Raw genomic sequence first — 144,179 nt, 5'->3', positions numbered from 1 at the left:
ACAATTTCAGAAAGAACAGAATTATCAATAATTATTAAAAAAAAAAAAATCTGGTTTGGTCATTACTCTCTAGTTTGACTCCTGAATACCTTTTATCATAAGGTTTCCTCTTTTAATTGGAAAAAGGTTAGGCTGACTACTTCAACACACCTGAATTTTACACAGCTATTGTGTTTCAATTCTGTGTAGCAGATGTTAATTTTCAGGTTTGAGTACAGCTGTCATACCTTATAATTCTAATCTCTGTTAAATATTTTATACTTCTGCATTTGTGAAATTATTTTTTTCAGCAGTCATGTACTTAATCAATGGCTCTACTCCTATTTCTTAAAAGGTTTCTTGGAAGATTTTCAGTAACGAACAGTTTTTTCCATTGTCGCCCATCTCCAAAGTCAGAATACTGGTCTGAAACCCCCAGAAAATTTGCCCATGACACCAAAATGTGCAGTGGAGTCAGCACACTGGAAGGAAGGGATGCCACCCGTAGGGGCCTTGACAGGCTTAAAAGGTGGACCTGTGTGAAGCTGATGTTGTTTAACAAAGCAAAGTGCAAGGTCCTACACCTGAGTTGTGGCAATCCCAGACACACCTACAGTGCAGGGAAGTGGCTAAGGGCCACCCGGCAGAGAAGGACTTGGGGATGATGGTTGAAGAAAAACTCAACATGATCTGGCAGTGTGCACTCACAGCCCAGAAAACCAACGGTGTCCTGGGCTGCATCAAATGAAGCATGACCAGCAGGTCAATGCAGATGATTCTCCCCCTCTATTCTGTTCTCCTGAGATCCCATCTGGAGTTGTTGGAGCAAGTCCAGAGAAGGCCTTGAAGCTGATAAGAGGACTGGAGCACCTCCACTACCAAGACAGGCTGAGAAAGTTGGGGATGTTCAGCCTGAAGAAGAAAAGTTTGTGTGGAAACCTCATGGCAACCTTCCAGTATCTGAAGGGGACTACTGGGAAGATGGAGAAGGGCTCTGATTCAGGAACTGTGCAGATAGGACAAGCAGAATGGGTACAAATCAAAAAAGGGGAAATTGAGGTTAGATAGTAGAAAGACATTTTTCACTGTGAGGGTGGTGACACACTGAACAGATTGCCTGGGGAGGCTGTGGATGCCCCAACCCCGGCAATGTTCAAAGCCAAGCTGAACAAAGCCTTGAGCAAACTGGTGTAATGGAAGGTGTCCCTGTCCATGGCAGGTGTGGTTGGGAGTAGATGATTTTTAACTTACATCCAATCCCTTAATATTTTATGATTCTATGGTTCTTCTTTTATTTTACCAAAATCTGTCTCTTTATATCAGTACATTTTATTTTCCTATCATAACTTCCCATTCAATTTTATGATAGAAACAATCATGAATTTGGGTAGGTGTAAGGCAAAATTTTACTGTTGTCTGTGAAGAGCCTCCACTGTAGACAGGTTTAGAGTGTACTATTATTCTTGAGATTCTGAAAAACTTCTTTTTTTTTTTTTAACTTCATGAGTTAGACACATAGGCTATGCAAAAAACCTCAATAAGACATTACAAATCACAAAGGACTACTCAAGGTTATTTTGTATTTTGTTCACAAAAAGGAGGATGACAACAATATATATTCCTACATGGACAATGTCTGATTGATGCAGAATCCCCCAAAAATAATTTATAATAAGGATTATTATTCCATATAAACCTCCTCTTGCATGTTACAAACCTGTTTCTATTCATCTGTCTGGTCAATATGTTCTGCTATACCATCTGGGAACTTGTCATTTCAGATCACAACTTCTTGTTAAAATGTTCCATACAGAAGTTACAAATAGCATTGTGTAATACCTTTAATTATTGGTAACACATTCTAGTCCTCTAAAATAGATATTAAGTAAGTGATTCACAGTTCCTGGTGTTGGGTTGTTGTTTTTTCCAATTGTTTCTCTCTATATTTAATTATTATATATGTTATAGAAATGAGTTTGTGGTAATTCAGTCATTACTTACTGACAATTTCAACATGGCCATATCAGGTTCTTTTTTAAGATCGTAGCTGTGCATTTTTATAATTCAGAAATTGAGAGGGGGTTTTTTTATTAATATTGTGTCTTAAATATGAAAGACTGAGCCTAACCTTAAAATACTATCTTTTTACATTTCATGAATGCCTTTTCAGAATAAATTTTGTAACCAACATTACTTATAATAGGTGAGAAAACAGAAACTATCTTTAACAAGTATTACAAGTATTATCAGCAGTAAAAACTGCAAGTCTTAGGCTTCATTTTTTCTTAATGTGTATTTGGTATGTGACATGATTGATAACAAAATGTCACCAATGAAGATGTTTCCCTGATTTAAACTATCATAAAGTTTAAGGTATATGAAGCCATTATCAATTAATAGAGCATCAATTACTTACTAGAATTCTATTCTTTGGACATTTTTGTCCTGTCTTTTCAACAGTTTTGGAAGACTGGAGAGTTGCAAGCCAGCAATGCTGTGAAAATTTAGCTTTCCTCTTTGTCTTGCTAACCAAAATCAAATATATCAACATGTTTTTAAAAATACATATGGAGGATTGAAAACTAATGAAAATAAGCAGTGTAGAGTTCATACCACATAATCCTTGCTTTTTTTGACAGATCAGATGGCTTTTTTTGATAGTCAAAAATAATGCTGTGAAGAGTCTGACCAGTAAGGTTTGCAGTAAACAGCTTTTTCAACGAGCTGTGAAAAATGGAAACACAAAAGCAAGTTCTCAAAAGAAATATAAGCTGCCAAAATTAAAGTGGATACATTATTCAGTACTGAAAATCTGATTCTTTTTTGCTTTGCTTTGTTTTTCCAGTTTAGCTACTTGTGGAAAGTTTAACATGTTGACTGACTTAGAATGGAAAAGAAAATGTGTATCTAAGATTGGCAAAGCTAAAATGGTGTTTCAGTATCATAGACTAGTGATGAATTCTGAGAAAAGCAAATCTGCTTTGTTGGTAATGAAATTAAAACCACATACTTCCCTTGTTAGATTCCCTGAGTGACTTTGAATCTGGGCTCGGGGCTGGATGCACTCCTAACAGCTAAGGTACAACAACTGATTAGGTTTTTCCTGTGGTTTTGATGTCTGTAATGATGCTCTACCCTGCAGGGTTCCTGGTGTTCAGTGTGGTTTGACATAATGCTCAGTCTTTTATTTCTGCGAATACAGTGAAAAATGTCACTCTACTTTACTTATTCAACATTTTTGTGATAAAATATAACATATTTTCAATTTCCTATATTTCTGTAAAATTAGAACAAAATTCACCACGTTAAAATTTTTATCAGAAGAAATAAAGTATAAGCTTATTTTCTTATAAAAACACCTGAAAGTAAATGCAGCAACAAATGAAAAGGAAAAAGGTGGAGGAGGAAAGGGAAAAGAGAGGGAGATTTTATTGCAAGCACATGGCATAATGAGGAAACATGGATGAATTGGTTAAGTAACTCTTCATCTGCTAAAATGTAAAGAAAAGTTTTCCGTAATTTCATTATCCTCTTTTAGTTACTCTTTTCTGGACAGTTTTTGGCCTTCAACTCACAAAAATGAAAATGTCTAGCAATAAATTATCACCTTGTATTTGGATGCAATACAGTATAATAAATGAAGCTTTATTTTTTAATAATATAGAAAAATTATCTTCTGATGTTCAAGAAAATGCTTCTTCGTTATTCATGGAGTAGCTGGTCAGTATACAATGACTACCCTGTAAAATATTTTTAATATTTTTAAAACACTGCCTGGTGGAGAAAAAAAACAATGAAGGAAACAAAACAAAACAAAAACCAGGAAAAAGTTTTAAAACACCACCAAATAATGGAAGCATACACCTTTTCCCAGGAAAGTGTATATGCAAAGCATGTATTATTGTATTTATTGTAGCTCCCAATTATTTATATTTCACTAAAATTTGAAACATAGAAATTATGCCTTATCGTTCAATAGAAACCAATTTTTTTTTCTTTCTGCTGAAACCAGTTGATTTAAAGAACTTAAGGTGTCAACTACTGTCAAATCAAACTGATGCTTTAGAAGTAAAGTAATCTTTAGGGGAAACAATTTATTCTGTCAAAATGTAGTTTCAGGATTTTTTTATCAAGATTGACCTATTGCCATAAGTGTTTTTATACCAGTGTACAGGAACTTTTTTGCCCAACACCTATTTACAATTATTACCAGGATATAGCAAAAGAATCTTGGTAGTATTTTAGGGAAATTTTTTGGGTTTCTCTCTTGCTACTATCACTTTATACTGTTAGATTGTTTTTTAATTAATGCTCCAAGTTCAGGTATTTCCTTGTCACACTTAGGCATTTCTTATCTTTGGTTGAAATGCTGAGGTTTTCACAGAATCTCACAGACTCACAGCATGGAAGAGACCTCTGGTGGTCATCCGGTCTACCCTCCCTCCTCTAGGTCGGCCTAGAGCCAGTTGTTACCCAGGACCATGTGCAGATACTTTTGAGCAAATCCAGTGATGGAGACTCCATAACCCCCATGGGCAACCTGTGCTGTCACACACAGTAAGTATTTCCTGATATTTATATGGGACATTTGTGCCTGTTTGCCTCCTGTACTGTCACAGAGCACCACTGTAAAGAGCCTGGCCCCTTTTCACCATCTCTTCAGGTATTTATATACATTGATATGTTCCCCCCCTAAGACGTCTCTAGGCTAAACTGTTACAGAACAAGGTATATCTGCCTTTCACACTGGGCTACGTGGACTCTTCTGACGGTAGATATTCAAGACCTGAACTGTAATCTGCCTGTGCTCAGCTGGCTGTAGTGATCCCATCTGTAATATCATCAGCACTATTAAAATTTCACAAGTAATACAAAGAAACTTAAAACGATATGGAGGTGTCACTATACATAATTTTGATCAGGAGAATTTTTCATCACCTTTTATCAAAATTAGCCAATGCCCTTGCAATGTCATGTACCAAGCAGTACTTGCATATAAAAGTTGCTAAAATCAATAAGTGCAATGTAACATAATCCTACATCTGTTAGAAACAAATTGAGATCTGATAAGAGCTTCAGACTTAAGACTAGGGATATAAAGGTAGCTGCTTTGTGCAGCTGATATTGTTGGTTTTTCTTTGTTTTAATTCTCATAGGTAGAAAAAAAAAAATCATTCCAGAAAAAAAGGTAAACATTAACTGCAAAACAGAATTTTTGAATAACTGCTTTTACAAAGGACGTAAAGGATGAAATACTTCTGTTTTACTCCTCTTAGGGAATGTAAGGTATGTAGCGAGTAAGATAATTAGTCTTTGTGATGAAATCTGAATACACATTTCACCTTCTCTCAATGGTATATCTGTAGGTAAAGAAAATACATTTTCTTCAGACATATTGGTATGTTTGGATAGAGATTTCAGGTATGAAGTGTCATCCACCAGAACCCTCAAATCCTTCTCTGCAGGGCTGCTTCTCAATCTGCTCATCTCCCAGCCTGTACTAATACTGCCCTGACCTAGGTGCAGCACCTTGCACTTGACCAAGTTGTTGAACCACATGAGACTCCCTTGGGCATACTTCTTGAACTTGTCCAGGTCTCTCTGGATGGTATTCCATCCTTCAGGTGTGTCAACAGCATCACTCAGCTTGATGTCATCTGTGAAATTGCTGAGGGTGCACTCAATCCCTTCACCTATGTTGTTAATTCAGATATTCAGTGACACTGGTCCCAGTGTGGTCTGCTGAGAGAGAAGGATTTTGTGTGGGACTATTTCAAAGGCTTTACAGAAGTCCAGATAAATTATATCTTACTTTGTTCACTGACATTGTCACTCATCATCAAGGTGGTTTCTAATAAAAGGGAGTGAGAGTGGAGGGGAAGTAGGCTGTGTACTTTATTTGTCTATAATAAAGGTCCCTGTGTTGTACTGAGCTTCCTACCATGGTTAAACATCTGCAAGCTATTAAAACTACAGGGATAGCAAGCCAGAATTTAGGAGGTGGCTTAAAAACTCAGGGCTAATTTGTACTCTTGGAGCTTCAAGTGAGTAGTGAAGTCAAAACACCTGTTTCATCCTTGTTGGACACTCAGTTCAAATTACAGCAATTTTTTTAACTTCAAGTACTCTGGGCAGATTTTGACCTTTAGTATTTTGTGAGAATGCACATTTACCCACTGCAATTCCAACTTTAAAATTGCCTTCAATATTTACCCTCTTCGAAGCATAAGAATTAAGGGGGCTTATTTGATATTATATAAATGATTACATTTCTATTGTACACATCTTTGGGAAATGGTGTTTATACAAAGATATTGGATAAATTAATAAATCCTCATAAGTTTGAATTAAAAAATATTGGGTTGCTAGCCAATATAGCAGAGTTTATAAACCAGCTGAAATTAATGGCAAAAAATAGTCACCTAGCACATTCTGTTCTCTGAGATGGGTTCTGTGTAGCGTCACTACGATGAGGGTCAAATGATGGTCATGGTATTTCCCTTGGATGGCTTTTTCACAATCTAATCAATTCAATCATTCAGAATCTGTCTGTGAAATCTAATTTTCAAATGTAAAACTTCTCTCAACATGGGATAACTTTGATCAGTTAAGAAAAATACCTTTCAAAACTGTTCACCCATTAGTTTGGCCTCAAAAGGAACTGAAGCACTTAGGGGCTGATTTGTAGCATGTTTTCCACATCTTGAAGGCAAACTAAACACCTCACAGTTTTAATGGTTTTTTTTTTCCTCTTAAATTTCCACAGATATCCTTTCCTTAATCCATTAATATCTGGAGTTGTCTCATTGCCTTTGAAAAGTGCTTGAAAAAATTAATATAGAAAGCAGCTTTGTTGAACTTATCACAAGTAATGAATTTGCCAAGACCATTCTCTCTATTTTTAAGAAAGATTATTCAAATTAATTTTAGAGAGAAGGGCCTAAAGATTTTCATAAACTTTAAAAATATATATTTTAAAATAATTTCAAAACTTTAAAATAATATATTTTATATTGAGCCTTTTATAAAAGTTCAAAGTGTTATGTTCCCTATGAGAAATGAGCTAGTGAAATTAGATTATTTGGTTTCTTTATCCAAAATGCAAGGAAAATTTAATACTGTGTCCTGTGCATTTTGGTCTAATTTTACTGTTTTCAAACCTGATAGTGTTTATGTTAGAAAGTTTTATTGACCTTTGTTTTTAATTTCATAGTATTTTGATATTATTGTTGACATTATAATTATGTTTTGGGTTTTTTTAATCAGTATATCGCTAGGGAAGAAAAGACAGAAAGATAGTTTAATGTTTCTCAAATCTGATAACGTCATATCATCTAGGATTTTATTTATAGCCCCCAGTCTGTGTCACCCACCTTCTTAGTAAGTGAGCTGTGCAGAGGAACAGACTTGGAAATTCAAGAACAGTTTAGCTATTTGACCAGCTGCGATTATAACTTCTGAAGGTTTGATCTTGGAGTTTGATCAATTTTTTTTGTCAAAGGCAGACTGAAGTTTGCAAGAAACAAATTCTATTTTGTGGGAACTAGTTCAGAAATTTTAAAAAGATAGGAAATATTATATTTCCCTGAAACATAATATTTATTCTAATTTGATGTATTTAGAACGTCTTTTATTTTTGTCTTTTGCTTAATGCTCTTCCATTACATCATGAAGCAAAAAATTGAGACCAAGAGGACTAATCTTTGAAATAAACAATTTTAAAACAATTTAAAGAATTAAAAAAAAAATAAAACTATAATAATATTAGTTACATTCAATACTACTTTAGAAATCCTGAAACTTCCTTCTTTATGTCTATTCATTGTCTGTAAAGCCTGGCAAGCACTGCTAGTCCAGATCTAGATGGCTAAGCCAAGTTAGGCAAATGTTCTCCAAGAAATCTTTGAAATAAAAATCTTTAAATATGTGTGATTGCCTGCTTCTATACCCAACCTTCATTTATGACCTCAGAAAAAAATGTCAGTTTCCCAAAATTTAGGCTTATAAATCAGGAGTCCCTTTCTCATGCTGTTTACTCATGTACAAAGTGACATTTCACCACTCATTGTAACCAGTTCTGAACTGGTGATTGAGGAAAGAAATCAACTAGCAGTAGATGCAAGGAAACAAGGGGTTACTGCTTAATTAAATGGTTATACAATTAATATATGGAATTATTATAATGTAAGTACTCTTTATTATGTATTACTAAATTAAAGTCAGGGTATTCCCCACAGTTGCTTAGGGATAATTTATTGGTTTATGTTTTATGCAGGTAGAAACACAGGTATTTACAAAAATGGATTAAAATATGCATACAAAGAATGCTCCTAAAATGACTTATCTTAAAAAGTGTGTATTTTTTAAACAGGTATATGTTTTCCCATTGTCATTCAGTACACTATATAAGAACTTTCCACTTTCAGCCTGCAAATATTTAGTATGTGCACAGTTGAAAATTAATAACTGGAGTGCTCTGTATGTCTTTTTCTCCCTGCAAAGAATCCACCTTATGTACATAATTGTGCTGTATAGCAGATAGCAATGGACTGAATGCCTGCAAAGAAATGAACTTCACTTCTATGGACTTGGAGAAAATTGCTTCAAAGAAGCTTCTAGCAGAGAGCATCATGCTGCCAGTCATTAAAAATTAACTTCAAGGGACTCATAGGTGCTGTATATAAATGAATTTTATTCTATAGAATTATTTGATCCATATTCCACAGAGGACAAATATAGAACATGAATAAGTCATTGCCAATCCTAACATTTCACTACACTGCATTCATAGCTGCAATCCACCCGCTTCTTCTCTACTTATGCATCATTTATGTGTTATTTATTTCAATCAGTTGGGGAGTTATAGCTTTATTACTGCATTCCTATTCTACATCTGAGAAGTAAGATGTGCCTTAATTTGAGAAAAAGCCCATTAGTATATAGTTTTTATTTTGTGCTCCATACCTTTCTTATTCACAGTAAGGAATTACCCACTGAAGCTGACAAGTAAAGCAATCTGGGTTTGTTTTATAATAAATTGCATCATATTATGCCCAGAGGCCAGAGTAGAAAGAGTTTGTTCAATAATAAGGTCGGTTCATTAAACATTAGAGTATTGTGTTTTCTCCCAGAGTTACATGCTGATTTCATATGGAGTAATAGTGTTTGCTTCTGTAAGTACATGTTCCTACAGGCATGGAATTAGCATTTTATATACCACCATCAATACTAAAAATGGGGAGAAAACACTTCTTCCCTAAAAAAATTTCTGTGTAACTGTAAGTACCTGTGAATTACTAAATGACATATTCCGAATTTCAGAGGAGGAAGGGAGAGGGGAAAAGATTGGTGTGTTTATATCTGTCCTGCAACAGAGTAACAGCTCAATCTGAGAATTTACATGATCATTTTTACTCTCAAATTGTATAGTTTAAAAGTGCAATCACAAACAGTTTACAGATTTTGAAACCCAGCTTCAGTTAGATTTTCTATACCTGTTATTTACAATTCAAATTTTTTTTATTCTCTTTGAAACAATGGTCATTGCACATACATGAATAACCAGCACCACATTCAGCTCCCTAGAATTAATCCAAGCCAACAAAGTTATTTTCCCCTGTATCTGAGAAGTGCCAAGCTTGATATATAGGCTGGACATAGAAGCTGTTGAAATCCAGTGTTCTGTTCCTAGCTCACTGCTGAATACCTCTAAAAATCAAATGCTCTTCCCAACACTTATTGAACGGTGTATCACATGAGTTTCAGCTTCTTCTGCTGGTCTGACACATACTAGTCTCACACCTTTTTTCTGTGAAGAACTTTTTTCATTATGCTCTTTGAGAAGTGTTATGGAAAAAACATAAAGTATATTTTAATTGTTAAATTTTCTGAATAGCAGTTGCCAGATATATCACAACAGTCTTTTAGAATGACTGTACTAAATGAATGAGGCTCATAACAACCAGCTATGCTAATTACACTGTTTAGGAAAGGGAAAATACTAACATATATTTACTTGGTGATGACTAAAGACATTCAAAATTGCAAAGCAAGGGAACTGTTATCTTCAAATTTCGTTAGAATTCAAGAACTTTTAAAAAAGTCTGTGAAATTATGTTTCAGAAATGCTAGTCCATATGCTGTTTTAAAACCAAAATATATAACTCATGTCAGGCAGCCTGGAGCATTTTCTGTCGCCTTCCTCTGCAGAAACAAGCCAGAAGTCCTCATCTCATGGATTGAGCTCAGAATATGAAGTATTCTAGGCTAAGGGCATCAGATACAAAACAAACTTTCATGCACAGTTAGTCTTAACTATTCTGAATGTCATACAATCATCACTTAGTCCAAGTTTTACAGACTTGTGAGTAAATACAGACAGAGACAGACAGAGCCTGCATGAGCCTACTTTGATAGGAGAGCATCTAGAATATAACAAAATTCAAGTAAAAATCACTTACACTGACACAGAGATGGGTCACATTAGTCTCTGATAGGAAGAGTTTACAAGACCAGTTTACAAGTTTGCATTGCCCTTTGGCCTACTTCAACTTAGAAAGAATATTCCAAGGATATTCTATGGTTCTAGGATGGATTTTCTGGGGATGCAATCTTCTTTCTTATCTACAAAAACCTTTTCACCCAGATCACAGGAGAGAATAACTCCATGATGGGGCTAAAGACACAGTTCAATGAATTAATTGAAAAAAAAGAATGATGTTCAGAAAACATTGTGAATTGTCCTGTCTTGGAGAAGCAAATTGACCTTGGCTGTGGGAATGTAAAAATATTTCCTCTGTAACCAGCTGGAGGTGTCATAAAGTAAATGGTAGATTACATAAATTAATCTATGCTTCACTTGATGATAAAAGCAAGAGTGTTGGTTTTTTTCATTACCATGAAGGAAATATTCAAAGAGAGGATGAAGGTGGTGGGGGAAGGAAGGTGGAACTGATATGTCTCAAAGATTACAGTATTTGCAATCAGTGGCAGACGTCACTGAGTCTGTGGGAGGATTTTGCCTTTTTGGAGTGGCACTGGGAAGAAATGGAGACACTCTACAACTACTGAAATAACACTAGAAACTCATGTGGGGAAATGACTCAAATTCGATGAATATAATCATAAAAAAGTGCACTAGCTATAGACTGAGAGTATTAAGCAGAATCTGTGCTTGAATTAACATTTTCAGCGGCTAATCAATCAAATATATTGCAACTAGACCTCCAAGATTTTTTGCATTGTTATAATTTATGACATAGTTGCCAAAAATCAACCTAAAGAGAAGGAACACAATTAGTGGAAGGCTTGAATGGAGTTGTTCCCACCCTGACATAATCTATCTTAAGGTATAAATTTGTAAAAACAGTTTAAAAAATATCCATAAATCTTAAGAGGATAGTTTTGTTGCTTATAAATTTCAGCTGCAGACAAAATCAGAGCAATTCACTTTTCAAACAAGCTGTTTTGGCAGAGATACCATTGAAAAATATTATTCATATGATGAAAAAGAAAGATAATTTTTTTTTTTAATTACACTTAAAAAAAAAGGAGCATTTAGGAAGTATCAGAGGAGAAAAGAAGGCACCAACCTGTTAAATGCTTCTCTATATGCGAGAAATTTTCTAAACTAAAAAATAACAATAACAAAAAAGTACTGGCAAATACTTTGTTCCTCATCAGCACTTACCTGCAAACAAGGTAATAGCATAATGTTTGGGTAATGGGCTTTTGATTAGCATTGCAAATGAATTTACAAAACTTGATTAAAGTCTATCTGCAACTTTTAGTTAGAGGCCTAAATAAACCCACGTTATGCACAAAGATCTGAAATGAGGTTGAACAAAATCTGAAGTGTATATACAGTAGGGCCTGTGAAAGTGGCAGCATAATTTAAAAAACAGTGTATTCAGATGGGAAAAAAAGATCAAGGTCCATAATATCAAATGTTAGGCAAGGAACAGTGGCAAATACTAAGAAAGGAAAGTTGAAGACCTTACAGAAAGTTGAAGACCTTAACATAATCCAGGTGGAAAATATAAACTTTTTGAAAGTATGTATTAGCTAAAACAAGTTTTCCAGAGTGCAGCCTAAGGTATTATGCTAAGTAGGAGTAGAATCATTGAATCTTGGTATCATTTATTGCAGAAAAGACCCTTAAGATCACCAAGTCCAGACATATACCTAACACTTTCAAGTCCACCTCTAAACCATGTCCTTAAAGACCTCATCTACACATTTTTAAAATACCTCCAGGGATAGTGACTCCACCACTTCTGTGGGCAGCCTCCTCATGACTTCAGCTCCACCAGCTCTGGTGACCTTCTTTGGATGCACTCCAGCACCTCAGTGTCTTTCTTCTAGTGAGGGGCCCAAATCTGAACATAGGATTCATGGTCTGGCCTCAACAGTGCCATATACAAAGGAGAATTAGAAAGAAGAATACTGTACTGCAATTTATCATCATATTAATATATTCATTTAGAGAATATTATACTGCCTATTGAGTCCTCTAATATCACTTTACGTTCAAAATTTAGCATTATTGACTCTTGTTTGTAACTATAATAATATTCATTAAATGAATAATATGTGCAGCAGTGAGATTCTATATCATACTGCTTATTTACACTTGTGACTTGTCTTATTCAAGTGCAAAAAATTAACAGAATGCAATCAGAATGTTAGATGTCTATATCATAAAATCATTGAAGAGGGAGTTTTGTTGAAATGTACTTTCCTAACTGAAAAGTTCCAACAAGATATTGAAATCAAGGAGATAGTTTTGAAATTTGTAGAGGTCAAGAGTTCTTTGCAAATTAACCAAAAATAAAATATTACTCCTAGACATTTACAGGTTTGTGGGGGAACTTTTCTTCTAATCAGAAAAAAGTAGAACTGCAATGACCAGGTTACTGTGCATCTAACTAGATGATAGCCCAGCATTTCTCAAATAAAGATTTTATGTTGTAGCTTTTAAACAAATTCTTGACCTGTGCCCATAGGTACACTTGTAAATAAATACATGTACATAGTATCTAAGAAAGCCCAAAAGATTTTTGTAAGGATTCAATATGTTAAAGTAGGACATCAGTGTTAGGAAATTATTTTAAGTGTAAAAAAAGGTATTACTGGATTGTGGTGTTAGTATTTGTTGCCTTTAACCCTGTTTTGATACTTGCTAAATTCAAACTTACACCAAAAATGTGGAAAAGTTACTGCAAAAATGTTGTGCAACACAGGGATATTTTTAAACTGAAAGAATGTGAATTATATTTTACAAGTAAGGTATTTATATTTCTACTAAATATCTGGCCAAAACTTGTTGCCTCTTTCATGTAATGAAACTTCGTGACCTGTTAAGCCATTAATTTATATTCCAGACATTCAAGAATTATATTATATATAATATAATTATATATATATAATATATATAATATATATAATATATATATAATATTATATTATTATTATATCAGAATAATGACCCTGTTCTCTCTCCTTTCAAATCCTAGATTGATGCATAAATTTATTTTGATTGAATGTTTTCTTTGAATAACATGTGCTAGCCCTGCAGAACCTATTGGCAGAATTTGGTATATCTTTCATGTAATTCTGGAATAATCAGGGAGAGGCATAGACTGCTGCATTAAAATTAAAATCAAAGGAAGCCACAGTGGTTGCATTGTTATGATGACTAACTGCTAGAAAAGCAGAAAGAGACAGCTTTTTTTTTTTAATACTGCCAATAGTATTTTCCTCTTAGCATTTCAAGAGTGGAGGAAGCCACAGAATTTGTAAAACATGTCTGGTTTGACTTTGTTTAAAAATAAACAAAGGCTAGAATAACAAAAATCTGCTACTGGTATTGTCAAGAAACATTTTTTCTGTGCTTCTTCATATGCTTAACATTTTTTGAGGAGACTTTTTTTGTCTGTTATGGCATACTGTTCTGTATTTTTGTGCTATCTTTATTAATAGGTATTTATTCTCATCCAGTGAGCACACCTTTATAATGATCAAAACCTACTTAATGATGATAGCATCAAAAATGAACATGAACAACGGATGCGCTTATCACTTATGTCAAGTCAATTCAAGTGGTTTTTCATCCCTTATCTCTGTCATGACTTAAACTGCCCTTGCCCACAGCAGAAATAAGGTTGTCAAACTAAATTTTCAAATTTATCAGTTTAAAGTCTGTTTTTAGGGCACTCTAAGTTATCTGTGTTGAATTAATTACACAAATGCCTAGATCTCTGGTTTATCTATGTGCTTGGCTGTAAACTATCAGCTGTGTTTCAGCTCACTGTTAAGTCTGACAAGGAAAAAAGGGATTAACAAATACTACAAAAAAGTTAAAAATGCGGTATGGTGAGTTGACCTTGGCTAGACACCAGGTGCTCACCGAGCTGCTCTGTCACTCTCCTCCCCGGCAGGATGGAGGAGAGGAGAGATAACAAAATGGAAAGAAACTCATGGGTCAAGATAAAGGTACTTTAATAAAGCAAAAGCAAAAGCTGCTTGCAGAAGCAAAGGAAAACAAGATTTATTCTCTAATTCCCATCAGTAGGTGATGTCCAGTCACTTCCCAGAAAGCAGGACTTCAGTCAGGATAGCAGTTACCTGTCAGACAAACATCATAATAATGAATGCCCCTATTCCTCCTCCTTTCTCTGAGCTTTTACTGCTAAGCAGATGTCACATGATATGGAAAATCCCTTTGGTCAGTTTGGGCCAGATGCCCTGGTTGTGTCCCTTCCCAAGATTTTTCCTACCCCAAGAGTAATGGTAGGGGCCAGTGTTAGAGAGCTGCGCCAGCACTGCTTAGCAGTAGACAAAACACTGGTGTGTTAACAAAATCTATCTACTTGTATAAAGCACTTGTATAAAGCAGTATGGGGACTGCTACAGAAAATTAATTCCATCTCAGCTAGACCTAATACATGCAGTTTTACTGTAAAAAGGCATTCTTTGATAGGAAAAGAAGAAATATGACTTCAGATGCACTAGATTTGAGCAACAAAAACAAATTCTGAAATATTTTCCTTTAATTTTTACATAATTAAGGTTTATTTGAGAACAAGATTTTTTTGATATTCCAGCTCTACTATAAGAGATCCCTGGAGGTTAGAGATGGTAAACTCCCACTTTGTACTTCAGTCCATCAAAAAATTCGATCATTTACCCTCCATGGGAATCAGTTCCCTCGAAAAGAATCTCTCTGCAGCCAGCTGTTGAAAGGTAGCATTTAAAAAGAACATTACGGAATGTCACACTTCACCAGCTAAATGTAGTGAGACTCTGGTGATAATATGACAGAGGATTTGGTATTTTCCTTGTAGATATTTCAACTTTTTATTAATTAGACTTCTTGTTCTTTATAATTGATCACCAACCCCACCCCCAGTAATGTCAACAGGTATCAAATAAAATGTTTATAGAATACATTGTTCTTGTAGATTGAATACAACCACCACAAGTAAAAAAGCTGGTTTTGCTCTGCTTTGGTTTTTGATGAATGACATCAAAAATTAGCAATAAGATAGCATCATGAGAAAAAGGAGAAAGGATTAATTTCATATCCATTTCCTATTTTCAGTCCTGTTCTTGTCTTGGGACTGCCTACATTTTGTCCACAAAATGGACAAAATGCTATGCTTATTATAGCATAGCCTTTCAATTGTCATGAGACTATATAAACTCTTTGCCATTTTTCTTTTCATTTTAAAGAGGGAATGTTTATTAAAGAAATGAAGCAAAACACTGTGGAAATAAATTATGTATTACAAGTGGAGGCAAAAAAGATTTTAACACTTACAGAAAACCAGGAGAAATTGATTGGTTTAAGACCATAAAACTCTTAGTTGTGATCCATTAGGCATGAAGGAAATTTAGCAGAGGTGAAATGGTGGTGTGGTAGCACCTTTGCCAATAAGCAGATGCTCACCCAGCCTTTCTCACTCCCCATCCTCAGCAGGACACAGGAACAAAACAGGATGTAAAACCTTGTTGGTAAAGACACAGAGATTAATTCTGTTACCATCACAAGGAAAGCAGACTTATCTTCAGGAAAATTAATTTAATTTATTGCCAAATAAAATAGAGTAGGGTGGTAAGAAACACAGACAAAATCTAAAATGCCTACCCAACAAACAATTCTCTTCTAATGCTCAACTACACTCCTTTCTTCCGAACTCCTCTTCCTCCCCGCTCAGCTCCCAGTGGTGCAGAGAAAGTGGGGCATTAGGAATTGCAGTCACTCCATAAAAATTCATCTCCACAGTTCCTTCCTCCTCACACTTTTCTCCATGGCCAGTGTGAGATCCTCCATGAGCTTTGAGAAAACACCTGATACACCATGATCTCTGCCAATAATTCCAGAGGCTTAAGGAAAATCTCTCTTCCAGTGTCTTGAGCACCTGCTACCAAAACTTAGCCATCTACAACCAGTGCAGGTGGGAATAATGTTGATTTGTTTGATCTTTGCTATAATGTGTCTGGTCACTCAGAACTCATACTGACTTGTTGGGTTTTGCACCATTCCCAGTGGATTCATGTTTGTGCATCATGAGTTACAATGAGGAAAAGGAACCAGATGCTTTGCCAATAATAGAGCAATATTGAACATAATTCATAACATTTACTACTATTTTTTTTTGTGTGGTTTTTTTTACACAATCTAGTCTTATTACATTGGTTACATTGAGTATGACTTCGGAATCATAAACTCATTAGGCTAAAAGTGACCACACTATCTCATCATAAGTGAGGGAGGTAGACAGTGCTTACATATTAGCAGTCTCAAAATAATATTTTGGATGACTGCATGTTTTCATTAATACAACTAGTTCTCTGTGTGATATTAAATATACACTTAGATCTACAGAAAAGGTCTCAGTCAGAGCTGCAAGAAAAACTGTGTTTTCCAAAGCCTCAAAAACTACCTCTGGATAAATTTGGTGTAAATTTGCAGCTAGACTGAGTGTACAGTTTCATTGGTTTGTTTTCTGGGAGTGAGAAACATTTACTGTTCCATTTTGCCAGGATGGATGAACATTACAGAGACTATATGATCATCCCAAAATATGTCAGACACCATAACCAGGTGTCATTAGCCACCAGTTAATGCTATGACTTTGGATTGTCCCAAATATAGAAGCTTAATGGAAAATGGAGTAGCACACTTAGTCTGGGGCTATGTTCTGAAGTAGGCAAAAATAACGATTACCCCTTTACTTTTATACCATTTATCCAATTATAAGGATAATTTGTAAAATAGGCATAAAAATTATTGAATAATGGAATGTTTTAGCAGTCTAATCTAAGAAAAACTAGCTTGGGTTTTTTTGATATATTTTCAGTGTAATGGTAGTTTTGAACTTTTACATTGTGTTTTTACATGTAGAAAAGATTCTTGTATTAAAAGGTCTTAATATTGAACAACAATGACCAACATAAAATAGCAAGTGCTCTGCTGGAATTCATCAGCATTTCCTAAAGTTTTCAGAGGTTCTTACTCATGCAGAACCTCAGATGAGCATTTGTGGTATCTGTTTATATTTTTAAGTGTTATCTTGACAATAAGATTTATGCCTCCAAAATAATACAGTAAAAGATTATTTAACACTTGAACTATGTAAAAAACATTCCCATGGCAATTGACACTAGAAAGCAGTAATGGAAAACTAGAAGTGTCTTATTTACATTTTATATACATGTGACTATACTTTTTCTTTTAAACTTAAGATTGATAGCAAAAAATGTATTTTTTTTCCAAAATCTAAACAAAATGCCTCTTCTTTGTCTAGATATTGGGAAGAATTAATGGACTTCCTTTTTTAAGTCTCTTGCAAATGTCAAGTTTGTGACCATGTCTGATCCGGAGGAGATCAGGCATCTTTAGTTACTTTAGTATTTCTGCCTGAATGATGTTTGCTAGTCAGTACTTCTGTATGGGTAGTGTTTTCTAATCATTTGCTAATTTTAAGTCCTCTTCATTGAACTCTGCCAGTGGATCGAGTTCTCAGAATATGGTACCCAAAACTCAGTGAAGAATATCTATGCAAGATATACCAGTACCTAACAGAACAGGAGTATTTCACACATTACAAACCCACTTTTAATTCCTAGCTTGGTATTTACCTTTCTTATAACTTTATGAAGATGTTGATCAGTGTTTGTCTCTTTGTTGATTTTAATAACATCTGTTTCTGCAGGATTGCACCTGTCCAGCCATTTCTCATCTTGGTTTTATGTAGCTGATTTTCTGTAAATACAGAAATTTTCATTTTACCTTGTTAGATTGTGGCCTACTTTTTTGACCATGTCTCTAATTTTTCTAGATCATTTGATATTTTAATTTTGATATCTAACAGGGAGGAAGTCCATCCCAGGTGGGATTGTCTGAAAATTAACAACAATACTTTCTATGCCTTTATCCAAGTTGCAAATTAAAATATCAAATAGTACCAGACCTAGAAACAATCTCTGGATCCTACTTCCTATATCTTTTTGTTTGACAATTGACAACAACAGCCTAAGAACAAATTTTCTAGTTTTCTTCTCCCATCTGAAATAATTTGATTTTCCTATGTCTGTTTCTGAGAAATCTCCTACTTCACAGGTAACAAAGTTTTATAAGGATGGATACCCTTTAGTTTAGATTGAAAATTATAACAACAAATATTTTGATCATATTTATTTCTGAAAAGAAAATAAACTGGTTATTATTTCTTTCTCAACATCCAACAGCTTGAAAATTATTTCACTGAATGATAACAACTGTCTGCCTTCCTTATGTACTTCCCTCTAGTACAGGCACAAAGCTTCTTTTGTTGTAGTCTTCTAGAACTGTTTCCCAACCTCCACAGTTTTTAAAAGAAAACTGATGTATTTTCCAGGAACTCCATCGTGAATTTCACCAGACAGAACTGATTTGAAAATATCTAGCTTATGTAAGCACTCTCTAAACTGCTATTTTCCTGTTTAACCACGATGTCCTTGGTACTGCTAGTCAGCTAATCACAACTGACTTATTTTGTGAAGACTGAATTTAAATGACATTAAACATGCTGTCTCCTCAGCACTAGCTTTTCATTTCTGCTTTTCAGCAAATCAACGTCTGCCTTTTCCAAAAATATTTGTAAAGAAAAAATTTCTATTTTACCAAGTCATGGGATTTTTTTAAATATATTTTCATCATTCATTACATGACTTAACAAAGTTTATTTTATAATAGTCATCTCTACAGCTCAAACTTTCAGTATTTCCATTTTTCAGGATTTCTCAATATAGCCCAGCTGATCTCTCATTACCATCCTAGCTTTATACTGATTTAAATATTTGTAATTATGCCCTTGATATTGTTAAAAGAACGCTGAACTGTCCTAAAATCTTTTTTTTCCCATGTATTTTCCACAGAAACTTCTTTGCTGGTTCTCTTATTTCATGAGTTTTAATGTTGTGAAGCCTTCTTTTTTTTCCTGTTCCCCCTCTCTGACACTATATGATCCTTGCCATCTCAGCTGAGTTCTGCTTTCACATTCTCAACAACAGACTAATGCAAGAAAGGAAACATTTCTGGGACTGGGTCTGCACACTGCCTTAAATGAACTATCCTCATTGCGCAGCTCTTTCAGGGCCAGGATCCAAGGTCTCTTCCTGCAGCTAGAACAGCAGCCTAAAGTGATCTTTCTGGCATCTGTATCTAGGTGTTAGTCATAGAATCATACTCTATGCAACTCCCTTAAGAATAATTTAATTTGGTTTTTCAAGATTACCTACATCTTTAGGTTTTTCTCCATATTCTATGAAGATTATATTTTGTTTTGCAATTTACAAGAAACTTTTTCTAGCAAAATAAAATACTTTCTTAAAAGTGTGACTTTGCCTTTTTCCCTGAAATTTGGACTACTATGAATATAAAGATTTTTCTAATCTTGAAAAGCTAGGTGTTTTGTTTTTAAAACAATCTCACAATCAGAAATTATATTACCAGCACCCTTTCAGTTTTTAAAATGGAAATAGAATAATAGAAAAACAGTTGTTGAAAGTTGAGTTTCTGCTAAAATTATGAGAGCTTTCTCCATGACTTTACAATTCCCAATTGTATTGTAAAAGTATTCACTAGAGACAAAATAGGAATATATTCAGAGGAGAAAATAAGTTCTTATACACATCCTTTCACTCCAGCTGAAGAGACATTCCCCCCCCCCTTTTCTATCTCCTTTTCCAAAAATAATGAATAAGCCTAAATAGTAATGGTTTGCTTTTTTTTTTTTTCCACCCACAGCTCAATCACACAAAGCACCTTTTCACTACATTTTCAGAAACAAGATGAATTTGTATCTAAGTGAGCGAAAATCTCATCCTAGTTAAGATACTGGAAACGTCTATCAACTATGTCCAAATTTAGGAGATGTGCACAAGGTAGACAAAGACAGTAAAGATCACCTTTGAGGATATTTAGAAGAAAATCTGTCATCTGTAAAACTGAGATGATAACAACCATTAACTACTAGGGACATGTTCCTTGTCAATTTTCCGAGAAAGAAAATTCATTTACTGAAAATATAAAATGTGACTGTCAGGTTGAAAAAGCAAAAAACCCGGAAAACCCAAGAACAGCAACATAAAAACAACCAACCAAGAAAAACCGCACAGATAAAAGAGAAAAAGAAACGTAACACATACAGACACACAAAGATGTTTTTGTCTATATGGTGAAGTCCTATTTAATGCTAATATCTGCTTTGTTTTTTCTTCTATTCTAGGATAGTATTCAGAGACAACATTAAACATTGAATGAAATAATGGCCACCTCTATTCAAAGCAATTGCCTTAAAACATATCAGTATGCAAGCACATTATATATGTGTGTATGTCTATATATTTATATAATTGATATGATGGAAATAATGCTAAGGGTAGCATTCCTTATTCATTCCTGAACTTTTATTTAAATTAGGTAAGGCAGAAATTGCAACCGTCTCCATGACACATTGCACACGTGAAAAAGGAACGTTGTCCCTTTCCCAAATTGCTTAGAGTCCACAAATATTAACAGGCAGATCTCCAAATATCTTAAAGCATAAAACAGGTAGGAGGTATTTACAGATATTTTGATAAGTAGAAGTCACAGAGCACCAGCAGGATTGTTTAAAACATGGATTGATTGACAAAGAAAGCTCCAGGGACTGTGAGAATTCTAAAGAATAACAACATAGTGACAGTTCTTTTGAACAAAAACACTAGAAATGGGAATGGAAATTAGTTTTGCTCCTAAGAGATACTCCTTTGAGGAGGCAGGGGAAGGAAGTCTTATGTTAGTGCCTGAATTAAATCTCCTTTCACATTTAATTTCCTTTCACTGAAAAGTAACTGAAGAAAAACATGCTTCAAAGCCTGGTTTTGGCTAGAAAAGGGTAAAGTGAAGATCTCAAGAAACTTTCAATGAGGTTGATATGAAAGCCACAGGTATACGAATATGGCAAGGCTTTATTTCTTCAAAAAGTTTTCACAAGTTGTGGGGGAGACTAGAATACCTCAGGTGTACGAAGCATTGAGAAAGTTTAAAAGAATTGAATCAGAATATACTACTAAACTAAAACCAAGAAGCTATCATGATCAGTGACTGCTCCTTTATCTTTTTTAGTTGATGGGAATCACAACAGAAAATCGTTCATCAAATGAGAGCCTACCTGAGTACGTAGGTGGGTGCGTGTGCACTTTAATAACACAAGAGACTTTAAAGTAAAAATATCATGCAAGAGAAAAAAAAATGTTGTTCATTATAAAAAAAACAATGGTAAGATGAGGATATTAAGTTGCCGTGTGTTGGAAAAATGACATTTTTAAAAAGTGCATAAAGTTGCAAGAAGCCTTGTAAGTATTTTGTGTGTGCTCATGCCTAGGTTGCTACATAAACATTTTTAAAAGCTTAGAAAAAGCCAAAAAAATCCCCAATAATAACTAACACACAGGTGCAAAAATGCAAACCAATTCTGCATTTGAACATCAGTTCAAGAAAGGAATCTTGGTGCATGTTATTAAATGCTCTGTGTTCTTTTACGTCCGCACTATATATAGAACAACAAAGATTTACTTTAGCAAGGCTTATAAATTTTTTTTATATCTGAATTCCATTATGCACAAGGTATGAGCCATTTCTGAATATGAGAACTGAACAAGAACAGCTCAGTTTTTCATGCCTGTAAAAAGAACCATCCACTGAGCCAAATTTCCTCAGCCCCCAAGAGAAAAATCAGCAGGGGTAAGGAATGTGTTGGCTGAAAATGCTTTTCACAGTTAGTCTGGCAATTGGCTGTGTTGTTAATGTTTGGCTGGACAAAGCTGGCCTAACCTATTGCCAGCATAGCTCAACATGAGAATTAAACAGCAGTGTAGAATGCAAATAAGTTTCACAGGAGAAAAAGAAACACACATTAAAGAGGAAACTCAAACATCTGTGCATATGTGCTTCAAAAAATATGATGCATTTTACTCTGGACCAAAAGGTTCCTCTCAGAAAACACAGTCCATTGGATATGTTTATATGAACACTCAGAGATGCTTAAAATATCAGAAAATCTCTAGGGTTGATCAATATTTTGATGACACTGACCCAGATAGTCTACAGTAGATATATGTTTTCTAAAGAACACCTGTTAGCTCTTACTAACCTGAATAACTTGGAGTGTCTTTTGCATGCATTGACAGTCAACTTGTAAAGAATTCTGAATGGAATTTATGTTTATAAACTTCGCTGATATCAAGGAATTTCTAAGTCCCAGTGCTCTGCTGGATTTTATCTTCACAGCTAAGATGCTCAAGAGTCATGGAACTTATAGACACCACTAGAATAATACTCAATTCCAACATTTAGGCTGTACTATGTTTTATTTAATTATATATTTTATAAATGTACATTCCATTCAAGTGAAGATATCAGGAAGAAACTCATTGTTTGGGAAGTTCTAAGTTTTCTTTTTGGGTTATTTGTTTGGTTTTTTTTTTTTTTAATTTCTCAATCACTGCCTGAAAACATCTTGATATATGTTGCAAATTAGAGTTCTTCAAAATGACACTGTTATCAGTGAGACAATACTTGAATGGTTAACATCATCCTTTCAAGATGGTTTTGACTACTAGTAAACTTCAAATAAGACAAGCTTACTGTAAGCATGACTATGAATGTTACATGTGGTATTGGTTCTGCTGGTTTAAAGACCATAATGTAAAATTACATTCATTTATACATTACATTACATTACATTCTTGTGCCATAGGGTTCTTTATGCTATTAGAGCTATGTATATAATGGGGAAAAAACATATGCTGTCTGTTGCCAAAACATATCCTTTATTAATCTGTGTTGCTTGATTACTTTTGTGGAAGGAAATTTAGCAATTCAAAATACTAATTTTTTTTTATTTTGAATTCTATCTTTAATCAGGCTAACTAAAAAATAGCTCAAATCTGAAGCTAAGCAATTTGTTTCATTCAATGGCATTTCAGTATCTTTTGTAATTGTCTACAAAGGGAAAAAATCTTATTTACACAGTTTTATTGGAAATGTTATGTGTAAACTAGAATTTTTAAATGTATTTGATGTGTTGACAGAATAAAACTAGAATTTTTACCAGAAAGGGAACAAAATTTTGTCTATGTATGTAAAAGGAGAATAAACTGTCCAGAAAAAAAAAATTTACAATGTGATTTAAATCATCATTAATATGTTCAAGAGTTATCAACTTCATGAGTTACAATCAATTGAATTCCTAGTCATGTTAAATCACATGCAGGAAGAATATCACAAAGAATATACAATCCAACTTTTCCTGTCTCTTTAGGTCTCAGGAGGACAAGGCCATATTTTTCACCTCTCACATTAGCACACAGGTTGGTCATGTTGTGTGGGGTTTTAATTTGTCTATTAGTTCAATTATTTTCTTGCAAGCTGAACATATAAAAGCAATTAGAGTTTGTTATTGCAAAAAGGGGAGATAACTCTGCAAATTCCATTACTACAAAGGTACACAACTTTGTCCTAAAAGCACCTGTAGTTATTCGAATTTCACTTGATAGCCTGTGAAGACCAGTGGCCTAAAAAATTTAGTAAGGCAAAATTTTGTGCAGTCAGTTTACTTTCCATGGGCAAAATTTCAAGTGCAAAAGTTCAAGTGCATTTCCTGCTTGATGTTAACCAACAAAAGGAGAACATGAGAAAAAAATCCCTTACTTACAACACATAAAAAATTAATGTTAACAAATGTTTGATCTAGATTTTATCTGAATCTTTATCTCAAGTTATAACTTTATAAAACCTTATCAATATGCTATGGTTAAAGCTCAGACATATGGCAACTTGTAGCATGAGGGTTTCTTGAGGATATAAACTTAACACAGCATTATAATTTTTATACTATTTTAAAAATCTGTAGATCTATGGATTATGAGAAGAGCATAATTTCATATTGTAATTTCATTCACATGTTACTCAAAGCAATGTCCCATGTCAGGATACAATAACTTCTGGGATTTGAGGAATGCATTCTTACAGTGTTTTATTCAGAGATCACACCTAAAGTTTCAAATAACCTAAAACTTTGTACTTGATTTCTCATGCTGAATGTTATCATCTCAGTTATGAATATTACTTACAAAGAAAAAAGAAACCCTTTTTATTTGTTGAATATAAGGTAGGTATGGAAGCATGAAGTAATCATCTTATTATACTGTATTAATATTTAACTGTGCCATCCTTGTTTTATTACAGTAGCATTTCACAGTTCAGAAAATAACGTCACAAGGTTTACAATCATTGTAACAATTTCCTTATATTTCAGAGTATGCTATCATAAGTAAGAAGCTTGCTTTTCAGTTTTGTGGGGGAAAGGGGATTCTTTATTTTTAGTAAGGCCTTCAAGAAAAGGGTGCACATGGTCATTTATGTAGCTAATTGTATAAAAAGAAATTTCTTCTCTCTCTTAAACATCTGTGAATGAAAGACACAGTACTAAAAAATGGCTAATTTATATTAATGATCAGTCAATAATGGCATGCAGCAAAAGGGGAGAAAAAACCAGAAAGGGTAAAAAAAAGAAAGATAAAGCAGTAATAAAATTTAAAAAATCAAATGAGAAATCAGTGCATATTGATGATTTAACTGAAATTAAACAAGGAAAATGCCTTTTCTTGCATTAACTCTTTCAGGTGGAATATCATCACACTTCTAAAAGCAAGTAGGAATGCATCCTGCCTAAGTCCCTGAAGTTGTGATTCATGCTCACACAGCAAGCTGTCCTAAGTTATGATCCCTTTCATATGCTATTTTATACAATGCAGCTTTATTTATTTGAGCAAATCCCTGCAGCTATACCTAGAGCAGTGCCCTAAGCAATGGTAGGGCCGGGGCATGGCTGCTCAGCTAAACAAATGGCTGAACATTTGTTCAGGCGTAAGGATAGAAATCCAGCATGATTTTGGGCAGTGCCAGCAGTAACCCCCCGCAGACAAATCACAGGCAAGTTTGGGGGGTTACTGCAGGTCAGGGATCATTCCTAAAAGGTTGAATACACTTATCTCATTTCAGAGGCTGGGATGGTTTAATCCTATAGTCACAGCCAGACTGATAGTTGGCATAAGCACTAGAGAAGAGGCTCTTTGCTATATTGTTTAGTATTATACATGTAATATATTTACCCTGTATGCAGCACTAGAGTTTCTGAAAAGCACAGCTGAGGTCACTTGGTCTGTTCAACCTGGAGGAGACTGAGAGGAGACTTCATTGCAGTCTACAACTTCCTTGTGAGGGGAACAGGAGGGACAGCCGCCAATCTCTTCTCTCTGGTGACCAGAGGGAATGGCCTGAAGCTGTGTCAGGGGAGGTTTAGGTTGGACATTAAAAATTCTTCACCTAGAGGGTGGCTAGGCACTGGAACAGGCTCCCCAGGGAAGAGATCACGGCTCCAATGGCACCAACCTGACTGAGTTCAGAAGTGTTTGGACAATTCTGTCAGACACATGGTGATTCTTGGGGATGGTCCCGTGCAAGGCTGGGAGTTGGACTCAATGATCCTTGTGGTCCCTTCCAACTCACCTTATTCTGGGGTTCTGTGAGTATTTACAATGATTAAATCTTCACAAGTTCACCCAGAGTTTTCTCTGTGCTTAGGGGAAAACTGTCTCACAGAGTACCATGAATGCGATGTATAATTCATGCAGATTGCATGTTTCCATAAGAAACAAGTTAACTGGGTCTGTATTCCTGATTTCAACACCTCTTTTCCAAAAATAAAATCTTAATTTAGCTACAAGGAGATCATTGAAAAGCAGCAAAAAATTAAACTGATGTAGAGCTATCATCTCTTCCTTCACTGAAAATCAAAAACGGCTGAAGCCCCAAGTACACAAAGAGGAGATTTTCAGGATTTCCATATTAGCAATGCATAATTGCAAATAATGTGCAAATTGAGAACTGTTCACTAAAGGCATCTATGAATAATTAACTACTGTAAGTAACTTCAAGCTTTTTGCAATTTGATAAACCAAAGGTCATGGTAAAAAGAGGTAATTAGCTAGGTGTCTAGGTATAGTTTACTATAAAAGCAGAGTTCTATCCTACCAATATTTTAAAGAGTTTTATAATAAGTGGGATGTAATGTCTTATTTAGAGCTGTTTAACTGAAGACTCTGAAATTTATTGTTAATTTTTCCTGGTTTACATGAGAAAACATTGTAAACTGCATCCAACTTCTGTAGAGCAACTCTTGCAGGAGAGTCCTTATTCTATGAATTTGGAGAACCTTTCACACTCAGTGTTAACCCAGGATGAGGGCTTCTTAAAGTTATAGAAAAGACCATGATACCATGGACATTCAGTGAAAATCAGTTTTAACTTACACTTGCACCACCTTTTACTTAGTTTTCAAACATATTAGTAAGCTTCCATGCAATTTTTCCTCATTGTACTTCCTGTTTTAATTTTTTCCTTGTATATTTATTTGTGTGTATATTTATATATATATATATACACTCTCTAATACAAATAGACAAAAAGCCTATTGCAGAAAAATAAGAACCATATTTTTTCACTGTAATGCTATATTTAAGGTGTTGACATAAAACTTCATGTTGCTCATAAATGCTGCTACTATTTTATAGCAAGATGTATAAAGAATGTGTGTTATGAAGAGATTTGACTCAAAGAATGTTAACTGCCTCCTGACTTTGTTGAAGTTTAGAGAAAAAAGACAATAAAGCTCTGTTGAGATAACACATATTATTCACATGTAATAGTTTCTAAAGAAAAAAAATCTTTTTATTTTGGAAGATAACAAGAAAAGTAGTTTTATTTGTACTCCATTTAATTTTGTTAGAACATATAAAATCTGATCTACTGAGAATTTTCTATCCAAATAAGGGACTTCAGTTATCACTGTGGAAAAGAGGTGACATTCAAAGTCGATATATGGAAAACCCACATCTGTCAGTCTATATTTGAATGTCAATAATACATATTATTCCAGTGAGAGGAGACCTTGCCTGTGGAAGAAAAATTCTAAGCCTGTCAGAAGACAATTCTTTTACAGCAAGTGGAGAATCATTCACCCATGTTTAAGATTTTCTATTTGCAGTATTTCACTTATAACAGCTGGGTTTAGCAGAATGTGTTTTTAATATGCCTTTGCTAATGGAGTATGGAAGTGGTAAGACAAACCATGCAAAAGGAAAGAGGAAGAAAGAAATGAGGACTCATAACTGTTGTAGTTCATCATAACTGTAGTAGTTCATACCAGTTCATTTGTAACTGAAACTGATTTTAAAACCTCCACATAAGAGAAAGAATCCACAAGAAATCTTTTAAGTGTATAGAACTTAGCTACTGGATTTAAAGCAAGTGCCCAGTTAACAGAGTTCTAAATGTCAAGCAATCTGCATTGTAGATATGTGATTTTATATTTTTTATCTAAAACACTAAAAAATATCCCCTTCCTAGATCTTGATATTTCTGAAATAGTTTATGATCATGACTAAGGTGAATTTTCAAGTTGAGAATAGTGTCTCCCTGCCATCTTTTGCAAAGGAAAAACTAATTCTGATACTCAGTGACACAGCTGGACCCAAGAAAGACCAAGGTCAGAGCTGACTTATTCAAAGTCCCACTGCTCAGGCAGGATAAGAAAAATCATCAATCTCTCATTCCTTTCTTCTTTGTTTTTCTTCTATTTAACAATGTAAGTATTTGCTCTTGCAAGTGTAGTTAGCAAGCATATTTTTAAAATACTACAACTCTCATCAGAATCATAGAATCATGGAATCATTAACTTTGGAAAAGACCCCTGAGATCATCAAGTCCAAACTTTGGTTAAACACCACCATGTCAACTAAATCATAGCACAAAGTGCCACATCCCTTTGTTTCTTGAACTTTCCAGGGACACTGAATTGACCACCTCCCTGGGCAGCCCAATCCAGTACTTAATCACCCCTTCAGTGAAAAAATTCCTCCTGATGTCCCGCCTGAGCCTCCCCTGGTGCAGTTTAACACTGTTGCTGGCTGCCTGGCAGAAGAGACAGACCCCCACCTGGCTACAACCTCCTTTCAGGTGGTTGTAGAGAGGGATAAGGTCAGCACTGAACCTTCTTTTCACCAGGTTAAACCAACCCAGCTTCTTCAGCTGGTCCTCATAGGACTTTTGCTACAGATCCTTCACCAACTGCACTGCCCTTCTCTAGATTTGCTCCAGTACCTCAATGTCCTCCTTGTAGTGAGGGGCCCAGAACAAGGCTTGTGGTGGGGCCTCACCAATGCCAAGTACAGGAGGACTCCTTATTTGTCGTAGGAGGAAAGTCATTGTATGGGCAAAATGGCAGACACTGAGCAAGACTTCCACCTTACTCACAGAAATAGGGTCAGTTTGAATAAATTTAGACTAATATATGCAGAGAAAATAACCGTAAGTTCCATGCTTGCAAAACTGGAGGGATTCTGAAGGTGATTTTTATGTTGCTCCAGTTATTATTACTACTATTTATAATTTACGTCTTTCACGGCACTTTATAAGAATCAGGCATTTAATTTGTCCTTTTCTGTTTCTACTTTTCTACTTGGTCATATGATTGAATATAGTGTTGCATTAAATACATATTTTAGAATGTACCTTTTCCCATTCAAAAATTCTGGATAAAAAGGTTTAATTTGAAATTTCTATTACCAAATTTTGTACTCCCTTCTCACAGATATGATAAATTTGTTCTGTTAAGTTGTTCCATGACTAAATACAGTCAAGAAGCTGTGAAACAAAGCACTTGAAATGCATCTGTAATTCTGGTTTTAGAACAACCTCCTCCAAAGTCACTGGGGGTTTTTTCTGGTGGTTTTTTTTTGTTGTTTGTTTGGGTTTTTTTGTTGTTGTTGTTGTGTTTTGTTTTGTTTTATTTTTTTTTTCCTATTCGAAAAACTGCCCTATATTTTGCCCTCCCTTTTTGGAAGGAAAGAAAAAAATCTTCCATAACAAAAATTTGTCTTAATCACTTATTCCTAATTCCCCATGGAACTTTGATATCAAAGACACCATGAAAAATCTGGACTGAGCAGCAGTGGATTGTAGCCTCAGTACCAAAAATGCAATTTTTAAAATATGCAAACGTGATGGGCTAAGTTTGGAAGCAAAGTACCTGCAATGGAGATTGGAACAGCATGTAAAGATAGTTTTCCAAGTATGACAAAAATCAACAGAATATTGGTATTTCTTAAATTATTCTTGTAGAAAGCCCCATAGTTAGATGGCTACAAGGGATGAGGTCCTGCTGCTCCACTGGATGGACAGTATAAAAAGGAATTGGAGCATGTGGAACACTGTCGCCTCATATATGTGGTTTGAATACATTAGGTTGTAAGAATTTCGTATCTCAAGCACTGAGCTTTTCAATAGCTTGTATCTCATTAGAAATCTCTCTCAGAAAATTGTTTTTTACTGAAGCCGTTTAAGTAATGAAAGGTAATAAACAATTTTGGTTACAAGTTAGCTGCCTTTCAGGTTTCAGACTCATTTTTCAGAGATGGTGAATTAGTATTAATTATTAATAGAATCTTCTTTCCAAAGAAAAAATTTGCTAGATAAGGGACTTTACAACAGTTCTGGATATCAGTAAAATAGAACCTGAGTTGATTCTCGGGTGTCCTTCCCCAAGGATTCTCTGCATATAATTTTGGCTGGTTTTAGTAACACTATTTTTCTTCACACTGGACATTACTCACCAGCATCTAGTTAGGTGGTATTTGAGGATTCTATAGGATATATATTTGTGATGGTTTTACTAACAATAGAAAAGCATTTTAATGTGGAAATTGTTAAGGACTCCATTAATTTCAACAGGGCAAATTGATTCTGTTATGCAAAATATATATTGTGTTTTAAAATGTTAAAACCTTGAATGAAAAGCATATTGATTGTTTTAGGTATGAAAAAGTTTATGCTGACAGGTTTATGATGCAATATGCAATATACACACGTATAACAAATGCATTCGTGCCTAAACTGTGTTGAAAAAATAGGAGTTGCAGTAATTAATTATCTGTTTCAGTTCAATTTGCTTTCTATTGAGTACATCTCATGCTGTTTTATAGTACTTAATAAAATCTAATCCATTAGACAATGTGATAGAATCTTGTAATATAGGCCCCCTTTGGTTCTAAAACCAATTTATATGTAGATGATACCCATTTTAAATCTCCTCCAAAATAATTCAGCTTACAGTTTCAAATAGTGCAAACTAAATACTTCTTGAAGGCCAACATCCAGTTCACAAAATCTTTTCATTGTACTAAGAAAGATATAATGAAGCTGAAAAGAAAAAGGATTCATTTTTTTAAGGTAAAAGGTAAAACAGCACAATGTTCATTCATTTTAAAACCAAACAAGGAATGAGACAACAAGGATGTAAGTTTAGGACTTGTTCTGAAAGTTCATTGCTAGCATATGGGAAAATACAAACTCATAAATAAAGCAATTGAGAAATTTTCTGCAAAATAAAACAAAGAAAAAAACCCAAACACCTTTGTTGACCTCACCAAGGATGGATTTGTCTAAACCAGAATTTGTTCTAAAATGTATTTTTGCTTAAAAAGAAATTTGATATCATTAAAACAATGCTTCATTGCCCTTTTTACCCAACTGTTTTAATGGTATATATGTTTTCTACTTTTTTTTATTTGCAAGTGTAAAGTTAAAAAAAAAATAAAGACATTTAAATTAAAAGAAAATATCTATATATAAATAGTATGTATTATGCAGCTGAAAAGGAAAAAAAACCAAACCAATCATCAATAAACCCACAAGTGAATCTTAATAATTTCAGGACTGAAAATATGTTTCACACACAACCATGTGAGAAAATCACATACCATTAATTTGATTAATATGAATTTTACCTATTTCAAGCAGAAAAAAATAAAAAGAATGAATACTATATCTCTAAGTTAAATTTTATTTTTCTCTTTACAACTAACTTGATATCTTTTTTAAAAATAAACAGCGTTCTAGGGATCCTATATGAAAAATTTCTATATATCACAACATTGACCATTGATAGTTTTTGCAGTTGAATCCTTTAGCAGAGAAAAGATCATATATTACATTCCCCCATCTAACACAAAGGAGTCCTTTAAAATATTCTATATTGTCCTACATTTGCAGAAAGGGTCTCTGCATGCTATATTATGCACATGGCCGTCAAAATTCCTTTTGACCAGCCCAAAACAGAGAAAAACAGGGATTTGGTCCTTCAAATTGAGAGATGAAACTTGGGCACTATTCCTCTATGCTTGTAAATACTGAGAAGATAGTAGAAGAAAGGAAAACATTTTGACTTCTGTTTCCAGTTTTACACACAAAATGCTTCTAGAAATTATAATTTGAGATAAATTACTTACATAATTGAAATAGGAAATTTATTTTGTGCAATTATTGTTTGTTTATGTCTAAACTACAATTATCATGCATTCAGAACTTTTCTGAATCCAAGAACACACTTCTCAGAGGGAAATGTTTTAAGACACATTGAGAATTATGCTTCATCCTTGGGGATGCTGCCTTATAAATATGTATATAGGAATCAAGCTGGCAACATTTTCAGAAATACATTTAAAACTAAAGATTCCTATACTGGTGCCCAAGTGTCAGAAGGCAGTCATGGTATTAGCTCAGTTCTTTCTGAGGGATTCATCTCATGTTTCGACATTTCAAAATTTGACAACTGGGCTTATCTTAGTTATTCTAAGTTCCTTTGTAGCTGACAGGGAGAGAGAACGGCCTGCATTTAGAGTAAGAACTGTTCTATAAAGATGGAGTTTCTAGGATAAAAATATAGCAAGCCTGCCAGCTACCAAGAAAAATTTCCCTCGACTAGAAAGCAAAGCACAAATTTATCTAGCAATTGATAATGGCAATATAAGTAATATAAGGCAAACTTACAGCACCTGTGAGAGAAGAGCTAGATTTGTTTCTAGATACTGATGGTACAATCTATTTCTCTCTCTTCATCTCCCCTGATTCATTTAGAAATTCCTAAACGGGTTTCTTTATTATCTTTTTTATTTGTAGCTCTTCATTGGGGCTTCTACAATTATCCCAAAGCCATTCTAAAGCATGTGCCTGTGAAGTGAAAGAGAAATGGGTCAAAAAGCTTTTCTCAGAGCTTATTTATGAACAGACATAGCCAGATTAATTGCATTACTGCTTAATGGAACACATATTCAATTAGTTTTGCAATGGTCTTTCAATTAAATAAACTTTCTGCAGCCAATTTAAATGTCAGAAGAATGGGATTGAAACCAGACATTTTTAACTACAAATTAAAGTCCATAGATCTTTTTATTTCTCCACTCCTATTTAAAAAGTGGACTACTGAATTTTCATTTTTGTGAAAGAGTTATAAAGTAGGTCATCTACAAGCTTGTTTTATGAATTGTGGTGTAATTCAAGGGCTTCTCTCCACAGAGGAATAGTTACAGTAATACCTACAGATCACTACACATCACATTTTTCATGTTAGTAAGTCCTTTAGAACACACAGAAATTCCTACATATATTCTACCACTTTTAATAGCAAAATTGAATGCAATAATGAAAGTGGAAACATGTTATGAATTTCTAGATATATTGTGAAAAGAAAAATAATTCCCTGTATAAAATACTTAACCTATTGTTAAGCTCTTAGAGTTTAAGAGCACTGTGGGCTCTTCCTCTGTTTTCTGTATATTGCTTAAATTTTCCAGCATTTTTAACTATTTAAAATTTCTCACAAGATTATGAAAATAATGCAGAGAAACCCAATTTAAGCTCATGAAGCTGATTTAGCTTCAAGCCAGTAACAACTGGCAGCAGAGATGTAAGATTGTTCACTTTCATTAGAATAGCTCAGCTGATGACGGTGAATTTTTCAAGTTCCTAAGCTAAAATTTTAGGTCCCATGAGCCCTTTAAAAAATACTTCCAACACTGAGCTAACTTTGTCTCCTTGTCCGCTTCCTTCGCTGAAACAAAGCTACCTATTTGGTCTAATTCTACCAGGGCATCTCCTTCAACTTCTGTTGTGAGCTTAAGTGATTTCAGTTCTACTGAGTATAATGAGCTACTTGCATGAATACAAGGAAGATTTTGTAATATTTCCAAAAAATAAGAATGTTAATTTATTACTAAAAAGATAGAACAGCATCTCAGTCTTTTTATATAGCTGTGTAAAAATAATTTTGAAAGGAGGTTCAGATTACATATGTCTATACACACATGTAAGTTTAATATAATATATTGGGTTTTAGCTATAATGAATAATTCAGAGTTGCTGTAGTTTTCTCATTGTAACTATGCTTTTTATTTTAACACATTACAAAACCATTAGATTTAATAGTTCAGACTAAGGGACCAGATCTTGGTCTAAGACAAACAGTCTCAAATATCGGCCCAAGGTTTATTTTGAAAGAAGAGCAAGAACATGGCACTGAATAATGAGCCCAGTGATTATGCTCGCATTTCCTGGCTATTACTTGCTCTTGGGTTCTAAGCTGTCACAGTTTGCCGAATTGCTAATCCTCAGCAGGATTCTCTTTCTTTCTCTTCCAAGCTTCCCTTGCACTGTTTACACTTAAAATAAAAATGAAATTTCTTTAGCTCTACAATTCTACCACTCTTGTGCATGAAGCCATCTTCGTTTCTTTTCAACCTGACAGCTGGCATATATTGTTAATGTTGCCTACTGCTTACGTTGGAAGACAGCAGTTACTGCTACTAATCCTACATCACACAGGATTTTGAAGTGTAATGTTCACCCTCTGCCCCAAAAATTCTCTCTTCACCATGGAGTTAGTAGTTTTATATATAACTGGGTTTTCTACCTTTAGTCAATCCCATTTTTGTTAAAGTCAAAGAGAGGTTCTCACATAAATGATATCTGTTTCACACACCACATGAGAAATATTACTATTACATGAATAAAGTTGATCCTAATTTTTTCCTTTCAAACTTTATTCCATTTCCAGTTTCTTGTAACTGCAGTGAAGAAGTTACCATTTACACCACTGATCACTTACTTCAAGGAGCAACAAGAATTTCAGTTGTATTTATGGATTAAGCACTCAATTATCTTAGAGGAGCAAAACTGAAAGGAAACAATATATTTTTCTCCCATTAAGAGAATAAAAGCATGAACTTGTTTCATTTATGACAAAATGTAGGACAAATCATGAGAGATTAAATTCAAAATGGAGGGAAAACCCCACAAACTCTGAACACTGTTTGAACTTTTGCTGACAGATGATACAAATATGGTCCTTTGACAACGTTATATACTATTTTTAATATGCAGGAAAAATATGAGAAACTCTTAAACTTTAGAGGCAGCATAAATATTTGTATACTCAAGACATTATTGAGTAGTCTAAGGAAAGCTTCTGCTAGCATACTTCCCATGGAACTACTAATGACTCAAATTTAAGGTCTGGTGCACCTCAGCATGTTTCTGACCTTCTCTCCCCTGTTTGGAAGAAAGGTTCTCACATTTGGTAAATAACTTTTCTTTCTTCTCTTATATTACCTTTATTCTTACTACCTGTTCCAGCTCTGGCTAATATTTACCTTAATTACCTATCATTTTTATAGATGTTTTTAATATGGCAGATTATTTTTTGTGTGGATCTAGAAATTTTCACATCATACCCCAGATAATATTTTTTTTTAACTTAATAAAAATTAGGCATCCCATATGTGTCATTCTATATTCTTTTTCTATGGCCAGAAGATAAAGACATGAAGACAATACATTTTGATTTCTCTAGGCAGATGTTTAAGGGTAGATTTTTTGTCTCTGTTCAATGAAGATAGGATCCTATCTTTGAGTAGATCAAATGCCTGAAGTTAGGGGTAGATGGATCCTACTTCAAATGCTTTGTTCAATCTAAACAATGAAATTCTGTTTCTAGCAGATGATACCATTGTTACATGCTGGCTGTGTAAATATCACTACAGATGCAAAATTCAAGATACAAAAAAAGTTAAATTTTCTGACACAGGATACCGCACCCTGTTCCTCTCATGGGCAGTTCCATATATCTGTCATAGAATGGAGAGGGATGAACACTGAAATGTTACCAATGAGCAGTGTTTCTTTACAGATGCAACACACAATTCTTTACAGTGCCACAGCTGTGGCATAACCAAATCATAAAATGCAGTAGACTACATTTTCACCTGTACATTCTTACAGAAAGTTAAGTTCAATAGTTCCTCATACGAAAAAAGAAAGAAAAACCCCCTGAAACAGACAACAAAACCAAAAATAAGGACTGACTTTGCCCCCATTTTACACAAAATACAAGGCCAAGATGGGTGAGAAAGGTGAGGTCATATTATCCCAATGCCTTCCTTACTGCTTGCTTTCATGTGCAATATTTGAGATGTCCAGAATTAAAGCCTTTAGAATAATTCTTCAAGACATTGCAGCTCAATTAAATTTATAACCTACTTTGGCAGAAGAAATTTCTCTGTTATATATCTGTGGTGAGTATATTTTCACCCCAGCTGAAGTCTGAAATGGGAAGGCAACCCTCATTAAAATAGTCATTAATAGTTCTCATTAATGGGCCTCTTCTCCAGCTACTGGCTCTGATCTTGGCATTTTTCTCATGTATGGCTAGCATCCTAGACAACTCAGCTCCAGGCTGGCTAGCAGAATTTACACATAAGCAAACAAACATACAGATGCAGGAAAAAAATTTTAGGAACACAGCTTTTATAAAGGTCTCACCATGTAATCATGTTGATGAGCAAGCGGCTTACACCTGATCAGAGCCTTTTGTTCTCCCTTTTATTTCCACACAGCTATTTCCCCTAATCCTCATGTTTTTTCCATAATCCCTCAGTTTCCTTAATTGCTCTGTAATAAGTTTCACTGATTTATTCAATCCCCTTACAACATACCCCAGAAAGTTTTTTAAATTCCTGCAAAGCCCCCCAGATAAGTTTGCTATCTCCCATAGAGCCCACAAATATCCTGACCCACCACTTTCTTATCAGTTATGCAAAGCTCTTCAAGGTGATCCTTTCAATGTCCCATCAGTCAGGGACCTCAGCACTCTGCTCTTTGTTAGGGTCACTGATATCTACTGGTCCATAGGATTGGTAGGTGTTGACTTTCATGTTTAATTACTCTTAACCAGGTGTCAAATGGCTTATCCTTATAAACCAGTCCTCTCATACAGGAAATCAAATTGGTGGAGAAGAATCAATATAACCACAGTACATTTTTACTCCAGTGCTACATGCAGTCTTCAGGATGAGAAAGTCTAACTCACCAGCCAAAATTTTTATTGAGAAGCCTAAGCAAGTAGAAAGAGCAGCTGTTTGGGACATGCCCTGTTCACACAGAGCTGTTGTAAAGCACTTGGTTGCTGGGGGATGTTGGAGCTCCCACAACTTCACCATAGCAACAGACCTTCACTGCCAGAGAGCTTTTCATTGCCAAATGCAACACATGAAATTAAATCTAGCAAAGTTCTTGCCACTTTCTAAATCTAAACCCTATCCATGAGAAATCAGCTGCAGTGATGTTCTTTAATAAAGTCCTCCAAATCTCTGGTATTTCTCCATTTTTTAGGACAGGATTTCTTATTGTGGGGCATGAGCTTTTGTAATTTATTAAAACTGTATTTTCTGAAAGTTGATTTGTTTGGGTTTGATTCAATATGATTTATTTGGTAAAGGTTGACATTTTGTAAATGTCATGACCACCTCAGAGAATTCCACTCGTATAGATCTATTGAGTTATCATTATGCCAAGCAGCATTGGTCTTGCAAGCATGGAAACATGGTTTCTATGGAAAAATGGAACTTCCTGTGTCCACTAAAATTGCATAGGTGGCTGGTCTGCACAGAGCTTCTGTGAGCAGCTCCTGAAAACTACCTGATCAATTTAGGGTTTACTGAATGCAGCACAGAACATGACCAAGTACCTGAGAGGTTTTCCATTTATAAGCTTACTAAGATATAATAAAATCTAATGTTTATAGCATGTTGCAATGAAAATACTGCTCTCAGCAACATGAACTGTAAGAGAAACTAACTATATTTAATAAAGATGAATGTTAAAAAGAAAAACATTCCTAAAACATTTGCAGATGTGTATTATGCAGTATAAATTTTTGTTTGCAACCTACACCACCTCTGTTATTTACTTAGAAATTACAGTTGTGCACAAAAAAGTACAGAACTTTAAATAGTCATGAAAAAAGTAGTATCAGAATGCTTCAAAAGAGGTAATTTGAAATGGGTAGGTTTTGTGCCAATGCCTCCTTTTTCACCTGCAGAGTTTGATCTCAGAAGCAGTTGAAGACAATTTCTACTTTCAAGGAGTGTCATGAGTGGCTTTGATCTCTGAAACAGGTAGATATATAAACAATTAAATGTGATATAAGCTCTATTTTAAAAAAGCAATTTTTATGTGAGGGGAAAAAAGTTTCATCTTCACATCCCTCTGATTAGAGCTGAAATTTTCATTTAGATTCCAGATAATGAAGTCTCTAAGCTATGAAACCACAAATGCAAACTTTGAGGTGATTAAAGCCTTAGGCCTATTACTGTAGAAAATTACCTTATTTAGGAAACAAGAACAATTTGATGCTAATAGACTTGGAAAAAGAATAGACAAAAGAGCTTTTGGAAACAAGAGTTTGTTTACAAGTATTTTCTCATTACATAGTCTAAATAGTAGTGGGTGCATTTGATTTAATTACATTTAATTAAATTGCATTTAATTACATTTAATTGCAGTTAATTAGCATAGTAGTTTTCCATGCATTCCTACATAGTTCTAGTCTGATGCTTAGGTCCAGACCCCAAACCAACCAAAATTCACAAATTCTTATCTAGTCAAATTTTCGAGTAGTTTTCTAGAGTATTTTTATTAAAAGCTCAGTGTGGATGTTGGGTGTTGGGTAGAAGCTTCAGTGTGTGCTGTGAAGTTCCTTAACTCACAAAAATATCTGCTTTTCTTAAGGCTTGGAACTACTGCCATTTTTGCAATGCTGATATCTTTAGCCTCTTTTGCAACTCAGCCTGGCCAGAACTCCTAAAGTAAATGATATTCTGGTTAAGTTCCAATGATCCTTACAAGCCCTGTCATAGCATGTCCAGCACATGCTAATAAAAACAAGTCCTATACAGAACACAGAAGCTATAGATGTTTCTACTCAAAAATAGAGGAGAAAAGTATTTTATGCCTTTCTTAATGAAAACTGAAGGTATTGTGCACAGATATGATTTTGAAGAGTTTATTCTACACAATCATCAATTAGAGACACTTAAAAATTACTTTTTTCAAAGTCATACAGGAATAAGTGAAAGCCAGAATAAGGCTTTTCTGAGCAAATAGTGATTTCTCACATTTTTACTTCTAATAAAAATAATTACTAGTCAGCAGTGATTAGATATCTCTATTGTCCATGCAAGAATGTATCACTTTGCCTGAAATTTTTCCCTTCCCCCTTTTCATCTCACAATCCAAAAATACCAGGTAAGGAATTGAGTATTATACTGGGAAGTTACCAGTTAGTCTAATACTTAGTTGTCTCTGACAGGTTACTGTTTGTTACTGTTTCAAATATTTATATAAAAAATAGAGCTGCCAATATATGCACAATAAATCAAATTAATATGAAGATTTTTCTACTGCTATACAAAAGCAATGGGATGTTTTTCCTAAAACTTCCTTACCACATAATTTATACACACTTTAACATTTGAATGATATTCAAGCATAGGGAATAAATATGAGCATCATAACATTGAGACATCAAGACATAAAAATTGTGGAACCAAGAGGAACAAAGAGACAATGCATAAGAATCAAATGACAGCAAAACAGCTGCACAGATTAAATATGGAATTTAAAAAAAAAAAAAAAAGTGAGACCATTTAGATTTACAGTCTCCTTTACTTTAAAAACAGAAAATGAAACCATTTAAAATTTAACCTTTGTTTATCTGTGGATGTAGCAATGACTGCACAACACTAAATAGAGAGAGCTTGAAAAAAGTCTTTTCTTAGGGAAGTGTAATAAAAACTGTGTCCTGCATTATTTTGGTTTTGTAGATAATCACCTTGTAAACAGTTACATTACATTAAATGAACAAGACTCTAATAAGTGGCAGGAAATTTTTACTCAACAGCAGAGACAGGACTGGAACAAAGAGTTCTGAATTTACACTATTCTTGAACATTTGTACTAAATGTTTTTACATGCTTCAACAGCCTTTTTCAGAGCACTTTTATTTTAAAGAGTTTGAAAACCTCAGTAGCATTTGGATGGACTTCTCTTTTAGAATCTCTTCAAAATCCAAATTAATGTTATGTTGCAGCAAATATCCCATATTTTTTATAGTCTAAAGGAGCACAGCAGCTAACAAAACTATGTTGGAGTGTAGAACCCCATATATAAGCAGCTTTCTTACTGCAGTATTTTATTCAGTACAATATCCCACAAAGTTTTTTCACCTCACAAGGATATCCATTATTAATTAGCTTATAACAATTTTCTTTGACAGCAGAATGTGTTGTGGAGCAAGTTGGTTTTAAATTAAATTATGTTTCTTCTAACAACTTTCAATGTAGCCTAAAAAACATCCCAATTTCATAAGTGAATGTGTAAGAAAATGGGGAAAAAACCAGAATTAATTTTGCCTCTTTTTATATGCTGCATATAGAGAGCTTCTGAAATGTTCATGAACAATCTGAACTCTACTGCTAGAGAGTGCACAAAGACAACTATGAGAATGTCTTATCTAAAAATATCACAATTTGTTCCTATCAGATGTGCACAAATCTATAACTTTCCAGTTAACATTTCTAAATTTCTAAATTTCTAAATTTTCTCTTTACCGGTCCTTTTTTTTTTTTTTAGGACAACTTCTAAAGATAGACTCATAATTTTTAAACAGTGCTTATATTTCAAGATGATTTACTCAAGAAGCATGTATTAGTTTTAATTTACTCATTTATTGCTCTTCCTCTGGAGGTTTACCAAAAGATCTACAAATATGGATATGTTTATACTGAAATTGTTGCCTTTTATCACTTTAAAACAGAAACACAGAAAATTTTTAGCCAGTTAATTAGAATTTCAAGAAAACCCTGAGTATAGGATTGCAGCCATCTGAACACAACTGGTGTAACACAGCTGTGTGAAGTTAATTCAGTTTGCTTGAAAAAATAATTGTGAAGGTGTGAAAAATTACATGAACTAAAAGAGCTAGAAATCATAAATTTAAAAGCACAGGAGAAGATTAATCATAAAATAGCAGTTATTAGGAGTTCAAAGACAGAAAGAATAATACTAGCTGAAACGTGTAAAATAGATAAGAAACAAACAAGTAATTGGAAGACGGTAACTTGAAAACATTAAATATCAGCCTTCTTAAAGAAATACTTGACCATTCCCCATTGATGATGACCACCCAACCAGCAGACACTTACTGTGTGTCTCCTTTGGGCTGGGGAGCACACTAGACCATGTTAATGTGTAGCCTAGTTGCTTGTTAGTGACTTGATATCATTATGTACAATAGAAAATAAGTAATTGCACTGTACACTGCAGAACTGCACAAATATTGCCTGAAGTCTCTTTGTGTGCCATAAAACTTACCCAATGGAAGTGATGCAGAGAAGTTTTGTAAAATTGATGCTGAAACTGTGCTGAAATAATATGACTTCTCAAACAGGAGGGCACTATGACCTTTGCTTCTTAGCAGCCATATTTTGACAAAAGACTAAAGAACATGGACATCAATAAAGCAAGGTCTGACATTTAGGGCTTACCCACTCAGAACAAGTGTCAGTCTTTCTTTCAAGCAGGCCAACTGATAGAAAGAGGCATACACAAAATATTCAGACAAGTACTAATCCCACAGAGTTTATGGAAAAAAAATTACACCTCAAAAACCTTTGGTAAAGGCAGACAAAGTAAGCAAAATATTGACTCATCCAGTAGACCTGACATGTTATATAGTATCAAAAAAAAAAAAAAAAAAAATAAAGCCATATATATTTCTATTATACATGTTTACTGTTTTTAGCTCTCCAAGAGTGTTAATTTTTTCTTAAGTGACTCCTTCAAATTCTCCTTAAAATAATCTCACAAGCGGAGAGCTGAACAGGATTCCTCTCCTCAGATGTAAGTCACAGTATAAGAAAACCCACTGCCAGAGGAGACTGAGAGACAGATTCTGATCCACACTGCATTTCACCTGTTACATTGGCTTTAGTAACAGAATTTCTACCCAATTCAGAATTCGTTTGATTGGAGAGGAATACACTTTAAAGGAATTTAAGTTGCCCAGCTAGCTCTGCACAAGTATTTAAGATACATTTGTCAACACAATGGGGTATCAGTGCTCCAACTGTTCTGAAACATGCAAATGTCACTTGGGAGTTGCTACAAGGTCTGAAGAAGCCTTTTCTTCAAAAGAAGTTACAAAAGCCCAAAGTTTCACCAGCTCCATGAGAACTGGATGAGCACAATATGCAGCATAAAGACTCTTTTCTGTATTTTACTTTGAATCCTGAAATAATTAATGTAGCCAAGTGAGGGCTGATAATCAGAGTGCATATGTGCTCTTGAGACAGAAAAGAGAACAGAGCAGCAGGCAACCTCCTGGTATGAATTTAGCAAGTAAAATAGGTCTGGGTGAATATTTTCTACCAAACTCTCTTGAAACAAAACCAGATTTTCAGTAAAATGATCCTTCTCACCACTATCATCCATATAAAATTAAACAGCTTTTTCAGAAAAATAGGAAAAATTTCTGGGGTACCAGGGGGAAGGGGTGAGGGGGAAGAGGTGTGAAAGTGGAAAAGTCAATTTTTCTTTTTAATTTAACATTATTAATTTGATGGAGATGTTTTGACATCCATGCCCTCTAAAATTTGGGATTTATCTTTCTTTTTTTAATGAAATAATTCAGAAAATGTTTCATAATCTTTAAAGATTCGTTAAATATTTCCTATCTCCTGTCACCTGTTGCTTTAGAACTCCTAGTTGACAAGTTGTTCTTTAGAACATCAAAGGACTGAGGAGAAATAATTCCACGTTACTTGGTGTTTCTTAGCACACAACTGGTATCAGCTGCAAATAGCAATATCTGCATTGTTAAACTGACAATATATTAATAATTTTTAAAATAAATAAATAAAATCACAGAAATACTAGTGTTCATAAGTACATTCTCAAGAAGTCCAACTGAATTTAAGGGAAGGTTGGAAAAAGAAAGAATCAAAAATTAGTAAATAAGGCACTTATGGATGAGAAGCCACTTAAGCAATTCAGCTTTTTAAATCCAACGCAAATATCTGAAAGGATGGCATTCAAGTCACATCTTTTTCACTCTCAACATTCACATTTTAAAGACTGAAACATCATCACTGACATATCTGCTGTAAAGACTTAACTCTGCCCCCAGTAAGAGTTGTTAGATATATCAGCCACTACACCAAAGTGCAGTTAGCGAACCTTATCAGTAATATTCATCAGAATTTGTAAACATGCGAGCATCTTGTGATTAGCAGAACAAAAGAGTTGTCAGTGCCACAGACCTGTCTTACCTGTGAGACTCAGCTATCACTGGAAAAGAAAGAACAAACCACAGAGTGATAGCGAATTATCCTTACATTCAAAATAAGCAATTCAGCAAGCTCTTCGTAAGTCACATTTTTACTGAGTCAGCTGGAAGTATTGCCTGTACAATTGCCTGTTATTGCAACAAGTTTCCCATACATATTGTTGTGCACATGGAGAAACAAAATAACACATTTCAAATAGTGTTTCCTTTAAACCGGGCTATTTAAGAATTGTCCAATTTGCAGCTGCATGCTTAAAGCATATGACCTGTTTTTCTCAGGGATTGTTCGGAGCTTTAATTCATTCCCTTTATGAAATGTTTTTTCTTTAATTATGTTCACTGTCAAAAATACTTAATTTTTCTTCTTGATTAGCTAATTACTTCTTTCCATTGCCTAGTTATTATTTTGGAATGTGCTGTTATCTCTTTGCTTGCATATGCTTAATTTTTAGTTTTCAATAATCTTTCTGACATTTAGTTCTTTATCTTCTGCTTTCTTGCATGGAATTGTTTGGAATATTTTCAGTCAGCTTATCAAAGCATTTGCTTACAGAGATTTGCTCTTTGTGTCTGCTCTTCTGTGTTGCCTTAATAATTCATGCTAAAAATGTTATTTAAGGAGCCTTGCAATTCTTTACCCTGAGTTTCTGAAGTGCTTCATAATAACTTTGTGTATCAAAGCTGCAACGCACAGTCTGTTTAACCACAGTCACTGTTCTTAAGGTTCTGAAGAGCTGGGTATTATACTTACATTTGCAAAAATGTTTTCATGCACTGAATACTCAGTTCTTTGTTGTTTGATATAACTTTTTCACTGTTAAACTTTTGCAATACAGCTTTATCTTGTGTAATAGTTTCCATACACACTCTACACAAAGTGTAGAACAGAATCATAGGAACACAAAATTATACAAAGCAGAAAAGAGAAAACCAGAAGGATTTTAAATAAAGTCCTTCACTTTCAAAGCTGATGAGAGTGATAAATAGCAGACAAATGTAAAGAGTGGAAAAAAATTTGCTACTAAAGGTAGAAAGTGAATTATACAGGAATGTGTGAAGAGTACTACAGAGAATAAAGTCTTAATTCCAGAAGTATCAAGATAGGGGAGGAAAAAAGTGTACAAAAATAGTAATAGAATTTAGTTCTAAATTTAGAAATATTCCGCACATGAATTAAGGAGCTTCATGAAATGTGTATTGCATTTGATGTTGAAACAGTTGTGAAGTGTGTGGGATTGACTTAATCATGATTTTTGGTGATTCAAGAAGATGGCAGATAAAGGGGTTGAGTCATAAAAGCTAGAATTCTAAAACTTACCTGAAAGAATGTTGCCATGCTAGAAAATAAAGTGTAAACAAGCATTTGAAACATAAACTGCACAAATTTGAGACCAAGGTCGCCGGTCTACTCCTCATCAGCATGCCACATGAACATTGGCCAATAGATTTCAAAATCCTAATAAGAAATTATTTCATTTATGTACTTTTCAGTGTGGATGATAAGGAACAACAAAAAGGTTTATTACGAATGGGCCAACTATGGAGCACCAGTAGATGATACCTATAAAGATTAGCTTAAGAATGAGAGTTCTACCAATCATCTTATATGAGATATAATTCAAGTGCTAGATATCCTTCCTGAAGATAAAAAATAAAGTTTTTTGTTTCTCCTTTTTTAGGGGACCAGAAATATCAGCTTTTACATTTATTTGAAGTGAAATGCATTAAACTTGCGCTTGATTTTTTGATAGTTTTGATAGCTTATTTTATCCTTCCAATGAGCATTTCATAATAAAGAATGGAATCAGTGATCATGAATCTTGTCCTGAAGCTTTAGATAATCATTTAAACATTGCAAGTCCCTGATTTCAGAGTTGACTAAGAATATAGAAACTTATAGCAGGGAAAAAAAATCTTGTTTTTTCTAAATTATGCCGTACTGTTGTGTATTGACTTCAGTCTATTTATTACTGATAGACTGATAACAAAGGGATAAAGGTATATGTTAGACACCACATCATCATTCTTAAGTCAGAACACTGAAGATATTAGAAAAGGTTTCTCAGATAAGGATGAAATTATGAATCCAGCCGCTTTTTCACATAATTAGTTGATCAGCACTGAATGAATTTGAAAGCAAGAGAAATTCCACATCAGCTGTGACCTTTTCTGTGATTCTTTCTTTAGCATAAACAAAGGGATTTGGCTTGAGCCTGCCCAATGATGACTGGATGTCAATCACTTACTGAACTACACAGGATCAGAGTATAAGAAGTTTCTTGTGAAGAAGGAGAAAATCCTCAATTATGAAAATATATTATAAGAATAAATGTAGGAATACTATGACTATAAATATAAATATGTTTTTCTTTTCATAGGAATGATGATGCAACTTATGATGATTTGCGAGTAGTAAAAATGTTATAGTTAAAGGTGATATTCAGCCTTAGAATGACCTCTGTGGTTGGACCAGATGATTTCTGTGGTCCTTTCCAGCCTGGCATTCTATTATTCTACAATACATAATCATAGCATAAAAGAAAGAATTAAATATCCTCATACTTACAACGGAATAGAATAAAATGAGAAAATAACACTGTAAAAGACAAGTCACTGTTACTGTAAGAGACTAAATTCCTTCAAAAACTAGTAGGTGGGAAACTGTTCAACTCTGGAAATCCAGGCAAAATGGAAAATTAGTTCTAAAATGCCATGATCAAGAGAGACTATGGACAGAATAAGGAAAAGAAAATACTTTTATCAGTATGGCATGACGATTATGCTCAAGTGGATGAAATGAGTGAAAGAATTAAGGGAGATAAGCATGAAGAGGAAACTGAAGGATGTTTTTCTTGTATACAGTTTTTAAAGAAGTATTTTTAAAGGAACTACAATTAGAGATAATGTTCTCAGAGTTGTGCAGTTGCATGCTTTTTCATTCTGGAAGTGGCATTTTCTGAATACACAGATCACAGAGAATTGTAAGAGAATACTTTTGGCTACTGTGTATTTGAAAAACAGCTATGACAGTTGTTAAATAACAGCTATCTATCAGGAATAATATTAATTTACATTGCTTTTCATTAGCAATGTAAGTGTTCATAGTAGTGAGTGCAATAGCCATCTAACTTTACCAAATTGTCGGAGTTCCCATTACCTGTGAGAATGACCATGAAATTCAGAGGTGCCCAGGTGGATTAAAGCAGCTTTTGTAGATACAAGTTCTGTCACTTGGATGAAGTCTTTGAATGCTAATATATTCTATTTTCTGTGAGAAGTTGGAATATGCTGTTATTTTGACCCATTCCAACCTGTGCATTAAAAACTGGCAGCCATTTCAATTTTTTCCATGTACTGATTCTCTATCCTATGAGGAACAGACAAACCATCATGTACTAAAAAATGAGATTTCATTGTGTTCTGTCTTTACATGAAACATTCTGTTCTCTCCCATTTTGTTACATTTAACATTCAGATATAAATTATTTATTTCCTGCTATAATTTTATTTTCATTCTTTTTCATCCCCCACAGTAATATATTACAATAAGAGAATATTAAAATATAAGAATTTCCCAGTGATATTAATAACTCATGAAAGGGCAAGTCCACAGGCAATATAATAGTGGCTAATATCTTTTAAGGCATAGTAGAATTCCTCAATTTAATTGGTTAAAATATTACTGTCAAGCTTTTGATTGTATTAGCATAGATGCTGCGAGATACCAAGGACACCTAATTGCTACTAAGAAATTCAGACTGGCAGGATTCTTTTTTTGTTATGTGTACAAAATATGCCCTTTGCATTTTACTGCATCAAGTGACACCTGCATCCATATTCTCTTTTACATTAAAATGACTGGATTAGAGATTAACCCTACAGTCAATGAAGAAACCATGGAAACAGATGGAAAGCAAAGTGTAGGGATATCCAAACACAAGAGAAGTCAAGGATATCCAAACAAGAGAGAGGTCAGGGATATCCAAACAAAAGAGAAGTCAGAATGATCAGAAAGGTTGAAAGGAAACCTAACTCAAACATCTGTATGCAGCCTGGGAAACATGCAGGAAGAACTAGAACTCCTCAGGAGGTCACAGAACTGTGAAACTGCTGGTGGGACAGCTCACAAGAATGGGATGCAGTGAGGGACTAGAACAAAGAATGATGAGCAAGGAAAATGAGGAATGAGTGTTCCCTTTATGTGAAGGAGCATCTTGGATGTATGAAGACTTCTTGCGGGATGAACAACAAACTGGCTGACTTGAGAGCAAGTGAGTCTGGATCAGAGGAGTGGCTAATAAAGGCTGGCATTGTGGTGAAATCTTGATTTTGATAGTGCAGCCTATTTGAGGGTCCCAAGTAGATGAAAGACATTGCTATCCCCAAGAGGTATGTCTATTGATAGTAAGGAGCTGGAGCACTTACCTTGTGAAGACAAGTGAGGGAGCTTGTCAAGTTCAGCCTGGAGATGGCTCTGAGGGAACCTAAAGACCCAACAATGCCTGCAGGGAGTCTACCAAGAAGATCGAAGAAGGTTCTTCAATGGCACACAGATCTCATGGAATGAGAGACAACAGACATAAACTGAAACAGCAAATTCTCAAAATTGATAGAAGAAAGAACTTTCTCACTATGAGGGCAGCCAAGCAGTAGCCTATCCAGCAAGGCTGTGTAGTTGCTGTCCTTGGAGGTATTCCAGGCTTACTGGATAAAGCCTGAACAGCCTGAGAGCTGACCTCAGAGCCAACCTTACTCTAGTCAGGAAGTCAGAATAAAGATTTCCTGAGGTCCCTTCTGCCCTGAATTACTCAGTGATTCTATGAGTCTACCAAGAGGTTGTTGTCTGAATACCTATGGCATTCAAGAAGTCAAGATCTGAAGCAACCATCTTTATTATAATCAAAGGTTTACGCAGTGAACTCCTAAAGCTGTACACATGGCCATTGAGAAGAAAAATGGCTGTCTGGCACAAAATCAAGACAGGTGTTTCAAGTGGCCACAATATAAGTCCTTCTGTCAACTACAAACAGTTATCACTTATTTGCACATCTAAGAGAGCATATTGAATAACTACTTAAGCAGAAAAATGAGAAAATGCGTGGCTTCACCATCACTACCTTCCCCAGCTGAGAGTAGCATGATCCCCTTAGAACAGCACAGCAAAAGGAACTTTTCATACATATATGAATTACCTTTGCTCTCCTAGAAACTGCTTATGGACTGGTGTGTTGATAAATACAGATTTACATGGCAAATTTTATATCTCATCTTAATAGCTGACATTTTCTGCTATATCAAAACACTCTCAGGGGATAGCATGAGAGGAAGATACTGCAAGTCTAATGCTTCTTTGACCCATTTTGTAACAAGATCTGAGTCTTAGATGAGACACCTTGTCACATACTGTGTTTGCAAAATCATTTTTCCTGAAGAGCCCACATCTCCACAAAGAAAATACAGTGGGTTAGAATTGACCTTAACTTATTTAAATACACAAGAGTTTTTTCTGGGAGAACATAACATTAGCAAAATGTGGAATAAAATTATGATGTCTGGACTACAGAGATTTAAAGTTATTCTAAGACTGCATATCATTTTCCATACTGCTTTGCTAATCCTTATCTTGATTTTTTTTTAAGATTTATGCCAAACAAGGGTTTAGAACAGTCATTTTCAGATACAAGTTACAGTGCTATTTATCAAGGACATTCTTTCCCCATCTTTTTCTTAAAAAGTGCAGGTTAGTCTGAATCTCTGTCATCATGTCAAATCTAAAATCTAAAGTGTGTATTGAGGAATCCACACATTTGAGCTCAGTGCTGACTAAACAACTATACAACACACATTATATGTAAGATGGTGAAATCAGGGGAACTAGTCATATAATACAGTGAGAACCTGTTTTATTATAGCAAAGTTATCTCTAATTCAGCCTGGCTAGTTAAAATGCTCTACAGGTCAAAGAAATGCTGAAATGTGTGAAGCAAGCCTTTTTCAGTGTATGTGCCTTTTTAAAAATGATGGAGAGATTTCAAGAAAGGGGGCACAATGTGTGCAACATAAAAACTCAAAAGAATTTCCCAAGAGAATCATTGAAGATATTTCCTTATTTGCCCTAGGCAAAAATTTATGGACTATCAGAAGGACTTTTGGGTGTTCTGTAAAGGGCTTCTTTATTAAAGTTCTGAAATAACATTATGCTAGAATATTTTAGGACAATAAATATAAATATAAATATAAAACATAAATATCTACGGCTTGTTTCCATTTGAATCAGATCTTCAGTAACTCTACAGCAGAGCTGAAGACCAGATCCAATCTACCTTTTCGAAATTCTCAGGGACACATAGTGAAAGCCATACTCCCCCCACTTTAGATAAGAGGAATATTTTTAAGGAGTGTTAAACTTTCAAGGTTTTTTAATCACACAGTAACCTTGACATTTTTTTCTCTCTAGGGTCCCTGAATACAGATTTCTGTGAAAGTCATGTGTGAGTTAATTAATACATTAACTTGCAATAGTTTTACAAGTAGGTACACAGATTTCTGAGACAACCTAGCTTCAATTTTATTTCTCTTAAAACTAGACTAGGCAACAGTCTGGTTGTTGGTCTGTCCTTATTTCAAACGTAACAAAGAAGGTCATAAAGTATTTTTAAAATCTCTTCCCATTTAAGAAATTCCTTTTATGCAATCAGTACTTTTATGACTGCAATGGAAACTCCCTCCAATGGAAACAGGGAGGGAGAGGGGAGGGGAGGGGGAGGGGGAGGGGAAGAGCAGAGCAGAGCAGAGAGGAGACAGAATAATGGAATTTGGGCTTTGCCACAACATTTGACTCTCCTATCAAAACAGAAAAGATAGACTCACAACAGGAGAGAAACAAATCCATTTTTCTACTAATCCAGTCTGCTTCCATTCTTTGTGATCAGTAGTAGATCAAAAAGTACTCCCTGTATAATCATTTGCACATTTTTCATGCTATTCACTCCACAGAACCAAGCCCTCTTTCAGCAGCCTGTATAAATAGTGTGCAATTAAGTGGCAGCTGTTCAGATTTCACATTGTCCTTTTATTAAGTGTACAGGTTCACATTCAATACAGCAAAAATATTCTCTTTTGAAGTCACAGACTCTCATATATTATCCGATCTGTGATATTGTTTTCCGCTACTACATTGGAGAATTTCACAATAATAGCAAGTGTGTGAGATGTTTTCTATTATTTTCATATTCTGTTCAGAGAATTAATCTGCTCTATATCATCATCTGTATTCAGATCATGGTTTTCATTTATTTCAGTTTTATATTTGAATATTGAATATTTGTGTTAGGGTATAGACAGACACTTTCAGGACACTTTAAGGCACTCCCTCTTTCTTTTCCTTGCTCTGGGTTCAGTCTCTGAGCAATTCTGCTTGCCTCTGCCTGCCTGTCTCATAAAACTGTGGCAGAACAGGGAGGGAATACCTGTGTGTGAATGTGCACGTGTTTGTGTGTGTGTGGGTATGTGCGTGAACTGAGAAGGAGGGAAAGGAGAAGTCTTGCTTGAGAGTCCTGCCCAGCATTTCATAGGAAATTCACATCCTCTTCTCAAGGATAATAGTATAGAATCACAGAATCACCTAATCATAGAATCATACAGGTTGGAAAAGGCTTCTAAGATCACCAGGTTCAAGCATTGTCCACCACTATGGAAGTCCACCACTAAACCATGTCCCCAAGTGCCACATCTACATATCTTTTAAACACATCCTGGAATGGTGAGTCAACCAGTTCCCTGAAAAACCTTTTGTCCTTGGTTTAAAACAATTATACAAGGTGGAGACTCTAAAATTCTTTATCTCCCCTTTTCGTTTTTAACTACTCATGTTTCTCCAATAAGGAGATGCATGCAAGAAAATATAAGTAAAAAAATAGCAGTTTTCTACAAAAAAAACAAAGCAGTGACAACCAAGATAACAGTGATAATCACTAGATACAAGGGTGCTGAATCCCACGGACTCCCAGGCAACAAAGAAAACAAGATGGTGGAGAAGCCCCGCCCCAATATGGCAGCTTCCATAGACAACGGTGTGGCCTAGAAGGCAAAAACAATATGGAGGAGAAGCCCAGAGCACTGGTGGAGAGAAATAACAAAGGAAAAACAACAAAAGCCTCCGCAATTACAAAACTCCCTCCTTCCCCAAAAAATAATCAACAGGGACCAAGGGCAAAACAAAAGCTGGAGAATTTTTTTTTTCTTTTCCAAAAGCAAGAGTCAGTGCTGCTAACTGTCTCACCTGTCTCACCTGACTGGGGCTCTCCTGGCAGCAGCAGTTCTGGCAGCAGTTGGGGTTATAAAATACTGTTTCACAGAGGTGTGGTAGTCAGCAGTAGTGGCTGGAACTGGGGTGATGGCCGAAAAACTCATGGAGAGAGAGAGAGAGTGTGACATCCTGGTATAGCTGTCCTGAGTGACAGCAGTGAACAGCTCTGAAGGGAACCCCCTCTCTGGCTGCAGAAACATGGTTGCCATGGTAAGAGTGACCAGAAAAGTGTTGTAAAATTTGCTTGCAGGCAGCTGGGATGTGGCGCTGCTGCCTTCCCCAGCAAGTCATAGTAAATTTTTTTTCACTTATATCTTTGGGTATTTGTCTCCTTACTGGTTAAAGGGAAGCAGGTAAAAACTAAAAAGGGAGGTAACTCACTTTGGAGCTTCCGCCCCCTATATTTTTCTTAAACTAAGACAGCTTTCCACAAAGAAATATTCCCTAATATTGAATCTAAACTTTCCCTGACACAAGGCCATTTGCTCTTGTCCTATCACTTGTTACTTGGGAGAAGAGACTGAGCCCCACCTGTCCACAACAGCCTTTCAGGTAGCTGGAGGGAGGAATGAGCGTCCTTTTCTCCAGGCATTCCCCAGTACCCTCAGCTGCTCCTCGTAAGATTTGTGCTCCAGACTCTTCACCAGCTTCATGGACCTTCTCTGGATTTGCTCCAGCACCTCAGTGACTTTCTTGTAGTGAAGGGCCCAGAACTGAACACAGGATTTGAGGTGTGGCCTCATCAGTGCCAAGTATAGGGGGACAATAATTTCCCAAGTCCTGCTTGCCACTATTTCTGGTACAAGCCAGGATGTCTTTGACTCTTTTGGCCACCTGGGCACACTGCTGGCTCATGTTCAGCTGCTGTTGACCAACACCTCCATGTCTTTTTCCACTGAGAAGCTTTCCAGCCACTTTTCCCCACACCTGTAGCATTGTATGTGGCTACTGTGACCCAAGTGCAGCACCTGGCACTTGGCCATGTTGAATCTCCTACAGCTGGACTCAGCCCATTGATCCAGCCTGTCCAGAACCCTCTGCAGCCTTCCTACCCTCTAGTAGATCGATACTCATGCCCAGCTTGGTGTTGTCTGCAAACTTGATGAAAATAGACTCAATTCCTTTGTCCAGATCATCCAGCTTGTACAGTAGAGGTATTAGAGATAAGAACCTCCTTTGTTTGCTTCATTGCTGTTGAAGGAGCATGCTGTGTGTCAAATAACAATGAGAACTGTTCCATAAAAGAAGAAAAATGTCATCAGTGTAGATGTATTCTGCATCGTGACACATATACAAGGGAACTAAATGAGGATCCAATAATGCTGACGTGTCATGAAATATTATGGGCATTTAATATGTGAACAATAATAACACAGATTATTTGTGTGTGATTTTCTGACCTTTTAAAGAACAAACTGTAAAAGCCAGGAGTTTAGATGCATGGCACACAGTGGAGCAATACTAATGATTGCACAGATCATATAAAAGACTAGTGTCTGTAGCCCCATAATACATACCTGTGGCATTTATCTGCTAATTGATATCACTAGTGGCTTTTCTTCCTCTGCATAGACAAGTTAGAATGGACACACATATCAATAAACAGACTGTAGAGGAACACTGGACCTCACGAGACCAGAGCTGTATTTTATGTCCCGGTGAACAAGCTATACCAGCTATTTTGCTTCTCTTTCGCCTGCCTCTGAAATAATCCTTTTTCTAATGTCTATCTTTCTTTCAGACCTAGCTTTCTCGCTAAAGTTTCATATTAGACCTAAAATCCTTTTTGTCACTTCAAGTTTTGGCTCACACCTTACCTCCAGCTCCCACTGAATCATGCCCTACCTCTCTCTGAGGCCCCGGTTCCATGCATTTATTTTCTCCATATACCAAAGGCTTTGTTTTGTTACCTCTGCATCACAGTCTTAATGTTGATGGGCCAGAGGGGAATGTTAAAACTACAGATTCAAAGTTTTAATTTTCCTATCTGATCCGCTATAGATCAGAGTAACAAAAATAACAGTTTTGAGAAAACTCCTATCCAACTACTGCGTCTGTCATATGGAGTATGTAACATGAAAAAAGAAAATTCCTGGATTTTCCTCTGAAAATAAGTTTCTACTGAAGAAATGCAATCTGTAGTTTTCTTGAACAGAATGTAATTATATCAAGTATATTATTCAGATTAAAAGAAATTAGGCTTACTATGAAGTTTTCAATTATTTTTTCCAAAGTATGTGGAATATTTTCCCTCTTTTTGAACACAGGTTATTTTTTTTTTTTACTTTAATCTGGTTCACAGGTATAAACCTTATTTTTCTGAAATTTGAAGGCATGCAGTATCTGTAAATAGTATGAAAATATTTCAGTTTTCCAGGACTGAATATTTGAACAGAGGCACAGTAAAATAAATAAAAATTTAGACACTGTCAAAGACATCTTGGAATGGGAGCTTCTACAAAATAAGCCCACAGTACAATTAATAATAAACAAAGTATCTCTGCCCAAAAATTGAGGTTCATTATAAATGTCATGATTTTAACTGAAAACTTAAAGGGCAAATTAACAAGCTGTATCTTTTTTGGTTACAGTGGGAATTACACACATCACAAAAAGCACACCATCCAATGTATCTCATGCCAATGTATCCAATGTATCTCATGCCAATGGAAGCAATAGAAAAAGATAGCGCTCCTCACAATATTTTTCCCTGTTCCTTCTTCAGCCCACCCACCCACTCCTTCTTTTCTCCAGTTCTGCTGAACTCTCTGAAGCTGCTCTGATTCAAGGGGACATTTCCAGCCCAGTGGTGTTTCTCCAAGTTTTTCACCAAAGGGATTCCTGTGAAGTTTTCCCACACCCTACCTTTGCCTTTCCATATCTGCTGTATTGGGGATGGTTTGCATCAGGCTTAAATTGGGAATGATTCTGGCACAAAAGCAACCAGGATCACGAGGATCAGTGAGCCACAGTTCTGTCTTTTAGTGCAGCATTAAACTATTCTGATGTCAAATATGGCTCATTCAGAGCCAATTCATATCCAGCTGAAGTCAGCAGGAGTCTTGCATGGATTTCAGTGATCTTCATTTAAAGCCCAGAGAAAGCAAAACCTTTTTTCGTTGTGTGAGCAAGATAACAAAAATGGAAACAGTAATGATTGATTATGTAGGTCATTGTCAGTTCTGTGAGCTGTGTGTAATGTATAATGTATTAGGCTAACCTTAAGGAAAAGTAGTTCGTGATGGGGAGTAGACATGACTAAATTCTGGGTCCTGGAGTACTTGTTTTGTTCATCTTGATGTGAATAACTCTTGTGTTTCACTGGGTCTTGGTAAGACAGAGATAAATTTAGAAGCAAATTTTGCCTTAGATTCACTTCACTCACAGTGTCTATTGACTTAAATGAAAACGGATTTGTCTTAGCTAGGGCAGAATTTTGTATGCACACTTTTGAATTTTAGTAGAATATATATCTATGTCCTAAGGTAGTATGTTCACTTTTCTGATGTTGTTTTTAGTTGCTATTTGTTAGTTTTAATGCTTTTAAAATAAATATGCACTCCCAGAAGCAATATAAATTTTAAAATGCCTATTTTCACTGTTATTTTATTTTTATATGAAGTATGCCCTGCATGATTAGGTAAGTAAGGCTTGATTACTAGAACTTGTGGCTCTTGGAGTCATTAAGAATAAAGTCCACAAAAACAAAGTGGAAGCTCACTTCAAATGACTATCAGAGCATTAGAAATAAAGCACACAGAAGTATATGTCTGTTGCATTCCTGAAAGATACAATACTCAAACCAAACAACTGAGCAGAAACTGAAAAAAGCCTGGAGTTACTGTAGAGTTTAATTATCCACTTGTGGTTTTGGTTTTTTTTTTTTTGTTTGTTTTGGTTGTTGGGCTGTTGGATATTTTTTTTTAATCTATTAATGGCACTGGGAAGAAGTAAAGCACTGAGTGAGGAAAAAAGTCTTCCAAGCATTTAGCAAAAGCTGTGTCCTCTCCAGAGATGCTTGATCTATTTGTGGTGGTACAATGAGCTGTTCCTTTGGCAAGAGGAGGTACACTAGGTGGTTCACATCACACAATTTATTTACAAGTTGCAACAGCTGCAACTCCATTTTTTTTTCTGAAAGATAGAGGGAATTCAGCCAAGTGTAACATAAATATGAAAGTCCTATGTGTCTGTGTCAGATACCATCCTCAAAGACATTTCACTTGGAAAGAGTGAATTGAAATCTCCAGATGTTATTTCACACTGAGAAAAATATAATAATGAAAAAAATGCTTTTCAAGAACAGGGAGTCTGGTTATTTATTTATTTATTTATTTATTTATTGTGGAATGTAGCAATGCAATATGCTAAACTGTTGGGGTCCCTCCCCTGCCATGTAGCCCTGGGAGAGGGGCCCTGGGGGGAGACACGGGGTTTCCCTGCCCCTGGTCACCTTTGTTTCCCATTGGTTGGTTTGTGTTCCCCGGGGTGGCCAAGGACCCTCGGGTCCCGTGACTGCGGAGTTCCTGAGCTGAGCCCCGGCCATGCGGCTGGAGAAATAAACATCTCTCTGAAACATCTACCACGAATCTGTCCATATATACTTCGTTTCCACGGGACTCCTGGTTGAAATATACTTGTTGCAGTAATCCCCGCTGCGACAAACTGGTGGAGGAATGCGGGCAAGATACCCATCCCTGAGGACAATTCGTGAGTAAAATAACCACTCTAGACCTCTCTCTTCTCATCTTGGTTTGAATATTCTCTCTGGACTATGGAAGAATCGTGGGAAATGGGGCTCTCTGAGCCACAGAAAGAAATGTACCTAGAAGTTAAAGGAATCCTTGAACAACAAACAAAAAGTTGAACCGGGAGATCTAGAACATTTTTTCATCTGGCTTTTCAAAAGGTTCTCCTATATTTCTCGAGACTTACTTTTTGATATCGAACCTCCTGTATCTTGTGAGGGGTGTTTCTGGGACGAGATATGGGATAAAGTATGGGATCAAAGAGAAGTTTTCCGTGCATACCTTATAATCAGGGAAGCTCTTGAGGAGCATTTGTATGGTCCCATTACCCCTAAAGCAGAGGATCATACTTCTCCCGTGGCCGAGGCCGCACGGATGCCATCCCAGGAGCACATGACTGCAGCCATGCCGTGGAGGTGCCTGCGCTGGATGCGCCCGGCCCCCTCGGGAGCGCGTGCCTTATCGCGGACCCCATCCCTGTCTCGGGGTCCCCGGCCACAGGCGCGCGAGTGAGGGAGCGATGCCGCAGGCGCCGCGGGTGCCGTGGGCCACGAGCAGCCAGGAACGGGCATCGGCGTGGCAGCCCGCTCTGAGCACACGGCTCGGAGAGCCCTGTGGAGGGAGAAGCGGCGGTTTCCACAGCGACACGAGAAGCCGCGCGCAGCACCGAGCGGAACGGGGCCGCTCTCAAAGCAGCGTGGAGTTTGCGGAGCGGAACCGCTCACAGGGCACGGAGCCAGCGGCGATGGCAACACGGGGCCGCGCAGAGCCCAGACACGCGCCGGAGCAGCGCCCTCGGAGAGCGCGGAGCAGCCGCAACGCGGGGGCCGGCCGAGACGTCGGAGTGGCGAGGCGGCGGCCACGCGGGACCAGCAGCCACGACAAACACGCAAGCACGTGATAGGAGGAGTTGTAGCCACGAAAGTCACAGGAACTGTGAAATGGTACAATGTAAAAAACAACTATGGATTTATAACACGAGATGATACAGGGGAAGATCTATTCATCCATAGAACTGCCATTAAAAGGAATAACCCTAAAAATTACCTGCAAAGTGTAGGAGATGGGAAGTTGTACAATTTGATATAGTGCAAGGAAAGAAGGGTTTACAAGCAGCAAATGTTACTGGGCCTGGAGGTATTCCAGTCAAAGGCAGCCGTTATGCACAAAATTATAAACAATATCCATCCCAGCAATTTCCCTACCCACAGCCTACTTCCCCTTTTACCCTATACCCAATATGAACCCCTTCCTAAGTTTACCCTATCCCCAGTTTATTCCTAATCCGTTTTTCACCCCATGGCTTCCCTATACAATTCCATTTCCCTACAATTCCTCTCCGTACCGAGGGGGGGATGAAAAGGGGAGGGAAGAAATTAAACCCTCTCCTGCCTCAGTTTCCCCACAAAGCATGCCCGGAGAGTTCTGTCTCCCTTCTGTCAGCCCTAAGATGTTCCACAGAATCTGTTTGGACATTTAAAGACTCAGGAGGGTGGCTTGTTTTGTCTTGAAACTGTTCTTGTTATGTTTATCCAGTTGTTTTCATTCTCCTTTTATTAAAATAAAACGGGTGAGATGTTGGGGTCCCTCCCCTGCCATGAGCCCTGGGAGAGGGGCCCTGGGGGAGACACAGGGTTTCCCTGCCCCTGGTCACCTGTTTCCCATTGGTTGGTTTGTGTTCCCCGGTGGCCAAGGACCCTCGGGTCCCGTGACTGCGGAGTTCCTGAGCTGAGCCCCGGCCATGCGGCTGGAGAAATAAACATCTCTCTGAAACATCTACCACGAATCTGTCCATATATACTTCGTTTCCACGGGACTCCTGGTTGAAATATACTTGTTGCAGTAATCCCCGCTGCGACACTAAACAATCTTTTGAAGGACATAAGTAAAAATCTTTTGAACTTTTATTCCCTTATCAAAGAATGCAACCTTTCTGTCTTGCATGGTACCAGTGATCCAGTCAATAGAGTATTTTTAATGAAAGGCAAATTGTATATGACAGGGATTATTGAATATTTGTTTTCTTTTCATGGTTCTTGATTATCAAATATGTGTTTCTTCATGAACAGGCTGATTCCAAATGCATCACTAGGAGTTCTTGCATGTTAAGCTGTTTTGGCCAGTCATGTTGGGAAGAAACATGGTAAATGTTATATCTCTCAAAAGAGATATGCAGAAGTAGCACTGAAACAGCAAATATATAACACTTTAGTAAATCCCATCTTAGAGCTAGAAATGGGAAATTACTTTGGTTTCATTCAGTGCCCCATTCCTCAAATTAAGATTTTTCAAGATAAAGGATTTGGCAAGATTATCACCCATTAAACAACTGCCAGCATAACCAGAGCCATGAAATGCTCTTTCTTCAAAAAGTAATAGGATGGGCTCAGCTGTGCAGCCTCAGATTTCCCCCTTGACTTTTCCCTTGGCTAGCAGAATTCTGCAGTAGGGGTGTTTCCAGCGTTCCTTTTTCCCCATAGAGAGCAGCCAATTAAGGATTCATCCTTAAAGTAAAATTTAAACAGTGTTAATCAATGGGTGGATAAGAGTTATGGAAGCAAATGTGATAAGCAATTAATTTAATTTAATTTAATTTAATTTTTTCATCTTTTCAATTGCTCAGTTAATGGAAAAAAGGTGACAATGAGATGTGTGGAATGTTGAGAAGCATTACAAGATCTCATCTCTTTTGTTGTTTAAATAAAAAAAAGCAGATGTGTCATGTAAATATTCATGTTAATATATGAAAAGTCATTTTATAGAAATATATAATAAAATTCTTTCAAATTATGACTATCTGGGAGAATTTTCCTCTTGCAACTTTATCAAATATTCATGTAATCTCAGTTTACAGTAAAAAACATAATTAAAATCTGAAACAAATATTTGAACAAAACATCTGGCAGCATTTTTGCAGCTCAAGTTATGTGTGATGATAATTGAACAGAGCAAGAGTAAGCTGATAAATGGAATATCCACAAGAGAGTGGGGAAAGATGCAGCAGAAGAAAGACAAAAGAAAATATGTCTGACATGTATATCCGACTTGCTTGAAAGTTCTACTTGCAAATTGCATGTTATCAAATTAAAAAATTATTTAATAATCAAGAGGTTCTGTTGATATTTGTCAATGTTTCATGTAAATTGAGTGTGAATGTAGCCATTTAAGTTTTGCAAATATTTTCCATTCTTTGCACTTCATCATTTGGAGCCTATGCCATTCAGAATTAGTTTTGTGTCAACCAAGGATTCTCTATGCATATCTATGTAACTAAAGAATTTGTAGTATTCATGATCCAGCACCCAAAAAATAGCAAATACCTCCCCCAAAACAAACAAACAAAAATAAAACCCAAAGATAGGTATTGTCTCAACATTAAAATGATTATTATAGAACCATTTATGTACCATATTTTATGTTTTTCTCACAGGCCTAGAGGTATGGAGAGATTTAGTTTATGTAACTACTGAAATCTCAGTTAAAAAAAGAAAAAAATTACTTTCATAGATTTTGAAATTCAGAAAACCGTAAATATGGGTACAAACCATGGTGAGAGTCTATGTTGGCACAAACAAGCTCTTTGTGTCAACATCTCCCCATGGACCTCAGGGATGGACCTGATCCCTCCCCATGGCTCTGTGTGTTAACATCTCTCCATGGACCTGAACCCTCACATGGCACTGCTGGAGCAGGCAGTTTGGGGAGGCTCGTTACCCATCAGTGTTCTGCCTGCCGTGGAAAACAAAGCCCTGATGCTGAGGCAGAGGCTGAAAGTGAAACAGGACATTGTGGGGCAGAGAGGGCCTGACTGTGTAAGCCAAGTCCCAAGGCATTTGGGGAGGTACTCTGACCACTGATACCCAGCAATGGCCTTTCCCAGACACTCTTCCCTCTTGCCCACCACACAAGTCCATGCCAGGTACAACACATGCTCCTACAATGTCCCTTTCCTCTCCAAAGCTTCAAAGGTCCCTTCCAGCATCATCATCCCTGCCTGTCATCCAACCTGACACCCAGAGTGGGTCCTCTTGGGGAATCTCTCAAGGACGCATCCCCAGGCCCAGAAAGGTGCTTGGCAACTGGCATGCATGCTCTCCTCTCCAGCATACATTCTGTGTCAATGGGTAGATATCGACCCAGATATTTATGGAAAAAGAAGCCAAAAGGATGGTCTTCTCACCCACAAAGAGGGTGCTCACTCTAGCTGGGCAAGGGGGCCATGGCCCGGATGGCAGCTAGCTCTCTGTGTGCTGGGTCCACCTCAAACTTAGTTATCCTCAGAGTCAGGCATTTGGGGGGATGTTCCACAAAAGGGCCACCACTTTCTCTAATTATTACTTCCTAACTTAGCTTGTTGGCATAAGTCACAGATGATACATTTATCACATAGCCTCAGGCTGTTCTCTCTTATTTTCTCCCTACCAAAAGTCACTTACCTACTGTTACTTGGTCATTACTAGGCTAGATGGATGCTGATTTTATGCCCATATATTAAATTAGATTTTCTCTTTGAAAAGCAGGTGATTTTTGCTTATTTATATATATTTTTTAATCTGTCGTATACGTTTGGGAGGTAGACAAAGTAAAGTTAGGCAAAATGCACTTAGTTAAGTACAGCTTAACAATTTTCTCTTTTCAAAACCATCTGTCAAAGTCACAATACCAATTATTGTCAGGGAAGTAAGGCAGTGTTTTAAAAAGGACATTAGCCTTAATTCATATGCAACATCTTGCTTTCAAAAATCACCAATACATTGCTTTGCAGTAAATTATTTTCTAAATCTGGAAAAAATGCCACCATGAATGTGTCCTTGTGCTGACATTTTATGTGGAGGTTAACCAAAAGAAATTTCTCTCCTTTGGTGTATTTTGTACCTACTTTGAAAAGAAGTCCCCCCAGCCAGTTATAGAAATTCACAATGAAGTCCTTCTTTGACAAGATACCTAACTGCAAATTCAAAAAGTATTAAATATCTGTAAATATTTTTTGTTTCTGTTTGTTTCTATTTCTAGGTCAAGTATTTCTATTTCATGAATCGGATGCTATAGTGAAAAAACAAACCAGAACACTGTTTAATACATACTCTGGTCTTCTAACAGCATGCAGAAAACTTATGGCCTCAGATAACGATGCTCTAAGGCAGTAGTGCTCAAATTATAGCTCTTAAGGGACCTGAATATGGCTCTCATGAAACCAATGTGTCTCATTTGTGTTTCTTTTGCTGTATTTTAGTCCTGGAGATGGAAGAACAATGATAATAGAAAAAAAACCCTGTGCAAAAACACACCTGCAAGGGAATACTGGAACAGTAGAGAACCACCTTGCAACCCTTTTAATTAAGTGAAAGATGCAGGGAGAAAAAAAAGAGGCATGGGGCAGTAACTTCTCTGAATGGAAATACATATGGAAGAACAGAAAAAAATACTCCTTTTCAGGTCTTAAAGCTCTTCTTGCTTCCTGACTAGGATATCCAGATTCTTGAAATAGAAAGTCCAACTGAGTCAAGCCAGCAGATAGTTTTAAAAACCCCAAATTTTTCTGGTTCAAAAACTGGGGTTCTACTTATACATGACTTTCTGTTTGTACAGTTGAAAGCCAACCTGAGCTTCAATTTCTATCCTAGCACTTTTTTTATTTTACATTTCTCCCAAATATGACTTCAAAGGCTGACAAAATCATAGAATGACAGAAATGTCCTCCCCCATGAATGTACTTGGCTTGTTTTTAGTCCTGTCTTACAGACTTGAATTTCTATGACTCTATGAGCCTTCAGTATAGATTACATAGAAATAATCTTTGAATACTTTATCAAGACATCTTTTTTTACAGAGGCAGAAAGACACTTCAGTGAGGTTCACATAGGCTTGTTCTGAGGTCAGTTACACCCCTTCTCCCATGTCATTGTTGAAAATTCCAGATCCTTAATGCACACAAACTTTCTAATGATTTAATTTTAAAACTTATTTCCATTTAAAACTAGAAAAAAGTTCTAGTACTTCCTATGAGTTCTCAAGATGGATGAATAAGAATTTAGAAAACACTATATGTGTTTGTTTTGTTAACTTTCCATGCATTTTTATCCTTTGTATTTGCTTTTCCCAAATATCTTGGCACATTTTTTGGAGTGTCTGTTTTATCTGTGGAAACAGAGTTTTTGTAACTCATTGTTGTACCAGAAAGATTATTGTTTATAAAACACTGTATAACCACATACCAAATGTGGGATCATACCATCATATGGGCAATGAAGAGTACTTTTAACAAATTGTTCTTGCTTATTTACTCTGACAGTTTGAAGGGAGGTCCAGTCCCACAGAATACAGTGTGCTTCAGTGCTGTGTTGCATATAAAGGATGTCAGCAGTTGCTTAGAGCTAAGCACTTTGCCCCTGATGCAGTCAGACAGATATGCATGTGCTTAGCTTAATGTACAAGAGCAGCTAACCAGGGACACATGGTAAGGTCTGAGCATTTGGCTTATTTCCTGGAGCACAGCACAAGAGAAGAAGGAGATATTTAATGATCTTAAGGTCAGTAGACCTTGTACTACAAATATACTGGCTTCAGAAAAAAAAAATCATAGACATACATTTTTATCTCTTATTGCTAAGCAAAGTAAATATGTATCTTCTAAGCAAACATACAAACAAGCAAACAAACACATGAATAACAGAAGGACCCTCAGAAAAGTGTAGTCTTTTAACCTTGTGTGCTGGCAATATTGAGTATGACTAATCATGTCAGGCTGGTTACACTTTATGAACTGTTTGTAGGCAATTTCTAAACCAAAAATTATTTGAAAACCTTCAAATAACAAATGCATACCCTTTAACATGCCAGCTTTTTTCTACCACTGTTCTACTACTAGCTAGCACTGGAAGTAGAGTATTGAAATAAGTTTGATTTAGGATAACTGATCTTGTGCTTGAAAATTGTTTTTGCTCATAAAACGTATCAACATAAAGCGTTCAGCAGTATAATTCAGATAATTTGTGATTAAAATCTATTAAAATATGCAAAATACAAGGCATGAGAAAATGAAACTGTAACGATGCTGGGTTTTTTGAGAAATCTTACTCAGTGCCTTCAGTGCATATAGACTATCTAGATTCCTAGTCTTGTGGTTACATGTGAATGATGTAAAAGGATGAAGCAATATGATATAAGTTATTACACACAATTTGTGGTTTCCATATGTAAGGACTAAAAGGATCCTAGCCGTTCATGTGAGATCATTACCCAAAAGTTGTAGTTAGACTTTAGACTTACCAAAATCACACAGAAAGTACAGAGCTCCTGATGTCCATGTGGGTCCCGTAATTGTATCTGGTTGTACAAGGGATGGTGAAGTCATCTGTCCTTTCATTCCTGTGAAAAGAAGTGAGTTCAAAGGAATAGTGAGATTGGACTTGGAAATTTCGATTGATTAGCCCAGTGCTATCCCACAATGGAGGAAAAAACCTTTAGCAGACCCGAAGTGTCTCCTGTATGTGACCAGCTTTTAGAGTTCCTTTTTGCCCATGGCTTTCCAAGACAGGTAGAGTGAGCCTTTCTGCTATCAGCCATACATAAGTTTTAGTACATGATTATTAGAAGATGAGAAAGTCTGATGAGCAGAAGACTTTTTAAAATTATTATTTATTTTTATTTATTTATCTATTTTAATTTATTTTTTATTTACTGTGTTTTTTTCACATAAGAATATGAGATTGATCTCCCTAGAGATGAAAGATTAAGGTGTGCACACCTGTGTGCACAGTAGAAAATATTGGCCCTTTCAGTCTTTAAAGTCTCTGAACTGAAAAACTTGTGTTTTTCTTAGATCAGATTTTTGCAGGATTTACATACCAGACAAAAGAAAGAAAATTTTCAAGTCCAAAAGAAAAACAGCCAATAGTAGCAACACTACTGAGTCTTAAACTTTTCTGAAATGGAGTATCATTCAGCAATTTCGAATACCTACTGGGGAAAAAATATGCAAAATAAATCATTTTAGAAATTAGAAAAGTCCCATTTGTCCTATATGCATATTTATTTTAAATTCTGAACAGAAGCACGCTCCACATAAATACAAACCACTTTTTTTTCTTTATAAGCATGTCTGGCTACCTAATGTAGTAATTTAAATAAAATTATGAATAAATAAAATTTTCTGTACTGGAAAACTTGGCAGCACTTAAAAATTCTAATTTTCTTTAAGACACAGATTTGTCCTCGTAAAATGTACTTTTATAAAGTGATAGACAATTCAGAGAATGCCACATTTTGGGAATGAGAACAAGATCTTGTATCTCTTCTCAGTACAGAATCATAGGCTCAAGGAACTCACTCTGTCCACACCAAACACGCACTGCACACCTGATACAGAAGATACACCTGAGCCTACACTTTCCATATCTCCCTGATCTTATGTGAGATACAGAGGAAGAAAATTGTTATCTTTACATTAGTGAAATTATTTCATCCTATTCATTCCTTTCAAAGTTCATTTCTGGGTGGATAATTACCTGTTCTGTGAAGGAAAATAAAATCTGTTGTGATGGTTACACTAATGAACTCTAGAAACACTTTGAAATTTGCTGTCATTACCTTGGACTATAAAATGTCTGTAATACAAGGCAGCTTAATATTTTCTTTCAAACCTCAGCAGGGTGAGAAAATGAAAGCTTTGTGGCTTCAAGTAAATAATTTCATATTACCTTAAGCAGTGGAAGGCAGTTTAGCAGTCAGGTATTTAAACTGAGAAATAAGCAGTTATAGCTGCCTCTTGCTGCATGGTCAGCATTGTTTGCTGTTTTAGAGGTAGATCACTGCTTAACGTTTGGTTTAGTTTACAGTTAAGTGTGATGCTTGTTCTATGTTGCAGTGCTGAAGTCTCCTTTATAATGCACCAATTCGTAGGCTTTAAAAATTTTCAGTAAATGATCAGGTAGCATTGGCATTTTGCTCTGTACAAGTTCATTGTTGCTGCTACTGTTTGTTGTTTTAAAATTGTGGTATTTTCCATTATTTTATAAACTTAGTGGGATTTTCAGAAGCCTCTCATCAAGTTAAGGAATGCAGAAATAAACCCATGCAACTCAAAGTCTAACACATTATTTTGCAAAAAACCCCACTGTTAAGTGGTGTATTAGGACTAAAACAGAAAGATTTGAACTGCAGGTTCTGCTTACACCAAGTTATCTTCAGTTACACAGTCAAAATATTTTGTCAAAGACCAAATGCTGTAAGAATGAAAGATAATTTATTCTACAGTTTTCAGGTCACATGATTAAATAGAATTGAAGATAGCTCATTAAATGAAAAATGCTACCATTTACTTAGAGTCATATTATTTAAACCTATGACCAGAGTGGATTCTCCCCACTGAATAAGAAAGCATATAATTTATACTAATTCCTTTCTTAATTTATTTCTACCAAAACAATACTCTGTAGGGTGGAAGAGAGTAAGACATGTCCTTGTATTGTTCCTTTAATTCCACTATTTTCATGAGAGAAAAAGTAGAACGGATCTGTATTATTGGTTAATTAAAAACTAATTAAATTTCTTTGACTCGTGCTGTAGCTTACCACTTAAAAATTAATTATGGACAATAACAAGTAGCAAAGTGTTCCTTTTCCAGAATAAGTTCCCCTTTGGGATGCAATGAAAATGTTAATAATTAATCAAATAGTCTAACTTGGTATTATTTTTTACTACCTCACTCATATACAAAACCCCACTGATGTTACTTGACTTTTTTGTTTCATAAATATTTATATATAATTGCATTTTCCTTGTGAATTGCATTTTTTCACCCCAAAGGGAGGAAAAAACAATTTGTGTGTTAATTTTATCTCACTGGTTTTGTTCAGCTTCAGTAGTTCTGTATATAAAGTAAGAGATTAGATAAAAAGGAATGCATGCAACCTGGGTTTTATAATTTAAAGAATAATAATTAGGCAATGTTGCTAATTTTGCAGCAATTCAGGTACATTGCTACCTCCCAGCATAAAGTGAAAAGCAGGTAATTCAGTGTTCCTGTTCCCCCAACTCCTAACTTTAATACTAATTTTGTTTAGATTCTGCTGCCCCCTACAGAATAATTAAATATTTAGCATTTTACAAACCCGAGGGTTGGTGTCCATTATTTTTTAATCTTACCTGGACAAGTTAGTGGACATTTTCCATGGAATGAAGCAGAGCTTTATTTGCTGTCATTACAATTTTTTAATGTGTTCTGCATGACCTGTGCTAAAAAAAAAATAAAAACCAAACTCATGACTTTGTGTTATATTGATAAAATAATTTTTTTTTTTAAAAAGTGATGTGCACTGTTATTGAACCACTGAAATAAGGTGAAACATATTTTACATCCTTCAGGAAAGCAGAAAGCAAGTTTACTAACCTTTGAATCTAAGGAAGTAAGCTAATTATGTACTTTATCTGCTGCTACCTGTATATGACTATTCTTTCCAGACTCCGCTATCTGTAAAAAACAGCAGCAGTTAAATGCAATGATGCACTTCAGATTCTAATAGAAAACTGACTCTGAATAAGATAGGGAGGAATAGAGAATACTCTAAATGTAAACTGTACATTTCTAATTACATTTCAAAAATATAACATGCTCTTTAAAATAGTATTTGTACTCATTGATAATCCTTAAAAGTAGCTTTTTAAATAAAAAAAAGAGCTAGATTATGCTTCCTGTGGCAAACCTCAAAGCTGAATAGGAAAGTTTGTTCTCTATGGATATATGCCCTGGCTGTCTCACATTGCACTGTATGTGTCCATCATTCAGGATATTATGCATGAAGGAGAGGAATCCAGGGAATCTTCCATCATATTCAGTCCTTGCAACTGTGTGGAGAAAGAAAATAAGCAGGAGATTTCATATGGCCTGGATTAGCTCCCTTTGGTGTTACCTGGAAACCAGGCATTAGAGGAAAGAGAAGTGTCATAAATGTTCTTGAGTTTCTCTTAATAAATACATCCCAGAATGCACAGCACAGAAACTCACACATCCTTGGCTTACTAAGATTAGCAAGAAGTTAGGACACTGCATCAATAACATCCCTAAAACATCTGTTTTTCTGTTTCCCCAAATGAACAAAGATACTTGAGGAGACAGGTACAGGTTATGCCTTCCAAGTCATTTGGTGAATGAATCATGGAGCACAAAGTTATTTGAACATGGCTGGTTTTGCTTTCAAAATAATTTTGTAGACATGTCAGCAAACCCAAGAAAACTTACAGGCATTTTGATGCCTTAGCTCCTTCATAATCTTGGAAACAAATCCAATTTTTAGTGAAGACTTTACAAGAGTTGGCTGTAAATGGGCAATGAATCCATGAAGACAGAAAACACATGAATCAGTCATACTTCTTAAATAAACACAGTAAAAATGTCCTCAAAAATCCCAAAAGATCTTTCTCAGATGAAAGAAATGCTATTCTGATCATACCATTGGTGGTGACAACCTCTGCATCAGTAAATGCAATAAAGACAGTCCTATCCATATATAAAATAGCTTGTCCAGAGAAATTTTCTGGGCAGGATTCCTTTCAAATAATAAACTATTTGCTTTTGAAACACATTTCTGTATTTTCTCACTTGTATGTTTAAAAGATGAATGTATTTCCTGAAGGTAGAAAAAAGAAACAGAAAGATGAAAAAGCTTCAGAAAATAGGTGGGGTTTTTCCTTCCCAGAAAGAACAGAGACATTAAAGGCGGGGGAAAGGCAAAAGTACCTATTAAATGTATTTTCCAACTTCCATCCATTCTCTTACTCTGTATAAGGATCTGCCATTCACTCAAATGGTCCATTTATTTCCTATGTATAATAGGAGCATATATGTTCACTGCTTCAAAAAAACTGTAATTTAACATACAACACGGGGCTATTAAAGCTAAAAGCTTTTAGAACAAATCAGAAATCTGACACTTTTCTATGGTTTTAACTTGACTAGGTTGGGAGGATGAACTGAATAAAAGAACAGCTTTGCAAGTTTCATCTAATACTTCAAATAGACTAAGTGCAGATTTTGTAGATTTAAATATTCACATTAATATTGATTTGCAGGAGTATCAGGGAAGAAAAACAACACCATTAAAATGATAGAGACATAATTCCAATTATAGTTGTTGGTAATGGAACTGCTGCATTACTAAAAGCTGCAGTCTTAGATTAGAGAGGTACAGCAGTGATTCAAACCCAGAGAGAAGATAAAAGAAGAAACATGTCATTGCTACAAAACCAGAACCAATAAAGAATGTAAAGCATTTAAACAGCAAGATGTTATTCCTCACAATAAAACTGTGCCACTATATGGAAGAAGAGCTCTCAAGCATTTATCAAGCAAAGATCTGAAAACCTGTAGACTATGAACGAGTCCTGGATTCCAGTTCAGACTTTCAAGATTCTTTCTGTATTTCATATGATTGATATTTAATTTCAATAATAAAGAGGTTGTTGTTACAGGAGCAGAGCATGGAAACCATAAACTTTCCTATGAGTTGTTTTAACTACTATGGTAAAATCAGGCTTTTGTTCCTCTTCACCCTTCTCCCTTACGTGTTCAGCCCCAGTCTGAGTCTTTTATTTAATACTACGATTCTGTAATATAACCCCAAAAGGTGGAAAGTGCTACCTAACCCAACTGACATTACAGCCTTCTCAGAGGAAAAAGAAATAACTGAATATTGGTCAGGAGACTCCTTAGCATATGGGTTCCTGTAGGTTTTATGTATGAATAATGTGGTCTTGCAAATTGTGTGATCTCATGGCTGGTGTGATCTGTTAAGAGGAAGGGAGATGAAGCATGGATGAAAGGCATCTTTGGGGAACAGAGGTAAATTCTTTGCAAAGACAGCTTTTCTTTATTACAGCATATATTCCTTCTTGTGTTTCTGTCAAGGAGAGAGTTTCATTGTGTTGATAGCACACAGCATTAATCCTCTGTGAAACATAGTGTTAAAGCAATTTCCTTTTCCTTGATGCAATTCAGCGTTTTAGTATTTCACTGGGAGACAGAACCTAAGGAAAAGATTTTGCTCTCCATCCAATGAAGAGTTGCAGAATTTTAGAATTCAATGTTCTTTTTCCGATGAGCGCAGCAAGGAATATTTTTTAGACAGCTTCAAAACTGTCCTTGAGATTGCCAGGTACAAAATAATATAGAATTTATACAGTTTTCTCTAAAATTCAGGATTATTTAAACTGACTGTCTTAATCACATCAGAGAGCGATTCCTTAAACTTAAATGATCCTTACTCTGGCTTTGAAAGATCTTTGAAACATTGATCACATTGTGTTTTTCAGGCCCTGGCAGACACTTGCTATGTGTTAAGATCCGCCAGTGTCTCAAGTGTCTGTTCAGGGCTAGAAATAAAGGTGTGCAGAAGAAAATTCCTCACATTTTCAGGTCTTAACTTCCTTCCATCTACAACCATTATCTATGCAAAATAACAATGAGGTTTTCACAGACTAGGGGCAAGCAAAGAAACAACCACAGAACTGGCTTTCTGTATACAAGTTTACATATATCTTTATAATTTTTGGATAGCATTCCTTTAATTTAATTTTGTCAGTTTTGTTTATTTCACTGCCTTTTTTTTCCATCGTTATCTTGCCATTAGTACTTTGTTTCAATTATGTGGCTCATTTGTAGATCTTAGCATGAAAATTGTTACCTAACCTAAATATTTCATTAATGCTCATATTTACTTCTCAGCTTCCTTTGTGCAGCATTACCTTTCCTTAGACCAGTTATTTCAATGGGAGGATTGCATCCTTTTCTGGTGAGATATTTATAGAAATCATTCTATACAATGAAATTATTTCTCTTTCTAATTTGTCTTTTCATATGTTAAAATGCATCATAGGAAATTTAAAACACACAGCTAAGTATCAACATATTTTTAATTTAAGCTACAAGTCTCTATGTCAGCCTAACATACTTAATTACCTGATATATGGATATGACATTCCCTATATTTCATGAAGTTCTGTGCATTTGAAGTAACAGTGCCAACACCATAAGTGTAGTTAAACAACATACACACAAGATGCTGATTACTTAACATAAATGGTCTGAAAACCTGTTCCTCTCCTTCCGTAATTCTGGTTTATAAAGTGAAACCCTAGGGTTTGGTGTGAGTGCAGTAACAGTAGAGATAAGATTTCCTTAACAGAAAGAATTCTCTATGGCACGGTGCCGCAGTGAGGAATATGCTTCCTTTTCTATTCCCTTAATGCATCCAGTTGTGGTTCCTAATTTTAGCCAATCACTGCTCCACTGTATCATCTCTTACATTTAGTCCTGCAGTTTGACAGACAAGGTGACCTTGATAACAAAACAAAATGATTCTCTATTGAATTCGCATACGACGTAAACCAGTGGTAGAGATTGCATGATTGCATTTAGCATATGTCAGTCCCCAGAACTTCCTGTCCTGTAAAGATACTGACCCACTAATCTTTTTACAAAAAAAAAAACCCAACCAGTATTAACCAGAAAAAACAGTGTTAACCAATAAAGAGCACTTACATCCATTCCTGCTGAAAGTAGAGATTCTTGTTCCATGGACACACAAGAGAAAATAACACTCCTTGGTTTTCAGTTTTCATCTGAGAAACAGGACAAGTGATGGGTGCTATTTGCCGCTTATCCTGTCAGCTTGCAGCAGTCTGTAGCATTGGCCTTCTCTGAACTTCTCTGAACAGTTGGGTCGGTTTGGCTGTGCTTTAATAGTTCTCCATTACTTCAGTGACTTAATACAGTATTGTATTGAACTTTTTATTTTTGTCATAACAGCCATCCTACCATGGTGAAATAAAGAATGCAAGTGTGCATCATGTGATAAATACATCATTTTTGACTTATTTGTTTTAATTTTTAAAGAAATTAAGTGCACTCTACACCTTGTCACATGAGAAATGTTGAACAACTTTTCCCTATAGATTTTTTCTATATTTATTTTATCTACATCTCTTCTATCAATACTATCTTTTTGTTTTCCATAGGGAAAATTCCTAGTCTAAAATAAATGTTCTTGTATATGCTGTATAAGCTTTTTATCAATACATTATATATAATATACAAATGTGTACATATTTTTTGTGATGGTTTGCTTAGCAAAAATTCGGTTTTGATCATCTTCATTACTGTAGGAGCTTGGGGTGTGGGTTCGGACGGTCGGGGACGGCGAGGACAAGACGGCGACGAGAGATTTCTATAGGCAGATCTCGGAACATGCGGTTTATTGCAAAGGGCGTGGGTATAGGGGCACTGCTTAGAGCTGCAGCTGGCAGCTCTGAGCAGGCCCAAGAGAGCAAGAGAGTAAGCGAGTAAGAGAGAGAGAGCGAGAGGAATGAGAGTGAAGAAGAAGTGATGAGAATAGAATGGAATGGTGAAGTCCTGGTTACAATACAATAAATCATCTTCTGTACTGAATATTCTAATTGTCACTAACCAATCTAATACAAGATACAAATCCCATAGCATTTACATACAGCCTATAAGAGTTCTTATATTACCATAGAGTGTTACATCTTAACTTCTAAAAACTACTCTTTGGACCCCTTCTGCTGAGCTAGCAGGGTCTGCTCTGACCCTTGGATCTGCCTGCAAGCAGAGGGTATTGTTCAATCAAGAGGGGATTACCTTCAGTCGGCCATACCATTGTTTTCCAGTTGTTCAGTAACTAAGACTTGGTATTTCAAAAGTGGCTTTCATTTCGATGTTGCCTGTAGTTTTCATATTCCCAAAATCTTTTGTCAGGCAATCATATTTATAAGGCTTTCCTGTTTCATCTTCCCCAACACATTGCCCTTCCCTTCATTCTTTATTCAGCCATATTTTTTCTTGTACATTCTAACTACAACTACCCACCATTATCAAGACTATGAGTGGTTTTTTATATCTTTTTCTCTTCTATTAAATTCTAAGACCCAATTTATATCATGCAGCATTGCTAAATGATATTTCTACAGGACTTGATGTCATGGTCATGGGTTCCTTGTAAGGTAGTTGCTGATTTTGAGTCTGCCACTGTATATCATCAGGTAGGATTGCATTTCTCCTTGTACACTTGCTTTCATTTATGAACATTACATTTATTGTATTTTTAAATTTATTTCATTTCCCATCAGACTCATGATCAGACATCTGAGATATTCACAGTCTATGTCGCTTTTGAATAGCTTTAATAATTACTCAACTTCAACCAGCACTATCAGTCACTTCTCACACCTGATCTGGACAAATCGTGAATACAATGAACATCACAGGTACATAACAAACCCCTCTGGGATTCTTATCATTACCCTCCATCCACTACAGGAGTTGATAATTTTTCGTGCATTTTTTCCCAGTCTTTCAATCAACTATTTAACTGTGACAGGACTTTTCCACTTTCCAGAGGGAAAAAAAAAAAAGCCTGTTAAAAGCTTTTTGGAAGCTGATATATACTGTGATGAGCCTTATTGACAAGTTCATTGACATCACTAAATATCTTTTCAAAACTTGCAGGTTGTGGCTTTATTCTACAAAAGCTGTATTGACTTTTCACCACAGTGTCATACATTCACTTAATTCCATTCTTTGTTATAGTTCTGATTGCTTTGCTTGGTACAAAAGTCAAATGCACTCAGACCAAAGTCTATTCCTGTAGAGGTCTTCTAAAAACCCTTGTGAAAATCACATTGCATTTACTGTCTTCCTTTCGTGTGATAACATGACTAAATAAAAATGTGAGACTTTATACCATAGTCACCACTGTGGCAACTTCATACTAAGCTTCAGAGTTTATACATAAAGAGAACCTAGTCCTTGCTGGTGAGTCAAATTCCTCTGCTGAGGAATTGTATTGTGCACCACTTCTTTTTCTGGGTTTTATTCCTTACTCTTTCTGCTTTTTGTTGCTATTATTATTTTTATTATTGGTTTTTGGTTGGCGTTTTTTCTTCATTTGAATTTTTAAAGTGATCTTATCTCAGCCCAAAGTTTTTAGCATTTTCTTCTGATTCTCCTCCCCAGCCCACCAGGGTTGGAGGGAAGAATAAGCTTCAAGTTTTGTCATGAAGAGTAAACTTCTAGGAGGAATGCAGATACAGCATAGAGCTCTCTGGTCCAAAACCCCTTGTCAAGCCGGGCCAGCTAGAACAGTTGCCCACGTCTGTGTCCAGATGACTTCTGAATACCCAGCACAATTTCTGAACTTTCTCCCCCTGCCCTGTTGAGGGGAGGGAATGATAGATTGGCATGGTGGGCACCTGACAGCTAGCCAAGGTAAACGCCCCACATTTAAATACTGAAAGCAAAACCAGCCAAAATAACATACAAATTTCATCTAATGGCCTTTTTCTGGTCTTATCTATGTTGGTTATTTCCTCTTGCAGCTCCATTTATTTAAAGGAGTTGCTCATGGATACACTGTTCGCAACTATTTACTTCATGTAGTTTTGCTTCTTGTTTGTAAGAAAGCAATTTGTGATCTCTCTGTGCTGATGGCCATGTCATGTTCTGCAGAAAAGCTGCAGAAGTGTTTTCTCTGGGAACCTTCACATGTGTCCTCTTCTACATCTAGAAATAAAATACCTCTTTACTTTTGAAAAATAATGTATTTTACATGGGTAATATAAAATCAGAAGTGTGATTTATAAGCTCAGATGGGCTTTCTTCGGACTATACAGTCTGATTCTTTGTAAGTAGAGGCTGTGAAATACCAATTCTATCTCTGTAATACAACCAGTACTTCAATGTGGTTAGAATGTATTTCTAGAAAAGCATCACATACATATTTGATAAGAAATAAATGCAATGTACTATAACTCTGTAACAATTTGAAAGGATTGGGGGTGGTGGGGTGTGTGCTCATTTTTAGTGTGTTCTCCTTATTATGTCCTCTACAGAAGAAATAACCCTGTCCTATTTTCTCTTCAATAAAACCACATGGAATTAAATTGAAACGGAGAGCAGCATCTACACAGCTAATACTGCCCTTGAAATAACTTGTGAAATAACACTGAACACTGAAAGAGCTTTGAACGTTGAAATAAAATATATCAAATAACTAATTTTGTCTCTCCTTCCTAATGACTCTGTTGCTAAAAAACAAAGTTATGCCTGATAGTTGTGGTTGGACAGTGGTTTCCTGTATCTCATCATAATTTATAAGTCATGTGTTCAGCCACTTGTCTGAAATGGTAACTATCAGCAGTAGTAATTCATGACTAAGAAATAATCTAGCATGGAATTTAGCATGAAAGGTAGGAAGGTGCGACTGCAGAATGAGTTACAGTGGCTGGAAGCAGGAATGCCAGAGATAGAAGGTTTCCCTGTTGAAGGAGTGAATTTTCCCTTGATGATAAGAAACAGCTGCAGCATCGTCTTGTAGCTGACCTGGAATCTATGTGCTCAGGGGTCACCTTTAGGCAACAGAGCTGGGCTGGGGAATAGACTCACAGCTGGGCAGAGGTGCCTCATGCAACTGCTCAAAGGACCGGCGCAGGTGAAAGTACATACAACGTATCAGCTTGTGACACATCTCTGTAGGCTCCTTATGGGACCACTTATAGCAGTAAGACACTACCCACTACGTTGTTCATTATTGTATATTCGTATTTAAGCAGAAACATGTTCTATATCATCACTGTCCACTGGATCTGACTCCACAAGCATCACAGTAAAGACTGTACTTCTTAACGAAGCACCACCAGAAGAGTCTTGTCCTCAGAAAAGTCCACCCATTCTGGGTAAGCGTCCTGTTCAGTGCAAGCAAAGCTACTGCTGTTGCAACCAGAGCAGCTGCCACTTAGTCTGAGAAAGAAATCCTTTTTCTTATGTACCTTCAGGGTAGCTTTTCAGATTACAGTTACCATCAGGAATGGAACACCTTAGAACGTTGCTGAAAAAGTGGGGGTTTAAGTCAAAAAAGGCCTAGTTTTAAATTGTACATGTGAATGCCTTTGTCACTTTAGCTTTCTCAGTTGGTTGGGTAGCTACACATTTTTTTTTTATATTTGCTCAGATCTACGTTAAAATTACTTCATATCTGTTCAAACAGTGAAGACAAATGGCTTTATTTTATGCCTGGAATCTTCTTGAACAGTGTCTCTAAAACTGGACTGAGGAAACACTTCATTAAATATTGTGTATTCAAAAACTTCTTAAACAGTAGCATCTGACTGCTACATGTAAAATGAGATACAATCATTTGTGCAGGCAGATTTGCACAGAAAAAGATGTGCATGACAACAGACACAGCTACTGGCATAATCTTCCTTGATTAATAACCTGTAGTAGATACAGTTGTGTAACAAGATAGGTCTGAAATGCATCTAAAATGGCTTATTATTAAGTATTCAGCTATGTAACTGTGATCTCTGCTTCTCTAAGTAGTTCTGTTGGACAGTCAGAGTTCCCATGTGCACCAATGTGAGAGAGACTTCTTCCTTTAACCCCACAGGTCTTTTTTATTTCATTGTTTCTGTTATAGAACTAAAGTAAACTAGGATGATGTCCTGCCTGAGGTTTTGGAGTAGGCGCATACAACATTATTATAGTTTTTGTCATTTGTAAAATTGGTACACCAGCAAAACTCTTCTGCTGTCCTGTCAGTAAGTGCAACAATAATTATTTGCCCACAAAGGAATTTCTTTGCTATTGAAGTGACTAGAGATCTGGTTGCAATGGTGATTCATCTGGGAACAGGGCTAACTGACTGCTCTTCATAGTTTTCATATCCATCAGAAAAAAAATCCAGACCACATCATTATCCTTATCTAAATATACCCTAAAATCTGACATTTAAGAGCTTAAATTCTCATTAAAAGCTACAGGCAGGTAATAAAAATTGAAATTAGACAGTACTGTCGTCACACTGCATCTTTGCAAGAAAGTAATCTCAAGGTTGAGTAACGATGGGATGAGTTTATGTTAAAAAAAATGCACTCGTGTAGCCTTGGGAAAAAATCCAGAGAATATCAGTATTTTCCATTGCCTCACACTGACACCAAATGTGAAATATAGCGTTAAAATCCCACGTTGTCCAATGTACTGGGTCTGGCTGAAGGAGAGGTAGTTTTCCTCATAGTAGCCCTCACAGTGCTGTGCCATGCATTGGGAGTTAGAAAAGGTGCTGATAACACACCAGTGTTTTGGCTACTGCTGAGCAGCACTGGCACAGCATCCGAGCTGTCTCTCCAACATCCCTCCTCCCCATCAGTAGGCTCAGGGGTGGGAAAAATCCTGGGACGGGACACAACTTGAACAGCTGATACAAACTGACCAAAGATATCTGCTCAGATATAAAAGCTTAGAAAAAAGAGGAGGAAGGCTGGACATTCGTTATTTACAACATTTGTCTTCCAGAGCAACCACTACACTTGCTGAAGCCCCATTTCTTGGGAAGTGGATGATTATTGTTTGCTCACAGGAAGTAGAGAATAAAATATTTAGGGGTTTTTTTATCTTTACTTGCACATGCAATACCTTTTGCTTTTGCTTTAGTAAACTGTCTTAACCTATAAGTTTTTTTGCTTCTTATTTTCTCTCCCCTGTCCAGCTGTGGAGGAAAGTGATAGAGTGGGCACGTGGCATCCAGCCAAGGTTAACCCACCATGTCCACCTATAGACAACCATGCAAGTTTTTGATTAAAAGAGAATCAGACACTTAAAACTTCTTGCCTTTATGACCAGTGAAAAAATCCCATTCCACTGAGCATTTCACTGTGAAGATTTAAGATTTCCACAACAACTGCTTGAAAAAATAATCTCACCATCATTCAGGAATAAACATCTTCCATCAAATTGGAATGCTGTTGACTATTTGGGTTCTTGCATTTAATTATCTTATACTCCAGACTTAATCACTAATGGTCACAGATACTGAGTGGATTTCATCTCAGATAATTAGGTGTTTACTGTGTAGGTATCCGCATCAAGGCATTGTAAGCTTATTTTGTAGTCAACGAGGAAAAATAAGCAATCCTAGGCTGTGAATCTTTTGAATTATTTTAGATGTCTGTTTTAGAGCAAGATGAATCAAGTCAACAAAGTGCCTACTGACTGTGCTGACTGGCTGGAAAGAGAGGCCAAATGAAGCCCCCCATTTGGTCGATTAATAATGCCTTCTGAGAGACATGGTGTGACAGCACAGGATTCATGTTCACTGTTTCATGCATGGCATCATAGTAAAATAACAGACCTAGAATAAAAGTGTTCAAAGCCAGTATGTGTGTGAGAAGCGAGCTCTGTAATTGCAGCCAATGTAGAAAATTTGTACCTTAGGATGAGGGAAAGTCAGAAAAATAACAGAAGGAAAGATGAAATAGTCATCTCAAAGAAGTGAGCTGATGCAAATGGCAGAGTAGCAATCAGTATGCACAGCTGTGATCCTACTCAGATGTTGTGAATATATACAGACTCCTTTGGTCTTATTAATGTTGTACAATCACCAACCATCAGAAATGTCAGCTTGAGAAAGTAGAATGGCTGAAATATAGGAAAGAAATGTATCAAAATGGAAGGCAGAAGCTAATAGCAGCTTATAGTGACAACAGCAAATACTGTCTTCTTGACCTGTCACTGAGAGGAATTGTATTTCTCTCAATTTGGCTGTTTGGCAGGCACACAGTTTCTGGGGTTGACATCATCATTTATGCCTTTTTTTGATCTGGTTGGCAGCATTTATAGCTGTTTTGCAAGAGGCACTTGAATTGCCTATTAAGAACTTTTAATCTATTTATTTATTTATTCTGAAAAGCATACTCATGCATGCATCATCAATCATCTTCTATGAGCTTGAGTCAGCTGTGGATCCTGAGCTGAGCAGCTGACTCATACTGACATGGAACACATGGATTGTATTACTGTTAAGTGCTCTTTCTGACATTATTAGTGTCATAGGGATAGAGTGGGCAGACTGGACTTGAGGTGTTTGTACCTTAAAGGGAAAGCTGAATCATGTAGACATTCCATGTCTGCAACTTAAAAAGAAGCCTTTGGACAGGGGAGATACAAAACCAGTAGTTTTGTGATTGTTATTGTGACAATTCATTGATTCTAAAAACCATAACAAGGGGCATATGACAATGAATCAGAAGGAGCAAAAGCATGAGTTAGCCTTATGGTATCAGCTGAACTCTGTAAAAACTGCAGGTCTTGCAACATATGTAGGACTGCTGTGATATAGTTGAGAAGCAGTAGGTGCCTCCACCATATCATTTTACTCTGTACTTCTTGGTCTGTTCTAAACTTCCCTCTGTTATGTACCTCTGACTTTTGATAGTGATATGTGGTGCTGGCAAGAAGAAAACATCCTAAACTGGAACTTGGTGGGGTTGTACAAATCCTGGATGAATATTTAAAAAAAAGGACTTGAGGGTCCTGGTAGACAATGAGGTGAACATGAGTCAGTTGCTAAAGATCTGGTAAATCTCACAAAAATCCTGATATGCAACCATACTGGGTTAATGACAAAAGTACAACAAAAAGCTGAGGGAAGTGATTTTTCCCTGAACTTCTGTGTCTCACAAGGCAAGGCAAGCTGAGATTAGAATGGAGCAAACAATACATAGTTTGAGACCACATGAAATTGGTCTCTTTACCTTGAAGAAAAGAAGTCTGAGGGAAGGCTTACTGCAGACTTCCATTAAAGGGAGATGGCAGAGAAGATGGAGCCAGACTTGCCCCAGCAGTGCACAATGAGTGGCAAGATACAGCAGCCACAGCTTTCAGGAAGGGAAGTTCTGATTGGACAAAAGAAAAAAACCTCTTTGCTCAGAGAGTGTTTAAGCACTTAAGCAAGTTATGCAGAACGGCTGTAGAAAAAGCACCCTCAGAGATATTCAGAAGTTGGCTGAACAAGACTTGGAGAAACCTGGTTTCTTCTAAATCCGGTTTAACTTAGAAGCTAGCACTGCTTTGAACAGAAGGTTGTCCTGAATGATCTCCAGGGTTCCATTCCAAACATCCTTTCTTTTTATGATGCTTTGCTGCCTTTTAGCCCTGGAATTAAAGAACTCTCCCTCTGACAGCTGTTGCCACTAATATTTACATGAAATCCTGCAGGAGTTCTTGGCCAGCTACCTTCATCATCGGGGTGCTGATATCAGTCACATAGACCACTGGTGACTAGAATACATTGGAACAGACATATATAATATAATGCAAATTACAGGAAATGATGAAAATTACTTGTACCCTGTATTAGTTTTGGGGAAATAAATCATTCACATCATGCTAGCTATTCACTGAAAACATCTGTTCGGTAGAAACTAAAAGCAAAAAAACCTAAGATTTTTTACTTCGTTAAAAGAAATAGAGATCATTGAGAGTCTGACACTAAAGCACTAGATCCTCCTATAATCTGGCCTGTACCTATTTAATTTTTTCTGGTTTTCACAGCAAGGTTAAAGTAATGTTATTATTAACTTAATCAGTTAAGAATTATTTCTAAGAGAAGTTTTCTATCTGCAGAGATTCATGATGTCTTAATGAACTCAGTAAATAACCTCACTCAGTATATAATGGTCCGAGTATCAGAATTATGGGTTGTTGACTGCTGTGGTAATGAGATGGGGTTTTGTTCTAAATGTCAAATGTATCTATTCTGCCTTTTCACCACATTTATCTGTAAGTGCTATACACCCTGAATTTCACAAATTGTCAGGCATATTTATTGTGGGAGTGTAGCTCTCTGCTTCCAGTTCCCTTTTCATTTAGAATTGCTAATTAGTTACCTCACAGTTTAAGATGATATGGCATAGACTGCAAATTATTTCAGGGTAGTTATAAGCTAGATGAAGAGTAGCTGAAAAACAGGTGTCTGCTTTATGATTGGATGCTGTGTTAGAAATGAAGAGAAAGTAATTGCTGAAGAAGGAAGTTGGATGGAAATCTGTACCTCGACATGTAAGTGCACACAGTATGTTTGACATTTTATGAAGTGAGGTATAAAGTAACTTCATTTCAGAGGTTTTAATGGCAAAATTAGAATAATATGTCAGTGAAAGGGTAGGATACCAGCAGACAGATGAGGATTTGCATTCAAAAGTGTACAGAAGATGTCCTTTATACTGTTTAAAATTTGTGCACTGTGGGACAAGCAGAGGTCTGAATTACATGGTCAATTTTCATCCCAGTCTTGAAGATGAACTATGTCCAAATGGATAGTAATTCATTATGCTATGCTTTTCTATTGTTTTCATGTGCAGTTTTAATCAGTTTAAAATGTGCTGTGCGTAGCAATATGGATTAAAGCTCTTCCTTCTAGGACAAACTATACTTTCCTCCAAGTCAAGAAAAGCCTTAAACTTCTGATGAGCAAAATCCTTTGGCATCAAATAATTTCACTAAGATTTAACTTTTTTTTAAGGTATTATGTATTAGGGCCAAAGAGAATTTGCTGATTTTTGAATATCATTCCCTTAACTGCAATGACTCCCCAAAGCCTTGTTGGGAAACATTCCTAAAAATACACCCTATCAAGTTTCAAAGTCTCTGTGAAAATAAAGAGGATAAGCAGGAACTTTTAACCCTTGTTGAACTATTTTAGTCATCTCTAAATTTAGCCAGCATTAAATAGCATAAAACAACTTTTTCTCTGGTCAATTATGACTCCTTGAAATTTCCCAGATATAAAAAACCAAACTAAATAAAACCCCAAGCCAACGAGCAAACAAAAAATGATGTAACAATTTGAACATGCTGCAACTTCTCAGCTTTTGTGAGTGCAAAGCAAAAAACTGCAGATTTTGCAGGCTGCAGCTGCCCTTTCTGTTCGTACAGAACATTGCTAAGGAAGAAGAGAGACTGGAAAGCACATAAGGCTGGAAGTTTAGCTGAAATTGGACTGCTCTAAAAGCCACAGGAGGTCTGGCTTGAAAAGCACATTTCCATGACATTTTCAGTATTGAATTCTTCAGTTTGCCTTTTCATTATGAGTAAAATATTATTTTTCTAGAAAACAAACGAACAAATAAAAAATTAATGATTGCTTTTTGAAAAACATATTTAGAACTCTGTGCCAGAGAAAAGTGGTTTTAGTGACACCTTTGAACGTCATAGTATTGATGGAAATTGATAGAATCAAAATTATCTGCTAACAAAGAAATCTTGGCACAGAAATTCTAAAAGCAAGCATGAATTTTAGCCATTCTAAAAGACTGAAGAGGAGCTTGCTATTATTTCCTAGTATGGGCAGATTATTCAAAGTACCTATGGAAAGAATAATTTTTCCAGCTTGGAGTTATAAATTTATAGAATCAGTTTTTCCGTATTAAGAAATAAAACTGTAGTAGGAGAGCTCTTGACAAGGCATGAGACAGTCATTAATACAAGGCAACGAGATAAGATGAGCCCTTTCCTCTATGCTGGCAAGACTTGCTAGAACAAAGACCTGTCAGTTTGTATCTTGCAGTCTGCCATATAATGTGATATGTACCTAATTCAGTTTCAAGCTTCACTACTTTGAATAAGGTAACATTTGATATTATGGCGTCTAAATAGAGATGTCTTCATCATGATATCTTTAGGACCCGTGAATGTCCATACAGTAGGGATGTGGGACTGATTCAGTTTACTAAAGGGAGCATTGGATGTGCCCTACAATATTTCATCCAGATTCTAGCTGCCACTCTAGAATATTGCGGGTGCCCTGAAGGTTTTGTCTCAGACCTACTAGTCATACGGGAAGGTCTCAGAAAGCTTCACATTTTTGTTAGATTGCTGAATTTGAAGCCACAAGGGAGGCTAAGGTGGACAGCTAGAGCCCCAAAGTATCACATCATACATGATATACAGAAACCTCACGTCTTTTTAAAGTGACAGCTGGAGATCTATGAGAATGTCTTAGGACATCATTAATCATACTAAATCATATGTGAGGGCACCTGAATAGATTCCTCCGTGCCAATGTAAGCTATAGATTCATGCAAGTGTCATATTTTAACCCCAGATGGCAACTAAGGACCATGTAGCTACTCACTCATTCCTCCCCCCACCCTCCTCCTGGGGGATGAGAAGGACAATAGGAAAAAGGTAAAACCCATGGGTAGCATATAATGATAATGATGATGATGATGATGATGATAGTAATAATAACAAAAAGGAAAATAACAGAGAGAGAAAAAGAGGAATAAACCCCAAGAAAAACAGGTGACCCACAATACAGTTGCTCACTATCTGCTGACTGATGCCCCCCCTGTTCCCAAGCAGTGATTGGCCCCTCCTGGACAACTCTCCAGAGTTTATATACCTAGCATGATTCTCTGTGGTATGGAATATCCCTTTGGCCAGTTTGAGCCATCTGTCCTGGCTATGATCCCTCCTGGTTTATGTACCTGCTCCCTGGCAGAGCTTGAGAAACTGAAAAATCCTGGATTTAGAGTAAGCACTACTTAGCAACTATTAAAACAGCAGTGTGTTATCAACACTACAAGTCAATAAGACTAGAATTCAAAACAGAGAAATAAAATAAATTCCCAGCCAAAACCAGGATAGCAAGATACAGACATCAACAAATTTTACAAACTCATCATTCTAAAAGATTGTTGTCTAAAGATATATTCTCAATACTGAAAATCCCCTTTTCAGTGTCCTGATAAATATATGCTAATTTTAATTATTTTTTATAATGTTAGAGAAAATAATTTTATAAAATATATATGAATTATGGTTTAGCATAAGAAGTAAAAAGAAGAATATTTGATAAATGTATACTGCTTCCATATAAATATCACAGATTATCAGTTTATTTTAAACTGTGGTCACAGTTTCTCAGAGTTTGATGGTATTTCCTCAATTAAAACAGATATCAATGAATAAACAACATGGCATTTCCTGAGATTTCTTGGTTCTCTTCTGATATCATATTATATAATTTTGGCCCAACAAACTAAAATTACAATACAACTTTTGCCTTCATCATAACATTTTATTTGAGCAACAACCTTAATCATGTTCACTCTTATTTACAATTTCTTTAAGACTTATTAATAAATTGGAACAGTTGGAAGTTCTCATAATTTATTGATAGACAATGCTTTCTCTTTTCTAATCCATCCTCTAAATGACAGAAGAGATCTGAAAGTGGCAGGTCCCAAGAGCTCTAGATAAATTAATATTAACAAACTTGTTAGAGCAGTCTCACTAGGAACCGATCTGTCAGAATTCTCCCTTCTTTATGTATAATTGTCTCTATCAAAACCATGATTTGCTTACTCAACAATTTATTTGAAAATGTAATGATTGAATAGGAAGACTTCCCAATAGTTTCTGAAAACTGTTTGAGGAGTAGAGGAACAGAAACAGATGGAACATATAATTGTTCAAAATCGTTGCATGTTGTTGCTAAAAATTAGAAACAACTCACTGTGGAAAAGACAGTTATTCAAGTAGATTACAAATATACCATAATTACACCCCAGAATATCATTATATCTACAGTTCTGGTTTGGTTGGTTTGGTTGGGTTTTTACTTCTTATTTTTCTTTCTTTTTTTTCCCCTCTAGTCTTTCCATCTGCTGATTGGTAACATTAGAAACAGCATATAATTAAATTTGTAAATAATTACTGATGTTCAATTGGTCTAAATTTTTAATTTCCATAGTATGAATATAGTGAATATCTACTTTTTGTGGGTTTAACAGTGGAATGATTGTTAAAATATGGCACAGTAAAAGTTTGTTTAGTTTGACTTTTTTGATAATGTCTTTAAAGCAGTTTATATAACATGCTTATTTAATTCTTAAATAAACTAACTAATTAAAAAAGTAAAAGGAGTCTGAAGTAATTTTTTTTGGCAGCTTTTCTTTCTCTTAATATAGGTGTGAGCCCTACTGAGACATGTAATAAAGTAATCATTAAGTTAATGCAATAGCTCATTTCTCCAGTAAATAAAAAAAAAATGAAGAAACAAAATTTCTTACCCTTCTTTTACTCCTTGGAGAATACTATAGATGGAAGACAAGAAATTAAGAAAAATTAAATAGGTTGTTAAGTAAAATTTATCCACATCATAAGGATTGCTATAACTTATTTAAGAGGAATGGCATAAATTGATAATTTTTTTATGAGAATTTGGGTATTCAGAATAGTTTTTAAAAAAGTACAAGCTTCATTACAAGGTTTGGAACAATGTATATATTCCCTGAAATGAAAATAACAATATATGTCTTGCTTTAAATGAGAAAACTGCATGCAAAATGCAATGGAATATAATTTAGAGAATAAGAACATAATGAACTGCCTCTCAAAATGAGGGACAGAGAGGAAACATCGGCAAGAAAATGATTGGATAAGACATAGGATTTCTGCCATACATAGGAGTTGACTGGATCTGCAGGGAAGATTTAGCAAGGAAGAATGTCTATAAACCTGAATGCTAAAGGGACAGAATTGGAGCATTGTAATAAACTCTAAAAGGATACAAAGTCAAATGATCACTAAAGCAGCTCATGTACACGCCGAACAATATACCTTTATTCAGTGATAATTTATTACAGGTAAATCTCTCAAAAAAGGTTTAATTAAGCATGCTCATAATTAAATCATGACCTATGGCTTTAATCTCTCAGACATTGCCACATTTTGGCTAAATAGTTTCTGTTGCCTTTTTTGATACCAATACATGTATAATTTCATCACTGGTTTCTTGCAAACCTAAACAGACATCTGTGAAGGACTATAAACAGCTTCTTAAAGATCATATTTCACAACAAAAGTTGTCTTAGAAAGATTACTAAAAGTAGTGTTTATCATGGTTTTTTTGCTTTAATTTTAGGATAATATCAGTTCCGTACAATGAAGTTTAGAGGTAAAATAGTTCAAAAATATATCAGAGTTGTGGTATGCACTGAAGTACTGAGTGAAACTGAATTGTTGGATTAAACACTGCACAAAATCATTGTCACACAATGAGGGGAAAAAAATCCAACTCCTAAAAGAAAATCAGAGACTAACTGACACCATAGATGTTCCATGGATTACTCAAACCAATTAAACACATGAGCAGACCTTCACAAATGGAGCTGTAATGAATGGAAATGGAAAAGAAAAGAGATTCATTATAAAAAAGACTGCCAGAAAGATAAAAAAGAAGCTACAAGGTTTACTATATATTGCTTGTTTCTTCTTGCAGTAAGGTATTTGCTATGATGTTCCTGATTTTGGCATTAGATTTCTTTAAAAACCACATTGAAATTTTACTGTAAGTTATATAATATTTATAGAAACAAACTGTCTATGTTTTATTATAATACTAAGTATGCTTGCTTTCTATTCTTTTCTTTTTTGTATCTTTTTTTTTTCCCTTCAGCATAAACATCTCTTTCTGGAGAGGTTTGAGAGATAGGTGACAGCAGATCTGAAAAAATGCAGCCTAGAATCTAACTAAATTGACTAGTGCAATGTTGTACTGTTGCCAGTTTATATTTGTCAGAAGTAGTTAAAAGAATGAGGTCTAAAATATGTTTGTGAGAGAGACAAAAAGTTGGGGTGATTTACCAAAATATGAATATTGATCTAATATCGATATCCAACTGAGACAGACAAAAACTCTCTAACAGTTTAGTTAGGAAGTGCATGTTTTATTTGGTGCCAGGCACTGTGTGGGATAGCTCCCTAAGACACAGGGCCCCGATCCAAGCAAACACAAAGCTTTTTATTTACAAAAAATTATGAATATCCAAAATACAAATGCATATTCATAACATTAACACCTCTTATTCTCCGCTTCGTATGGAAATGAGCTTACATGTCATTAAGCATGCGTAGTGTGTGCTCTGAATTGAGTCGGTGGTCTTGAATTGGGTCAGTGGCCTTAAAAGGATGAAGTAACTCATCTTCCTCACTTTGATCTTTTTGCTTCTCTGAACTTTAACAATCCTAATTACTTTAGTGACCTCTAAGTTTCCTCTATTGTGACTTTTGAACAGGTTCCCACCAAGGGAGGAAACTAATAATTGTCCTTGTTCCCTACACCAACTTATCAATGTTTCTATTCCTCGTTCTAAGCACAGCTAAGAAAACATACCAATGACAGACCATCAGTTATTTGGTAATCAGTTACTAACATCTTAAAACCCATTTCAGGTCCAGGTCTCTTAACTATTTTAATTAATTCTAGCTGGGCCCAAATTCCTTCCTATTCCAACTAATTTCAACACAGCCAGCCTATAACTAAAATCTTTATGTTTCTTCTAAATCTATGTTTCGGGGGGGGAAAAAAATTGAAGACTACAAACAAAATTATATGTGAACTTTCTCAGAAAGGAAAGGAGGAATCCTTCTTGGAAAGGCAGATTCTTGGAAAAAGGAATTTCCATTACAGGAGTGTAAGAAACATTTTGCAGTTGATCTGTTCATTTGTTTCACAAGTTTCCTTTAAAACATTTTGTTTTGCAAGGAATGTCTTGAATGGCAAAAATATGTTACTATGAAAATGATTAAGGCAAATATTGAAAACCTCAAGCTTTCAGAAAATAAAAATAAATAGAAACATTTGAAAATTTTTGAGCTTTTTTTTTTATTATTATTGTTGTATTTTACTTAGACACTTCTGTGATTTTTCAGTAACATTCCATCATATTTACCATTATTTTCATCAATATATCATAGTCTGTGGTCATCTAGTAATTTTGAGTTTAAATCAATGTAATATTTCCTTATGCACTTGAATATCCCCTGAACTTGGATATTTGAAGATATATTTATTATAATAACCTTGAAAGTACAGAACCAATGAGGTTTGTCGTAGCTGCATTTACATTTACATTTTCAAAATATTCTGAAATGATCAAACAGTAACAATAGTTAAATCCTCACAGGTTTTTGAGGATGCTATTCCCATGTTCTAAAGTAAAATTAATGTATAATTTTTCCCAAAAGTTAAGATTTCTGGCATTTCATTTATCACTTGCAGAAGTCCATACTGCGTCTTCCAATGGAGTTAGAGGTGCTCATGGGCATAAAGCTGTCAAATTATTTATGACAGGGGTGGTTAACAGTTCAGAGACACCATAAACTGAAGCAAGGCCAAACTCAGAAACTTTGCACCTACTTCCTAGCAGTCAAACAGATTAAAACTAAAACAAGATCCAAGCTTTCAAAAACAAGCATCATTAAATGAATATTACTATTTCATCTGGTTTCAGATAATACTGTCAATCAGAAAACACAAACAAAGGTCAGTACAACATATAAATGAACACTATCTAATAAAAACCACATCCACTGAGCTCTTGAGTAAAAGCTTTTCAGGGTACTGTAGTGGAGGCAGAATAATTTCACTGGGCTTGGAAAGACTCACCCTGTACCTTGAGAAAGACTGACCAGTCCAAGAGAATGTACTTTAACATTTTGCCCTGGAAACTTTCCGCTTGGTATATTCCATACTTTTTGCCCCCTTTAACTTCTTTCTGAAAAATTCAGAAGTTGAATTATCTTCCTACTGTGAAAGACACATATTTTTCTACCCTTCTTTTCTTCCCTGTGATTTTGTACTAAAAATCATATATATTTACTGATATACTGATAGTGCGTATCTGCTTAGACCAGGAGGGTTTTTTCCCTTTCAAACTAAATAGTGATGGAAAGATAACATTTAAAGCAATTTCAGCAACTTGTGGCTATTTTCCTGAGGGATCTTATTGTCAAGTTTACAAATTTAAAATCAACAGAATACTCAATCACTCTATGCTTATTCTATTTTTGGTCTTTAGTTATCACATGAATTTAACATTATTCAATACTTGTCTAAAATGACTAAGTGGGTAGAAGAGAGTTATCCAAAATTCCTCATTGTTCTTTATAGGAAAAATTATCCTTTAAAGCATCAGCAGGTTGCACCAACCTTCATCTAAGAGCCAGTGAGATGCTTTTTCTGTATTCCCTGTGTTCCACAACTGACTTCACATTAGGATGACAAATAACCTTCCTGCAGTTTCAATACCTAACTCTTCCTCCATATTCTCAACATCTCCAGAATTAATCATTCTAAATAACACTACAGAAGTTTATCTGTTTTCATGTATGAATTCAATAGTATTTAAAATAAACCAACAATAAAGAACAAGTTTCTTCCTCCCAGAAAGAAAGGACCTCTAATTTCTGTGTGCACAGTATCAACTGTGAAAGGCAGAATTGCTACTACTATGACATATTGTCCTTTTAAATGATTTCCTAGTTTTAAAGAACTAAAGAAACTTTTGATAACTTAGTCTCAGTAACCTGCTATTTACCAATTTCAGTGAATAGTTGTACAGGAAAAAAAAATTAAAAATAAGACCAAAATAATTACAGTAATGTAAATCTACTATTAATTTCCATTTTTGGATACAGATTTTGCTCTGCTTGTGTGATGTTCTGTTTATGTTCTGAAATGTGATGTATCCTGTTCCAGTTCCTGGCTGTTGTCTCTCATTTCAAAGGTTACAAGCATGTGACTGTCTGAGGATTTTCCAACTGCTATAAATTTAATTACTGGGGTTTTTTTGAAAGTGTGGAAATCTGGAAATTTACTACCAGAGAAGTAAAATGGGGAAGAAGGGAGAAAGGTTTGAAAAGATTTTTCTTATAACTTTAATAAGATGATTTTTTCAAAAACTTCTACCTTGTCTGGAAATTCTTGTCATCATTATATAGGAAGTGAGTCATACAGATGTATTTTTAAGTATGCTCTCTGCCATTTCAGAGAAAAAACCTGACACCTAATGTCAAATTTATGGATTAGGTGAATGCAACTAAAATTAACTAAGAGAATTTTTTTTCCTAATTCATATACATATGAAAACATTATGTTCATCAATCATATTTTAATTTTTGCTACTAAGTTTGATTGGTAATCAAATCAGAATTGATAATCAGAATATTCAGGAGCTCAGTTCTATTTAAGTAGACATCCAAAATTTTGGAGCTTATGTGCAAAAAATTAGAAACCATAAAAAGTGCAAAACAATAAAGATATTGTTTGGAAACATGCATCCCTTGAAAATCTAATATATGTCATCCTTAGTCTTAACAAACAATTTAATTTTGTAATTTTGGACCCACAAACAGCATTCAAGAATTGGAAAACATTGCAACTTAACCAGAAAATTTGTAGATTAATATAAGATTGGAAAAAAGTCCATATTCTCTGGATACTTTGTTTTCTTACATACTTTCCCAATTAAATTTTGCATTTCAAAGAATTACTGAACATTCTTTACAACTTCTCAGTTAATTAACCCATTTTAGTCTAATGCAATATAATAGATGACAGGTTGGAGAGTTTTTTGCTAGGAATCCTGGCATTTGTCCAACATGTTTTGACTTAAATGGGGAATATTTTCAGTAGATTTTATAATTATTATGATTATTTATAAAGTAATCACAACTTCTGTTGACAAATCTGTTAAATTTAGTGTAATTACCACTTTTGATTATACCCATCCATTAATGTTTGGAACACTTCTTTGTGACATGTCATTTCTGTACTGAATTCAAAGAGATTATTTATGCAGTTACAGTTTCACATTTTTATTTGAAAAAATGAGGCTACAATTTAGTAATACGTATAATTTTATTAATATTGATTTACCGCTCTTCATTTTGTTGTTGGGGATATTATTGAAGTTTTTTCCCTGTATTTAAAATGCCAAGATATATACAAATAGGAAAAAATCATTATAATCCAGCTGGGTTATTTTTCCCTGGCAGACACCTATTAAAGTACTGACGAAGATGGAAGGATGGATCCTTATGCACAAAGGTCTGAGGGAAAAAATGGAATGTAGTGATAAAAGTAAATTTCAAGTTATTATAAGCAGAATCAGTGTGAATTTTCGAAAACATGAAATGAAAAAGACTAAATTCAACACACATTTCAGGCTTTATCTGAACCTTTCTACATCTCCAGATGTTACAGAATTCTCTAAATGCTGTACATAACAGAGAGATATAGAAGGAAGAAGCACAGAGCCGACACCCTCCTGTCACCTATTCACTTTAGGATAATTAAAGTCTCTCCAAGGTAGAAATTACAGGGACTGCAAAGACTAGAAGAGCAGCACTTCCTACTTAAAGATCAATTTTGATTGCAGACTAAAGTATCATCAGCTCAAAGTTTGTCAGACAACAGATCTATTTTAGCATAGGCCTCTCAAGCTTCCTCCCTTATACTGCCATGCAGCAGTTTCCATGATCCTGCAAGATGGAAAAAAAGTAACATTCAAAACAAAATATTGTTTCATTACCTGGGCAACTGTGAGATAAGCCTTCTGCATTCTAGATTATTTTTAGTTTCTTGTTATTATGTGTTACACCTGGAGGGTCATGTTGATTCATTATCCTGTTGCTGTAGATTATGGCAAGTCTATTTCTCTCAGTTCAGGGCAATCCATTACAGGTCCTGAAAAAAAGCATAAGCTTTGTACATCCATCCTATGGGAAGGATGGTATTAAAAAAAACCCAAAAAACTACAGCTTTCCAGGAGACAGTGTAGATAGAAATGTTCTCATGTAAAAAAAAGCTTTATCTTTAATACTTTGCTAAAGAACATATATTAGTATAGGGAATAATGTTATGGGTTTTCTAATAAAAATCCTCCTTTTGCTATGTATAAAGATATATATATGTATATATACAAGTCTTAGGGCATAAGAGAATCAATTTGCTGTTTCAAAATATTTTCAATCACTTTAATTAAATAGATGGGTCTTTTGTTTTGACGTGCAAGCACTAAACCAAGTTTTGAAATTAACTGTCAGTTTTTCCTCCTTCCTTAATGATATTATTTAAGATCTCTAGAGAACAAGATCAGATATGATAAATATCAGTATCAAATAATTTGATACTGATAGGCTGTTCTTCCCACATTTTATTAGACCTTGATCGTGTTAACTTACGAGCTTTTGTGCTGACATCTGATTTCACTTTTATAGGCTCATGAGACTAAACGTGACAGGATTTTCTTCTAATATTGTCTCAAATGTCAAAGGACATTTAAATGGGCAAAATAGATCAGATACAATACAGTTTTCCTTATTGGTACATGTTGCTAAATAAAATGTTATTGACATGACAGATTACCCATCTTCATAAATTGTGTACAGATTTGTTTGATGTTTGGGAGTCATACATTGCAGGAATGTACTGATGTTGACTTGTCTGTAGAATTACTGTATAAATAATATAGACATTTTACAGATATGGAGAAAGCATCCAACTTTTAAGACCCCTTTATAATCATAAATACTATTGAGGAAGGTTCCATAAACACTATCAGCTTAAACATTGATCTGACTTTTAATATTTCCAGCTTTTCTCATTCCTGGTTTATTTATTTTTATCCATTTATCTTTCATTTTTATGATATTGACTGGTTTTTCATTGGACAAAATGAAGCAGAAGAAAATCAATCATTCCTCAATGTGTATGATGCCTTGGGCATAACATCATCCCATTGGGAGCACTCTACAGATGTAAGCTATGCTTGCTTGTACTTTATTTGCAGGGCAAATGAACTTCCACATCGTATGTCTTTATTTACTAATTTTAGAGTCCATAAAAAATATTTATTGCATAAAAAGTTCAAAAGTCTCAGTCACATATTACGACCTGAAAACAAATATAATAGCTTCCATTAAACACAGAAAGAAAAGAAAATATAAAATGTCCAGTTGTCTATCACATACTCTTGTCCTCAGGATAAGTATGGGTAGCACATTGTGATGAATGGGTGATTCAGATCACTTAAAGGACCACTGTCAAAGGTATGAGCAAAAGAAGAACAGGAGAAGAGTGTGAGGAGTCCTCCCCCTGAGGAGGAAGGAGCAGCAGAGACATGTGATGAACTGACCGTAGCCCCCATTCCTCGTCTCCCTAAGCACTGGTGAGAGGAGGAAGAAAACTAAGAAGTGAAATTGAGCCCAGAATGAAGGGTGGTGGGAGGTGCTTTAAGATTTGGATTTTATTTTCTCATGATCCTACTCTGATATTTATTAGTGATAATTTAATGTAATTTCCCCAGGTAGAGTCTGTTTTCCCTGTGATGGTAATTGCTGAGCAATCTCTTCCTGTACTTTCCTTGACCCTTCTCCTCTGTCCAGATGAGGAGGGGTGTGATAGAGTGGCTTGAGTGGGCACCTGGCATGCAGTCAGAGTAAACCCACCAGACTAATAGATACCAATTGATTCAATTTGCAGACTGTGCAGTAATATAGTAGGAAGATAGGAGTAATATTTTGATCTACAAGGCCTATTCAAGAGATACTAATTACATGTTAAAGCAGCCAAATTTTTCCATGTCATCAGAGTTTTTCAGGAACTTGTATTTCTCAACATTTGTCTCTTTTCCAAGGCCATACCCACATCTAGTGTGACACCTTTACATTAGAGAACAGTAGAAATAGAAAAAATATATTTTTAGAAGCTTCATAATTCATGGAACAGTAATTCTCAGCTCAGGGAAATGGGCAGACATGATATTCCCTTTGCACCAAAGCATTAGTACAAAGCAAAAAGAAATGATCCAGGTAAACTTGATAAGCAGTCCAAATTTGCATGAAAGATTTAATGAATTTGGATAAATACCACAGCCATGTTACTCCTACTATTCTCTTCTCTGTTTTTCTCAATAGGAGGCACACCTGGAGCCGTCTCTGCTAATAAAACTCTGATGTACTCACCAACCAGGTTTCTGTAATCTATTCAGAATAATGAGGACTGATGATATAAAATTTGATACTACCTTGTGTAGCAAAAGCCAAAGACTCCAGATGAATATTTTTTCCTTTAGAACAGAAGTGAAAATATCTAAGTAGTTTAGGACAAAGGATAGATAGATGTGACTGTGAAAATGAGAAAACAAGTAAATAATGGTCCTGGTTTTACACTATTTGTGGTAGTCTCTGTCAGTGAGTCATTTAGTTTAGCAACCTTAAATCAAAACTAAGAATGATTTTTGCATGAAGCTTTTGTAAAAAATATATGCCAACCAACAGTAAAATGTAATATAATAAAAGCAGGATATTGAATTGATTTACTGTATCCAAGATGAATTTGGTAACTACTAGATTTAAGGTTGTTTGGCTCAGTGCTGTAATATAATTGACTCTTCAGAAAGACATTACTTTTTTACTGTGTCATGACAATTTTTTGATCATTAATACAATTCCTTTGTTCTTATGCTTTTCCTTCACCCAGTGTCAGCCACCAACATTCAGTTAGCAGGAACAGTCAGAGTGAAGTATTCTCATTGATTTATAAATATGATATACACATGTATATTCTATATATGCAATGTCATTGTCCATGGGTGCAATACAGGTATTTATCATTTTTATTGGCTAAAAGCAATAACAATTACAATTTAAAGACCAAGAAAAGTAATTTCTTTTTAAATAAAATTAACTTTATGTATTCCAATTATGTGTTCCAGTCTCTGTGATTAAACAAAACTTCACTAAATTACCTGCAACAGTTTAGAGACTACAAAGTATTATTTTTTATCATTGACTTCAGCTCCCCTGAATACAATTCTTCAGAAACTGGCTTCTCAGATCATTCCAGATTTTGCATAGATTTTATATTTCTTTATTGTATGTATACAGGCTAATGATATAATAATAAGAAAGACATTGAATTTAAATTAAAAGCTGAGGTAAAATTAAATTGCAATGAAAGAAAAGCCCATAACAGGACCCATGAGGATATATTCACATTATTACCACATGAACAGTTTTGCTGGAAGAAATAGCAGATGAATTTAAATTGCTAAGGCCATTAATTAATGTTTTATTGAGAAGAGCATGAATCTGACATACTTTCGGCTTAATAATATTAAGGTAAGAAGGCAGATGACCAGGCACTGGGATAAGGTTTAGCTAACTGAACAGATCATGAGAATCCACTGAGTACCACAGGAAAAACCGCTGGACACAACAAATAACCAGCAGGTGTTGGAAGAACTCTCCCTGTGGGACCAGATGCTTCAACCCAGATGGTGGATGCAGCCCTGTAAGCCCCAGGCTTCAGGATGTGCCTGGGGCCTCTCTTTAATGATAGGAGAGATGGCTTTTCATCCTGCAGGGTCTGTGCTGTCTGTTAAGAGCTGAGAGGCTGGATGAGTTATAGAAGGTAATGAGCAGGCTACAGAGCACCATCTGAGAACATGAAAAGGAAACAGACAGGATCTTCTGAGAGGCTTACCACTGCAGGACTGATTCACCTCACCTAAATTCAAAGAGGAATCGGATGTTCTTTTAAGCTGAACATCTGAGCCATCTCACCCTAAAACATGCAAGACCACCAGGAAGAAGCAGGATACAATACTGTGAAGTGGCTGGATTTCACTAACACTGAAAGGGGAGCTATGTGAGAGACACACGGTCCCCAGACAGTGAATGGGAGTATTGATGCCTTTTCAGGAGCAGTTTTGCAAGGCCAGCATTTCTTTTTGACCATATCCATAACATTATTTAAGACTGAGGTGGTAAAAGACCTAGTTACCAATATCAGAAGTACAAAATTGAGGTGTAGAGATAGTAAATACTGGGACTGAAAGCAGGAAATTACAGGTGGGTTATCTGAGATGAGGAAATGCTGGAACAGGTTTCACCAGGCAGGATCTCAGTGGACAAGCAAAGATGAAGGGAGCCCAAACTATTTCATGCTCTCCTGCAGTCACTGTGCTTTGCCTTGAATGAGACACAGCAGGATTCATGTCACCTAATTTTAGGTACACTTATATCTGAGCTAGTCAATATAGATTTTCCATATAGGCCATATAATCAAACACTCAAGTTTATGGTAATCTTACTGGGATTAACTGTATCTCAATTGTATCACAGAGGTCAACACCAGGACTGAGTCCTCAGCATGTCTCTGGGATTCTTCTTAGGTGATGACACACATGTTATTTATACACCATTATTTAGCATGAAGTGGTTCTCTGATGAGAATCTTACTTCTGTGGGTCTTAGTCAAGTTGCCTGTTTTACCTTAGTTGAGACAGCATTGCATTTGAAGTGTTCCTGAAAACTGGGAAAGGACTGGTGTAGATGATACACTGTGATGTTGTTTCCATCCTCCTATTGCCAGCACAGGGTCTTCTGCTGATGGGACATTTATGCTGCAGTCTTATGAGGATGCAGGTCTTCCTGGACTTCATATAAAAAATATATTCCTCAATTTCACTGCTGGGAATGACAGGAAAATACACTGGAAACGACACTGGGAATTATTCTAATAATTTGTTTCTCTTTTGAGGCCTTTTTTTCTTACATTTTAGAAGAAAAATATTCTACTTATGGATTAATAAATAAAAATTTAATTAAAATTTAGAATGTGTTTCAAAATTCATTACTTGAATAAAATAACTTACATGTTCTTTTTGCACATGCATAACAAACTTTTTTTTAAAATATGTATCCATTTGAGGACTAAATTTTCACCAAGGAGCAGGGTAGGATTCAACAGTTGAAACACAAGTGGTTAATATCATCCTAGGAAGCAAGTGTCAGAAGAAAACTTCAAGGTACCTGTCCTGGGGCAACCCAAAATGTTGTTGTATTCCATATCTATCTATGCCCAAGAGGCTAGGCCACTTCTTGAAAAAGTCAGATTCAAACTTGGTTTTCACGTCTGGATATATATGAAGCTAAATTTCTCACTTTTTAGAATCGAAAAAATTGTAATAGTCTATGAGTTCCTTCATTTAGCCATTTTTAGTTTGCTAGAAATATTTTATTACTCATTAGGTTGGACATGAAAATGTTGCCATATTTGCCTTCTAAATTAAGTCATGCAGGATGTGGATGATTCAGTGTTTGGTCTTCTGTATGTCTAAACTAAAAAATCTCAAATCCATTTGTAAATGGTTCTTTCCATGAAAAATAGTGATTTATAATCAACATACAACTTGGCTCTCTATACTATTAAAGGTTTGTACTCAGCGATTAAAGGAAAGTTCCAGATTTTCTATTGCTACAAAGAATTCTTGCATGTTTGCTCAGAAGAGTCTATTTAGTCAGGTCTCTATCTATTTGCAAACTTTCCAGTATTTTCTTTAAAGCAGAAGAAAAAGGAAGATTAAAAAGGAATACAAAAGAAGTAAAATCTCTAAAAAAGAAATGAAAGCATATAAGTATTCACAGCTTACTACACTGTTTTCTGAGAGTTTTAAAAACTAAAAAATATTAATTTTGGAATTCCTTGGCTTTAAAAGAGATAACTTATGTAGACCTTGGAGCTTAAAGTCAAACCTCTCAGAGCTTATTTTATTCTGACAGTGATTAATTTGGACAGTCATCTACCTGTTCTTAAAGCAGACTTATTTCAGAAGAATGAGGTCAACTCAAAATGGCAAATTTTCTGTTCATCTATCAATGCCATATCTTCTGAGAAGTGCTGAAAAAATCACAACCTAGCTCACTGGAATGTATGTACAGTGAGAGGCAGGAGACCAGGTCTGTACCTGTCATTTTATATAAAAATATATAAGCATATACTTATCTATCAAGAAAGATAGCAATTCATCTAAGCAACATTTTTTTTTTAACTTTCTAAATGAGCTATTTATATAATTTCCTATGTTTTCCACACAATTGAAAAGGATTAAGGAATTTCCTTTCTTATTTGAATATATCCCTACAAAAAAAAAAAAGCATATCTATGAGCAGGTAGCTGTGCATGGAAGTTTATAAGTTTCTCTGTGAAGAATTTCTGCATTGGCTGTGTTGTTTCAGTGCTAGGTGAACAGTTTTCCACAAATGTTGCCAAAATGGAATGCCTAGACATTCTTGTGTCATGAGCTACCCACTGTCAGAATCTGGACTATTATGTCTTTATCATATGCTCTCATATGAAAGGTTGTTTTAATGATGGAAGGTGAGAAAAATTTTGTCTTTTATCTCGACTATATTTTCATCCTAAGCTAGGCAATAGCAAATTTCTTGATGAAAATTAATGATTATCTATCCTTTTTTTAGAAGTGACTTAATTATAAGTTTTATAAATAATGGATTACTAATTCATTACATAACAAGCTGTTGAAATTAGCTCATTACTGTACCTTCTGTCATGGTTATAGGAGCCTGCCTACATAGCAATTCAATTTACTGAAATATATCCTGTTTTGCAGCAGCACTGACTAGAACCATGATGACTGAGCTAAGATGCCTTTAAAATTTCCATTATAAACTAAGTTTTTAGCTTCTAGTTTCTCACCTGTTTGGATCAAACTTGGTACAAAAATTTAACAATGAATCCCTTCCCCTTCTCACTTTTCTTGCCAGACAGAGCCAAAATAGACAAAATGTGGAATTAAAAAAAATATTTCTCCAAATGTATTTTCTTTGCAATGTTCTTGAGGAAGGTTTAGATGGATATGAAATGAGTATGTATATACTGATATACTTGAGATTAGCACAGTGATTTATTTGATATGAAATAAAGTAAGAAATTTCTGAATTATTACACTATATAATTGACAACTTTGCTACCACTGATGTACAGTTGTATTTTTGCCTTCATATCAAAAGTCCAATCTCCACCATGATACTTCTATTAGAAATCAAAATTTCACTTATGCCGTATGCTTCTGTTCCACAGAATTTCACATTAGCTAATGAGAGATAATTCTACAATCCTAATTTTTTGTCACATAAAAGATTCAGTGCAAGAAACATAATCCTTTTGGACATAAGATTTTACAACTTACTTTAAAAAAAAGAATGGAACAAAACACGAGGAAATGGAAAAGAAAAAGAAAAAAAAAGGCAAATAAAGTTCAGGTGGTTGTTAATTAATTTCAATCTTTTAATTTATAATCAATTTGGATTACCATTAATTACATGGCTAAACAGAGACTTTAAAATTACAGGCAATTGTTCACATCAAATCAAGGACACTTAATCCATCCTTAATTAGGAAATCTGTAACTTTTTTTTATTATTTCAAATAGATTTTGAGTTACTTTGAAAGTTTCCTGCACTTATCCAAGCCACAGTTAAATCAGAAATGGAGAGAATTGAAATGTTGAGAATTGCTCATTTTGGGTGAAGAGAAGAATGCTATACTATTTGCATCACAGTAAAACTCCTGTATCTCTTCAAATTCTGCTCTCAGTCAGGAGTTGGAAAGCCCATCCAAGTATTTCTCATCCAGGTGGAATAGGAATTTATTAGAGGATGTTAAGGTTGTGGACCTTAGTGGCATGTTAATTTTTCACAATATGGGGATATTTGATAAAAACTTTATATATATATATATATATATATACAAACATATAGATTAAAACTATAGATATAAATTTCATCCTCACTTTTGCATCAGCATGCAAATCTGGTCAGAAATCAACATGGTGCAGATTTCATCTTAAAGTTGCTAAGATAACTGATAATTTCTTACAAAAGTCCAGTCATTTTGAGGACTATATGAACAAAGAGTATAGTACACAGTTCAGAGACAATCTGCTCTGAAGTATAATGTGCAGGATTTAAAATCCATATGTATGCTTTTTTGTTTTTCAGAAGCTGTTTTATCTAGGGTTTTATGGGGCCTTTTTTTGGTTGGTTCATTCATTTTGGGGGGGTTTTAGTGAAGAAAAAATTTAGGACTTTCAGGAGAATAAAGCAGGATATTTGTAAAATGTAATGAGAACATAAGCAATAGAAATAAATTTACTTTAGGACATATGCTTGTGTTATTGGGTGTTGCTGGGGTTTGGTTTGTTTGGGGTTTTTTGATTTTGTTTTAATAAGTATTGTCTATTCTCTCAAATACATAATTAACCATTATATAAGCAAATAAATATATTTTATTATCCACAGGGAGAGAGAAACATTATTTATGGAACAATTATGTGAATTGCTTTCAAATACCTGAAAATTCTACCCGCAATTTTACATTTATTGACAATCTAATTCCTCCAACAGTGTTCCATGGTGGACTCTTTATGACCTCAGTGGATTATGACAAATGGTTTCATAAAAAAATATTTAATACTAACTGCTACATACAATTGGTCACAGACTTATGTTTGTACTGTAGTTTTTCATACATGATCTGATCCTTATTTTGACTGTATTGAATTAATTTTCAAAGAATTGGAGTTATTATAAAAAATTGAGTTGCACTGTGAAAATATGAAAATCTTGGCCTATATTTTCCTATTTTGATTTAAGCGAGTTTGACAAATTCCACAGAATTAATTATCAGGCTTTCTGGATGTTATTTTGGTGATTAAATACAGGCAAAATCTCCATTACCTGCTGTTCCAGTTACAGTCACTCATCTGAGAGCAGGGAATTAGATTTGGATAATTCCTAGTCACCTCAATTGACCAAGATAAGTCCATTAATAATTTAGTAAAACTGACCAAAACTCAGATACCACCTCAGATACTTGAGGTGGAAAGTGCCATTGGTACCCAAATACCTCATATAGTGCATATATTGGCACATGTTCCTGGATAGATTTGATGTTTAAAACCATATGTATGAATAAAAAGGTAGAACACTTCATGTGTGTAACTCATCTCTTCCTTGCCCTGACATGTCAACTGGGTGATAAATTCTGTGTGCAATTCACTGCAATACATTGACTGAATCAATAAGACTAGAAGACATTATTCTACTTCCCTACCTTTGTGTTTGATGTAAATTTTTGTCTGTCCTGTGAACTCATAATACCAAAGAGAAAGACTTCAAAGATGTTCTAAAGAGAAGTACTCCCTCCTCAATGTGTTTTTACATGAGCATCTTGAATAGGAATTAAATGTTTGCATTCATCCAGCTTTGAGATTCTTCATACGTGATAAGGAGAAATATTAGAAGTGATTCTGTAGCCATCCTCTTTGCTGCAATAATAAAAACAACCTAATGTTGTTGTCAGAAAGCTAGGAAGTGCACTGCTGTCTCTTATGTAAATAAATATTGGTTGGAGTTTTATTTGAAAAATGAAAGTGCCTTCCAAATGCGTGGATTGCTTAAATGCCATAGATGCTCCTGGAACTAAAGGATATTTGAGGTTTCCTCATAAAATTGAGAGAAAATTTAACTAGGGCATTCATAAATATTGTTTGCCTGTTCTCTCAGCTAGGTTTTCCTTCATGTTAGGGTATCTGGATATTGAATGAATCCAGATCCGAAATCACTGGAAGTTCTGTCACCTGTAACTTCTCTGGTATAACCTGATATTAATTTGATGGAACAATGTATGTCAGAATAAGATAATTCCTCATAGGGGGACCTAGTGAGGGCAGCACTCTTAGGAATCTCACTCTGTGCCATACCACTCTCAATTCAAAGAAAGGCAAGCAAAAAATACTGCATAGGCAATCCCAAATATGCTTGTAGCTGGGCTTTTGGACAATGAAAGATTGAAAATTACTTTCTGACTCCAGCTTGCAAGATTACTTCATAGTATAGATAATTTTAAAATATTTCCTAAGTTATCTTTTTAGTCATTTAATTCCTTAAAAATTATATACTAGTGTCCTATAAACTTTCTATATTTTGACTCACTTTTTATTCATAAATCAGTTTCAACTAATTTTCAAAAATTTGTTTTCCATTTCTCCTGTGTCTCCTCTAAAGAACCAAGAAATTGCTAAGTGCAACAAAAATGTGAGTTATACTGCAAAATTTTACAAGCTGGCAATGTGTTGAGTATTAAACCCTTACCTACAAGAGCCTGTAAAATGAAAGATTCGCTCTTGTCAGGAGCCCTCTCTGTTGAGACAGTGTTTACACAGCACCATCGTGAAATTCTGCTTCAAAAGAAAAGAGAAAAATCAATTCACTCTTTACAATTCAGCTTAAAAATTCAGAGCTTTACCTTTCTTGAAGCATCAAGAAATAAAAATTAAATTTCATGTAATAAAATACATCGAGGAAAATATTAATATCTCCTCACGGTAAGTTTTCTTACTCTTACAGCATTCCTATTATGATGTAATGAGCCACTAAGGCATATACTAAAATGTACAAGTTGGTAGGATAAATTATGCATCTTTTGGAGGGCTACTGATATAAACAACTATTTTTTGTAGTGTTTTCACAATTGTCCCAAGTTACGTCCACAATCTTTTTGTGTTCAACAATATTAGATTAAAGTACTTGAGTTAAGATAAATGGGTGGTCACTCACCTTTGTCTGCATGACATAGAGGTGAAAGGTGAAACATTTAAACATTTTTTCTGATTTGTTTTTTTTTGTGGAGAGGTAGTGATGTTTTTTGTTTCTCTTTCTTTCTTTTTGTGCATGTGGGATTGGTTTTGAGTTTGGAGGTTGGGTTTTATCTTTAATTTGGTTTATGGGGGGCTTATACAACAGTGTGTTCTTAAGTGGACCTGTTTTATGATTTTGTCGTACATATCTTTACCTAGCAAGGTACTCAGATCTCCTGATGAGGTGCATTTGTTTCATCTAAATTTCATTCAATTCACAGGGGTGGTCAGTTTTGCCTTCATAAATCAAGCATTTAGAATTCCTATCCAGTCAGTGAAGAGAAGTAAAATCTATACCAACAGAGATGATCTAGACCATCTACATCATGTATCTTCCTCTGTCTCCTTTAGATGCCCTGAGCCCTTGTTTTAAGGTAAGTACACATATACTTGGTTGCCAAAGCAGTTTTCATAGTTAATTTTTTATACTATAACAATGATGCTTGTATTTTGTAACAGATTTATGATAATTTCGATTTAATTACAGTTTTACATTAATATCTATGTAGTTTATATAGCTCACTTGAGAATTTTCATGGTGTTTTATTTTCTTGGGAAGGAATTCTATTATAAATGTCTTCTTATCAAAATTAATAGCCCATTCTAGTTTGATGTGGAGGGCAATTATATGGTGTTAAATTAAATTTAGTAGTATCAAATATAATTTTTTCCTCACATCCATCTGTATATCTCCCTAATTAAAATATCGTGTAATGTTTCTGGAGGATAAGGAATAAATTGCCTGTTTCAGTGTACTGGCATTTTAAGTAAATATTTGTATCAGACAGTGCATTCAATAACAAAGAGATTATCATCGTCCATACTGTGCTGTAGAAAGTCTTTCATTAATAGCTTAAGAAATGGAGATTTTTTTGAAAGGGCTATGGAAAACTGTAAACTGTTCCAAGGTTCTTTACCTTAATTCATTCATAAGGCACATTTCATAAGCATGTTTATGTTTACTAGGAGATTTAAATATGCCCCCTGCCTCCTTCTATCTTTTTATACTTTAGCGCTCCTAAGTGGGGCAAAAGCAAACTCAGTCCTTTTTAATGAATATTGACCATGAAACTGATTCAGAGCCTTTCTTGACATTTCTAAGAGTTACATATTATGAAATTAACATATCTTGAACATCTTTCTACTTAGAAGCACTTAAACCTTTTGTGAAGGGAAAGAGATGGGGAAAGACAGCAAATGTCAATAGATAAATATTACAGAAAAACCTAGGCTTTGCGCAAGCTGTGCTTTATATTTCATTTCACCACAGCTCACTTAACATGCTGAGAAATAAGACTCAAAAATAAACAGAAAATTTTGAATTGGTATATTAAATTGTTTCATTCTGAAAAAAAAGGCTTCATATCTATATAACAATAAATAAAAGTCCCTTTCCCTGAAACCTCATGGAAAGAAGGTCAAGTTCAGTTATGGTATTATTGTACTGATTACCATTACTTCTGTTCTGTTAAAAGAGAATAAAGTTTTCTCTAAAGAACTTTCCAGCTGGTAATAAAAGAAGAAGCCCTAGAAAGGTTTGGTGCTTTTTTAAAGGTAGTAATTAATTAATTAGGCAGTACCAAAATTAGCTTACCAGCAGGCTTTCAGTTTTAAGCCTGAAGTAGTTGCTCTGTAGCTGTTTCTAATGCAGAAAAGACATACCTTACTGTCAAGCCTAACCTTTCAAAGGTCAAATTGCCTAACTTTCAGATGATTTCATATTCAATTAATTTCTGTTTCAATTCAAGGAACAATTTTTCAATGAACAAAATGCCTTTTAAATGGATAACCAAGCTAATGGACTCTACTTAGCAATGCTTGCGTTTATATGCCAGGCTATAGACAGTACTAATGATGGAAAAGTAAACAAAATAAGAACCATAGAATGGTTCAAAGCAAAGCTGATAACCTTGGAATGAAAATTATTTCTGTTATTTTCATCTCTACTGAATAAAAGCACAATAGGCATGTACAAGCTGGGAAAGCCAGTGGAATTTTAACAGCAGTTTTTCAAAACTGTGATTCCAAAACATAAAAAATTAAAACAAGGGTAATGGAATGAAAAATTCTGAAGTATTTTAATGTGTTATTTCTGTATTTTTGTCCTAATTTTGTGATTCTTCTCAGAAATCAATTATATTTATTTACTTTAAACAAAAGGAAGTTAGATGAAAAAGCTGCTTGTAAAATGAAATATTTCTATCTTGATTATTAACATAAGCTTTACTAAGAAATCAAACATAAATTGAAGTATTAATCTCAAAAGTCCTGAACGTCCAGTAAATCTGTGGGAATATCAGAACAGAATATGAAGATCCTAGACTCAATATGATGTGAAGCATATGTGCTAGATAAAAAAAGATAATTCATCCTGAATTTGAAAGAGTAAAAATGCATATGTAAGATTAAAAGATTTAATAGAGAAATTGACTGTGTTTGACGTCTTTCCTAACATAGCCTACAGAATTTTATGCCAAAACAGAGTTCATAAAGTTTTGGTGAACTAGTATTTTGGTATTTTTGCATTTAACTCTAAAGTAATGACCATCACAGCTTTTCTTTTTCTCACCTGTATGGGCAGCCATAATGGGAATGTGGCCCTAACCAGCAACATGAAAATGATGCTGAATAATGCCTAACAGATTTAAATAACTTTCTCTTAGGTTTACTCTCCTTCCTCCTTTTGTCATCACTAATTTGAAAGGAAAAGGGTACCACCTATTTAGACTAGTTTTCAAAAATCATGAAGAAAAATTTGTCCTCAAAGCTATAAATGAAAGAAGCAGATCTCTTTAAGCTTCTTTTACAAATGAGAATTTTTAAGTGTAAGATTGATTACTTTGGGCTCATCAAGCAATTACGTTTCAGATTCTGAAGTAAACACTTCAGCCTTTCACTTAACATTTTACAAAAGCACTAACAATATATGTCAGGAAGAATAGCCCCTAAGTTCAAATGTATCACAAGAACTTTAGAAGTCTCATTATTCTCTGATGCTCACTGTGGTGCAGGAAACCATTTGAGCCAATAGTTAATCTTCAGAGTTTTCAAGCTTTATAGTATAGCACAGGATAGAATAATATGCATTATATTATTAATTGCTCTGGCTCTCTAGCATTTTTACTACACATTCATTCCATATTTTGGCATGGTTTAATTATAAAGTCAGGTGATCTTCAAAAGTGAAGATCCTTATTTTTAGATTACATATATTTATGTCTCCATATCAGCAGTGCAACCTATGCTTCAGTGATTTTCAGAAGCCTGTTTCAGACAGAGATACAGCAAAGATATCCTATCTTCTTTTCTTGCTACATATCTCTGAGAAAATCACTAAAGTTTAAAAAAATTCATTATTTCTTTACTCCTTTGGGTGTACATGTGGCTTTTGCTTACAATTTAGACAGAACACATTACAGTACATCTTGCTAATTAATGGGCATGCAGTTGTCTGAAAGAACTTGGAATTATTGAAGTAGTATGAGTTCTTGCTCCTTATATTCAGTGAAAATGTTTTCCTAAGAAGTGCCATGGCTTAACAATTTAATTTACAATGAGTTGGAATGTGGCATACAAGATCTCTAGGAAAAAAAGGTTGAAAACACATTTTAACATGAATAATCATTTTGGGGGCAAGATAAAAAAAATTAATACCTTAGTGGGACATTAACCATACTAATTTGTTAAATTATATTTCAAAAAGTCTGACTGATAATATTTCTCCATTTCGATTGAACTTGCAGCAATTGTCTTTTGGTTTTAATGCACACTGTGTTTCATGCTCCACATTTCTATTTTCTTCTGACATGGTTCTGATTAGACATAACTGTTAGACTTGATACTGTAGTCCAGATGCTTAGATTAGGGTATTTTTCACAAACAAAGTCTATATGGAGGGAGGGAGGGAAGGAAGGAGGGAAGGAAGGAGGGAGGGAGGGAAGGAAGGAGGGAGGGAAGGAGGGAGGGAGGGAAGGAAGGAAGGAAGGAAGGAAGGAGGGAAGGAAGGAAGGAAGGAAGGAAGGAAGGAAGGAAGGAAGGAAGGAAGGAAGGAAGGAAGGAAGGAAGGAAGGAAGGAAGGAAGGAAGGAAGGAAGGAAGGAAGGAAGGAAGGAAGGAAGGAAGGAAGGAAGGAAGGAAGGAAGGAAGGAAGGAAGGAAGGAAGGAAGGAAGGAAGGAAGGAAGGAGGGAAGGAGGGAAGGAAGGAAGGAGGGAAGGAGGGAAGGAGGAAGGAGGGAAGGAGGGAAGGAAGGAAGGAAGGAAGGAAGGAAGGAAGGAAGGAAGGAAGGAAGGAAGGAAGGAAGGAAGGAAGGAAGGAAGGAAGGAAGGAAGGAAGGAAGGAAGGAAGGAAGGAAGGAAGGAAGGAAGGAAGGAAGGAGGGAAGGAGGGAAGGAGGGAAGGAGGGAAGGAGGGAAGGAGGGAAGGAGGGAAGGAGGAAGGAGGGAAGGAGGGAAGGAGGAAGGAGGGAAGGAAGGAAGGAAGGAAGGAAGGAAGGAAGGAAGGAAGGAAGGAAGGAAGGAAGGAAGGAAGGAAGGAAGGAAGGAAGGAAGGAAGGAAGAGAAGAAGGAAGGAAGGAAGGAAGGAAGGAAGGAAGGAAGGAAGGAAGGAAGGAAGAAGGAAGGAAGGAAGAAGGAAGGAAGGAAGGAAGGAAGGAAGGAAGGAAGGAAGGAAGGAAGGAAGGAAGGAAGGAAGGAAGGAAGGAAGGAAGGAAGGAAGGAAGGAAGGAAGGAAGGAAGGAGGGAAGGAAGGAGGGAAGGAGGGAAGGAAGGAAGGAGGGAAGGAGGAAGGAAGGGAAGGAAGGAAGGAAGGAAGGAAGGAAGGAAGGAAGGAAGGAAGGAAGGAAGGAAGGAAGGAAGGAAGGAAGGAAGGAAGGAAGGAAGGAAGGAAGGAAGGAAGGAAGGAAGGAAGGAAGGAAGGAAGGAAGGAAGGAAGGAAGGAAGGAAGGAAGGAAGGAAGGAAGGAAAGAAGGAAGGAAGTTGAAGTGAGGGAAGTTGAAGTGAGGGAAGTTGAAGTGAGGGAGAGATCTTTATAAGACAGTGAATGAAAAAATGTTCTTCTCCAAGCTCATATGCTTTCTCTTGCTGAAAATTTCTTTTAGATGTTAGAGATGACCACATCTATAATTAGAATAATTGCAATAATTCATTTTCTGTAATGCATTTGGGTAGCAGAAACTTACCTGCTAAATGATTTCATTAGCAAAAACACTTAAGGTACATGGGGTACAAACACTATACACCGTATATGAAATATTTTACAAAATTTAATGATATAAATTATATTAGTATTAATAATAATAATTTTTACTAAAAAATAATAGAATCAAAGAATGGGGTTGAATCATGTCCCTTGACCTGTGCTACTTTTAATGCAGCCCAAGATATGATTGCCTTTCTGGGCTGTAAACTCACATTGCTGGGTCATGTCCAAATTTTCACCGACCAGTGTCCCCAAGACCTTCTCCACAGGGCTGCTGTCAACCAGCAAATACTGTTGTTCTGCAGTACTGTAATGCAATACTGCCTTGAACTTAGTTCCCATTGGACATAAATGCTACAATTACATATTAGTACGGTTTAACTATCACTTACATTTGTGTGCTTGTCCAATAGCAACTTTATTACTAGTAATCAATCATATTAAAACATTAAAGAACATGTGCAATTATAACTAACAGAAATACCTTAATACTAGCTCCCACATTTCATTTGAATAATGCAAGTCTATAATTTGTACTTTTCTGCAGCTTAATATCGGGGTTTTTTAAGGGCAAAAGTTATAATATGCTTTTCAGAAGTAATTACAATTTCATTGGGTAGAATAAGCTATGTAGGTGAATATCATAATATTTTTTCATATATGTAACATATCTACCTCTTTATTTGTTTCCCCCGAGCATCATAGAACAATCAGGCAGAATTAACATTTGCATACTGGTCTACAAGATTTATCCAGGTAGAAAGAAGAAATGACACATTTTATTTGCGACATCAAACTATGTCTTTGTAATGTTGGTAGTTTCCAGTATCAATTGTAAGGTGGATTACACTACGAAAAGAAAATAATACCAGAAATTTAGTTAAAATATTTTAGAACTTTAAAGACTGATAGCCCCTTGAATACCCAACAGTTTCATTTTTACAAAGATGGTTGTTCATAACAATCTTATTCTCTGAGACATGAAGGCTGTAAAAGACTCTTTCTGCGGCCTGCAAGCATATTCCTCCACATCAGATATGGGCAGCATAACCCCTCCAAGGGCTAAAGTCATTAAGCAGTGATCAAATACTCCAAGACCAAGAGTGAAGAAGAAAGCTATATTAGTTCCCATTAGAATGCGTGAAATAGAGAACAGAACTATTAATTTTCTAAATCTAAAGAGAATTAAAACTTTTGTCTGAGGATCATGGATTTTTTTTATCTAGCTCTTCAGGAAGCAGAAGAAGTTTTGTACAAATTCTGAGACAGTAAATTAACAAGGACACAGTCTTAACCTGTGCCAGGGGAGGTATAGGTTGGATATTAGGAAGAAGTTCTAGTCACAGAAAGGGTGATTTGGCATTGGAATGGGCTGCCTAGGGAGATGGTGGAGTCACTGTCCCTGGAGATGTTTAAGAAAAGACTGGGTGTGGCACTTAGTGCCATGGTCTAGCTGACAAAGGTGGTGTTCAGCCATAGGTTGGAGTCAATGATCTCAAAGGTCTTTTCCCACCTAATAGATTCTCTGATTCTGTGAAGAATGAGACATAATAACCTACTTAACTGTTGGAAGTTTTACAGGGTTGTAAACAATGGAGGGTTTTTTCTAGGTAGCATTTTATGGGCAATATCTTATTTCCACTGAGACCTTTCAAGTGAAAACAATTGAAAGTGAAATCAAAAAGAAGACAAAATCAGAAAGAAAAAAAACCAAAAAACACTACATAATAACTAAAAATAAGGCATCTATAGTGTTTCTGCAACAAGCCAAAGCTACTGGGAGCTTTGAATAACTTTTATACCCATGACTGGAGAGCTGCAGACTAATAAAATGCTAACCACTAGCCAGCTATACCTCCAGGGTGCTTTTCTGACCTCAACCTTACACCTTTGACAGTTAAACATGACCTTCTAAAGACAGATAGCTGTATGAAATGGGGTGAGTACATCAGACATTTCAAAGCTTCTTCTCAACCCTGCAAACAACTACACCATGACACGCTACCAAAAGACAAAACTCAGACCTTGTGAAAGGTAGCCAAGACCAAAGTACCATCACTTTATACCAGATCTGCAGGAACTCATAAGGGAATGTCTGAGCAGGGCTATCTGACTAAGGAACATAACTGCTGCGGATTTTTGACAGGCCTTCTATTGCTAGATCAACTCTGCATACATGAAAATACCATTTCCTATACTTGTTTTTTTGTCTGTGTGAGGAAATACTGTAGCACAGAGCCTATCACAACAGTTGCTGGGAGAATGCATTAACATTCCAACAGTGTCTTGAAAACATTAAGTGTTTTAAGTACTAGAATATTTATTCAAATTCAAATAGCTTTCTAAAATAAATTAATTGAGAGAAGAAAAACTTACTGAGTAGTTGCAGCTACAACATTGAAATGAACTCTCTTCCTACTGATTGTACCTCTTGACATTTCTTCTTCAGCTTACAGTGATGAATTTTCAATACTCTGGGAATGAATGCTGAAATGTTGGTGAAGTTCAAATTGGATGAAATTCAACATGAGTTCAAGCAGCTAAACCCTCATGTATTGCAGTGTGATGCAGATTCATGGCTGTGAGACAGGGTGAAAGACAGTACTCTAGAAACTGTCAGTATTGTGGCAAGCCACCGGATGCTATACACAGTCTTCCTAAACTTTTCTTCACGGTGATTAAGCACAATTTTTAGTCTTAGTCTTGAAAAAATTCTCTATATTGCTAGATGTGTGTGAAAGGTTCTTTGTAGCAGAGATATTTAAAGCAAGTGATACTTCAAGAAGACCTAATCTTAGTGTTATAAGTTGTTCTGCTGTGGAGATTTCAGCACTCTTAGATTTATATTCTTATTCCTAAGGACAGTGCTGGTATCAGAAAAGAGCACTGGGTTCAGAAAATGAATGAGTTCTCTTATGAGTAGCATTGCACATGGGTATTTACATTTTCTAATACTGCAGTACAGCTATTATATTAATTTCAGCTCTTAGCTAAATCTTTAATTCATAATTATTTGGTGCTCAGCAGCTAATTAGTGTTTTGAGATCTAATAATACTAAAGAACTTTGAGTTTACTTTTGGGTGCTAATACTAGAGATTTAGAAGTTTCCAAACAATTTCATTACTGTATTAGAACCATGAATTGTTTCAAAAGACATGGTCAAATGAAAAAAACATGCTTTTCAACACAATAATAAGGCTATTTCATGGATGCCAGTAGAAAATTTTCCTTTGTTTCATTAACAATGACTATATTTCAGTTGAAATAGATATTTTTAACTCTAAAAATCTGTTTGTGAAATGAGTAGAGATAGATGGAATGAATAGACACTAAAGTTAAAATGTCTGCACTGGAAAAATAATATTAAGAATTTTTATGTTATTTGCTCATGATTATCATAAAACCCTAGAGTCATGGAATGGTTTGGATTGGAAAGGAACTTTGAAGATTATTCAATTCCAAACCTCTTGCAGGGACATCTTCCACTGGACCAGGTTGCTCATTCGGTGTCAAATGTGAATTCTTCCAAAGTACCCTAGGTAAAGAAAGGAACTGTTCCATGATTTCTTTTCTCAGCCACTGGGAAGAATATCTGGTGTTCAACAGCCCTGAGAATTTCCCATTTCTTACCTATTGTGGGGTGGCTTAATGGCTGCAAATCGAGACACTGCAAAGAAAATCAGAAAACTTGGAAACTGCATTTGTTTGCAAGATTCATTAGCATCTTTTCTTTTTTCTCCCAATCTCCTAATTACTATTTAATATTGTAATTTAAATTGTATTGTATGGCAGCTGGTGTGGGGTCAGTAGCTCTGACCCAGGAATGGGCATACCCCACAGTAATGTAGTTAAAGCTTTGATCTAGAAACTGGTTGGGATTTGGAAAATTTATATATAAAATTTTATTATAGTAAATATTTTGTCCAATTACAAGCCATTGCACCTTTAGTAATATTTGGCAGATACTTCAGGGCATCATGAAACACAAAAATTCCAGATTACCTTCTAGTATGTTCTCCTAAGCAGCCTGGAAACTCAGAAGCCAGCAGCAGCTGTTCTTAGAAAGGCCTGTGGCTACCAGCAAGGCTCAGTCCTGCAAGGCTGAATACCATGCTCTTTTTATGTCCTTACTCTGTACAACATAATGATGGATCATGCTTATTGTGAGTGTTCCCTAGCCCACATAAAAGAATTTTTGGGAGGGTAATAAGATTCCTTGACAGTATTTAATGTTATGTTGTTACGATACTCAGGACCATTTTCACTCACTATTTAATTTACTGATACAGAAACAGAAACTCCTATCCCTCCATTTATTAAGTCAACTGCACCATTATTTCAACAATACTGTGCCTGACAAAAGGAACTTTCCTTGTACAAGACAGAATGAATGCCCTGTCACATTTTTCATGAAAACATACTAGGTAAGTTGCGAGCACTGGAAACAGAAAATGCCATGGTTCCATGGGGACCAAAAGCTAAATGAGACCATGGGATGGGAGCCACAACACCACTACCTGCTCCAAGCATTCATCTTTCCCAGATAGCCCATCATTCCTTGTTTACATAGTAGTTATCATGGCCAGGAATGATATTGGCCAGCCTAGCCTATGTCTACACAAGGTAAAAATTATTGAGGTTGTGTGGGTTATTCTTAAGAGGTGTGCTTACCTTAAGGGCACAGCAATTTGGTACTGATCCCCTTGTCCTTTCCTTCTGTGGTGACCTGGTCACATAGCAGGTTCTATCTCTCCTGTGAGTTGACCCACCTGCACGCTGGCTGTTTCCACATATTCTTTGTCTCATGTGATGCATACTTGACCAGGAGGAATCTATCACTCAGCTGACATTTTCTTATGAGGATGCTTAATGGGTAAATAAGGCACAAATGAAATATGGAAATCTGTACCAGTCAAGGAAAGGAAGAGAAAGGTTTGGTACAGATCACATGATTAAAACACTTCCAACTACTCTTCTCATGTCTTAACTCTAGTTGGCAACAAAGGACCACACAACTGCTTGCTCACTCCTACACCGGTGGGATGTGGGAGAGAATCATAGGAGTAAAACTACATAAATACATGGGTTGAGATAAAGACAGTTTAATAAGTACAACAAAAGCCACAAACAAGTAGATCAAAACAAGGAATTAATTCAAAACTTCCCACAGGCTTGCAGGTGTTCAGCCATCTTCAGGAAAGTAGGAGTCCATCACCCTTAATAGTGACTTGGGAAGACAGTCATCACTCCAAATATTGTCCCTTTCTCTGTCTTCACCAGATTTATTGGCGGAGCATGATGCCATAGAGTATGGAATATCCCTTGAGTATGCTGGGGTCATCTGTCCTTTCTGTGTGCTGTCCCAGATCCTTGAGAACCCCAGCCTCCTTGCTGATGAAGTGTGAAAGCAGGAAAGGCCTTGACACAATGTCAGCGCTGCTCAGCAAAGAAAACCCTCTTCATTATCAACACTGTTTTCATCACAAATCTAAACTGTAGCCCACTATCAGTTACTATGAAGAAAACTAACTCTATCCCAGACAAAACCATATTCCTCGTCATAGAATCATTTAGGTTGGAAAAGACTTTTTTAGATCCTCTATTCCAACCATTAAACTGACACTGCAAAATCCATTCCTAAATAATCAAATCACAGCCTGGGTTATCTCAAGCCTTGCTTCTGGTTTTCCCATGAAAGATTTAGGGGAAGAACACTCTTAAGATATTGGTAGATAGATATTGTCGCATTCTTGCACAAATAATCTGGAAAGAACTCACTATGTTGTTTCTAAAGCCGACACCTGACCTTTTCAAGACATTATATAATCTGGAGGTATAGCATTTTTAATCTAACAAGGCTCTATAATTTTATTCATTCTGTATGGCAAGGCTTTTGCAGCAGAGGGGTCTACTAGGGTGGTATCTGTGAGAAGCAACCAGAAGCTTCCTCAATGTCTGATAGAGCTAATGCCAGTTGGCTCCAAGATGGACCCACAGCTGGCCAAGGCCAAGCCCATCAGTGATGGTGGGAGTGACTCTGGGGCAACCTATTTAAAAAGGGGGGAAAAGCCTGCAAAACTACAGTCAGAGACAGGAATGACAATATGTGGAAGAAACAACCCTACAGAAACTGAGGTCAGCAAAGAAGGAGGGGGATTAGGGGGTCTGCCAGAGCAGAGATTCCTCTGCAGGTCATGGTGCAGACCATGGTGAGGCAGGATATCCCCCTGCAGCCCATGGAGCTCCATGGTGGAGCAGAGATCCACCTGCAGCCCATGGAGGACCCTGTGTCAGAGCAGGTGAATGCCTCAAGGAGGATGTGACCTGGTGGGAAGCCCATGCTGGAAGAGGGTCCTGGCAGGACCCATGGACCCATGGGAATAGGACCTCACACTAGAGCAGGTTTGCTGTCAGGACTTGTGATCCTATGGGGGACCCATGCTGGAGAAGCCTTTCTTCCCCCCTTCCTTTTTTTTTTTTTAAATATGCAGCAGGGAGAAGTAAATTTACAGTAATTTTATTAAAGATAGGTAAAGATTGTCTTCAAAATAATATTGCCTAATAAAGTGTATACAATCCCCAGGCTGAGAACTGAGATAATAAAAAGAGAGTAGAGACTTTACATAAAATTATAACTTAGAACTGCAAACAAAATAAAATGTCTAAGATGGGAATCATTGTTCTAGGGAGCTGTATTTTCTTCAGAATCACAGCAATTCTTAAAATAAAATTCATACTGCACCAATTTTAATAAACATAAGATATATACTAAGATTTCAGGTTTCTTAATTCTACCATAAGGATATTTAGTCAAACTAAGCCTGGTAAGAGGGCTTATGCTTTGACAATTCAAAATCACCTTCCACTAGAAATATGTAAGCCCTCAACAGAAACAGCGAAAGTAGTCTGACAAAGGCCCTTTCCAGAGCACCCGGTTTGGGATCCTCAGCCATTCCTACCAGAGACCCTGGAGGTGCCCAGAGGTTCTGTGGAGACAGCTGTTATCCATTCTTTTAGCACTGCTATTCGGGACTCATGGGGCTCCATTGACTATATGGTATCCATGGTGAAAGAATTCTTTACAATTTGACACCTCCCTTTTTCTCTAAATTGGTCTCTGAAGATTTTACCTGATACTGAACTTATGAAAGCCAAAGGAAGTCTCCTAAAGGACATTAGCAGGTTTATGAGTTTTACTGAACTGTCTAATTAATTAGATTCTCTATACCTTTCTTACAGTTGATTATCATAATCTGTAATACATAATGGAAAAACATGTTTTATTCTCAGATACCATTAAATAATTTTCTACTGCAATTTCTTGGTCAGTTCAACTTGGATGTCCAGAACTGTCTGAAAATCTTTGGTAAAACAGTTGAATCATGGTATTAGAATAAAATTAGTTTTCAGGACTGACTTTCCTGGAGAATAATGGCATAAATACTCATCCATTAAAATTTGAAATCAGAAATATCGAGATTTACATGGTTTAGAATATAAAGATCAAACCTGTGCAGGACCTGGCAGATATTACTGCTCTGGCTCTTTATCTAATGCATAGTGCTGAAAAAGACAGGATTAATTAAAAGTATACTCTCTAATGACAAGATGGGCAAAGTAGGTGGGAAAAAACCCAAAGGGCTGTTTAACTCATTTGAAACCAATGATTTTTCAAAGGCAGTTTCATACAAGAGCAAAAACATGGCTTTACTTAAAAAAGGCATTGAGTGCCTGTTTGCTCAGTGCAATGAAGTAAAAGGTTGATAAAGTTAACCTGAAGTCAGGAAAACCTGTAACATGCTATGCTACTGAGTTATGTGTACTTCTGATAGTTAAGATAATTTATTTTGAATTATCTTGGCCATAGCTTTATGCCATTTAAGCAGCCTGTAAAAGAGAAATAAATAGGAAAGAGAGTAGAACAGTATGCAGTATCCACAAAATTGCATGTTATACAGAGAAACAGAGCAATATTCTGTATAAGGAGAATCTTGATATAAAAAGGGGATATTCTACTCTGAAAAAGCAAAGCATCAAAAAGCAAAAGAGGTATTAAGAGTAATCCATACAAGGCAAATGCAAGAAGAATAGGAAGGGTAGTTCCACAGAGTAAAGACATGTTTTTGAGAATTTTTGTCCTATTTCAAATGGGCTTCTGGATTTATAAGAGGCATTACCTGTCAACTAATCTTTTCCTTTAAAAAACCCTAGAGAAAGATGGAGAATTCTGCTTGTTTTAGTTGGGTAATTTTGTTTGTTGTTTTGTGGGAGTGTTCATTCAATGCAGAATAAGGCAAAGGAAAACAATGGGTCATATAAAATTATCTCATTGGATCCTAAGTAGGCACCTCAAAATATTCAGAACTGACACTAGAATATAAGTAAAAAGCATATATGAGAAGAAATATAGGAACAATTTTAGGCCATCATATAAAAATTGTTCTTATGGGCAAGCTGTAAGATTGGTCAGTATTGCAGCAAGAAAAATCCACGACTAAAAAATTTTAAGTCAGAGTACTCAATAAAAATTCTGGACGATATTTTCATAAATGTAAGGATCAGTGCAAAAGATACTGTTATTCATTTTACCTGTATGTCTGAACATCACATATATGAATCTCAGTTGACCACTCTAAAGTCTTTTTAGAGACAGTGAAAGGATATAGATGATTTGCCTCAACCTAAAATGGGTGTCTAATACTGAGAAAGTAAACTATCATCTTTGATAGTTATTCTAACTACCTTCATCCTAGTCAAACAAATTCTGAATTGTAATACTCAGTAAGATGAATCCTATTAGAGAATGCTTGCAAGATATTGATATGAAAAAAGTTTTCTACAGAAGCACTATTACCAGTAAGCAAAAAAATGAAGATAAAATTGCAGTATGGGGCATAAATAGCTGAAATTGAAAAGATGGAAGAACCTTCAAACTAAATTAGTTTCAGAATTACAGAAGAAGATAATTAATTTGGATATGCAGATGACTAAATAGAAAGCACAAAATACCGTCATGATGGAAAAACACTTCAATCTTTTCAAGGAAGATGTATCACCTATATATCTTCTCAGCAACTTTATTCGATTTATTAGATTCTCTCTCTGACTACAAACAGATTAGATATATCAAAACAATCAGCAAGTTAATGACTTTAAGTGTGGTATGGAAGAATAATGCATCATGATTCCTTCTAGAGAAAGAAATCACTCTTGTAAATCCTTTCCCTAATAACTGTTTTAAGAGAAAGATGTACTATATACCAAAATACCTGACTGAGGCTGAAGACTTTTCAGTGTCAGTGTGCATTTTTATTTTTATTTAATATGTAGTTGCACCAGAGAGGGACACAACAGAAAATTATGGAAGAGGGATAGAGAAATGTAGAATGCAGCCTGAAATCAGACCTCAACAAAGTGCCAGTCAGGTCTGAAAGAATGAATTCTTTTAGTCACTTCTTTGAAAAACAAGGCACCAAATTGATCTAAACAAATCTAGAGTGCTAAAGGGTTTTCTATCACAAATCTCCAAGAGAGAGTGTAAAACCCTTGGTAGGGACTGTGACATTCATGTAGTTCAAAGTTACCCTCTAAAAAAAAGGCCTCCTGGAGGAGATTCAAGTGCCACATCTTGGCAGATAATGCTTTGCTTGATGCAATCTTGGATGATGTGGGCATTTGGTAACAGCTATGGGCCATATGTTCCCTTCAGCTGGGCCTTGCCACCCTCCTGCAGGATCTCACAAGAGATATTCAGCCAGCTGGCTGCTCAGCAGTGAACATGCACAGGCAGGCTTGACACCAGAGCTCAGTGCCACAGTGCCATGCCTGCTCTATATGCCTCATACAGCTTGAACAAAGAGCAGTCATCTGGTCCAGCAGGAGCAGTCAGACTCAAATCAGGTTCTCCAGTGCCTTGCTGCCCAACCTCCCCTTCCTGACCCCATAGGACCGCCTGACAAGGAAGTGTGTGAAACCATCTGTGCCTGCCTGTCTGGAGGCCGGTTCCATTTGAGCTACAAACACTGTGGCTTTTTTTGTACCATAACAGCAGCTAAAAATAGATCTGGTTTTCCTCTCCTTCTCCTTTGCTGATCAACTGTACTTATCCCTACCCTCTTCTCTCCATCTCTCCATCTGTTTGCTCTGTCTTGCTGCACAGTACAGTGACAGCCACATTTCCTCCCTCTTCCTGGGAGATGCAGCTTCATGTCTTGTTTTCAGGTGTCCTTTCTGTCTTATATCTTTGTTCTTTTCTTCTCCATTCTCTAAACAGGAAGAAATTTTTGCAAGAATTCATTCCCTTGTCACAGTCAGATCACACTTAAGATTTCATAAACTCTAGTCATATTGGTTATTCTTTCCCAATATTGCATTCTCCTCTGTACTCATGTTGTCTACATGGACATCTAATATCTTTTAGTCACCAGGCAACAACATTAGCAGAAAACATAAACCTATTACAAAATTTACTGTATGAAACTTTAGTGTTCAGAGATGTATTTAAAAGGAAAGAACAGATAAAAAAGCAGAGGACATAATAATTAACTGAATAAATAAAAAGGTGCAGTGTTGTTTCGCAATCGTTGCAACTGCAGGCACTGTGGAGGCAATGGAACATGTAGAGCTGCAGGAAACAATACCACTGTAAGAGAAGGTATACTTCAAGTAGATTAACCAGTCAAGACCTGCAGGTCCTCCTAGTTGGCCCACTCCTGTATGTGGGTGAAATGGATAGCCCTCAGCAGGGCAGCCACATGTATTGGGTCAGCCTATGGTTCTAAATGAAAGGACTTCAAACCTCTACTGATGGCTGCCCTCATGCAGGACAGCCTCTGTGCTTCCCTAGATGCTTTCCAGACCTTATCACCAGATGTATTTGTGAAGTCCTTTCTAGGATCTGGAAACATATGGCATAGTACACATTCTTATTAACCACATTCATCAGAAGACCAGGTCCACGGCCATGTTTGAAAAGGTCTGAGTTGGACCCATTGTAGAAGTTGGGGAAAAAAACAAGGAAGAATTCACAGTAAAATTGCCCAAATAACCTAATGACTGTGCTCAAAGCTGTGGGATGGTAGTGTCCTGGACTCAAGTGTAACAACCAGAACATCTGAATAGAAGCAGGAGTGAGCTGAGGGAAAGGAGAGGTGGTATGAATTTGAGTTATGTTTGGTGTACAATGGATTTGTACACATGAAGCTTCGTTTTTATCTCTTGGTAGCCTGGTTTATACGAGAAGGTGCTGGCCAGTCTGCTATGTGTTCTTTGTGTCGTGCTGCTGCCCTACCAGAACAAAAGTAATCAGACAGGGTTTCTGTGAGCTCAACAGGCTACACAGCTGGCACAATTGTACATTATATGGTTGCAAAGTAAAGATACCTAGTGCCCCAGAGAAGCTGTGATGAGAGTTTGTAGACGTACTCCTGTGAATCACATTGCCTGATCCATAAGTGTGTCCCATAAGAGAAATTAAACAATACTTGTTTTTATCCCGAATGTCAAATAAAAACATATATTTTGTGTCCACGGAGTAATAGATTGAATATGGTTTCTATCAGATTCTGATAGGGCTGGATTGGAAATGGTGCATACTCCAGATTTCTGCAAGGCCTCAGAGAGTCTCAGCAGATAAAACAGATCTGTGTCAGGAAGGGTGAGGAGAAGGGCATAGAAAGTTCATATTTTAGCATTTCTTTTGAGTGGGCCCAGGTTGAGCTGGGTTCATGGGAAATGCAAGAAAAGAGCAAGCGTGGCAGGATACTCCAGGTAATTCTTCATATGTGAAATAACATTTGGTAATAAAATCTGCACTTACTGCTTTTAGGAGTGTGGGAGGCATGTTTTGAGGGGAGGAAACAGTGTGTGCAGTGTCATTTTTGTGAGTAGCTTGGCTTCTTTTTTGCCATGAAGAGGACAAGCAATCAGAGACAATACCATGTGTGGCCATGTGTGGAGTCCTGACAGGGTCTGTCTTGTTCAGGAAATGAAATGTGTGACTGTGCTATTACCACACCACATGCCCTTTGGGATAGCACCCTGCTCTGTGCTGTAGCTGGTTGCTAAGCAGACATAATCCATCAGCTGATGATTTTTTTTTCTTTCATTTCCTCTGAGTTGCCCTGGGAGACTGTCAAGCTGCAGTGATGGCAGATTCATTCTCCCTCAGGCATCTTCCCTCTCTCTCTGTGGCATTCTCAGTGTCACTAAGCTTGAGATTCCCCTTTTTCCCTTGCCTGCCAAGAACTCAAATACAATTGACACTCACTAAATCTCTCCTCAATTCCTCACTCTTTGCCATGTTTGACAGTGATGTCAGCTGTGACAGAACGGCATAGGCAGGTGTCTGTCCTTGGCACAGACTTAGGAGAGAAGTCCTGCTGTGGGGTGCCGGACTATTCCTTTGAAAGGAGGGAGCTGCAGCATCAGACCTCAAACACCTGCCTTGCATGGAACAGCAGCAATCCAGCACCTAAATGCTAACTCCAGTGTACGGTATGACAAAGTATGAGCTACATGGGGAAAGGTCCCCAGCCCCCATGCAGGAGGGAATTTTTGTTTACCATTTCATTGCCAAGCACCATGCTCTGCCACAGGCAATATTGCCACCTCAGCTAAGACCAAACAGAAGATTTCACAGTCAAAGCAGTCTTGACTAAAAAAATTTTTTTTTAAATTTATTTTATTCCATTTAGCACAACCTTTTGAATACAGATGTAGGTGTTCAGGAAATAATAAACATAAGCATTTAAGGAAATACATATTATGTCTCTTCTCCAGGCTCAACATAGGCAAAAAATGTTTCCTCCCCACTTCTAAGTCTTAACTTCCTTGATTTTGCTGCGGATTTTGCTCAGCCAACCCAGTTCCTTTGGTGAGGTGCAGGAGACTGGGGTTGGTGCATAATGGCTTGTCTCTGGTGTAAGTCTGTTACAGCATAAACACATGGTGATGGATTTAGAATAAAGCATAGGGGGAATGAGGTGAGAGTAAGAGTGGGAAACAGAAAGAAAGGAAGAAAGAAAAATTGCCAGTCCTGGCTTCAGCATTGATCCAGCTGATGGGGTTTTCAGGGTCCTGGGACATGCCACCCAGGCTTCGTGGGGGTGCCTTTTTATAGATGTTTCCCTGCCTTGCAGCTAAATTTCTCACTTTCAATACAAATTACTTACCATGCACAGTTCATTCTTGTAGACCTTCCTGAAAATGTGTGGAAGGGCTACCAGGGTCTTTGGTGGTCTTGATCCCCCCTAGTTGGTCAGCCTTTGGTTGACAGTCCATGCACTCTTCTTGACCTCATTCCCATGGTTGCATTGTACTGTGTTGTGGTTATCTCCAGGAGACATAACAAGGAAATTTGTCCCAGAAAAGTTCTACCCTATCTCCACATGGGCCCCTTTTCCAGCTACATACTCTTCTTACCAACAATCCTTCGTTGTCTCAATGGTTAGCTGGCTATTGATGTTTGAGACATATACATTACCTCTTATCTTCTGGGCTTCTACACCAGCTCTGCTCAGCTTCCTGGCCTCTGAGTGCAGTTTCCATGGGGGTGTCTTAAATAACTGAAAGTTTGTTTCTAAAATTCAGAGTCCTAACTCTAGCCTTCACCTTGCCTATATCTCTCAAGATAGTGAACTGCATGAGGGCATGAACACTGCAGTCCAGGCTGCCACCGATTTTGAAATTTCTAATTAGTGTGTCCATGTTGGTATGCAACAGGTCAGTAACACTTCCCTCATCAGGCTATCACCTGGATTAAGAAATTATCCTTGTCACTCACCAAATCTGTACTCCTTACAGCTTACAGTGCCCCTTTTATCGTAGATGTCAGGTTGATTGAATTCTCTCAGCAAGATCAGAGCCCACCAGCATGATGTGTCCTATAGTTGAATTAAAAATGCTTCATCAACAGGCTCTCTTTGATCAGGCAGCCTGTGGTAAACACCAACCATATGGTTTCCTTTGTTGTTGTGGTCCCTAATTTTTTACCAATAACCTACCTACTATTTTTCAAAGACAGGTCTGTGCAGGCTATATGTTCTTGTACAAAACTGGGAAGAGGATCTGATAAACCAGATGGTTGTGCTGCTGCTCAAAGGCACCTCAATAAGCTGGTGGAATGGGCAAGCAGGAAGTTTATGTACTTCAACAAAGGTAAATGCCAAGTCCTGCACCTAAGGAGAAAGAGCTCCATGGACCTGTACGTGCTGGGGGACAATCAGCTGAAGCACCAAAGCAGTTTTTTCAGAAAAGGGCCTAAGGAACCCTGTGAACAACAAACTGAAGATGAGCCAATGCTGTGCCTCTGCAGCCCAAGAAGGGCAATAGCACCTGGGGGACATTAGGCAGACAGCACTTTCAGCAGAGCAAGGAAGGCGATCCTTGCCCTCTTTCTCAGTCCTGCTGACATCCATGTAGAATGCTGATTCAGGTTCTGAGCTCCCCAGTAGAAGAGACACAGACATATTGGAGTAAATCCAGTGAAGGGACATGAACATGATTATAGGACTAGAACATGTAACATACAAGGATAGACATCTGAGATAATTTTCCCCAGGGAAGAGAAGGCTCAAGGGGAACGGATCAATGTGTATAAACACATGATAAGGCAAATGAAGATGGAGCCAGACTTTTCTCAGTGTCACCCAGTGAAAGCACACAAGAAAAAGAACGAACCGAAATACAGGAATTTCCATTTAAACATAAGTCATGTTGTAAGATCAAGACATATACTTTCAGTGCTTGGCATGGGAGTACCTTTAGGCAAGTCTTTTAAAGACTTGTTAAGAAAAATCTTATTTAATTTCACTATTCTTCTGCACTGATGAGAATGTTCTATATCAGGCAGTACTCTAGAAGATAATAAGGACAGGAATGAAGGACAGATCTGGACATCACTAAGCTTTGAAGGATCTTCAAAGATGATAGCAAATTTTTATGCAGCCTTTGAAGAGGACTCAGTATGAATTGAGCAATAAAGAAATATGAGTTAAAGCTTGTCCAAACAGGATTCTATAGAAAAAATCCCGGACAGTGTGATCTTCTTTACTCTGACTAGTCATAGACCTTTAAAAGCAAGGAAAAAAGGAATTAGGTCTATATTATATAACCTATTTTCCCCCTTGAAATTAGACACGTTTATTGAAGGAAAACTTATAATTTATAAAATAGTGAGAACCACATGTGACTTGAGCTTGCACCTGGCCTCCTTCAAATATTGGGAAATATATTGTCCTACGCCTTTGAACGTTATAAAGAAGTTTAGTGACAGAATAATATGTAAATAAATATGGTATTTTGATGGTCTAATTTTTCACATTTTATAGTATTGTCAATTTTCTGTACCTTATGTTTTCCTCATTTTTAGCCATCACTTGCTAAACTACTCAGAGAACTCCCACTGTCATTCCACTCTTTTCATTAGAAATACCATATATAAAATGGTATAGAATATGTCCAAAAATTAATAAGCCTAAACCAAACATAAATTTTTCCATATCTACTCAGTACTTTGAGTAGCTTTGCTAGTTCTTGCAACAATACCATTGCAGTGTCTCAAGATGGAAAAGTCAAAGACCTGTGGAGGTGTGGAAGTACAGTTAAACATATCATTTCAAGGGTAGATTTGTATGAGAAGGCTTGGGGGAGGAAGGAAAATTGTCACAAAGGTCTAAAACAGGAATGTCTCATTAATTAGTGTTTTCTGTTATAATTGGGAGGAAATGCCTAGCAATTTAAAGCCTCTGACCTGAAAGAGGTAATTACAGAAAATGTAATAAAAATACAAATTAACAATATGTTATTTGAGAAATAACTAGAAATGCCAGTGAAAGCCTTTGTTCAGATTGTTAACTTCCTACCCTAATTTTTTACATAAAACCCAGCATTTTAAAAACTGTAGGAATAACCTCTACAAACCCCTCTCCAATGTAAAGTAAATTCTAAACCTTTTTCCTTTACCCTTAAAATAATGCCTGTATTAATGTAAACCTTTGCACAGAATGATATTTTAAATTTATATCTTTTCAATGTTTTTTTTTAATCAAAATGTGCCTAATCATAAGGACACATCATCACAAGGAGGTATGTTTTCTTATGATATTATGAAGTCATCTAAAAGCCAATGCTATGGATGGCTTTTCTTTTTGCTATATGTCAGATAAACATGCAGTCATAAGTCAAAAATCCTTCATTCAAGAGATTACAAAAAGGGGTCTTCTAGCTTCACCGTTATTTGTTTTGAAATTCCAAATATACTTCATTCTGTATTGGGATGAAATTAAGTGTTAAGTGGTGTAAGACAGTGTGACCTCTTCCTCCTGGTGATTCAGTCCAGGACCTCTCCAGACTAGAGGTAGGAACCCAGTTCCATGTCCTGGGGAGCTATGCTCTATGCCCAAGCTGAGGACATGGCTTCAGCTTTTGTAGTTACAGGCTCAATGAGTACTGAAGCTGAGAACATGTCCCAGAGAGACACACACAGAGAAACATACTGGACGTTTATATTGCCAGTCCCAGGGCCACAGACAATTGGATGATATCAGGCACTCTTCCCTAATTCACCAACTCTGCAACATATTGTAGGAGGCCACCAAATTTTTCAGGCAAAATTCGCCCAGAGTAAAGCCATGTTGGCTGTCATCAATCACCTCCTCATTTTCTGCATGTGTGAGCATAGTTTTCAGGAGGATCTACTCCATTGTCTTGTCCAGCACGGGGACTGTCAGGCCTGTAGTTTCCTGGTTCTTCCTTTCTTAGAAGGTACATAGGCATTCCCACCTGAATGCCCAGGTACTTTCCAAAAAGGAATTTCTTCATCGGAGAATAAACTTGTACATGGTATGATAAAACCCTTCACTCTGAAAGATGCTTTTATCGGAAATAGTTTTGGTACAGAAGAACAGTTTTTTACCACATGTGGGAAAATCCATTTCTTATTTTCAAGCAGGAAAAGGGATCATTGAAGTCGGAGTACCGCGTAACCCAGATGATTGGTAATTAATATTTTGGTCTGAATTAAGTAATCAACATAAATAGAACATAAATTGATTGCAGGCAGTACATTCACAGCTCTAGTTTCATCCAGTGAGACTGTGGACATATTTCAGGAAGATGGAGATAAGCCTGAAATAGTTCATACCATATAGACAATGTTCACCTAGCACTACCTTCAAAGTCCTTAAGAGACTATATCAAGATGTGAGAACCCATTAACCTACATAAAAATGTAATCCTTTTCTGTCTCTTTACAGAATTAGTAATCACAGCTCTGCATGAAAAACAGGATAGGTGAGGAGAACATGCCCATCTGCTCACACACAAGAGACTTGGAAGGCCTACAAAATGAACTAGGTGCTTCCAGAGTAACAGGAGTCCTTGGCTGAGATACATGTTCTACTGCTGCCTCAAAAGTATGGCTAAATTCCAAAAAAAAATCTGTTTAGCCCTACAAGCCTGTACAGATGAGTTTGGATCCAGGTGGCCACAGCACCTGCTCAAACAGCTACTCAGGAAGAATTTTTTCCAACCTTGGTATATGTACAGCATTTTTACCACGGCCCACAGCAACAGATACATCTAAGAAATTTGAATCACATGAACTTTTCTTTCCAGCCTCTTCCCCACAAATCAGCACAAAGTTAGTAATTACTAAAAATCACAGCCCTTCATCTTATAATTACTGTGTTCCGTTTACTTCTAGGAAGTCCTGTATGTAGCATAGAGTAAATTAAATCGTAAGCAAACTAAGATACAAATGACAGATGTTGGATTTATGCAGTTCATAACTTTAAGCTTTAATATTTTAGTATGATTTACTAAAGAAGTTTTATGAGTTATATCTGTAATGTCATTGACTATGCAATATTTAATCAAGGAAATATTTACAAGTTAAAGGCAAGTGTAAATTTCATCTTACGAACCAAATATTTGTGCTAAAATTTATCATTCCTATAGCACAGAACTTAAGGTGTTTTTAAACAAAGAAATTACTGACACTAGCATTTAGATGTTTTAGCAAGAAATTACTGTCTTAATTCAGTGTTCTGATTTTTTCCCCTTCTGGAACAGTATTATTTAAATTTTTGTTAGAAGGTCATCAGTTTTGAAAAATATAATTCTTTGTGATGGCAAACAACAAAAAACTGTTATACATCTCCCAAATATCAATTATAAGGTGTTTTTTTGTGTGCACATGTATTTAAAGCGGTAAAAACTTGATCATGATAGAGGGCTGTCCGTCGTTGTTGTGGAACAGACTGATGTTGATTTATCAGGTAGTGCATGTGCTGCTGTAAGTACCTGTTTCTGAAGGACATGGTATCTCTTAAAAAAGCTGCAATAGGATGAGATTCCAAAGTGGGATTGCACAAAACTTGAATATGCCTCTACAAGTAAGAAGAGAAAATTATTTTCTATGATAAGTTTTTGATACAATGAGTTTTTGATACAAGCTAAATTTTAGAAAACCCTGTGACTTTGAATTTGGTTGGGGCTCTAATTCCTTGAAATCTCTAGCAGTTAATGGCAGCTCCTATTTCAGATGACACCAAAATCAAAATGGGAGTCTCTGATATTGAGATTTATCACTTAAGTGGCAATAACAATTGTTTTTATCAAATTGGATAAAATACTATCAGTCAGATTTTCCATGTTACATTGTTGAACAGAGCTGAAATTTTATTCTTAACTTCTGTTTTTTCACAAGTCCACTCTGCTTCATGAAAAAGGAAAAGAGCTCCCAATAAATGAACTCATCCATTTAATCCACACAGTAGACATGGATACTATCTGGATACTGTAGCGTAGCGTTCATGCCGTTCAGATGGCTGATCTGATTGCAACTATCTCATCCAAATAATGCCCTTGTATTTGTGGCTCATAATTAGGAAAGGTTAAGTCTTACCTTAGAGTTAGGTTTATTAAGAAATCTATCTGTTCATGGTGACTTTGGAGCATATTTTTGTTCCAGGGAAAAAATTGAAATATTTCAGAAGGATTTAATACAGGATACATCTACAAAACTATAGCTTCATTCAATTTTCGTTCTCAACTGGAATGTGTTAGGGGAAAAATGAAGTGGATCTAAGAATAAAATTCATGCTAGAATACTAAAACTTCCTAACTCCCAAATACTGTGTTTTAATAGCTCTTCAAAACTCTAGAGCTATTTTTCCTTTTTTGTTTCATTTCTTAAGTTGTATTTATCCAATACTGATAGACTTGACAGAAAAAAAAATCTTTTTCTGTCCACAGACCCATTGTAGTACAAGCCACATAATTATGTTTTCAGTGTCCTGCTACCGGTCTCAAAAGCACAAGTGGCTGTTTCTAGAGGTGAGATAAAAAATTGTCATTTTCTATTTCTTTTCATTCTATCCATCCCTGCTGAAACTGCCAATTAGTTCCAGCTCCAGTGTCACTTGAGTTCAACAAGAACTTGAGGAAACCAATATATTTTGTTAACAAATTCTTGTTATGCTAGCAAATAATTAACTGGGAAAGGAATAAAAATAAGTAACTATTATTAGTTTGGTTAAACTTTAACATCATATGACCTGCTGGACTCTCACTTTAATTGTACAAAATCACATACATAAAGTTCTTATGTTTTATTATTTCAAATAAAGTAATTTTTGAATTTTGCTTTCATGATATTTTCAGCATGGTACTTTTTCTCTGAAGTTCAGTCAGAAATAATGCAGCCAGACTTAGTTCAAACTTAAAATCACAGCCTGAGAATGATGTGCACATCCACATCAGCAGGTACTAAAGGTCAGTAAGGATATGTATGGGGAGAAATGAATATATATTGCTCATACACATTAGTGAAGGATTGACCCTGTCCAGCTACTAATCATGCAACCATGGAATGGTTTGGGTTGGAAGGGCCCTTAAAGATCATCTTTTCCCAACCCCCTGCCATGGACAGGGACACCTTCCACTAGGTTATAGCAAACTCGATCAAGTTGCCCAGGACCCCATCCAACCTGGCCTTAAGCACTTCCAGTGTTCAAGGAATGGGGCAACTACAAATTCTCTGGGAAACTTGTTCCAGTACCTCACCACCCTCACAGGAAATATTTTTTTCCTAATATCTTATCTAAATTTACCCTATAAGCACTACTAAGCACCCACCAGCTGCTCATTCACTTCAACCTTCCAAGAAAATCTCCTGGGAAAAATAAAAGGAGTCAAGCGATGGAAGGAAAAGAACAAATGAGAAAAAAAAAAAAAAAAGGTGAAAAGCTTATAGTTACTCATATTTGTCCAGACAATATTCAATCACCAGCTACTTTGGAAAGACTCATTCCTCACTTATTGCCCAGCATGGTGTTACATAGTTTGGAACACATCCTTGGTGAGCTGGGGTCAGCTGTCCTGCCTGTGATCCCTCCCAGCCTCTTGCCTACTTCCAGCGTACTTGCTGGGAGAGATAGAGTGAAACACAGGAAAAGCCTTGATGCTGTGCATACACAGTTCAGCAATAGCTAAAATATCCATGAGTTACCAACATTGTTTTGGTCTCAAATAAAAATATAGCACTGCAAATGCTACTTTGAAGAAAATTAACTCCATTCCAGCAAGAGCAAGTGAAATATTTAAGATTTTTCCCAAAATTCACTTATTTATTTTAGTCCATAAATTTTTAGTCTATCTCTTTAATTCCTTTCAGTCATTCTGTGAATTAGGGCTGTGAGGTCCACCCACGCACACAATCACACACAGAAATTGTTTGGTGCTAATGCTACTCTCTCTTGAACCAGTCACTTTTACTGAAAATTATATAGAAAGACAGTAGCAGAAAATGTTCTAACAAATACAAACTTCCTCTGGATGAATTTTCCCATAGATAACAGCAACCAGAAGGATGGGGAGGGTGCCCCATGGATATGGAGGTGTGGCACAACCAGAACCCAGAACCAAGAATCACTCTCAGATCCTGCAGTTTAATAGGACTCTACCAAATCAATCTGATTTAACACATGCTGTATAGAATGGCATAATTGTCTAAAAGTCCTCCCAGATTCTTTCCTAGTCCTTTAATTCAAACAATGTGTCCTTTCCTCAGCTTGACAAGCTCTTACAAACTTTGCACTGTCCAACAGTTTTCATTTCACCTAAACAAGATGGTGTTCTGCTCCCAGTTTTTTACTTATGGTTTGTTGTTGTCTGTAAGGAAGAACTGATTCTAGCAAACGTTTAACAAGTAAGATTTTAAACAGTAGTTAGGGGTTTTTTGTTTTGTTTTGTTTCTTTAATTTCTGTTATTAAAAAGAGATAAATTGCATTGTTTTACAGAAGTGTCAAATATGAACACTTTCCAGCAACTCTACTCTTGGGTATACTTGTGCTTTTAAACATCAAAGCAAACTTTTAATTACAGGAAAGGAAATGAAAACACGTGGCATTTTGATTTATAGCAACTGCATGGTATTTCTGAAGTCTGAGAAAGTTATTACCCTAGGGGTTTCAAACACTTCACTGTCAGTTCTTATTTTCTAAGAAAAATAATAATAAATATTGGCACTAACTAGATTTAAAAAACACTTTATTTTCTCTCTCTCAGCTGGGATAAGCAGAGCTTTGGTCTAGATAAGAAACTGGGTCTCAGCTCAGTTCAAGATCTTATTATAGTTATAAAGTAAGATTTACATCCTCTGGTGCATGGGGAGAAGTAAGAATGTGAGGGAGGGGAGGTGATCTGCCTGTGACAAGCCAACTCCGCTTGCTACTGCATCAGCTGGTGCCACCCCTGCACACAGGGGCAAATACACACTACATCTGCAGTTTTGTCAGGTGACGTGTGGTAAGAAACATCAAAATGCTCCTGGCTGCATTTAGAACTCTTTTCAGCCTTTCAGCTGACAGTGGTCATGTTTTTTATAAAGAGACAGGTGTTATTTGGCTGGGCCTTCTTTCCCCCAGTGATGTTACTCATGGAATAGCTACTCTTCTGGGTATATGCCATAACAATTTAAGCTACTACTGCCACCTTAATATGGGTTTATAAAACAATTTGGTTAGAACCATCTTATATAATAAAACATTTCTATGAAGAATCAATACCTGTTCCTCTGGGTTCACTCTCTTTCTGTAAGTTTTAATTTCCCCTGTGTGTGTAAGTACATATATTTCTACAGCTGCTGGAACTGTTCTGGCCTACAGGACTCAAGCAGCCTTTCTAAGTGTTTACTGTGTCTGGATTAAGTGTGCACTTAAATACTGGCCATAAGGTGTACAACTTTGCCTGGAGTTTGGACTTGTCTTCTGGTACACTGATGTTTTTCTTGCAGCTTCTGGCAATTCTTACACCTGCTTCTCTTACAACTTATCTTACAACTACAAAAATACATTTGCAAAAATGTAGATTCATATATTTTAAATACTTGGATTGATGCAAAGGTTAATAGAGGGATGGAGGAAAATCAAAATAATGTCTTTATTTCCCTCTTCTCACACAAATGTTTTCTGTTCCATTAATCAAAAAATTTAGCTTTTCTGTACCTCACTTCACTCTTCATGATGCAGAGAAAACTACATAGCCATATCATCCTGAAGACAAACTCTTTGCTGGGAGAACCTGGACATCATGTTATTATAGTAATTATGAGGATAAAACTCAATTATAAAAGTAATCAAGTTATGACCTAAGGCAGAGAAAATGCATATCTAACTAAGGTTTGTGTTTTACAACTTATTTCAGTCAAAATACTGCATTCTTGAAAACTGAAGTTATACCTAAGCACATTACCAAGGCATTTTACAAAAACCAAGGAAATACATTTTTAAGAGCTTTGCCTCTCAGAAGAAAGAAACCAAAAATAAATTCACCATTTTGTCAGTAGTAAGGACTCTATGGAAGCATGGGAAGGATTAATATGAGACAATTCAAAATCATTACCTGCTTATACTTTCTTTATCTTCTTCCCATCTGTGTGAATGCTGGAATACAGATACTCTAGGAAATATCTGAAAAAATAAGTGCTGACAACATATTTTTTGCATTTCTTTATTCATGCCTTTGCATTTTTTTTTTTTAAATATGGTACTTTCAGGAAGAAATTTACTTCTGTTTTATGCTTGAGATCAGGGCATTTTATTGGGATTTGAATCACCTCAAGATATAACTGTGAATTCAAGTTGCCTGCAAAATAGTCACTTGGGGAGCCACTCTGAAACTGAGGTGTGTGGAGCACAAGTGCTAGAGTAGCTCCAAAGAGTGATCTATCATGGAGCTGGGAGTAGACAATGAATATCAGAACATAAGAATAGTCACACTGGTTTAGTTCAAAAATCAATCTAGACCCATATGTTGTCTCTTGCAGCAGTTAAAGCAGACAATTAGTGAAAACATGAGAACAGGACACATACACGTAATACCTCCAGAATGCAAGAACAAGGATTCTTGACACATCTGCTTAGCCAGAATATACAAATGAATATATTCATATAGATGAATATAAAATATAATAAATAAATATACAAATATATAAGTTTAGGTGTGGGTATTTTTTAAAAACTTACATACACTACTCTAACAAAATGGAAAAATCTGGCTTTTCTGTTAAAAGAAACCTTCCACAGCTACACTGCTGAGATGTTTTGTTTTATCTCAGAATTTTGGCTTCTCTCCTTAATTTCTGTAAGCCAGAGGGAATTTGGCTGAAGTTGATTAGCAAGGCACATCTGGAAAAGTTTCATCTAAATAGAGTGATGCCCAGGAATTTTATCATTTTTCAAGACTGCATAGACACTTGGTAAATTTAAGTGCTTTTTAATCGCAGTTCCAGAATGGCTCCTTTTTTTTTATTTTGTACTAATCTTCTCCAGAGAAAACTTACATCTGTTTAGGCAGTCTGTTAAATACAGATAACTCGTGGAAAAGAATCTGAAGTCCTGCTCAGCCCACCTGGCACAGAGTTCCAGCCTCTCTCTGAAGTGTCTCTTTCAAATTAATTGAATCTGCTCAATTAATAATATCTCAGAATAATCTAACTCCCTACACATCTCACACATTTTCTGACTTCCAGAGAACAAAGCAACTCTTTCTGAACTTGTCAACTCAAAGTGAACAAGATGGGGGTGGGGGTGGGGGTGGAGGTGGGGGGAGTTCCCTTACCTGAAGAAATGGCTGATATGCTTTGTGGCTTCAATTATTTGGTTTATGGATTAAGGGAGGGTGTTGCTGGTGGTGGCTTGTTTGTTTTCATTCAGCACAGAAATCAAAAATTCTCCCTGATAAAAATATACTTAACTTCTTTGTATGGTAGTGCGTGTTTTGTATTTTGGAACAGAACAAGCAAGGAAATCATCACTTATACTTTTTTTAAGGAGAGTGTGAAGTTATTAGATTTTTTCTTGTGCAATACACTATACTTCATAATTTCCAGAAACACTCTTGTTTTCATACTTTGACACAGTGTTTAGGAAAATGATGATAAATATCTTGTTTCTCAAGCTTCAGTTAAAGTATCCAGGCTATATATTTGGTACATTTGAAACTTCAAATAAAAAATGTCATGACTTGTTTCCTGATATCACTTCACCAAACTCAACTAACTCATTAACCTTGAACCACATCATAAAATATTATTCATAAGAATTGAATTTGTATATCCACATATTCTTATCATTCCATCATTCTCTTTGTGTTTCAAAGCACTTTCTGATTATTTTCATACGTTTTCTCATTTCATTAATTTGAAATATTTTACACTTCTAGCATGCTATCATCTTTTAGACCAAGTAAATATGGCATTTTACTTGTTCAATATACTACAAAGATTTTAATAAATATTACACACACACTCATCCAACAGAGTTGGCTAAATAATTCATCATGAATCTTTCCTATTATTCAATTTACGTGAATAATTACTAGGCTGTAGACTGTTCACAAATAGTTTATTCTGAGTATTCACTACTTAAAATCCCAAATCTGTGCTGGTTTACTGACGTGTAGGTTATATGCAGAACGCAGAATATCACATTTTCCTTCCTTGAAGACTGAAATTCTTAACTTCAACACAAAATACTGAAAGAGGTAGTACAATATTCATTTACAGAATGGGGCAAGGTTTTATGAAGAATATCCTATTAAGCAGACATAATTTGGGGACTGAAAGAACAGATTTGGCAGATAAAAAGAGCTATGTAAGTGTAATATGTTTGATAAAACAGGTAGAGTATGATATGTACATGATGTCACAGTAAAATGACAAACATCTTTGAAAGATCATGGCAGTTAGGAGAGTGGCCTGAGGACTGGAAGAAAACAAATGTCACCCCAGTCTTCAAAAACTACAGTCCACTCAATCCCTGGAAAGGCAATAAAACAACTTATCCTGAAGTCATCTCTAAGAAAGTGGGAGACTAGAAGGTCATCAGGAAGTCAACATTGATTCACCAAAGGGAAATCATGCTTAACCAACCTGATTGCATTCTACGATGGGACAACTCCCTAGAGACGGATGAGATGATAGCAATGGATATTGTCTTTCTGTACTCCAGCAAGGTTTTTGACACCGTGTCCCCTGTTCTCCTCCTAGGCAAGCTCAGGAAGCACAGGCTGGATGAGTGAATGATGAGGTGAATTGAGAACTGGTTAAAATGGCAGGTCTTGGAAAGTTGTGCTCAGTGGCCCTGTGTCTAGCTGGAAGACTGCAACTAGTGCTGCCCCGCAAGCGTAGGTCCTGGTCTAGTATTGTTTTGCTTACTCTTCAATGACTTGGATGAAGGGGCAGATTCCTCCTCAACAAGTCTGATGATGACAAAAATGGTGGAGTGGTTGATCCCCAGCAGGGATGTACATACCTTCAGAGTAAGATCTAAAGAGGCTGGCAAGTGCAGGGTCCTGCACCTCGGGAGGAATAACCCCAGGCACCATTAGATACTAGATGCTGGCAGTCTTCATGGCCATTAGGAAGGATACTTTTCAGAAGATGACCTGGGTGCCCCAGTAGACAGAAAGTGGAACATGAGCCCCAAATCTGCCCTTGTGACAAAAAAGTATCCTAGTCTGCTTTAGAAGAGGTGTTGCCAGCAGGACCAGGAAGGTAATCCTTCTCCTCCATTCACCAGAGGCCATACCTTGAGCTCTTTGTCCAGTTTGGAGCTCATCAGTATGAATGGGGCATGGACATACTGGGAAGAGTCTAGAAAAGGGCTACCAAGATGACAGAGGATCTTGAGCTAGAAAAGGCAGATTCCAACAGCAAACCTTTGCTTCTGCTAAAGATATGTCTCGAAAAAGAAGACTAGAGCACCTCTTTGATGAAAAAAGGCTGAGGTAACTGGGACTGTTCAGCCTGGAGAGGTGAAGGCTTGAGGGGATATGATCAATGTATATAAGTATTTGAAGGGAAGGTGTAAAGAAAATGAAAAAAAAATAATCAATAAGGCAGTTATTTATAGAAATGTAGACTACTTAAATATATTTGCACAAACTAGATTTTAATACAGCCAACTGCACATCTGAGGAAGAAAACAATGGAACATAATGATTCTGAAAAGATCTAGGAACTGCTAAAGACAGCACTCAATTATGGCCTCCATTATGGCTGTGATAGAAAATAGCTGGGTTTTGATAAAAAAATCTTGTCATGAGTGAGAATAGAAAATAATTTTATTTGTGCTTTTAGCATGTGGAAACTGATTTCTTTTAACTTAGAATGACAGTTGTGTGTATACACTTAAATATGGCTATTGAGAAATTGAAGCACAAATGTACAAAGAAAGAAAAACTGGACTAAAAAAATTAAAAAGACTAAAAAAATAGAAAAGACTAAATGCAGTTGAGAAGCTTCAAGACATCTATGGCTTAGCAAAAAAAGTAGTGAGACATAGTGTGATTACAGTAGCTAAAAGTACCAAAGAAAATGAATTTTTAAAGAAAGAAAAACATTATCCTTGACAGTGAGTACTATAGAGTATTCTTACATCCTTTTGCCTTTTCAAATTTGTTTCTTAGTGGAAACCCTGAACTCTGAACTTTCTGTGTGATATGAAGTTCCTGAATGCCATTTCCACCACAGGCAACATGGATTGCTGCCCATATAAGTCACTCTTAGGTGATAAAAGAATTTAAGTTTCTACTCTGGCTGTGAGAAAAAAAACCTGAATCATGAGAGCCCATACAGCTGGACTGTATTGTCCAAGCAGGAACTTCAGTCCTTCATACTTTTATTATACTTCTATTTTTAGAGATTTTGAAATATATTAATTTCATTTTATAATGGTAATAAAACAGATGTCAAAGTTCCTAGATTTTTTTTAAACTTATTGTTCTGTCAAACTCACCTTAAGAGTTACCTATTGAAATAATTGTCAGAAGAAATAGAATCTTTTTATTTTTTTATTTTGTAATGTAAAAAATATTAAAACCATCCAATACTGCCCTTTGGTCTGGGAGGAATCTTGCCAAGCACAAATTTTTGCTTTTCAAACCAAGAAAAGCAAATGAGGTACAGGAGCCTTGTTTAATGATCAGATATAATTTCTGTACATTTAATCTATAACTATTTGGGGGAAAAAATGACCTTCTAATGGAAATTCTTCCTAAAGCAGTGATATGTATGGGGATGAATGAATTGTTTCCCTATTTTGGAATGTTCTGATTAGGGAAGATTTGTAAGAAAAGCCACCCCAGCTCTGAGGCAAACCCACAAGAGGGGAGTTGCAATCCCACAACACAGTCTCCAACAGTTTCCTTATCCTATAACCTAGTGACTCATCCAAAGTCCATGACAAAATTCCTTTGCTTTTCTTCAGGGATCACAGCCAAGGTATACAGTGAGAATACTCTACAAGCCTATAAAGTTCTTTGAGAAAGGATGTTGTCAATATCTCCTAGGGACTCTGTTCTACCTCTACTAAATATTTAATAAGACATTGTAGTAAGGTTTGGAAGATAGGTACAGATCTAGAAAACTGAAATACAGACCTAAGCTTTTCCTTGATGTTTTAAAGAAAACTTAAATATTTTATGTAGAGAAGAACAGTGTAAACAGCAAAGACTATGGTTTGGCTTAAAATGCATGCTGTTGGAAATGCACTTTGGCTATGGCAGAAAAACTGAAATCTTCTCCCTCTTCTGTATTGTGAGACGAAAAAAACCAGATCGTAAGATGGATTCTTACGTAAAGATGGATTCTACACCTTGCTTGAGGCTTCTGACTGCTGCCATACTATGTAGTGTATGACATATTTCCACGACACATTGTGGCTTCTAAATTTACTCTTCCATTACATTTATTAAGTAGCCATTGGAAAATTTCAGAAATTCAAAATATTTAAAGAATTTTATTTTAATATCCACAATTGTTTTGCACTCCTCACACACACAGAGACAATTGCTGGAAGACAATTTTGACTGAGTCTGGGTTCATCCTTTGTCCAGTCCACAAACTAAACAATCAAATATTGGCATGATTTGAACATGATAACCTCTCACAAATTTAGAACACACTGAAAAGAACTGGTATTTCCCTTTCATCTTAATAAATACTTGAAATAAAATATTTTTATGCTTCCTAACTTTCTTCCATATATCTTCTTACATTTTCATTTTAATCACAAATTCTTACCAATTTGCTTTATATATCAGTGCTTGCAAGTCAGTCAGAAAAACCTAGTGTGCTACTGGACTTGCTAAATGTAATTCATCTTTATTATAGGGCTGTCAACATATATTTATGTTCATGTGAGTATCCTCTGTTTGTGCACACTGTATTTATCACAGGGAGACAAATAGGCTCACTCTGTGTGTGATGCTAATTACTAGGTTGCCAGCATAGCAGCACTAAATTATGTTTTACCAAGGCAGATCCAAAGAGTTTGGAAGCTTTCCATTCACAGTCCATGGAAAAGACCCATCTGTAGTAAAAAATTGAGAAACAGCTCTTTCCCATAACAATGTCATACAAATTTTACCATCATCCCAGAATTTTTTATCCTGCAGTAGCTGAACACCTCCTGGTTTTGTAGTTAACTGGAAAATGGCCCGTGCCCTGTGAAACCTTAGGCAGTGGGTGCTAGAGAATCAGCAGCATATGAGTAGTGTACCTACAGTGATGGGCTATAAACAGCCTGGTGCTTGTAGTATCTCTCATGCTGTTTTATCTGTTACATGTTAAATCTGTTAGGTCTATATTTAAGCTAAAAATCATCTAATATCTGTAATCAGTGAGGCTCCTAGAGGGAGATCTAACAATTCATTTTAGCAGCCTTTGGTGTACCAGCAGTGTTGCTGGATGTCTTTTGATATTCCACTGTATTAAAATGTCAGGCAACTTAGCAATATATTTTTGTAACAAGGAGACAGCAGTTTGCTTTTGCATTTCAAACCCTCCAAATTTTTAATCATGAGCCCCCTGCTGGTAAATGAGTTAAACTGATTATAGTGAGTACTTGAATAAAAGCAAGAACTTCTTAATTAGAAAGTCATGCTATTGATCTTGTTATGAACTGTTTTCATTCGAAATGTCTAGATATTACCATTCCCCTGAAAATTATTCACAAAAATAGAGACACGCTTAATTAATTCTAATGCAAGGACAAAGTTAGTCATTTGTTTTAAAATGTGAAACAAACTCCAAATTGAATTTTCAGCTTTGTTTTTTATTTATTTTAGTGATACAGAACAAGAGCTGAGCCTTAAAATACACAGGAAATATAAAAACACCGACTTCATGAGAAGCTTCTACATATTATCATTCAAATAAATTAATCCACAGAGAGGTTATTTCTTTCCATATATAAGAATTACAGCCAGAGTCTTCTGTGGCTTTTATCTTGTACAGCAGCTACAGGAAATAAAAATAATAAAAATATGTTTTAAAGTAAATATATTGACTCTTCCCTTTTCTTTCTTTTCTCTGTAACTATAAAGCTGAACATGAGAAAGTCATAGTGTGACTCCTTTCTCCCCTCCCCATAGTGTGACTCCTTTCTATTTTCTTTTGCTCTTGTGGAATAAAGCCTGATATGAGAGAAATTAAAACTATAAATTCACATTTTAAGTATCCAGTTGCATAGGGTACGATTTCCTAATGTCCATAATCTTTGCACAAACGTGAATGTTTCAGCTTTAATTTTGAGACAGTTGAAGGAGAAAAGGTAGAAAAAGGTAGTAGGAAAAATCAATTATACGGACTTTCTAAATGAAGATTTCAGAAGGACAGTGTCTCAGAATAACAAGCAATGAATGACTCTCAGGTCATTTCTTGATGTGTTGTGTATTCTAATGCATCACTCACCAAATGTTGTGAACTGCAAATGACTTCTGAAGAGGCTCTTGAGGGCTATCCTCATCCTGCATAGACACCTGGAACATAGACACCTGTGGCTAAACTGTTTTTACAGGCTTTTTTTTATAGTAAGAGCCTAACACACACTCTTACAATAATACCAATCTCATTTTAATGTACAGTTAAGAAGGGCAGAAAAATTACCCATTTCTCTCTGTAAACTCTAAAGAAACTCAAGTGGATTTTGTCGACATTAGCAGAGAGAAACTCCTACTGCTGTTGTTCAGCCTGAGGTAAATTTTGGTCGCTTACAGGGTATATAAGTAAAAACTGGACAAGACTGCAATGAGTCAGCAAAGAGCAGCAGAAAAATGTTTTGAATGCACTGGTGAAGAAAAATGCAAGCACGCCCAGCCCACCAAGTCTCTCTGGGCCACATTGGAGTCCCAGGGTGGCAGTTTCTGAGGAGGACATGGCTTGGCAACCCCAGAGGCTTTCAGCAGGGGTGTGGTTTGAGCCCCAGAAGATGTGGTAGGGCAAACCCAAGGGTTTCCTGCAGGCTAAGTCATGCTGCACAATCTGTATTGCAACTGTGGAAAGCTGCCCAGATGCCACCACCCTGAGAGGACACCCTCGCATAGGCAGTAGACCACCCAATGCCTGTATCTGTCTCATTTTGTGTTTCTTTGAGTGAGTGTTTTCCCCTGAGTTGTGCACATCTTTACCATATGCTTCAGTGGGGTTCTTTAAAAAAAATTAAGTGGATTGTATTGTGTTTGACGGGTTACATTTTTTTGTGTAAGACCAGCATCACCCTTGAGACTACAGACTGACCAGAAAGCATTCAAAATAACCCTGTGTGCCTTCGGAGACATTGTCTGTTTCAAGAGGATGGGGAAGAGAAAGAGAGAATAGATAGAAATAAATGAATGGAGAATTTGGATCTCAGTCCAAAAAGTATTACAATACTGAATGTCCTCAAACTCAATAAACTCAATGCAAATGGGCAATTTAAATCAACAGAGACAGTGGGGAACTGTTTGCTTGTAATACACCATCCGCTAAGCTGGTGTGGGAAAAAAAGCAGTTACACCATCTGAAAAAATGCTTGTGGCTACAAAAATATTAGTAACCTGAACAGTGGTGGAGCAGAACCCTAGGTGCTGAGAAACAGCTCTCTCTACTGTTAAATTGCAAGAATGGTCCATGGATGGGTTTCAGTCTACGCCAAGTGTCTTTCCCATGCCATGTCAAGTTGTGACTGGGGTGACCATTCCCAGCAGGCCATTTGTTCTATGCTGTGCTCTCAGATCTAAGGAAGTTTCTTATTAATGATGGGCCACTGATGGGCCACTCTTTTCCTCATTTTCTGGGCATGATTATTTCACTACTATGGATACAGATGATGTGTGTGTGTGTGTGTGTGTGTCCTAAACATAAACTGTCACCCTTACTTGCAGTGATTGTCTGAATAATTACTGTCTCTTCTTATCACAATCATAAACACGTTTAGCCAGCATGTTAGCCTAACTTCAGACTTGGTCATAATGCCTGTGTAATATTGGCCACATAAATCCACCTTTAAACTATTTTGATAAAATATACTTTTCCCCAACATTCATCATGTTCCAGGAACAGTAAAAGTGATAATATTATTGAAACCACAAGCATCTTTGATAGTAGCAAACTAAGCTAGATCTAGTGGCAGTTGGTTAGACATTGCCTTAAGGCGCTGTTTTGCATTTGAGTCAGCACATGAACTACTAAACTTTCAAGAAGCTGATGAAAAAGTACATTGATTCAGTCCCACTCCCCCTCTTGAACTTATCAGCTACTCTGGGCCTGAAGACATTGTTTACCCCAGTCTTGCCCCTTTTCCCTTGGACATTTATATGTACATAAGGAAAAGTAGACTGACATGTTATTTGGAAAGTGTCTGCCCACTCCTGGTTCTTCCTCTGTGTCTTGTAGGTGGCAATAATCACTGGAGAATGTTTTGATTCTATGATTTGCAGTATGTCAGGCCTATTCATATATATGACCAAAATTTTGCCTGCCATGTTTTTTCTGTATTTAATACTTCATTGATAAGTATAATCATTACAAGAAGAGATGATGGAGTACCTTTTTTCTCTTAAAAAAATAGCTTTATAATTATGGTAATTTTTCCCCTAGACTGGTATCCCCACAGTAATGGCACCCCCACAATAAAACAATAACTGTTTCTGTCCAGAGTGGAGTTGTTAGTATATAAGGTTTGAGAACTTTAGAGTGTGATATCTTAAGACGTTTTCTTTTTTTTAGGAGAAAGGATATTTTTATGAAGAGGAAGAATGCTTATAACTATGAATATTCAAATCACATACTATAAAAGCTTAATTACAGAAAATGTCACTACAGCTTGTGGTAAAGAAATAAGAAAGCAAGAAAAAAGCTCTGTGCCTTTCACATAAAACCAATAGTGAAAGCAAGGTCTCTAGGCTTCCTGAAGTCTTGTATATTTTTACCAGAGTACTAGAAATGTTTGTGATGTTATTTTCAAGTTCTGTCTGAGATGTCAGCATAGAACAATGATGAAAAGATATCCAAAGCCTCTCTTTCACAGCAGGAAATCCATGACAACCAATTGTTCCAGCTACTAGGATTATGATGAACCTTGTAACTATGTCTGTCATTGCACAGGACGATGCATCTACTTCCTCTCTTACATACATACACATATTCACACTCCAGGCATCCACAACTCATTTGCAAATTGTAATATTAAGTAGCCCAAAAGTGAACTTGAATCTACTCTGAATCAAGTCAAAGACTAATGCCTGAAACAAACCAAAAGAGATGATTAACCATGTTAGGTGGTAGGTGAGCAACTGGCTCACAGATTGGGCACAAAATGTTATAGTGAATGGGGTAACATGAACCTGACATATGTGTACTGGTGGGGTTCTGCAGGGTTCCATTCTTGGCCCAGTTCTCTTCAACATTTTCATCAATTACTTGGATGCAGGACTCAAAGAAATACTAATTTTTTCTAGCAGCAATTTTGGAGGAGCTGTCAATTCCCTCGAGGGCAGAGACACCCTGCAGAGAGACCCTGACAAATTAGAGAGATGGGCAATTGCCAACCATATGAGATTGAACAAAGCTAGTGCTGGATTCTGCACCTGGGACATGAGTCAGCAGTGCCCTGGCAGCCAGGAGAGCCAATCTTGTCCTGAGATGCATCAGATAGAGCATCACCAGCCAGGCAAGGGAGGGGAATGTCTTGCTCTGCTCTGCACTGGGGTGGCCTCACCTCAAGTCCTGGGTTTTGAGTGCCACAATATAAAAAAGACATTAAGCTATTAGAGAGTGCCCAAGGGAGGGCTACAGAGATGGTGAAGTGCCTTGCAGGGAACCCTAGAGGAAACTGAGGGGAGACCTCTTTGCTGTCTAAAACTTCCCCATGAGGAGAAGAGAAGGGGCAGACACTGATCTCTTCTCTGCGGTGACCAGTAACAGGACTCAAGGAAAAGGCATGAAGCTGAGTCAGGGGAGGTTTAGGTTGGATATCAGAAAATTTTTTCACCCGGGTGGTGTTTGGGCACTGGAACCCTTGGGAAGTGGTCACAGCACCAAGCCTGACAGAGTTCAAGAAGCATTTGGATGACTCTCTCAGGTATGGTGTGAACTTTGTGGTGTCCTGCATAGGCCCAGGAGTTGAACTCAATGATCCTATGTGTCTCTTCTAACTCAGCATATTCTATGATTCTATGATTCTATAATTCTAAAAAAAACCCAAGAAAAAAAAAGAAAATCAACTGCTTCCAAAATAACAAAGCAGTGGACCAATATTGATCGCTTTAAGTTCCCAGTGTCCTTTAATATTGTCATTTCTTTCCTCTAGTAACTTATGCAAATGGTGCTTTACTACGTGCTATTCCCATCGTGCTATTTTTTTATTCTCCTATGCAAGTTGGCAATTAAGGAATTTTACATCTCCTCAGCTCTTCTAAAGATTAACAGGAAATTGTAAATGAAAAGTTTCAAAAATAGAATATTTTTCAAAGTTTGCAACACAAAAGACAGAGTTTATTGTTTCTCTTAGCGTTCCGCAGACCTTACTATCTCCAAATTTCAAATGCAAATATCTTTGGTAATATTAATTTTACTGTGCACTGTGCCTGTGTCTCACAGGATGATCTTGGCTGGCTGAGACCCAATAAGAAAGCATGTAAGTTATCTGATCTGGAAAATAAACAGAAATGAAAACATTTTAAAAGTTGACTAATGTAAGGAAAAAAAAATTAACCTATTCATGGCTGAAGAAGGAAGATTTTAAACCAAGTCACACTGATCGTGCTGAAGCATTAGAACTCAGTGTCCAGAGCAGCTGTGGAACCCTCATCCTTGAAGAATTTCAAAACTTACTTAGCAACCTGATCTAGCTCTACCTCTGCTTTGAAGAACATGTTAGCATATATAACTTCTGAAAAATACATTCTAGCCTAAGTTATCCAGTAGTAAAAAAATTTGGAAGATATCAGCAGTTATGTCCGTTAGAATATTTTGAAATCTGGCTATCAAAAGTAATAATTTCTATTAAAACAAACAAACAACAACAAAAATAAAAGTAATCCAAACCCAACAGTATTATTATAAAATAAAATATATCTTTCACTGTCAATTTGTTACATAGAGTAAATTATGAATGACTTGTCAAAACTAAATTATCATTTTTGACAGCCAATGACAATACCGCTAAGATACAGAATATATCTTTAAAGTTTATGACATTAGTTTTCTATACTTTCCTCCTGTCACTAGGGCACCAAATATGACATCAGTCATAGAAACAGCATACTCAGCCCTGGGAAAGAACAGAAGTGTCCAAGAATTTGACAGATTCATTAACATTAGCACCATATATTTTTGGTTTTAGTGTGCATAAAAAGTCTCAGTTGAAATTTTTGCACAAAAAATTAGCAGCAATTTATTGCAACTGAGTGTTGAATTCATAAAATAACCTATTTTTAAAATTTCTTCTATATTTTAAAATATAAAAGAAACTAATTCATGATGCTTATTTCTGTTCATACTATGAAAGCAACTTTTATTTAGTTTTCTTCAAAATACTTTGATAATGTTACCTGAGCAGTAAAAAAAAAAAGGCTTAGAATAAAGGCACCAATACAAAAAATTGTTTCGTTATTTTAATTTACAATCAAGATGTTGTCGGTATGACCTTATTTTTCATCCTATATTGTTCAGTTTAAGTTTTTATTTACTACATTGGCATGTAGCAAATGTGACTTACATTAGCAAGTCACTGAGACTTTGTACCCTGAAATTAAACTAGCAGTTGTGGGTACCTGATTGTAAGATGCGGTTGATGTTACAATCAGGGAAAGGCACTGTCCTGTTGCACAGAGGGGACGGATTTTAGCACCATGTGGGCGTGGCTAGGTCACTATTCCATACCACTTACATCAGTGTTGAGGTGTCACCTAAGTCGAGGTGGTGAACACCTTTCTGTGGATAAAACACCTTCCCTTTTTGCACAGTTTTGTTGTTAATATTGTTGCTGTTACTGTGCATTTCTTATACCATTGCTTCTTGCTTTCAGTAAATTGTCTCAACCCATAATCTCTGCCTTTGTCCCTCTTTTACTAGAAGAGGTGAGGGAAGGAGTGTTGCTTATTTGGAGTTTAACTTCCAGCTGATGTTAAACCATCACAGGCACATGCAAAATTTGTGAAGGAAACTGGAAGAAAAGGTTCTTTCTTGTCTGTGAAGAATTTGTTTAAAAACCTTACTAAAATAATACCTAGAAGAAAAAAAGTGAACTCAGAAGTAGACTTAAGTACACCAGTCAGTCAGGATTGATTTCTTAATCCTAAATAACCTTGTGACATTTGAATCTCTCATGTACTTCTCCAGAGAATACTTTCCTAAGGGATGGTGACAAAATCAAATTGCAAAACTGAAAATGTCTGGCAAAAAAAGTTAAATGAGGAAAACAGTTTTCCCGTGGGGTTTTCTCTTCCTGAATATTCCTGAAAGTTTTTCAAGCTGTAGTTTGATAATTGGTGGGTAAAGTTCAGATCAGAGAGGCTTTGTCACAAAGACCAACAGTATTTTATACTTTATCTAATTCCTCCTCAACAATGCAGAAAAGATTTTGCATCTCCCCACCATTTTCAGCACTGACCTCTGAAAGAGTTTAAGAAAGACCTTGCAGACAGGGAATGCACCTCCTAGAATGTCCAACAACTTAGGAAAAAGAAAGCATTATTCTTTCTCAGTGTTTCATATTTTGCTGGGATCTCCACAAACAGAGAATGTCTTGATCTATGTTTGCATTAGGGTATTAATTCAGGTCTTGGACTTGAATTCAAGTTTGAACTCAAGCTACTGTTCACCCATACAGCCTCCATTTTGACTCACATTTGCTGTGAGTCAAAGGTGGTTTTTTTTAATTTAAAACTCAAAGTCAGAATTTTAACCATGGTATCAAAGGCTAGTAGAAGTCACACACCCAACATTCCCACCTTTTGCTTTATATTATACAGAGGGGGAAAAAGGGAACCAGAACTGGAGCCCTGAAAATAAGCATCTCATCCTCATGTTATGGGTATATGAAAGTAAAATAAAAAAGTCAAAGCTGTATTTAAAAAAGTTCAACTAATTCTTCCTGATTATGATCTTCCAGATTGCCCAACCCTGATCCAAAACTACAACTGTCTGTTTGGAGAGTTGTCAATTCCAGTTAGATTGTCTTTCCCTAGATGTTGAGCTACCAAGAGATGTTTTCTCCATTTCTTCATAAGCAAAACAAAGGTGGTCTGATTCCAGAATTCTTTGTTCATGAACAGAGAGGTGTTCTCTGGTAACAATGACCACCTTTAATTTATTCATTGTTCTGGCACATAAATTCAGGGTAAACAGGCAGAAAAAAACAGGCACTTTTTACTCTGCCAACTCTCCACAATATCTACCTTTCTGGACACCTGTCCAAGATGAGTGGTATTCAAACAAAGGTGTAATAAACATTAGGAATGATGGCTGACTTCATGTAAATATTGCCAAAATCCTATGTGAAATAGGTAAGAGTAATAGTTGAGTTGACTTTTTCTCTTTTGCTCTGATACAGCTCTGATTTCAGCTCATAGGTACATCACGAACTTAGCTAGGGCACCCTGCATGTCACCTGTGTAGAAAATTGTTGCTAAGAGTAGAAGTCATCTGCTCTCAAGATAAGCTGCTGAAATCGTCTGCTCACAAGAATATATAATGATCTGTAATAGGTGGACATTTGAAGCTGGAAATTTGTTCAAGAATTATATGG

The sequence above is a fragment of the Corvus cornix genome, chromosome 3 (assembly GCF_000738735.6).
Source record: "Corvus cornix cornix isolate S_Up_H32 chromosome 3, ASM73873v5, whole genome shotgun sequence".
Classification (NCBI taxonomy): domain Eukaryota; kingdom Metazoa; phylum Chordata; class Aves; order Passeriformes; family Corvidae; genus Corvus; species Corvus cornix.
The sequence above is the reverse complement of the archived record's forward strand: the minus strand, read 5'-3'. Positions refer to the sequence as shown.